Source organism: Scleropages formosus, chromosome 1 (assembly GCF_900964775.1).
Source record: "Scleropages formosus chromosome 1, fSclFor1.1, whole genome shotgun sequence".
Lineage (NCBI taxonomy): Eukaryota > Metazoa > Chordata > Actinopteri > Osteoglossiformes > Osteoglossidae > Scleropages > Scleropages formosus.
Window position 1 is genome coordinate 38,881,375 of NC_041806.1, and position 142,894 is coordinate 39,024,268.

Genomic DNA, 142,894 nt, shown 5'->3' on the forward strand with positions numbered 1-142,894 from the left:
ATTCCAGCTCAACCATGTCCACCAACACAATGGCCTCAGCATCTCCCTGCCTTCATGTGTCAATAATCCACAATTTGCAAAAGTGGGTTCAAAGGACAAGCATTTGCTCACAGTTATGCTTGCTTCTGTTCACCATGTGTGCATTGTGAACACCGGCTAAAAGAAACAAATTGCTTGGAAAGGTTGCTGATGTTGAGTAGCAATGCAAATACTTTGTACAGCAGGACACTGGGCGGTGGGATGTATATAGTGGAATACCCAGCTGTATAAATGGGTAAATAGCGGTAAGTAGCTTAACATTGTACGTCACTTCTGAGAAAAGTGTCAGCTAAATGACTAAAGTAAGGTAAAAGTAAACGTATATATGTCACAAAAGGTGCTACTGACAGAATTAGTCAGAAAGTTTTTAAAAATTATTTTTAAGGCATACATTTTGGTCTGATCATTTTACTGGTTCAAGGTCTGCCTGTCTGTTAGTGTTCATAAAAACCTTACAATGAGCAGGATAACAGATGTTCTTGTAGGATTTCATCATGCTGTACAGATTGTCAATATTAATAACGTATAATAATCCATGCTGGGTTATAAATAAACTTGAATTTATTTGTCCTCTCTGAATTCTCGTAACTTTCCTAGCACAGTTCAAAAGTTTGTTTTAGGTGAACGGGCAAGCCTTATCACCTTGAGTTTGCATATGAATAAATGAACGAGTATTTGTGATCAGTGGGGGCGCGGTGGCGCAGTGGGTTTGGCCAAGTCCTGCTCTCTGGCAGGTCTGGGGTTTGAGTCTTGCCTGGGGTGCCTTGTGATGGACTGGCATACTGTCCTGAGGGTATCCCCTCCAGCCTTATGCCCTGTGCTGCCAGGTTAGGCTCCGGCTTGCCATGACCCTGCTTGAGAAAAGCAGCTTCAGCCAGTGTGTGTTTGTGATTGGCCTGTTATGGACTACCATTCTACCCAGGGTGTACCCTACTATGCTGTCTGTTCTCCTGGAATATGCTCCAGACAACTGTGACCATGTAACAAGTGGTTATCAATAATGGATAGATGGATGAATTATGTATTTAAGAGCACATTTTGATCACAGAGCCAAAAAGTGATATGAAGAACAGACAACGTAAAAGGAAACAGGTCATTCCTCAGCAGCTACATTCTGTTGATAAATTTTCTTTTCCTTCATTGCTCTGGTTAATCAGAAGGCATTTCTGGATCTCTGCACTTGTCTCCACATGCAACACAGTTTAAAAGTTTAACAGTTTCTGCAACCCCCCCCACTTTAAGTTGAGAAACAGATGGATTCCTGCTGCTTGTGTGTGTGTGTGTGTGTGTGTGTGTGTGTGTGTGTGTGTGCCCTTGAAGCTATTTCATCTTCTTACAATTGCCTTCACAAACAAAAGCATTGTTGTATGCACAAAATCAACACATGTATGCAATCATAGAACCAACACACACCAAAAACATACATAGACATGGCTATAAACATGCAAATCAATTTGCATGCATTCAGGTGTAGCATTCAACAGTGCCCACTCACAGACACACCTGGAGATCCCCAGGTGCAAATGTGTAGCAGCTCAAACCTTTACAAATGTGCTCACGCAACCTCGAATACACTTGCACATCAACACGTGTTCTGTATTACTTTTGACCTTTGAAGTATACCCCTTCTTTCCATGAAACTAATGTTATGAAGAAAAGATGCCTTGGATCATCCTGCAGCAAATGGAGAGGATGAGTTAGTGTGCATAAATGGTAGGGAAAAAAAAAACATGCTTGTGGAACTCAGAGTGAGGGAACGGCAAGGATCAAAGGGAAACATAGCTGTCTGCTTGCAGACTTTGAATTTTTCTTCAGTAACATACAATAACATGACATGCAATCAAAACAGTTTGCATTAGTCCAGCTGGACGGTACAAATGCTAGACCTCTCCTGAGACTCAGCCCCATGGCCTTCTAGTGTGTTCCACGCTAAATTGGCTGCCCTCAGCACTGAGATCACTGGAGGAGTCACACAGGACAGAGAAGCCACAGTAAACTTTCTACAGCTGCAGCAAATAAAACCTATACAGCCATAATAAACAACATAGACGTTCCATGCTGAGCTGGGGATCCAAGATATCATATAGCAACAATATCATTATTACTTGTTAACTGTCTTAGAATTGTTACTTAATCTAGATTGCCCGGGAGGGATGGGCAACCACTGGCCCTTGGACCCCCAGAGGTTTTTTTCTCCCTCAATTTTCACTTGGGAGTTTTTGTTCCTTTCCTCCGTGGCCAGTAGGCATACTCATAGCTCTATAAAAGTACTATATTATGGTAGTCATTAGTCAACTGTCTTCTTTGATTCTTATCTGACGTCTTTGTTTTTCTTGCCTTATGCCTGTGTTAAAGCGCTCTGTGTCACTGTGTGAGAAGAGCGCTCTATAAAAATAAATTGAATTGAAATTGAATTAAACATAGCAGTGCTGACATAATGGGCTTTGACAACTCATCTTTTTTGAAGATTAATGTGATGTTATGTTAGCTGTCTGTTTATTAGCAAATCTCTCTATCCATTAATTATCAATGATTGCTTATCCTAATGCAGGGTCACGGTGATCTTTAGCCTACCTCAAAAGCACGAGGTATTTGGCTTGGTCAGGAATACCCTGGATGGGACACCAGTTTATCCTAGGGTAGCCACACTCACCCATTCACACATATCGGCACATTTAGAGAGACCTGTTCACCTGCAACGCATGTCTTTGGACTTTGTGAGGAAACCAGAGCACCTGGAGGAAAAACATGCCAACACCACACAGACAGACCTGGCTTTGAACCCATGTTTAAAACACACAGCCCAGGAGCTCTAAGGCACCTCCACTACCTGCTACACCTCCACAACCTGCTGCACCACTCATGACAGAACCAACCTCTTCAGAATCATACTTACCTGCACGCAGGTATGCTGTTCAGATAGGATCGCCTGGCAACTGGGAGGTGATGGCAAAGTGATAATTGCTGTTGTTATGCTAGATGTACTTTGGAAAGGAGGCCTTGGTCCTGAAAACTGATGATTTTTGCCTACACCACATAAGAGGCTGAATGATCTAACCAGCCGTTCTTTTATAGTTTCTGCTTTATGAGCTTTAAACTGCCGCAATCTAACCCTAATTGAACTTTCACGGAAGGAGGTGAGAAAAAAATGTGCCAGTGGAACATTAAAAGTAATGAAAAGTCTTGCCAAGTTAAATTTTTCACAACCTTCTAGGAGTCATTTCTAATACTTCTGTAGTTAATTGCTACTTGTTTTAAACACATGCAAATCTTGCTGAAGAAATATATGCCTATACAAAAAAATCTCTATGCCATGTTAAAACTGTTAGACTTCAGAGTATTTGAGCAGACCCCTGAAAATTCAGACTAATATGATTTATTTTGATCCTAAATAGTCCTTTAACAGCAGGTTTAATTTCAAATTTTTCCATATCAATGCTTCATGTGTTTTATTTTTTGAACGTTATCTAGAAACCTAATTCATAGAACTGTACTTTAAACAGAGTTGAGAACATTTTTATGACTTTCAGTAAACCACTGTTATTACATGTATATGGTTACATGCTGTAGCAGGTACAGGGCAAAAACAAGCCCCTTATCTCTTTGACAGATGGCCACACCTGAGAGTGTTCATTTAGGGGAAACACATCTAGATGTGGCTGTTTATATCTAATGGATCCTCTTCTCTTAAAGGGTTTCAGCTTTAACTAATATTCGTTTTGGGATTTTATGAGCCGATCCCCAAAAGTGCTTTTCTTTGCTGTTCATCACAGCTGAGGTTTTTTCCTTGAGTTTTGTTCTTGTATTGTTGCCTATTTTTGTTTATTATGGAGAAAAAGGAACAATAAAAGTCATAAATCCTCACGCTGCTTCCTTACACCTGGTCCCTCCCCAAGCCAGACTCGTCCCAGCACGTCAGATGTTGTGTTTTTGTTTTTATCTCATTTACATCCTTTATATTCCCATGTGTTGCTCTCAGCGGAAAGTTCGATGTCAATATCCGTACAGAGAAGTGCAACGATGTATTGAGAAAGCATCATGTCTATCCCAGCTGTTTATTTAGGTGTACTCTGGGATTTTGACACTGTTAAATATTTGTGCTCTTTTTATGAAGGTCATTAAAGTGCGATTGAAGGCCCGAGGCCAGGGAGCGTGAGTACCGCAGGAGGTGAGACGGGAGAAAGCCTTTGACAGCTGCCTTCCCCCTCTTATGTTTACATTTCTGGAATGCCAATTTATGGAGAACTGATTACACTTTCCATAAGGGAATCTGGGGCTTTTAATTAACCTGTAAGAATTTTGTACGCTTAGAAGAAAACTTGCTGAGAAAAACAGGCTGATGTCTTTATATATATATGTATATACAGATGTATAAAACTTTTGTTCTTCTTTTGTAGTGTTTACTTCCTCATCTGGATCAGACCAGTCAGAGGAGATAAGTCACAAGACAGTGTTCAGTAATGGGGAGATTAATGGCCAGCTCAAACAGGCAGTCACTGAAATATCAGCTAACAAATTTTGCGCTTTTTTGACATATGTCAGAATATCGCACGGGAGGAGAGAACAAGCTTTGTTAAACAACGTCAGGATTACTGAAGAGTTTATAAAATAGGTAAGACCTAATAAAAAACTCTGTCGATGGGCTGTCTGAAGAGAACAATTTATTTGTTCTTCCTTTTTCTGCGTTCAACTCCCATGTTTCAAATAAATGTCAAAATCTGTAGACAATTTTTGTCATGATTCCTGGTAAAACAAGTTCATGCTTGGCAGTGCTGTCGCCTATGGCTTTCCTGGTATTTGCGGCTTTGCCAGTGTTCAGGAACAACAAAATTTCCATGTTCCACCAATGCGCTCTTCTCTCCATGGCTTTTGAGAACCAGATGGTCTGCTGCTATTCTTCGGCTCTCCAGAGGTCAACATTTATAACACAAATATCTACTGCCATGCAAAGCTTAATGCTATTTCACTATACAGACAGAAGGGGTATGGTGAGGGTTATGCCCTAAGATGGAGAGACAATAAATTTTTCATGTCCACTGTTGGTGCCACACTAGCTCTGAAAATACAGAAATATCTTTCCATTCCAAAAACATACTTGAACAGCCTGAAGTCAACAAAAGATGCTCCCATTGGAAGGGATGGTCAGGTGTAGAAAGCACAACCATAGTTTAGGTCACCAATGACTGCACATCCTCACTTTAATAAATTGGTTAACGTCTTGCTTTGCTTATGAAGAAGTACCCTGTTAAACAGACAAGCTATAAAGTAAGAAGCACAGAAATGACTTTATCCAATGAACAGACACTAAGGGCTGTCTTTTAACTGAAGTTAGCGGCAAGGTCTTCACAGAATGTTGTTCTGATCAATACAGAAGTCCTTTGACGTTTAAGGTACAGTCTCTCCGGGACCCAAATTAGGAAGAAGAGTGTCAAGAATCAAAAAGGTTAAAGACCAATAGAAAAAAGGCAGCCACAAGTTGTTCAGTGTGAATTTATATATAGTGTGTGAGTGACACGGAGAGAGTCTGTTCCACCGATGTATGGATGAGTGACCCATTGTAAGTAGTGTATCTAGGTGAATAAGGTGTGTTGGCTGATTACGCTACACAGAGTTCATTGGAAGTCACTTTGGAGAAGAGCGTCTGCTAAATAAATAAATGTAAATGTAAATGTTCAATAGCAATGCTGTCATGAACAAACTCGGTTCTGTTGTTTGCACTGTTCCTTGCACCTCGGACCTGTCAATTTCTGGTTAACGCCTGGATAAGTGACTCAGAGTTTCTCAGCAAAAGGCCTGAATTTCTCTGTGCAATCTTACCAGCAGGCTGAGACGTATCTTCACCTTACACCTATGCCAGGGAGGGGATTCTACATCCTCAGCTCACATGCAGTAAACTCTCACCATATACAACAGAAGAAAGGGCAAGTTTGAGGCTGTAAACCCAAAGCCAGCTCCTGCACTCTATAAAAAGACATGCCAAAGCCTTCCCATTGGAAAGACTTGCTTGCCATTATCAGAAAGGTGGTCTTCATATGTCACTTTCAGTCACCACTTAACCTAAGGATGATTCTTCCTCAGCAGAGCAATTTTAAACCCAGACTTTTCTGTCTCCATCGCCAGCTGGCTTTGGAGAGTCCCATGTCAGAGATTAGGTGTGAAAGTTCTCCTCAGGGTGTCTAACAACGGAAAATTACAGTTGTTAAAGTAGAAACTACCACCTTCCCAAGTCTGGATTTATGCTCTTTCTAATGCCTGGGTTGGATTAATACGTATTTAGTTGAAACATTACATTTTTCTTTCCCATTTCCATCTATGCTGTTGCGCAAACACCATAAACACACACAGACAAGCACACACTCACAAAACCATGTTCAGAAGAACATCTGGGATGTGTTAATACAACACTCCTTTCCAGTGTTTTCATTGACTAATATAATATATCACCGTGTTTACTAATATGACTGATAGGTCTTTTTGAAAAAGCCTTCCTATTATTGGCACAATTCATTTATGAATAAGGGTCCCTTATAGGCAAAATGAAGGTAGGAACTTCAAAACAAGAATACAGCACAAAAAAGGTAAAAATATAGTAATATGAATCAGGTTTTAAGTCACAAACATCGATAATGTAGGTAAATGGAGCAAATATGTTTTACAGGTGAGGAAAAGTTGAGTGTTGACACTTTGCCGATGTAATATTTAGTGTGGTACATGTGTAGCGTGGGACATTCCATAGGTAGCTCGAGGAAAAGATGAAGCTTGGCATAGATAAGGCAGGTCACAAATATAACTCATCCAAACCAGAGCTGACAACTGGTTTCAGCTGTTTTCTGACATAAATATTCCCTGTTGAAAAATAATTAAAATAACTCTACGGTATTGCAAATTAATGTGATGTCTTGCTATAATCGCTTGACGTCATGTTTAGAGACATGAAATACCAAAAAGTTTTTTCCGAAAACAGTATATACACACACAGACAGGTTAAAACCGCTTGTCCCAAGCCAGGTCACGGTGAACCGGAGCCTAACCCGGCAACGCAGGGCGCAAGGGACATACCCAGGACGGGACACCAGTCCATCGCAAGGCACCCCAAGCAGGACTCAAACCCCAGACCCACCAGAGAGCAGGACCTGGCCAAACCCACTGCGTCACCACACCCCCTGCCTCCAAAAGAGTTTTTTTTAAAAATATATAAATCTTTGTATCCTAAAGACTCCAAAGATCCAAATGTGATTGCTGACTGTTAATAACTAGGTAGCGTTGCAAATTTCAGAAAAACTGCCATCTGCATTGGTCCAGACTGTCAGTTGGAAGCAACCGGTCTCCATAAATTACGAGAACTATCTCAAGACTGCCACTGCAAAGCTGTCAGTCAAGCTAAACCCAACACTTTCACGGTTCTGTCTCCCATCGGGTAGCAGATAAAAATCAGGAGGACTTTTTACAAGTGGAAAGCAGAATGTTTTTGTAGAATATTCCATTTCCCAGCTGTGGAATATCATTTTTTTTTTTGCCCATCAGAGATATTCGGGACTGTTGCGCTGGTTGGAGTTGATTTTAGCAAGTAGTGTGGCCCAGCGATCCTGTGGAAACACGATGACTGAAAAGACGCCACGGAAAACTGAAAGGTGATGGTGAGAGCAATGCAGTCGCCGGGGGGCTGAATTTAAGTTGCTGCCTTAACTCATTTCACTGAGAGCGAGTCAAAAAAGCTGTTGGTTTAACACTGTAAGGGGAGGGAGTAAGGGCAACAAGAGTTCAACACCAGTGGGATGGAAGGATTAACGCTGAGGCCTTGGGGCTACACACTCGGCACTGAGCCCTTCACCCTCAGAGCCGCCTTTGCTGGGAAGCCGGGACACTATATAGCCTTAAGGGACACATGGAGAACAGGATTCATGAACAAGCCATCTTAAAATCACAGAGTGAGCGCGTTAGGGAGGGCGAAGTGGGAGAGGGGTACAATACTCGACTGTCCCTGTGATGGAATTAAGTTTGGAGCTGGAAGGTGATTGTGCTTTAAGAGAGAGATTAATCTTATTAGGGACAGCAAGGTGGCTTGCAGGATACCTCTTCATAAGGGACGGTGTTAAGGACCATCGCAAACACACACTCTTTGCACACCTATCATGCCATGCTCACACACAGCCTTATTCAACCTCTCCTGCAGAGCTACCCAGCACAACACCCATCTCCAAAGTACCCACACGATAGTGCAATCTGTCCAGCAGTGCTGCAGGGTCACGTTACGGCTGGACGCTTCCGTGGTATAACGTTCATCTTCCCACTTCAAGCTTTTTTCGTTTCCTTTCTCTTTCAATAGTCAGTTTCGAAACAGTATGACACAACCTTTAGTGTTTTAGTCGCTATCCTCCAGCCTGCCTTTCTGAAGGGCTTTTGCCAGACCTTGCACCCATTTCTCCCCTGATCTTCCAATAGCTTCATACATGTTACTTTCATTGATGTATTTACTGTTTGCATGCAATTTTAATTCTTTGATTCGAGGGCTTCTTGAGTATCGGGTACGGGAGCATGGTGGCACAGTGAGTAGCGCTGCTGTCTCACAGCATCTGGGTGTTGCAAAAGAACGTGGGTTCGATCCCCACTCAGTCTGTGTGGAGTTTGCATGTTCTCCTCGTGTCTGTGTGGGTTCCCTCTGGGTGCTCTGGTTTCCTCCCATAGTCCAAAGACATGCTGTTCCGGTTCCCCCATAGTGTGTGAGTGTGTTTCACTGATGCATGGATGAGTAACCCCTTGTAAGTAGTGTATCTAGTAGTGTAGTCACCTTGGTGAGTAAGGTGTGTGGGCTAGTAACACTGCATAGTATCTGTTGTAAGTTGCTTTGGACAAAAGTGTCTGCTAAGTGAATAAATGCAAAATGATGTGACCCTGTATGGGACAAGCGGTTCTGAAAATGTGTGTGTGTGTGTGTGTTATGAAGCAAGCATACTGTGTTTCGATAATCATGTGTTTGCATCTAAAGCTCTTTGTCTGCTACTCAATATGCTGGTACATTCTGAATGGTATTACACTTTGGAGAAAAGCAACTACCAAATGCACAAATGTCAAAATTAATGTTGTTCATTTGTATATTAAGTATGTTATCTTTGTGGCTAATACTAGGAAAAAAGTGGATGTAATGTGTGCATGTGGGTATATGTGAGAGAATGAATGAATGAATGAATGAAAAAGAGAAAGAATTTGGACTTGGTTTCAGCAGACATGAACACAGAATCTGCTGAAACAAAAAGATGTATATGGGGTATGAGCTTGGAACTAGGGATTGTGAAGCCACAGTCTATATTATGCTAATTATATGTTAATAGGTTGCAGCTTTAGTGATGCAATTTGCTTTATATATATATATCTAATGTGAGCAGTTTGCATGTTTATTGGATATTTAGCAGAACACACCTATACACCCTGGGTACTATACAGCACGCAAGGTGTGCAGATCTTTTTTATTATTTATTTGTTATTTCTCAGTGTCCAACCATTTTCACCTATGCCTCTGCTCAGCTTCACACATCGCTTTTCAAAACCACACTAGCTTCTCCTTTACTCAGAATACACAGTGCCCTCCCGCACGTCCTGCACTCGCGCGTGATCTCTCGAACGCGGGGTCCACACGGTGAATGGGAAGATTTTTAATTTGTCTCTAACAACCTTCTGCGACTTGTGTCCTAAAATTTTGTACACTTTTTTTTTTCTGGTAGGTTTGTCCCTTTCTAGAAGAATGGCAAGAACACGCTGTAACTGAAACCAGAGTTTCAGCAACTCGAGCATCATCGGAGAGGAATCACGGGCTTAACCAGAGAAGGTTCTACAAAGCGTTCCTCTGGAAAAAAAGGCCTCATGGAAACGGAGGGAAGAGATCTCCCTGAGCCCAGGCACCCCTCCGGCCTCGGGACTGGAAGTGCGCTAGTGGAGAAGTGCACTCCCAAGCTGGAGAACCTTTTCTTCTTTAATACTCTCTGGTCTGCTCACGGCTCGCCAGTTAGGTGCCAAACGACACAGCTGTCTCACAGCCTTGTCTTCATTTGTGTTGGGCTTACCTTGCAGGACTGAAAGCAGTTCATGCCACTTCTATCATTATCCTGTGCCTACTCCACTATTTAGAAGCCACATAATGATGAGAGGAGAACAACGGTAATGCCGGAGTGCTGCATAATACAGGTCGTTTCCCTCGTGCTCACACATTCCATGGTGTGGCATGTACCAATAACGGGTTTACATGTTGTCAGTCCAGACAAAACAAAAAGCGTATGAAAGTGTGACAGAGATGAACTCAGTGATTGTTTATGGAAGGGAACACATGTATGCGTTGCAGGACAAAACTGAGCCCATTTCTCGCGGAAAATCGAGGAATGTTCCGAAAACAAAGTGCTCACCAACACCCATGAGGGAACACCATTCTCCCACATTCTGGTGACGTTGTTCTTTGAGTTTGAGGACTCCTTTGGGTTGTCATCTGGGAACTAGAATGAGAGCAAGTGCTGCTCTGCAAAGTAATAGCTGTAACAAATGTTTATATTCTTGCAGAAAGGCAATAAAAATAGACGTCATAATATTATGATTATCCACCAGACATCCAGTCTAATTTCAATAACCATTTGTCCTTAGCAGGGTCACAGTGATCTGGAGCCTATCCCAGAAGCACTGGGCCAAACATTAGGGGGGCTACACCAGTCCACTGCAGTGCAGTCACACACACACTAAGGGCAATTTAGAGACACCAAATCATCTAAACTGCATGTCGATGGCTTGTGGACGGAAACCAGAGCACCCAGAGGAAAGGTAGGCAGACAATTTAAACGCCACACAGAGCAATCGGGGATCGAACCCGCAATCTTTTGCACCACCCAGGTGCTGTGAAGCAGCAGCAGCAGCACTACTCACTGTGTCATTCTAGACCAGCCATGTGAAATAAAAATCACCAGTTGAGTTCTGTGCAAGAGATACCATGTTGAACCATAAGCCATATGTATTTTTTTAAAAAAAAACATATTTGAGTGTGTTTTCAGCTCAAAAAAAATTTTAGTCTGAAGAGTCTGATTTCTCCACTGGAGAACATCCAAAGGCAACTCAAACCTTCTGTAAACGATTTTGGCCATTTCTAATATTGTATACATGTACTTTATGTATATAATGTATAAAAATGGCAACCTTTGCACTTCCATTTCCTTCATTTTAGCAGATGGTTTTCGCCCAAGCAAAGTAATGATTATGAACTAATATTTAGGTGGCAGCAAGGTGACTTACAATTACATTAACTAAATACACTACACATTTAAGCTCTCTGCTCTCATTTGTCCAGTTGATACAGTGCAGCAGTGTAACACACACATAGCATACACAGCAGCCCATTTAGAGTGACAACTTCACTTGAAACACATCTTTAGACTGTGGGAGGAAACCAGAGCACTTGGGCAATACCCATTCGAAGAGAAACAGAACAAACAGCCAACAGCTCAATGAATGAGGCTCACCCTACTCCACAGCCCTTTCTAAAAAGCTTCTGGCTTCATTACTATGAGCTCCATTTCCATTATTAAATAAGCAAAAATCCAGAGCAGTGTGTTTAATTCTGCTGGCAGTAGGTTTCCAAGCTGAAGTATTCAGCTGGTATAAAAGGGCATTGTAAAAAGGCTTGAAAGTAAAAAAATAAATCAAAATTTAAAAAAAAAAAAAAACAATTTGATCCTTTCCAAGCTTCTTAGCCTGTTTTGCTCTGGTGGCACAAGGACTGAACGTAAGCCACGGAGTCTGAGCGAAATTGGGGCTGTTGTGTAAGAGGGCTGCCGTTGGAGCTTGCTATGTGTGTCAGGGCTAAGAAGGAACTGAACTCGATCGCAGACGATGCTCTCTGTGCCGAATTGAGGACACGTCCATCTGAAACGGTGCGATTAGGCGGGGAAGCTGCAGTCGTGTGTGTTACAGTGCAAGGCTAAAGAACCTTGTGCTGTTACCAAACTAGGCTACTGAGCACACAGTTAGTAAGCTGTTAATAAGCTTTGAGAGACAGTTAATATCCTTATCATAGTGTCTAAATATAGAGCACTCTCTCTTCCGTAATAAGGATAACACTGCCCCGCTGTCCTTCAGCAGGTTCCTTCCCTGTTCCACACTAATATTCTGTCTGAGCTCATAAACTCACTTTTTCAAAAGATGAGTACAAAAACATCATTCAGGCGGCAGTAAAAATTTGTGGAATTCACACATTTTCCTTTTGACGGTTAGATTGAGCAGATACTGTTTTTCTTGGGTTTTTTTTTTCGTTTCTGAAATGGGTGATACTAATTCCACACATTCCGCACCTCCGGGCAGCTCTGATACTAGTTATTCACTGGGATACTGGTCAGAGTTAAAGTCTTGATGCGTGAATAAGCATTAAACTTCACTAAAAGATTTTGGGACTAGCCAATGGACAGAGACTGAAATTTACAGGTATTTTCATACAGTGTAAAACATTCAAGGTTTCTCTATAAGAACAGACCAGGAACAGCTTCCTTGTAGTGAATGTTGTAGTCATTCTCCAAAGTATGTTGACTGTGGATGGCTCCTGAAGTCAGAATTTTAATTAATTTGCATATTAGGATAATAAAACAGCATGGAAGACAACCTCGTTGAATGATTGCACTGACGAACAAATTTTTCTGCAAAAAAAATGATAAAAAGACTATGTTCCACGCAGTATTTTACATTTTTATTGTAATAAAATTATGCAAAAACCTTTTGGAAAGAACAGTTTTGAAAATGTATGAGTAACAATTTTGGTAACAAAAGCTGACATTCATTGTGGTTTGTATTTATTATTTTCTTACACTGAAAAAGTAATATGCGTCATCCCCAAAAAGTTATTTTCTATAAATTGTTTTAACCTCAAAAAAATGATGAGGACTTCACCATGTGCAATGTGATGTGAAAGCAGTATTACTTACATGTACTGTATTTACAGAAAGGGTAAATATAAAAATACACATACAACTCTTTCAGTACCGGAATTAAGATGCAAAAAATACAAAGTGACACAGACAACATCAGCGACAGATGCATCACTGAGACCTCTTTTTATCATTGCTACTTGACAGCACATCCTCCTCGGGGTTAAAAGAAGGGTTTATGGGGATAAAATATCTCCTATGTGTGCAAAAACCGAGAAGAAACTACAAGCCGAAACCATAGCGGAAGAGGTAGGTAGAAACCACTGACGGAGAAAAAGGTCACATCTACTGAACTCAAGTCCTAGATGCAGAAATCCAAAACTTCACTGCAGACATAATTCTAATCACAGACAGCTTGCCTGACCTCTGACATTGCCCTTACACAGCCCACTTAATCCCTCCATGAACTCACACAGCCCACCTGACCTGCATCCTCCTTCACACTGCCTACCTGTAGTCAGGGTGTCTCTGAAAGGTCCTAGTCCTCCTCTACTTTAAGGCACCTAAATGGTAAATAAAATTCTCTTCCCTTTCAACTAGAGCCAATGTCCTGGCACAATATATAGTGTAAAGCAGGTTAAAAAGTACTATGCATTTGGGAAATTCAGAAATGAGCCTTGCCCAGAGTCAAGTTGCTGCCTGTTAGCCAAACCAGAAGTCTGAGCTGAGCTCTTCCCTCAGCTGTGGCTTTTCACAACTCCCTCTCAACACTCCAGAAAAGTGTGCAGGGCAATGCAGGCAAGTGTCAAAGCAGGGCCAGTTACCCGAGCGCTGAGGTTAGCCTGCAAGCTGAATTGATCAAGAGCTGTGAAAGCCACAGAGGAACTAGGGACCCTGGAGCAAACAGTGTGCTGAGCCACAACAGGAGACAGTTTCCTCTCTTTTCCTGCCCTCCCACTCATGAGGTAACCGAAACGGAGAAGTGCAAGAAGCTTTTCCATCTGCGCAGGACAGCAAAGGGAACTGATGAACTGTGGTTGACAGTTTACTGTAGGACAGGTTGACCTCCTCTTTGTACTGTTTACATCTCGTTTCTCCCTCTTGTTGCATATGACGAAATGCTTGTGACAATATTTAAGCTCTTGACAGATCCTGTCATCAGAGCCCTCGCAGGCCTTCACGCTATACGAACTTCCCATCACAGGGACCGAACTGTGAGCCACACAAAAGCACCAAACATTAACTGGAAAATTCAGCATTTTCCCTGACATATTCACATGCTTTAGGTCTCCATAGTCTTGTGCCCCACAAATATACAGTATACATTTAAAAAAAAAAAAAAAAAAAAAAACCAACAACAAAAAAAACATTGGGTTTATTCACAAATATAGATGAGTAGCTATTTGTTTCTTTGTAGCAGGCAATAGGCACTTCAGACACACAAATATAGAAATATTTTTGTCCAAACATTGGGTACTTAAAATTAACCTTTGGTCTGTAAACACTGAAAATATTTTTTCTGCCCATTATAGCTGACAACACAAACAAACCCTAAATTCTGCATGTCAAAAAATTATATGAATACGATAGCTTGAAACAGGACAGCTCAGCTGCATTAGCAGTCTATTCCACCTGCTTTCCTGTGTTGTATTCGCTCTTGCTGTCATGTTCTGTCCAGTCTGCCCTCGCTATCACACTATTCCTCTTCACATGTGAAAATCTTAACCACACATCAGCCATAGTTTACATAATAACCAAAACGGCAGTCCCTTCGTCTCCTTGACCTGCGTTAATACTTTTTCTCACAGATGCGTGAAGCCATGCATATCAGCCTGTGATCAGGCTACTGTCCAGGTTCTACTTTTGACCTGTCCATCAGCGTGATCAGTCTGGGACATTGATTGGTCTGGGTGTCTGGTGGGAAGCCTGGTGGAGCTCAAAAGCAGGTCTCCAGCAGGTCTTTCTGCACAAAGCAGGACGGGAGCTTCAGACGCAGGCCTCTCTCGGGCCTTCCCAGAGCTGAGTGTTGCCCTGTTTCGAACCACATACTGAACGCACCATGCAAACATCTGAAGTCTTTGCACAAAGTGGACAGAAATGTCTGGTTCCCACTAAAAACTTGTCAACCCCTGTCCGGCTGGACTCTGGTGTACCTGCAGGGCCTTTTCTCCCCTGAGTGGAAGCTGCTTGCTCAGTTGCAGGGCAGCCAGGTAGAGTAGGCGTACTGATGGCAGGGGAAGACAGGTTGCACCTGGGCAATGTAGTAGTTGCTGAAGTTCGCATCAGCCACGTAGGGGGCCGGCTGGTAGTAGCAGGTGACGTTGGCCACATTTGGGATGACGTTCTGCTCAGCGAGAACGCGCAGGGCCAGCGCAGTGATGAGGCCGAGAGTCTGCCGCCGTTCGTGCCCCATCAGGCACACGGTGCTCTCATTCACCACGTCATGCAGCGTCATTAGGTAGTCGTACTTGCGATCCTCCAGGCCCACAAAGTGGTTCTGCAGATAAGACTCGAGCTTGCGGCGCTGCTCGCCGATGTCAGGGAAGTCGATGAAGAAACGTGAGCACATATAGCGCTGCAGAGACTTCATCTCGGCTGTTGAGGCGGGCCGGAAGCCCCGAACCAGCAGGTGGCAGTACTTGAGAAGGCCACCACCTCGGATCTCCTCAGGGTTGCGAGTGCAGATGACCTTGTTGCGCAGGTGGTCGAGGGCGGCGTGGAAGTCTCCGTAGACGCTCTCCCCGATGATGGTGGGGTGGAAGGTCTCCGACATGGGATTCTCGGAGCACTCGTAGAAGAGGAGCAGCGAATCTAGCTTGATTTGGAATGAATCCACGCTGAATTCAAACTGTCGTCGGAGCGAGTCCACAAACTTGAGCTCTACGTTTTTGCCTCGGTTGTTGGAAAGCGAGATGAGGCTCCACCGGTCTGTGTCATTGCAAACCTTCACCATCTTCTGCACATACGCCTCCTTCAGGGCCAAGTGAAACAGACACATCGCAGTTATTTTCATCATCTTCATCTCAAGATTTACTCTCTGAATTGTTCTGTACTCTCATCTTTATCTACAACCACTTTACCCTGGGGTGTCAACAGCACACACTACTCTTACTTTGCTTGGAATGAAAACTTTTCCACCTGGAAAAGTGAACCTCTGAATAAAATTAAGAGACCTCAAAATATCATTTACTTAGTGTATAAAGAGCAGTGTTTACTGGGTGTGTAATCAACATCTGTAGCACAGTGGAACCACGGATATATGATTCATAGGGAGTAAGCAGCTAGAAGACGACTATCACAAAGGTTTCAAACATGATAAAGTGCAGGAATAAACAGGTGGAATACAGATACACAAATTACAAAACAGATAAATTATTACAACCCTGTGCAAGTGAACTGTCTTCAGAAACAGATTATTGCTGTCCAGAGAGAGAAAATTTGATATCATAAGGGGAACACTCATGAACGCGGAACTGCAGTTTGACCGGATTAAGATAATCCTCTTACCGCAGAAACCAAAAAGTTTACTATTAGCATACATATCCTTCATCATGTCTTTTTTACAACTAGCAACTTGTCTTGTCTTGACTTGACACGGTTAGCAAATCGACTGAGTGGCGCACAATCGTGAACAAACACACACAGTAACTTAAGTAACAGCCAGGGGCGCATTTTGCCCGTTATTACGGTCCCTGGAGGTGAATAAAAGGTGTATTAACTTAATTAAGACAGTGCAACAAGTAAAAGCCTGAGGTGTGAAGAGATGGACAAGCGGTACCTTTAAGGTCAACGGCGTGATCTTCTCCTTGTTGACCCCCTCGGGCAGGAAGTCCAGCAGGCAGTCCAGCACCAGGTCCTTCACCGTCTTGAACTCCGCTTCGCCCCGGAGGTCCGCGCAGAAGATCAGGTCCAGGTCCTTGTAGCCCATACCGCTGTCCTCGTGCAGCACGTGGCTCGCGGCGGAGCCGTTGAGGCGCACCTCGCGCACCGCCACCCGCCGTTCCTCCATCCGGCTCCTAACGGCCCGCACGATCTGACGCGGCCGCATTTCGAGCGTGGGGAAGTTGCCGCGGCCGTGGATGGGGATGGTCTCCGCCAGCACGCGGTCCAGGCGCCTCACCTGCTCCCAGCTCAGCACGCACACGTGGCTCGCGTCGCCCGCGCCGGGCTTGTCCCCGCTCGCGCCGACGCCGCTGCCCTCGGCCATCCTGGAGTGGAGGCGCGCGCCGCGACGAGACGGGACGAGACGAGACGAGACGGAGGCGCGAAACTGGGGCGCGCGAGCTCTTATCCCTTACCGCTTTCTCTTTCCCTCATAAAAAACAGTAATTATACGGCCGCCGTGTCTCACAAACATGCGTCTGCGTTAACGCGCGTACTTTTCAAGATAAGTGCGCAGTCCGTACTGTGCTACGGCTTCTTCTCAGGAAACGACACAACTTGGCGTTTGCAGAGTTGTCGAAGTTGCGCCTCTTTAACGACTGCTTCTGCTGCCCTCTTCAGTGCTTCGCACGAGGAGAAGGGCAGGCTGTGGCTTCTGCAGTGCTTTCTTTCGCTTCCTTATCTGCGACGGGGTGAGACGTTCCACAGGTGTCCTCAGCCGCGCGTCTCTTCAGCCCTCGGCGGCCCCCCTAGGACCTAGGTCCGGCGGCTGTGCCCGCTGTGCGCCTCCATGGTCCGGCGGCTCGCCTGTCACTGGCACCCAACAGCAGCTGGCACGTCCCTGTCCCCTGGGCTCCTCTTGCTCGGTCACTCACTGCTCGCTTCTCCCAGCCCGCATTCTCTTACTCGTCCCCCAGGACGCAATGACAGCCAGCGCACCTCTGGATACAAACTCACATGATGCGTGCGGTACTTGTTGTTTTAATCTCACCTATCAAAATAGGAGTTAAGAGAATACTAAGTGTTTGTTTTGTGTTTTTTAATCTGAGGACGGACAAAATTTCGTTATATTATTAACTGCTTCAGTTTACACTCGATGGAAAAAAAATAACAATTACCTGCTCCTTACGTTTTCTGACAGCTTTCCTTACTCGCGGAAACTTACATCTCGTCGATCCGACTCGACGGACGCTGGAGGAGTTCTGACAGGTTTTGCGCCTGTTCTCGGGACGCCTGGCAGAGTGTGGTAGATTGACAGCTCTTTCGGCCAATCAAAACCTCGGACAGATACGAGGACACGCCCCCCTTGGCACACCTACGCAGGCTGCTTAGTAAAATTAAGGTACGGTACAGGTAACATTATACAGTATGGGTAATATTTAACTAATTTGTAATAAAAATCCTGCAGTGCTGTAAATCTTTTTAGAGTCCATCACGCCAACATGTGTTTAAGTAATTTGAAGTAGGAATTAAACTGATTATTGTAGATTATTGTGGTTTTGTTATCATGGTATACAATACTGTAACTCACTACCTGACTGTCATATTCAAATTAGTATTTGTACATTTCATGTTGCAGATACAGAGCAATGTTCCTGGACATTTGGGTGATTCCGCTAGTAATCTGACTGAATCAATCTTGAGGCTGCAGTAATGCAGTTGGGTCGGATAGAGTAAATCAGTGCTGTGGTGACTCCTGAGCACTTGGACACTCAGGCACACCGAGTTCCATGATGCGCTACATGCTTATTTTCACACATGCAAACCGGGAGAGTGGAGCTGAGGAGCTCATAGAGGCAAGAAATTTTTTTTTTTTTTTTTTCTGTTGAGGGATCGCTACGAGCGCTACCTTATTCATACCATCCATAGAAAATGCTCGGGTTAGTCTTTGAATGTGAGCTCTCGCAAGTCTTCCTTTTCGCAGCAGGCAAAGCTTGCTTCTGAAAAACAAAAAGATTAGCAGACGGTGTGTATAAATGATATTTCCACAATTAACTGCATTCTGTGTAACCTCAACTTCAGGGAGTACTGGTCAGTGTATTGCATCAGAAGTGCCTTTTGTTAAATTTTCTACTCTTTCATTTACATACGACTACATTTACATGTTACGTGTTGTATTTTATGGCAGGAAAGAGAGGGATGAGTTGTCATGGGTCGTGAAAGAAACTTGAGGAGGTGCATATTTGAAAGAATTTGGCCTGGGAAAGTAGCAATGTGGCAGTGTCGCCCTGCTTTTCCTGTGTTTCCCCCAACAATACTGCTGAAAGACAGTGTCAGGGCGGGCCATGTGTCACCCAGAATCCATCACTGAGCGGTACTCGCAAAGCCTTGCGTCACTGCAGCTCGTAGCCCCATAAACCCAGATTATTGTAGATTACCCACTTCACCGTGACACTCTTTAATCCCACAGGGGAAGAGTATAATTTACAGTGCATTTCACTGTTCTGTACACACAGCATGTACTCCACACCGCCCTGTTCCTCTTTACACACCAGTCGGCCGGAGCCGTTTCTGTATTTATCAATACTCTATAAATTACCTTTATCAATCTCCTGTTTTTAGACTGCTTTCTGAAAATATGGTGTTCTTGTCCTTGAAACATTTTAGCTTTTCACAAAAACACTGAATTGCTCATACTGTGCTGTGTTTCCAGTGACTTGTGTAGTTCTCGATTTGCTGCCATGAAGAAAGGGCGTTGGCCATTTTGGGCCAAACTGACAGACTGAAAAGAATTATTTGCAGTGTTTATCTGTCCTCAGTAATCTGGCATTCGTGGAAGTCTGCAACCTGTGGCTCGTGACAGAGGCTGCAATAGTTGAACGCTTACCCTCGTGCAAACTGGGAATTAAGTAAATTAACAGTCTGTTAATGTTTTAAATTAAGGACTGGAATTCCCATCTCTGTGTGGATTTGTGTCACTAAATTGCTCATAGTGTGTGAATGCATGTGTGACTCCCCCTGCGATGGACTGGAATCCTGTCCAGGATATATCCCCAAGCCTTGTCACCGACTTGTTCTGGGATAGGCTCCAGTCCATGAGGATCCTGACCTCAGCAAGCAGTTAATAAAAATGAATGGATGGATCATGCATATCCTGCTGTTAAAAGTGACTGCTGAATAAATATATACATATTAAATATTACTGATTAAATAAGATTCTGATTTGACATATATGTCTTTTCATTATGAAACTCATTTTTATGGCCATTGAGAATAATAGCTTTAGGCCCTGTGAAAAGTACCCTGGATATTTGGCACTCTGAAGCTCAAGTAGCTTGTGGTTCTGGCTGCCAGATAGGCAGATAGGACATCAAACTGCCACATCACGTCTCATCAGGCTGAATGTCCCCATGTGGAAGTCCTTCCCCAGCCAAGTTCTCTTTCTGTAGCCTCTGCTTTTGATTCCATAACAGTTTCACTGCTTGAGCTCTGGAGCATAATGTAAAGAAGTGGAAAGTCTGAATTCCTGAAATTTCCAACAGCTGGACAACATCTGTATTAATTCTGTAGCATTCTCATAACTGATCTGTCAACTCACTTATAAAGCCATTGCAATTTTAGATGTTTAAGAAATAGAAAAAATAGAAAGTAGCATAAAAGTATTAAAAAATGTGTCTGCTTAGACAGCCCCACATGGTCTAGAATGTCAAAAAGACAATGTAGTGAATAACCGATTTTGCAGAGCCAAGAGGAAAATTTTCCCACTTAAAAGTAAAATGAAAACATCAAGACTCCTGCAGCATAACCTTGCTACCCACAATGACCGCAAACAGCACTGAGACAAATAAAAAAACCCTTGGAATATTTTCTGAAGCAAATCCATGTCTTTGTTTCCTACACAAAATGAGCTTGTTACGATCCATATAGACACAATGCTTACTAATGTACTCTTTTTACATATTTATGATTTACACTCTACTTATATGCGTTTGTATTATATGGTTTGTACCAGGTACAATCAGGAACAAAACAACAACTAAACCAGTGAACAGTACCAATGCTGGAACATATCAGACACATATAAAAATATAATACCTGGAATCGGTAATCTTATGAAAACATATGATGAACATCATCTCAGGTTCAACTGGTGAAACGGAAAGACTTTTCCAACAAAAAAGCGTTGTGTTTAGTGAGTTACTGCTCATTGTATTCTCTTCTGCATCAGTAATATGCTTTCCTTACTCTTTTTCTGTATTGTGTGTTTGCAGATGAGGAAACTAGCAATACGTACTTTAAGGGATTGATGAGACGCCTGTTACTAGCATTAAGTTATGGTTAACCAAGTAATATTATCATGAAAAAAAATTTCTGTTTGTGGTTTGGTTCATTGAGGTTTGGCAGAATAAATTCAAAGGTGACAGTGTTTCTGCTAAGCTTCTTGCTATCTTCTGTTCTTGATCCCTGCAGCAAGAATAAACAGTGTTAGCTGCATGACACCAAGACAATGCATTTTTTGATGTTCTGCTTGTTAATCATGCATCATATTTAAATGTCTGCATGCCATATTCAAACCTATCTTGATCGCTGAGCTGGAGAAGGAAGAGTCAAGTTACTTTGCACAGTCACAGAGGCCTGCAGTCTTTGCATGGCCTTTTCAGCGCTGTGTGAACTGTGCTACGTATGGACACTGTCAGTCGAGTGTTTTTAAAATTATCCTCGCCAGCTACTGTATGCACTCCGTCCCAAGGTGAACCAGGGAGAAGAGGGGATCTGATGTCGTGCCAAGCCAAGGGGTGATCAGAGCCAAGAGCAGCAGACCTTTTTCCTCCTTACCCTTCCAGATGGGGAGATTTTAAAGGGGGAGTGAAGGGCTAAGGGGGGTGTCTTCCAGCTTCTTGAAGCGGCAGCCCGTGAACGTTGAAGAATTCCTGGCCTCGTGATCTATAGTAAAGAAGACTGCAAGTATTCCGTGTCATTAGGTGTGATAGGGTTTATGAGCGGCATTATGGAGGCCTGATAGCCTCGGTGCATACTGGGAGATTGGTCGATAGAGCACCTGCTCTCCCTTTTTTCTCTCATCTCAGCACTGTTCATCTCCCTAGGTCAACATGGGACAAAAAGATAAATCCGGGGTACAATTGGTGAGATAGCAGTTAACTGGAATTCCACAGGGAATCTTCCCCCATGGAATGAGTGTCCCCTTTGAAGCTCCATGATTTGCGCCTACATTGTCACTGGCACAGAGTACCACTGGAGGACCACGCCAAGCTTTAATGCAAAATGCAGGTAAAGTCATCTCCTCTTTCACTAAGCAACAGGCACAGCAATTTTTTCTGAGTCAAAACAGATGATCTCACACGTCAGTCCCATTCATTTTCAAAAGAATAAAATACACTTAAAGGATATAAAAGCCACACCAACCCCTACAGCATCCAAGTTATGCAATCTGGAAACACCTAAAATGGCAATAATAGTGTTTTTTTATTAGGCTTAATTGGGTCATCCTGTCTGGGGGGAAATCCATCCTAAAAAACTTTCTGTGTGAGGGCAACGTTGCTAAGGAACATGGTGGCATGCCATGCCGGAGTGTATATTTTTCGTTTTGACCAGAAGCCGAGGAGAACGACCAGGGTCTCATTAGCACACGACAGTGCACGGAGGTCCAGCGCGGGGGCCCGTGTCAGAATGGAATGTGCTCCTGCCCACATCCAGCGGGACAGCAGGAGCTAGTGTGCTTGTCAACAGGCGGCTCTGTCAAAGCACTTTGGCTGAGCAGCATCCAAAAAGGCAGGCGTTTGCGATGAAGAAGGCAGACACACACACGAGAGGCACTGCGTGGCAACCCTGTGGGCGAGTCGCTCACTTTACAGGGGGCAGCTGGTAGCCTAGTGGCGAAAGCTGATGCCTTTAGCTGAAGAAGGTCGAAGAAGATACTTACCCTAAAATCAATGGGTAAATCATTGTAAGCAGCTCAACACTGCAAGTCGCTTTGGAGAAAAGCATAAGCTAAATGAACAAACGCACAGAGTGCTTTTAAAGACGGTCATTGCAAAGTTAGCGAAACGGCAGTGACAGCTACTCTGCCTCACTTGCTGTGAACCCAGCAGGGCTCTGCCCGATGTCGGCAGCAGAGGAAAATGATGAATGCTGGCATTTTGTCCAAGTTTCAGATCTCCTGTAAACAACTATGAAAGAGGATTTGTCTTGCACTCTGAAAAAGAAAATGACAGGTTTGTGTTTACATACAGTACCGCCAAACAGGTTTGCATTCATTATGCACTACAAACAAGCGTGTACAGAATGCAGCTACAGTTACTGCAGTCCAATCTGAGGGCTTCGGCAAAGTGTTACGTTGGGAATAAAACTTTTCTACACAGTCAAAAGTTTGAGTGCACTTGCGCTAAAGAAATGTGAAAGCAAGCAACCCACAAGCGTCCTACATATCCAGGAACTGCTGCGGGAGACATGACAGCTGATTTCTTGCTCGAACTTGTTAGCTGGATGCGTTTTAAGACGAGAAAAAGCTAGTTTCCAGCAAGCATGCTCAACTTTACTGGTACTGTTTATTTAAGTTACTGGGCCGAGAACAGCGACGTGAAAGGATGGTTCATGCAGCTACAGGAGTCGTGGTTAAACAACTCCACCTTTTGCAAATACAGCCACACAGCCATCTCCCAGATTTCGCTTAGTAACAGAGAATTTTCATTAAACCTGTAACAGGGTTGCGTTTACAAATCTAGAATGATCTCAGTGGGAGGTCTCTGCGAGGTGTAAAGGCGCACACACACCGCATTTGCCACAAAACCATGCGGGAGGATGTCACGGTATACGGACAGGAAGGCTCAAACATGCGCAGTCTGAGCGCACTGCCATTGAACCCTGGGCCCGGCCCCGTCCAAGCCCCGCAGCTTTGCCTTTGACCCTAATCATTTGCCGCAGCTGATGAGCAGCCATGTAATCCCAGCTAAACAGCTCCATGACCACCAAATGGGATTACCTGACTCTACGCCACAAATAAGCTGTTAGCACAGCTTTCCTCCCACCCCACCCGTTTTTCTGCAGGGAATAAAAAACTTTGAGGAATTAGAAACAGGATGCTTTTGCCCGTAGCGAAAGCGACAGGTGTTAAAATGTCAGCGTTTGGAGTACTTTATCCCCGCAATACAAGGCATGGAGCTACATCCCCCTGGCAAAATGCAGCTTCTCTGAGAGGCAGTATCTGCCTCCCTCATCTCATGCACCGCGGTGCTAAGACAGTGCGAATCCTGCTGCTGATACAACACGGCTACAGCGAAGCCCACAGAGGACAACGGCAAATGGCACCGATCTGCTGCTTTATTCACCTTTGTAGCAGGAGTTTCTACAAGAGGATGAGGTCCAGCATTTATACATCTTGCCTTCTACCATCCGCCCACAGTTTACTGAGTCTACAAAAGAAGGTTTAGCTTTGTGCTTTTGCAGTCACAGTCAGGGCGTTTCTCCTGGAGCGGGTCTCAGTTTCAGATGCTAACAAAACGGCAGTTCCTGACATTTGAAAGCTGCAGCATAGATTGAGGAAGTGTTTTTTTATTATTATTATTTTTGTTGTAGAGGACTTCTGCAACCCTATTGTCGGGCTCCCTGTTCTCCAGCGTCCCTGCCGCAGGCATTTGGTGGCACGCGTCCCGGGGAGCATGTGACCACATCCAGCCCGTGATGCAAGCAATTAAGAGAGGCCGTGCAGTAGGAGTCGTGTGGTTCAACCTCAACCCAAATGAATTGTATCTGTCTGTCAGAATCCTGAGCTCGATTGTTAATATAATACTTATGATAAAAATGCAAGCGACGCTCCTAACATGGACACACGCGTAGAGAATTGCGCCATTTGTCCATATACAAGAAACATGGTGGACAAAATAAAGGAAGAGCAATATGAAGGACACAGAGTTCTGAATCTGTCATAAATACACATGTAGCTGTACTTATGTGTCATATTAATCTGAATAAAAAAAAATGTGTCAGCTGTAAAAGCTGCGAAAGCACTGGCAAAAATGATTATCGCAATTTTCAGCGAAGAGAAACCTGAGAAACAATGGTTCCGACCGAGTTTATCGACAGGCACAGATGCACACTTAACAGGATACTTGCTCTAAACCACAAAACAACAGCCTTGAAAATTACCATGTAATTTGAATCAACGGCCCTGAGACCCAGTGTCAACAAAAACAGAGTGAACTTCATAAAGATTGTGATTATGGAAAGGCTGCCATTTGGAAACCACTTGCATGCAGAGCCAATGTGCAAAAACATGTTTTTCCTACATCTAGAGAGAGTGAGCCTACATTTGCCAGTTAGCAGATATTAAACACAGCGGTGAATCAGTAATGGAAAGGTTTCTTTTAGAACTCATTGCATTCAATAATTGCTCTGTATGGCTGATAATGGCCTATGGTGCAAGCAGTTTCCTACCTTGTTCCTTTATTGAAGGACAATAGGACCCCCGACATGAACTCTAAATCAAATATGTTTGTTTCTATCCAGCATATATTGTAATACTTATTGCATTTTCAGATATATATTGAGAGTGTGAATATTACCAAGGGAATGGCTGAGGATGTGGCTTTTGCCCAGGTCAATGTCTTCATCCACAACTGCTGTATCACTAGTATACATAAAGTTTGCTCACTCACTCTCAATAGCCACTTGCCTGGATGCAGGATGACAGTGGTCCAGAACCCATCCAGAAAGCATAGGATGTGAGACAGGCTACAGCCTGGATGGGTTGCCAGATCATCATATTTACCCATCTAAATATGACAGTTTTCTCCAAAGCAACTTACAATTCTACGTTACATACAACTATTTAACCATTTAAACAGCTGGGTAATTTTACTGGAGCAATTTAGGGTTAGCACCTTGGTCAAGAGTATTACAGAGGTAAGTGAGATTCAAACTGGCAGCCTTTGGATCCGGAGGATCCAGAACCACTACATTATCAGCTGTCCCCATGAACAAGATGTCACAAGGCAAATACACACACCCATTCACTCATATACTGTGTACATATATATATATATATATAAAATACTGTCTATATGTATATATATAGACACAGTAAGAGAAATGTAGAGTCCAATACACACACACACACACACACACACACACACACACACTTTCTGAACCGCTTGGCCCATACAGGGTTGCAGGGAGCCGGAGCCTAACCTGGCAACACAGGCGTAAGGCCGGAGGGGGAGGGGACACACCCAGGATGGGACGCCAGTCCATCACAAGGCACCCCAAGCGGGACTTGAACCCTAGGCCCACCAGGACCTGGTCCAACCCACTGCACCACCGTGCCACCGCACCCCTGAGTCCAATACAATTCAACCAAAACACACTTTGGGATGATGGAGGAAACCCAGACAAACATGGTTAAGAGCACACGTCTGATTTCACAGTCCAGCCACTTTGAGTCATCAGCATTACCTGCTCTGTGACTGCACCACACTAATTAAACTTTGTTTTTAGTTAAATACCCTGCGACGGACTGCCATCCCATGCAGTGTGAACAAGCCCCCCCGCCACCTGAGCACTCAGTGATTCCGGGATAGGCTCCAAACCACTGTGGCCTTTACAAGAACAAACAGTTAAAGTGAGCGAGTGAGTGAGCAAGTGACTGTACTAATTAAAGAACAGAAGGATAATACATGGTAGTATAGTGATTACAGCCGCTGCCTTTAGATCCAAAAGTTGCAGGTTCAAATTCTCCCTCCAGCTGTATTAGCCTTGATCAAGGTGCTTACCCTCAAATTACACAGCTGCATAAATAAGTGAATCATTGTAAGCTGCTTCTGGAGACATGTAAATGAAGACAAGCAACTGCAACATGTTACCTTTCTGTACTATCCCTCCTGACCATATTTTCAGTGACTCTTGAGCAGATATAGACCTAACTCTGATGCCAGCTGTGTTAAAGCTCACTCTTCCGCAACAGGTTTGCTGCCATTCCTTTGTGTTGACTTCAACAAGAAGCTAGATAAGCTAGATGTGCTAGATACGCCACACCGTCCTCTCTCATATCAGAGTGCAACGCATTGTTGGTTTAGAGTTGACAAACTCTGTTTAGACTTGTGGTTTTGACAAGAGTAGCTGTGTGGTTGGGGTGCTGCGGCTACGGAGTGTCATGCTGCTGAGAAACTCCCATGGCTCCTTTAGCTCATGTTGTGAGGAAAAAAAGTGTGACCTCCTGCACAGCTACGCACACGGCCAATAAGACGTCATTTCTATGTGACCACCAGCACTGCTTATCTGCAGTCTTAACAGAAGTTACCGTTTAGAGATACATCTTCCAGTTGTCTCAGTTATACATTTAGGCCTTCAAAAAACTGTCAGCGGAGCAATTAACTTTTATTTAGCACAAGAAGTTCATTAGGGCAGATTTTCCAGCAGTCCATCCCAGCAGAGCTGGTTCCGTGAATCACCACAGTGCATGCAGCAGAGCAACATTGTATATGAAGTGCAAAGCATGTGCTCTGCAGTCTAAAGGGGCAAACATCTACTTGTGGTTTAAGTTAGATTGTTACTTGATTTATCACTTATTTATCACTTTATTCATCTGATAGTTTTCACCAAAGAAACAATTTTCAACTACTACTGACAATTATTTGCTCATTTATACAATGGGGTAGTTTTTCACGGAGCAACTTGAGGTCAATGGGATAGCTGGTAGCATAGAGGTTAGTGCTACTGTCTTTGGTTCTGAAGGTTGCAGGTTTGATTCCACTTTCCTACTGTAGTACTCTTGAGCAATGTACTTACCTTGAATCTCTCTAGTAAAATCAACCAGCTGTATAAATGGGTAAATAATTGTAGCCTTAATAGTGTAAGTTGCTTTGGAGAGAAGTGCTAGCTAAATAAATAAATGTAGATACACCACTTGGGCTGTAAATTAAGGCAAATTAACTGGTTCAGATTTGAAGCAAGACTGAGGAACAACATCTAAATGTTCTCTATCATTCTAGTACTAGCAGTGATTGCTTTTGAAGCTAGGGCTGTGGTGGTCTGAAGCCTATCCCAGAAGTACAGGATTCAAAGCTGAGGAGGATACTCACAAGGTAGGATGCCAGTCCATTGTAGGATATGTCTAAAGGTTGACATTTCGAAAGGAAAGGATCCATCATTACCCAGGAAACTTCAGTTTAAACCAAAAAAAAAAACACATAGAAATTGTGCACAAACAGAGAAAATTGATTTTTTTTGGGACCTGAACATGAAACATCAATAAGTCTATATAATTCCTTGTAGTCACTCATCTCTTTGAGGTGACATTGTTTTTACTGTGACTTAGCACTACAAGTCAAAGAGGATGAGAAAGAAAACACACACACACACACACACACTTTCAGAACCACTTGTCCCATACAGGGTCATGGGGAACCAGAGCCTAGCTGGCAACACAGGGCATAAGGCCAGAGGACACACCCAGGACAGGATGCCAGTCCGTCGCAAGGCACCTCAAGCAGGACTCGAACCCCAGACCCACCGGAGAGCAGGACCCGGTCCAACCCACTGCGCCAACGCACCCCCTTCAGAAAGAAAACACTTTTATGAAAAAAGAGGTGAGTGTCAACAGACACTATCTAAAGTGCATTGCACAGTTCATTGGAAGTGGAAGGGAGACAAGCTGCTGGTTTCGTTGGACTAAGAAATCCTAATTTATTAATAATAGAAAGCAAAGATATTTGTCACTTTGACTAGCTGTAATAGGGCCTGTTGTTTTGAGAAATTCACAGTAACTATCTTGAACAAGAGTGTTACAGCAGCAGGTGGGATTTAAACTTTGTTCTTTTAAGATGAAAGCGAGGGCGCGAACCACTACCCACTACGCTACCCTGTGATGTCCTGATGATCCAGTGCCAAACGACAAAGACTTGAATGACAGCTGGGATTCACCATTGCTTACTGCTTTGCTTGCCTGACCCTACCCTGGGGGTCTCTTTGATGGACGTGTCGTCACCAAAAGCACAGTGAGCCGACTGTCCTTCGGGGGATTGCACACGTGTGTGTGTGTGTGTGTGTGTGTGTGTGTGTGTGTGTGTGTGTGTGTGTGTGTGTGTGTGTGTGTGTGTGTGTACGTGTACTAAAGCTAGTGATCATGCACAAGCACAGGAAGTAGAAGTGCACAAACACAGGGCTGTTTCTGCAGACTCAGCTTTGTCTGACCAAACCCAACTTCCTGCTGGTGTGGGTAGCTGGAGAAGTGAATTGAAATAAACACCTCGATATACACGTGTCCTGTCGCGCTGCAGCCTGTTCAAATGCAAACATACTGTACGCACATTGTATTACATTGTACCCTGGCCATATCACATTCATAAATCCAAGCTAAGCCAATTAATTAATATCTGTATTTATTAGGAAGACTGTTTGGCCACCTTGGTTCACTTTGGTGGACTTTCCTCCTTTCACTTTTCAAATGCTTTATAATATTATTTCTATTTTAACCATAGTTTCACAGTAATTGCAAAAAAGTTTGCCAAGTAGCTGGAAGACGAAAACTGTCTTTTTACATTTGTTTTAAAGATTTCACTTACAATGCAAAAACCTAGATTTCCAAAGGAAATGCTGCTTAATTCCCTTGCCATCAGGTGCATGTTTATAGGCCCTGACACTCTGATTCTTCACCAAATAAGATGCAAACAATTAAACTTAAGCTTGCTTGTTTTATAACTGGCTCTGTATAACATCCATTGTGGAAATGTAATGTCAGGAAGTTACCATGATGGCTGTCAAACACATATTTGTAACAACTGATGGAACCTTGTATATGGGTTTTAATCCCAGCCCTTGAAATTTAGGACTCCGCAGCTGCTGGCTGACGTTTCGACGCACGGCGATCGGTCACGCCTGCAGTCCTACACTGTCCTCTGGTGTTGCACATTAGGTTCTGCATGAGACTGGAGCCATAATGTCACTGAAGTAGTATTCTACTGGTAAAGAATAGTTTCCAGAAGTGGACTTTGGCACTTTATGCAGCATAATTTCCTTCACACACACACACACACACACACACACACATTGACTGACACTGCTTGTCCCACGTGGGGCCGCGGCGAACCAGAGCCTAACCTGGCAACACTGGAGGCTGGAGGGGGAGGGGACACTCCTAGGACGGGATGCCAGTCCGTTGCAAGGCACCCCAAGCAGGAATTGAGCCTCAGCCTCACCAGAGAGCAGGACCCAGCTAAACCCGCCACACCAACGCAACCCCTCTATAATTTCCGTCTTTGACCTTTTGATGGTTTCAGATGGTTAGTGCAATTATTCAGTGAAAGGCTCTAATGTGTTAAGGGAATTTCAGTTTTAAGTCCTAGTGTCTGTCCGGTGGACCCTTCTCTAGGTGACGGTGCTGTCTTTATTTAAGTGGATTACTGAGAGTCAGTGATCTTTGATTCACAGATGCCCTCTCTCCTCATCATCACACCAAACATCGCAAAAATGTAAAGATGCTAACATCTGAAAACAAATTACTTAAATATAGAATTTCTTTCTAGGTTAAGACAACTACCCCAAAATTGTTAAAAAAAATCTGATCATTTGTTTATCAAAGCCTTTCATTTTCAGCCCCCCTTCCCCCCCAACTGATCTGTGTACTGTCTTGTATCTTGTGCTTTCCTCTGATTTGATAGAAAACCTCACACAGTGTTATTACAAAAACTATCCTGAATCAGATCATCAACAGGAGATAGATACACACACTGACTGAAGTTGCTTATCCTGAGCAGGGCCGCAGCAAGCCGGAGCCTAACCCAGCAGCGCAGGGCTCGGGGGGGAGGGGACACACCCAGGACAGGATGCCACTCTGTCACACCATGCCCCAAGCAGGACTTGAACCCCAGACCCACTGATACCCACTGTGTCACCCCACCCCCATCATGGAAATGTAGTGAAGGTTTATTATTTCCTCAACTGAGTCACTGTGGGACATTTTGACTGCTGAGGTGTGTCATCTTTTGCAAAGTTTTGCGGTGTGCGAGAATTAGAATGCAGTTCAGATTTTGGTAATCAACAGGCAGCTCTTCCTACATCTGAAGTTAACTGCTGGTTTTGAGCTCTGCTCACCAGGCCATGTGTCTTCATTTGAGTGTCCAGCTTCAGCAAAGGGGATTCACACAGGGGACAGAGTCACTGGTCCCTCAGGACACATGTCAGCATACTGCGGGACAAACCCATACAGAGAACACACGCTACACACAGCAGGGAGGCCACATTCATTCCACTGCCTTGGAGCTGAGAGGAGACACCGCTCTAATTCTTGTCTGTTAATAAATCAGATGATAAATTAATACAGTTTTACATATTAATTTGCAAGTACACACGCAGAATGTCTATAACTGATTGTTTTAAATGGGGTCACAGTGAACGGGAGCCTAACCCGGAAACACAGGGCGCAAGTATAGCGGGCTCAAAATTGGATGTGTAAAAAGAAAGAGATGGCACCCAAAAGCATTTTTTTTTTTTTGTGTGTGTGTTAATTGCTTGGTTGTTACAGAAAAGTTCAATGGTAGATTCTGTAGCCGTTGTCTGAGAGTGGGGTAACACAAGGCTGGAAGGGGAGGGGACACACCCAGGACAGGACGCCAGTCCATCACAAGGTGCCCCAAGCAGGACTGGAAGCCCAGACCAACCCCACAGCGGGCCCCAGCCAAACCTGCTGCACTAATTTGCAAGTATATAGACTGATCTTTTTTTACATGCAAATTTATATTTAAAAAAAAAATTAAGAAGTCCAGCAGTCAAGAACTATTCTTTTTTAAATGGCTCTAGCCTGATTTACCTCCACTAATTTCACTTTGAACATTTCAGTTCAAAAATTTCAACACCATAACTTACTTGACAGAAAACAATTTTGTTTTTCGAATAACAAGAATTTTGAAATATCTATTTCATTTTCCAATATCTCAATTCCGTCCAAAGTGTCTGACAAAAGTATCAGTCCAGTAATAGAACAGCTGATTATAAGCAGCACTTTCTCTGTGCACACATGCACAGATTCTCTGATCAAATATATGAATGTATGAGTAACGTAGGCAGGGTAAGTGGCACCGACCATGAACTCAACTCAAGATGACCAACTGGGTGGTTTTCCAAGTAGGGGAGGTCAGAGAAGTGGTTTACCCTTTCTTTTTCTGTGCACATCTTTGGGCTATGGGAGGAAACCCACGCAAACATGGGGCGAACATACAAACTTCTCTGAGACTGAGTCAGATCTGAAACCACAGCCCACACTCTATGAGGCACCAACACTACCCACTGCACCACTGTGCTGCTAGCTACACACACACACACACACACACACACACACACACACACACTGTCTGAAACCGCTTGACCCAAGCCAGGTCGAGGCAAACTGGAGTCTAACCCAGTAACACAGGGCGCAAGACCGGAGGGGGAGGGGACACACCCAGGACTGGACGCCAGTCCATCGCAAGGCACCCCAAGCAGGACTTGAGCCCCAGACCAGCCAGACAGCCGGCCTTTGTGCCACCACACCCCGCTACACATGAGGACCTGTAGATAAATGACAAAATTTACATTATTCGGCATATTATATCATACACATGATGAAAAAATCAGACAGTACTTCTAGTGTTGCACAGAACCTTGTTAAAAGTTTCACTTTTAATCTGACGCCAGATTAGAAATTTAGAATGTACATTTATTCATTTAGCAGATACTTTTCTTCAAAGTGACGTACATGTCACAGAAAATACAATGTGTGCATTACATTAGCAGAAAGAGTGACTTAGATGCAGATGCACGATTCTAAAGCAGTTAGTTACTTTCCACCATATGAATGTAATATTCCCCACCCCTCCTTCATGATTAGTCTCCTAAATGGGAACATAATACTGAAATTTATTTTTTCAATTTATTGAAGTAATGGAGCTGAAAAGCTTGATGAGAATTTATTTTCATTCATTGCCAAAAGTTGCACTTTGCTTTGACCAACAGGGAGCAGATTGCAGTGCAAGAGCCGTCCGCTAGATCTGGTCTTCATCATTGACAGCTCCAGAAGTGTACGTTCAGGTGAGTTTGAGAAGGTCAAGGTCATCCTGGCTGCCATGGTGGACACATTGGACATCGGGTCAGACAACACCAGGGTTGCAGTGGTCAACTATGCCAACATGGTGAAGAGTTCCTGCTCAAGACACACCTCAACAAGGCCGCCCTGAAGCAGGCCCTGACATGCATCCAACCATTGGCCAACGGCACAGTGACTGGACTTGCTATCAAGACGGCTTTGGAGAAGGTCTTCACTGAGTACTCAGGCGCCTGTCAATTCCCTGCAAACATTGGCAAAGTGGCCATCAGTGTGACGGATGGTCGGCCACAGGAGCAGGTGGAGCAGATGTCAGCCATGGCCCGTGCTGAGGGGGTGGAGATCTATGCTGTTGGGGTCGACCGGACTGACATGCAGACCTTACGTCTCATGGCTAGCAACCCAGTAAAAAATCCCGTCTTCTATGTGGAGCCCTACGGCTTGATTGAGAAGCTCGCACCCAAGTTTCGGTACCCAATTCATGATGGAGTAAAATAATTATTTCTTTATTATCACGGATAATAAATTAATGTTGTGGTACTGGTTAAGCTTTGCATTTTGTTAAAAAAAAAAAAAAAAAAATGAAAATGCCAGCCAATAAAAGCATACTAATTCTGCTCACTCAGCAGATGTATTTGTAACCTGTCAGACCTCAGGAAATATCTGACCACACTTATTTCAGGACTGGACCCCTGTGCCTTTGGACATGACTGCCAGCACTTTGTGTCAACAACAATGCTTTCTATTACTGCAAGTGTCGGGAGGGCTATGTCTTGAATGAAGACAAGAACACACACACACACACACATTTTCAGAACTGCTCATCCCATACAGGGTCGCGGGGAACCGGAGCCTAGCCAGCATAGGGCGTAAGGCCAGAGGGGGAGGGGACACACCCAGGACAGGATGCCAGTCCATCACAAGGCACCCCAAGCAGGACTCAAACCCCAGACCCACCGGAGAGCAGGACCATGGTCCAACCCATTGCGCCACCACACCCCTCAGACAAGAAAACATGCCAGAGTAAAAGTATTTATTTATTATAACAATTGATTCATTTAAGTGAGTGGCTGGATTGCGTCTATGTAAAGGAGGTATAGCATATGCAATAAAAAGACATATTAAGGACTCTTTATTATACTAATATATAATACATATTCAGTTACAACAACATCCTCATTCACTGTAGGTCTGTTCACAGTATAATTGCTGTGATAGCTGAGAACACCAGGGCATTGAGAAACTCAAGTATAATCACTGGCTATGTCCTCTTTCAGCTGCGCCATGGTTATTAGGTCAGCCTTTAGCTGTGGCAGTTCCATTCTTTCTGCAAAGGCATGACAGCACTGTACTGCATCTTTGCTATGCTGCTACAGTGTTTTAACAACATAAAGATTGGCTGGGCTATTGCAGCATGCAACATGGAGATACTGTATGCCCCACATTCTCACCCATTAAGTCGTTCTGCAAATAGTGAATGAAGAAGACAGGGACAGAAATCATGCTGTTGTCCGTAGGCTAAGGATGAGTGACTGGGCTTCTTATCTGGGGAGGAGTGATCTAATGATGTTCAGATCAATAAAAAGTTGAGTGGGAGGTTCAATGGAAATAGTAGTAATTGTACAGTACGAGTCATAGATTCGGTTAAAGGTTGGTTGGGATTGTGTCTAAAACTAAAAATCTGTTATCTTCCACTCTGCCTGGAAGAGGTGAAGGCTGCAGTGAAAATGGACCCATGTAAATGTGAGGCTCAGCTGGCCTTTCAGAGGCAGCTGCAGGAAACGCTCCAGGAACTGACTGCACAACATATCCTTAAAATTTGTTGACATGAATGTGACTAATTTGTGAATTTCACTACATTTCACTGTGTATTTCTATAGATCTTTACATACTGCACAGCTTAAACAAGATCCATAAACAAGATCAACTTACACCATGTAAGGAAAAGTAAAATGTACATTTACATAGGAGCTCCTAAGGTTGTTTTGTAATAACCCAAAGTATTAATAAACAAAGGAAAGAAATCTTTTCATTGAGATGAACTGACTGAAATGCTTACCTTTGACATCAGGACCTTAATAATTATTTTCTATTAAAATTACTTTTGAACACTTGTGTATGTTAAACATACTTCAGGGAATGTCAGAATGCTTAACATCATTCAGTAGAAAGACATTTCTTGGATGTTTTCAGGTGAAAAGTGATTATTATTAAAAGGATTAATTATGTGTATTGTGTTTTGTAAAATCAAGTAAATTACTTTCCTTGAAAACAACTTTCCTTGACAATCTCTCACTAGATGAAATCACTCAGAGCGTCAAGAAACTGGAGCTGGATGCAGCAAGTCGCATATAACAGAATGGGCTCATTTTCACCTCCACTTTCCAGCAATAACAAATATTATCATTTGAATGTTAACTGTATTTTCTGATTGCCAAGCATGTATATATAATCTATCAACTGAGTTTATCAAAAAATGAAGTGTAAAAATTATTTCATGCATAAATGCATGAATGCCATTAGGTTCTGTACATTTTCTTTTAGGTGCTCATTCACTCTCCCCACAGCATCCCATATGTACGGATGCTCAGAACAGCTATATGCAATGTGTGCAACTCAGCCCCATTTTGTGAAGATTGGCATATTTGTTATTCCCAGCCAATACAGGAAGGCAAACAGAGTCCTAGCAGGACTGTTTGCATTTACATTCTGTAAAAAGGTTAAGGGGGCTACTTGGCAACATGGAGCCTTTTCGGTAGTGAAGACAAAGAATAAACATCTCCCCATGGCTGTATTTTTCTTCATTTAGTACTAAGATTGATCTTAACTAGTACTGGTTAAAAAGCACTTTCAGGATGAAAATGTAAGAATAATAAAAAAAGAAATTCTATTTACAATATTAATGATTACATGAACTGCAGTCAAGAGCAATGGCTATTCAACATGATAACATGAAAGGAAATAAAGAGATGGGGGAAGAGGCAAGGAAGATCTCAGAATTTTATGTAAAATGAATACTGTTTGTATTTTTGAAAACATGTTTCACGTTTTCACATTTGCATAGGTTACTTCTGAGTGCTCTGGTTCCCTCCCATGGTCCAAAGACATATGAGTGTGAGAGAGGGTGTGGCACACTCTTGTGTATAGATGAATGACTGAGGACAGAGTGTACTGCAACTACTGTGCCAGCTAAATAGTACAGAGTATTCATTGTTGTGGGAGGCGCGGTGGTGCAGTGGGTTGGACCGGGTCCTGTTCTCTGGTGGGTCTGGGGTTCGAGTCCTGCTTGGGGTGCCTTGCGACGGACTGGCGTCCTGTCCTGGGTGTGTCCCCTGTGTTACCGGGTTAGGCTCTGGTTCCCCGCGACCCTGTCTGGGACAAGTGTGTGTGTGTGTGTGTGTGTGTGTGTATTCATTGTTACAAGTGGGCCTCTGGCAGGTCTGGGGTTCAAGTCCTGCTTGGGGTGCCTTGTGATGGACTGGTGTGTCCTCTCAGCCTTATGGCCTGTGTTGCCAGGTTAGGCTCTGGCTCACTGCAACTTTTCTTGGGAAAAGCAGCTTCAGCCACTGTGTGTGCATTCATCGTTGCTTTGGAGAAATGCATCTGTTAAACGAACAAATGTAAAAGTAACCAGATCTCCGCTGTTGTACAATATGTAATACGAGGTTGGTGTGCCATAACTACAAATACTCATATCAGTATATCTGAGAACATGATAGAAGATGCATAGTAAAGCTTAAATAGATGTGATAAAGTTGTGTTTTAGCTGCAGCGCACACACCATTCCAAACGTGTTTTGGACGTGTTTATAATTGGATTATTTCATTATGATCCATACCGATTTCATAAAGCAACTCAGCAACACCTCCCTCCAAGATTCCGAGTGCAGAAACAAATACAGAGCTATTTAAAACACCGAGAGCCTAAACAACACGGGTTAGAAATCATGAACAAACATGTGTATCGGCATGTTGTATCGCTATGGATTTTCACAGCAAACAAATATAGATTTGGGACTTTCAGAAAAAAAAAAAAAAGATTTAAAATGTATAAATAAATCAATCAGACAAGGACACTGGCACGTGCTGAAGCAAACAAAAATCGTTATAATTCAATTGTCCGTATAAATTTCAGAACGGTTTCCAGAGAGAGTGTGGTCGAAATTTATTGAAACTGAAAGCGCTCTAATAGAACAACTAAAAAATAATAATAAACTTAAGCTGCTACATCATATACTGCTGTAACACTGCCAAACTGTACAATTTCCGGAAAAAAAATACTGATATTATTCTACTAAAGGTGTCTACTGGAAAATCATACATTAAGAACATAACTAACATGAGCACGTACTCTTCCCTCTAACTCCAACGTTTCACTGCAGTAAATTTTAATTTACGCACCTGCTGACGGAATCTCTGAGAACTTAATGCCGATTGGACGACAGATCGTTGATTTGATTGGGCAATGAATAATTGTTACGTCATTTCCGTGAATATATGTATTATCAGGAAGCTGCTGAAGTGAGTCGAACGTGTCCAAGTGAATAAATGGAACAAGATCATTCGCGAACGTTGGAAGAAGCGCATGCTGAGTTCAGTCGGCACAATTTCGTGAAAGCAGAAGAGCTATATACAAAATTTATCACAAATTGTGGACGAACGGGGTAACGTTAAAACATTTACAGAATCAACACCACACTGGTCAACGAACAATAACCGACAGCGGTTTTCAGTCTGTGTGTTTTGAAATCATGACGTGTGTTAATCTCTTTCTCTAGATGTGACGCAGGTGACCTTGCTGTCGCTTTTAACAATCGAGGACAGATTAAATACTTTAGGGTGGACTTCTATGAAGCCCTGGACGACTACACAGCTGCGATAAAGGCAAACAACCTTTTCGAAGTACCGTTCTACAACAGAGGACTCATTCGCTACAGACTCGGTACTAGTCTAGTGTTTTATACCCACATACAGTACATACAGACTACTATGTACACATCATGGATAGCTTCCCATATGAATATCATTTATCTTTCTCAGAGAAGTGTTTCACAGCAATGTAAAGGCACTTTTCTGTTGACAAAGGAGTAAGCTGTAATATTGCCACATTTTCAGTCCTATGTAGAGGACTGTTAGTAGAGAAGTCAATTTCCTGTTGTGATGCTGAAAGGTGTCACAGTAGGAATATATTGTTACATTAAGGAAATGCTTTCCCCAGCAGACAGAGCAGCAATACTTAAAGTATGGTTTGGTTGGTTGTACAAATAAGCAGCATACATTACATGGGTAGCTGCATGTAAAAGTGAGCCCTTTGACTTCATTATCCTGAATGTATGGGCATTTTAAATGGAGACAATTTCTGAAAGTTGATGCATTTCTTTACAGGAAGAAACAGTAGGGACAAAATTTACATGGATAAAGGTGTAGCAGCAAGTTTTTAAAGTCACTGTCAGTTAAATGTTGACAAATGTTATTCTGCTGAATTAATGGCTGCCTACCTTGCTTAGACATCACCTGAATATCTCCCCCCTCCCCAAGAGTATTTATGCATGCTGTGACTAGCTGAATAATCTACAAACCAACTCTTTTATAGGTTTTTTTGAAGATGCAGAGAAAGACTTTAAGAAGGCCCTGGAGCTGAACTGTAATTTTGAAGATGCCAAACTAAGTTTAAAGCAAACCATACTGGACTGGGAATACAAGATTAAAAGAGGATATTAGATTTGAGATGTGCATTTCAATTATTATATTAAAGTTACATTTTAACACTGGAACCAAGCACATTTGAAGCATTTTGCAGAGAAAATTAAACCAAGGGGGGGTAGAGGATTTTTGGCACAGTAGCACTGAGAATTGCAATAGTGGATTGAAATGGCCTGCAAATCCAGTAACTTCAATAGTGAAAGAATCTCACCTTGTAATGGGTCCATTTCAGAAAGTGGACAATTAAAGCTAGGCTGGGTGGCAAATACCAAGGCACCCTATTGACATTAATGCAAGGGGGATGTTCAGTGCAAGGTTGAGTTCTATTTTTCAAATCTTAAAATCCATGAACTACAGAAAGATTAGGTTAAGAGTTTATTCTGGAAGATACCAAATTCCAAGTTCATTTGGCAGCAGATGAAGCTTTATCAGCAAGGACAATGGGACCAGAAGATGCCTGCTCTTTGAGTGGCTGGTTGCCTGCACTTCTTCGTGCTGGTAGGGAAGAAGCAAAATGGTTAGCCAACTCCTCAGCCAAGGCAATAAGTGTCTTTTTTAAAAAAAAAAAGTCATACCCCTTTTCAGTGTGTTGGCTCCGAGCATTTGGCCTTCACTGCGCATACAAGGTCTATTGCAGAAACTATCCCACATGCTGCTCGTATCACACAGGATAACATCACAATGGACAAAAATCTAGGAGGGGAGAATTTAAATCCAGTGTTATCTTGCCAAGGTTGGTTATGCACAGTAGAAAAGTAACATGAACTCTACTTGTTAAATGGCTATACTGCTAAATTACCTGGTCCTGTGTTGCTACTCCATCTGTAGTGAAGGAGAACATTTTCATCTCAAACCGCTTGAAGTGACTGGGGATCTGCACCCGGGCATCAGCTGACACTGGGTGGAAGATGGCAGCATAGCCATCTTGATGGTTCACACAGCTTAAAAGAGGATCAGAATTTTAGTATGTGGCCTGGTTACTACTTGCACTGAATTGCAAGTAAGTAGTACCTGTCCACAATGATATCCCATTTAGGTAGTGAGGCCATGTCCTTTCTTGATGTTGCCCAGCAGTTTTCTAAGAACAGCTCAATTAGCCTGTCAGTAGACTGCATGAGCTGCACTTCAAAATATAGAGGCTCTCTCAAGTACTTCACAAGTGGGTAGTCTGCATCCTGGTAGAAGATGTTGTAAGCAGCATCTAAGGAGAAATGTCAGTATGAGCTGGTTGCGAGAAAAGTAGGCCACAACTCTTAACATTGCTTACCTTGAGAGATCCTCATTCTAACCATTAGTTCCCCAGTTCCAACTGCTGCAAGCGGTGTATTTAACTGACGTCTGGTGTTGAAAGCCAGTGTCTGTGTTGCACTGAGTGCATAGTGACAGGAAACCTGGAGCCTTTAAAATATATATTAAATTCTTAGCAGAAGCATTTTGTGAACACCATAAAAAATGAAATGTTCCTTTACCTGTATTCAGACTCCATATCAGTTTCTTTCCCTTTTGTTTTACTCCTGGGTATAGCAACTTCATTCTCATAAATCATGACATTGTTGACAAACTAGAAGGGGGAAAAATGAGCTAGTTTAGAATTTCAACTGACATGCTGTATTGCAAGACTAGAACTGATCAATTGCTACATTGGGTTATTTTCAACTATTCTAAAGGGCATTACTGACAATTAACCAAATGGCAGTTTAAGGAATTCAGTACCTTTCTTGTTGTTCCACAGGTGTTCACATTGAAGGAGAAGTATGCAACACAATCATTGCTATAGGCAGGTTTGCAGTCAGGGTCCCTCAGTGTCAGTTGATTGAGCTTCAGATCTGGTACAGATTCCACCTTAACTGCTAATGCAGTCATTGTGCCATTGGGGAAACATTCTGGAACAAGGGAATTTTGTGTTCTAGCACTGCAAGTTGCTTTCAGGAGACATAACAAGCTGTATTGCACAGACCTGCCATCAGCAAGGGGAAGCTGCATTCCAGAGAGAAGTCAGATTGTATTTTGTTAATAGGATCCTCAAAAGTCAAATCCAGTCTGCTTCTGACAGAAGCACCTTGAATCAGCTGGGGAAACCATGGAAGTATGTATTACAAACTGAAGACACCATTTCAACATCAAGTTCATGAATGCAAAGTACCTCATAAACAACATCCATAGATCTGAAGGGCACAGCAATACTGAAATGGGTCGCATTCTCTTGGTATCCATATTCTTGGGCAGTTGCTGGAGTCAATTCTCGCTTGCCCACTACTGTCCTGAAATTATGGCCCTGGTTTCCAAATTTCACCATGATGTAGAAGTTTTCCTGATCACAGGAACCAGTGGCAGTGGGCAAAACTGTAAAGATAAGTTGCCTCATGAAGGTTGCTATAAACCATTATCTGTATTCCCTGTCCTACCCCAACCCCACACAAAAATCACATACCGATGTCCTGCAGTACAGCCTCCAGTGTAGTAGTGTAAGAGAATGGGACAAGCTCTGGGAAGATGATGAAACCAAAGACTACAGCCAGTGTGTATACTGTAACATCTGAATCAGCTACCTATGTAGAAAGATTGAAACATGACAAGTATGTTGATTTTGGTCCCATTATGAAATTGAATAAACAGCATTAAGCTTATTTTGTGCCACTGCCAAGAAGACCTACATGTTTCAAGACAACTTGGTCCAAGAATGGTACTTCCACTGAGAAAGTCTTATTGCCATTGGAAAACTGATGCTCCTGGACACTGAAGCCTCTGGAATTGGCCTCTGCCACAGAGAACAGCTGGGAACCAAATGTGATGTTCTCCAGCACCACATCAGGCAAGAATGTTCCAAGCCTGACTTTGAATACTTTCTCCTGAGGAACTGTGTCTGGAGTAGGGGAGAAAATGCCAGATGGGAAAAGGGTGTACATTCTGTTCTCAGTCATTCAGTCTACCACCTACTCACCATCAATCACATAAGGTGGCCTGGACATGAGAGGAGTAGTGATGGGATATAGGACTTTGTATCTTGTATCGGCATACGTGGCCTCTTCCTGCCACAGCAGCTCAAGCATAGGTTCCACCATGAAGGTAATATGGTATTCAAAACCTGGTGCGTGACTCTGCAGAGAACATTTTTAGCTAGTATTCAGATCTTGTACTGTACCAGCCAAGTAGTTATTCAAAGTTGCAATTACCATTACACCAACCTAAACTAGGTTGAGTAAGGATTTAAACAAAAAAATTCTAGATGTGTCCTCCAATTAAACAAGGTCACTCAGGCATTGACAAACCTTATAGTAGCCATCCACTGCCCCAATTGGAATTTGAACAACAATGTAGGATTCCACAATAGACAATGTATATCCTCTGGTTGCCATAGCTGCTTGATCAAGTCTTTCACCATCAATCCCCATATAAATTTCCAAGAGTTTAAACTCATCCAAAGAAAGAAGTGGGAAGATGAACAGTGGTAAAGTCCATGTGATCATGTTGCCAGCAAAGCTGAGGCCACCTGAGAACAGGATTGCCAGCATCAGTAATTGCTAGATTAGACACTGTAGTAGTAGTAGTAAGTATTGTTGCTTTAGCAGAAAATACACCTGTAAATCATACTCACCAGCAGGACATGCAACAGCTGCATCCACCACTGTCACCATCCACTTCTGTTTATAGAATATGGATGTTTTCAGCACTCGCATAGGCACTCCACCCACCTGAATAGAAACAAGGTATAGGAATAGGGATTCAAGAAGTTCTACCAGTGTGAAATCCCATTTAACAGCAGTAGCTCACATCCTCCATGTAAGATTCTGCTGCATCGTGAGCCCCTCGAAGCACAAGGCGTGTTGGTGTTGTAGCCAGGCCGTAGCCCTGCTGCTGGACTTCGTTCACCATCATCATCTTTTGTCCTCCAGGCAGGTAGAACAAAACCTTCCAAAGCTTGTATTCAGAGACAGCATTCTATAAGAAGAAAGTCAACACACATTATTAAAAATCCTACCCACCCTGCTTCTAGTGACACCGAGTTTCACAGGTACCTCAGAGACATCTTTAGTCAAGTAGCCTTTCTCAGGAACATTCAGGCCATGTGTGTGAAGAGGTCTCCTTCTGACTGAGACCTAGGCATAGAGGCCAAAAGAAAACCTTTTGAATTATGAATGTATGCAGAACTGCATTTATATCAAGCATAAACTAGAGTTCGTGTAAACAGTGTGTATACAATTAGTCAACAATTCTCACCTCCATGTAGTTCCTGTCACACAGAATCTCACGGAAGGCCCACTGAGCATAGCTGCACACTTTAGAAACAACATGTACTGCCTCTTGAGAATCTGCGCTACCAGATAGTCTGAGCCGCAATGTAATGTTGAAGTGATCATCCTGGAATAAAAAAATTTTTAAATTTCCACCAGTTTCACAGAATATAACCTTACAATACAATATTGATGCAAAACACTTAGAGTGGGAAGCAACTCACCAGGCTTTCAGTAAAGCAGTTTTGAACTGAAGCAAAGAGCCTAACATTCCCCCAGGGGTCAGACTTTATGCTGTACCCACACTGGGAGGCCAAGTTGTTGGTTATGGGTACAGCCTCACCACCATCTACAGATACAGAAACACAATTGATAAGACTTCTCGATGCAGCTTTGCTCTTTTCAAAAAGATTCCATTGGTCTGGCAGACTTACACATTGCATCAACTTCCAAACGATTGTCCAAAAGGAAACGCCTGCCCACAGTCACCCGCAACACATTTCCAAGACACTCTGCCTGGATGCCAACACCTGGTAGCAGGGGGAAAACAAAAAAAAGTTACCAGGTAGGACTTCATGCCAAAACATGTTAGTTATTCAAGGACCTACTTTGAGAAGAAAAGTCCTGTGCATCTGAGCATAGGACCACCAGTAGAAGCCATAATGATCTGTTGGGATACAAAATCATTAATACAAATTATGAAAAAAGGAGAAAATGGAGAGGGAGAAGAGGGGGGAAGCAGTTATCCAAACCTAAGGAAAAATTCCATGCTAAAGTCCGACAAGGCTGCTGGCCAATCGCTGCACTGGCCCTCCAAAGACCAAGTTTAGCGACCGAAGAAATGGACTCCGACCCGCAGTTACCGGTAAGTGCTGCTAGACCCCCTTTTAAACACAACAGGCGAAAGACACGTGTCGCAAATTAAGTGCATCACCTGGAGCGCGAAATGAACACGGGCGAGTGCGGCCAGGGGGACGCCGATTCTCTGTCCGCCTCCGCGAACACGATGAATCCTATCTATGTGTACTGTCTGTATTACACGTTGTGTAAGACTGCGCTCTCACATCCAAGACGATACCTTTTTTTTGCGCGTGCTGGCTATGACATAAAAGTGTTACCTTAAGTAACGCTCAGTCAAATGCGTTTTTCGCACATCATATTACCAGTCAGGATGATGATTTGCTTCTTTTTTTTCCCAGGAAACCATTAATTCATTTTTAATATATATTTCTGTCTGTGCGTGCAAGCAAAGTATTAAAATAATATCGCTAAGACGGCATCTACTGTTTCAATATCATGCGGTAAAAAAGGAGACTTATTTGCACATTTTTAAATTAAGGGTTACATACATTTATATTTAGGTTTACTAGTTATGACAGATAGGCACTTCCGAGGAGGATGTGTAGATAAAAACCTGTAATAAGGAAACAATCTTGCATTTATAATTATACTGTATATTCCTCATGTATATCGACGCTTACACACAGTGAGTTATCATATGATGATCTTTTTTATTTTTTTTTTAAATATGCAGACAGAAAATGAGCAAAATATCCATGGAAAGACTGCTGATAAGTCAAAAGTCACATGCCTGGTGGCCAAAGTTACAGTTATGAAATAAGACTAAATTATACGTGCTCTCTTTTATTCCCGTGCTTTGAATCTGTTAGTATTAATAGCTCATACCTGTTATTACGCCTGGATGTGGCACTGACTCGGGTTCAATCTTTTCCCTCCTGGTGCAGTTGTCTATCTCTCTACTAGCGCGCGCGCGTGTGTGTGTGTGTGTGTGTGTGTGTGTGTGTGTGTAAAACCTCGCTCCTCCGACGCCGCCAAGTCCTCTGTCACCCCACACGTGAGCTGCGCGCGCAGGAAGCGTCCGATTTGTGACGGGGACACAAAGTTAGAGGCTTTTTGTGCGTTTTCCTGCAGATAGTCTTGTTCTCATGGACCTGCTGCTCCATGGGACCGGTGCCTGCTGTGGGTGAAGTCCTGTCACATCCCCCGAAGAGGAGCTGGCGAAGATGCTCCGTCTTCTTGTGTTTCGGAGGAACGGGGAGCGAGGAAGCGACAAGCAGGTGAATTCCCTCCTCTAAATCATCAGCTGACAATTCACAATTCAGCCTCGCTCGCGTAGCTGCAATTAATACTTAGCTGATATGAAATTTGCTGCAGTGAGTGAAACTTCCAGCATTTTGATTTTGCACTTGTTATGAATGCAATCCTGTTGTTCGGAAATATTTCATACAGTTCAGTTGTAATCAATATCCATTCTTTCACATTTAAGCATCCATTCATTCATATTGACTTTTGCCGATCCTTTGCTAAAGAGTCAAATCGGGAAAGAATATTGTTTGAGTTCTTTATTTTGTTCGTGAATATTTCGTAACAATCAATAGTGGTATGTTCCAGGTATTAAACATAAAAAAACTAACTCAGTGCAGTTGTTAAGGTTCTGTTTTGCCATGGATGGGCTAAGTGCTACTTTTAATATCCTTTTCCCAGGCAGGTCCAATAAATTCCTGGTAAATTTCTTTAATGTTTACTAAATATTTAGTTTTCCAGTTTTCTCTGGCCTTTTTATGTAAAGTATTAAAATGGTAGAGGTAATAGCTACACAAAGATGTTTGACCACAAACATAAACCCATTAAGAATTACACTGAACAGTCCTGGATTAGATGGATCCACTAAATGCTCATGCAGCCAGATGTGCTGTTGACGGTGATGTGACACCAGTTCACCAGATGTAATCACTGAAGATCTGAAGAGAGGAGTCATCCTTCAACTCTATATCATCATCTGTACCTTTTTAATGGGCTTGTTTAAATATAGCTCTAGTGATATTTTAACCGTAGTTATCTTGATCTTCTAGGTCATAAACCATTAATCTGGGCTTGGCTACTCAACCAGCAGAGGTCCAAACTCAAATCACAGCATTACAATGGGGTATGGGGAGGTTCTCCATAGATGCAGTGTTGAGGACAACTTGGTCAATCTAAATGTTGGGGGTTTTAAGAAGAAGGTGGATCACAACACGTTGCTCCGCTTTCCTCACACCCGCCTGGGTCGGCTACTGTGCTGCCGTTCTGAAAAGGCCATCCTGGAGCTCTGCGATGACTACAGCGCAGCCGACCGGGAGTATTACTTTGACAGAAATCCCCATGTCTTCCGCTGTGTTCTCAACTTCTATCACACTGGCCGTATCCACATGATGGAGGACCTGTGTGTGTTCTCCTTTGGCCAGGAGATTGAGTACTGGGGGATTGGAGAACTCTGCCTCGGCTCGTGCTGCATTGACTGGTACCAGGAGCGCAAAGAGTACATTGAAGACACAGACTGGGACTTGAGAAGCGATGAGCAGCAGCCCAGCTTTGATTCTTCCTTTGATGAGCTCTCTGGCTTAGACAAGGACTTGGAAAAGTTTGAGGGCACATGGTGTTCAAAGGTTCGGCGCTATGTCTGGCTTCAGCTCGAGGACCCTGGGCACTCTTTCTCTGCAAAAGTCATCACTGTGGCTTCACTGGGTGTAGTGCTCACCTCAATTGCTGCTATGTGTGTTCACAGCATGCCTGAGTTCCAGAAGCTAGATGCCTACAACCGGCCCATTGAGGACCCCACGCTAGCAGTCCTTGAGACTGCCTGCATTATTTGCTTTTCTGCAGAGTTTGCCATTCGGCTCGCTGTCGCCCCCTGTCCAAGAAGGTTTCTGGGAAACCCATTAAATCTCATTGACTTTGCCTCCATTTTGCCCTTCTATGCTACATTGGCATTTGAGACAGCAGGCGAGGGGAGCGATGAGGAGAACGAGAACCTGGAAAATGTTGGGAAGGTGGTGCAGGTCCTACGTCTGATGAGAATTTTCCGCATCCTTAAATTGGCTCGACACTCTGTTGGCCTCCGTGCCCTTGGAGCCACAATGAGACACAGCTACCAGGAGGTTGGGCTGTTAATCCTCTTCCTCTCTGTGGGCATATCTATCTTCTCTGTCCTGATCTACTCTGTGGAGAAGGAGGAGCAGGCCTCAGAACTGGCAAACATTCCTGTGGCCTGGTGGTGGGCCACCATCACCATGACCACAGTGGGCTACGGTGACACATGCCCTGTCACTCTAGGAGGGAAACTGGTGGCCACTCTGTGCATCATCTGTGGTCTACTTGTGGTGGCATTGCCAATTACCATCATCTTCAACAAGTTCTCCAAGTATTACCAGAGGAGCAAAGTAATCGAAACAGAGCCAAGCAACAATGACATGGAAAGAGAGGATCCCAACCTCCCATACTTCAATGTCATAGACTCATATACCCAGAAGATGGAGTCTTTCCTTGATAGCCTTCCTTCCAGGGCCAGTAACTGTGATGGTGAGAACAACACAGATGCTGCAAGTATCCCGCAAACTGATATGGTTAGTAACCTAATAGGGCACCAGAATGGCCAAATTAGCAGTAATGCTATGTAGGTCTATATGACATCTACTTTGCTCAGACCGTGCTCTTTGGACATTCTGTAACTCAGACAGTCAAGTGAGTTGATACTGGCATTTAAATAATCCATATTCAGCATCCTCACTGGTAAAATAGTCTGTGGTATGCATGCATCTGAGCAGCATTGTCAGGTATGCTCCACATATATAGTAAGCTGCAATTTGGTACTTTGGGACAAGTTATTTATCATTTACCAAGTATCTGTTTTATCTCTCAACATATACATACATTTAACAGAATACAAGATTTTGTGATGAAGATTTTAAATTTCTGTTGTTTGTCTAGATTGGCGTAATGTTAAGAAAAATATAGGCCTAAAATTGAAGAATACACATTTATTGATGTACAGACCTAATTTTAAGTCACTTGTGCCAAGGACAGTGGAAATGTTTCATCTTAGCCAGGCTGCAATTCTGAATAACTGCACATGCTGACTGAATTGTGCATTTTGTCTTTCTGGGTTTATGTACTAAAATATCTGTTCTGAAGTAATAAAAATGTATTCATGCTCTGTTCAAAGAAAGGTTAGTGTGCAACAAACATGAAAAAGTTTAAAAGATTTAATCGCAAAATATGATGTCACATTTCAGTAAGTCATCATAAGCATGCTCCCAGAACAAGGCATGAATGGAAATACTGAATCAATAAAGATTAATTCCCAGCACCTATGAATAATTTCTTTATTACCTGCGATGTTATATACTATATTTTATCGTATAGGATTGTCTATTGCAAGTGTTGTGTTTTTATGACCACTGGCTGTCACTTTCTCTTTATTGTCTTCGTCTGTAGCTAAATTGCTTGCAATACAAAGTGAAGGTTTTAAGGTGTGTCACTTTTTATTTCATTGAAAATCCACACAACTGCTGCAAGACAAGCATTTCTTCAGTGCATTCTTACATGCATCTTTTTTCAAGCCTGTCTCTCGATCATTATAGGTGGTGTAAAAGTGATAAAACTCAGTGTGAATCAGGGACGTAGTAGAAGTGTTGCTTTTTTGACTGACCGGGTCATTTTTATAGCGTCGGGGTGCTGTGGGTATCTTTAATGAAGCTGTGTGCTCGTGGAGACTCACTGATGACTGTCGAGGCCCTCCGTGCCTACAAACTGCATATGCTTTGATGAATGTATAGACAGTGAGGTCTTACACACTGCTCTTATTCAGGCGTGTCTGGCTGACCGCTGGCACGGCCCTCGTGTGTCAGGGTGTTTTAATAGACAGTTAATACAGAGAGAAGAAGGACATCATGTTTTTTGTACTTTGAATATGTAATTTAATCCTGCACCGTTATGGCTGTGGTTTTGGTAAGAATACCAACTCTCCTAGCAGCCTAGTTTATTTAAGAAAGGAAAGGTTAATAAACTAAGTCTGCTCTTTCCTGAGAAATTGTGTGGATAATGAACTGTACTAAAGGCATTTGAAAGAAATCACTTACAGGTCGTATTATGATGTCTCGCTGGTTTTCCCTGAAAGAACTTCTCCACATGGTCTTTTCATCTTAAATGTTTGTCTTTGCTGCACAGTTGTATCTGTCTTTAAATAAATTAAATTTCTAAATCAACTAATCCAGATATATCAGGAACAAACACCGTAATGTAATAACGCTACTGTAACAACAACAGCACAACCTACAAATCTGATAAGTTGCCGCAACTTACCTCAAAGTTTACCCGCCTTCGTTAAATAAAGATGCCCTGAAAATAAGGCGAGAAAGAGGGAGTAATGTCTCTCCAAATGGATGCAGTGGTCAGTGATGGATAGCATATCATTAGTAATCATCTCCACTCCAATACAAATGAAGGGGCAGAGAGACTAACAGTATAAACGGCCTGGGGCACTTACCTCCTGACTAATGGTGATGGCTCTGAAATGGATAACAAAGCACAAAGATGGCCTCAAGATTGCTTCAGAAATTGTCCTAAAACAATTAGGCCTCCTTTTTCCAATAGTCTTATTACCGACATCAATTGCTCTGTCGGTACAGGCATAAAGGTACTCATAATTTTAACAACTTGGTTGGTATCTTCACAGAATCTCAAACCCGTTTTATTTCAGTAATCTTACATTATTGTTTAATTAGTTCAGTTGGGTCTTCCAATTATTCAGCTGATCTTGTAAAACCAGTGAAACCAGTTAAAATATAGCACCAAAAATTGGCTGAATGATAAGGCATCATTAGTAAATATTAAATAAGATTAGTATCATTAACATCAGTAAATATTAAGATATTAAAAATATGGACAGCTGGTAGCACAGTGGTTAGAGCTATTGCCTTTGGACCTAAAGATCTCAGGTTCCTTTCCTATTTCCATTATTGGCTGTAGTACCCTTGAGCAAGATACATAGCCTCCACTAAAAATTACCTAGGTAAGTAAATGTAAGTACCTTAAAATAGTAAATCACTTTAGAGAAAAGCATCAGCTAAATGAACAAATGCTATGTAAATTCATCACAATACCGTACCATTTTTCTGTACATTGAAAAACTCAAGTTTTTGTAAATGATGATGATGTGGACTCTGACAAAATCTTTTGAAATGGGATTTTTGGGCTGTAAATGTTGCTGTTGAGCCTCTAATACTTCATGGTTATCAGCTTTTCAGTGTGCCACAAGAACTGTATAACCCAAAAAGAATCAGGTCAGCAGGAACAAAGGCAAATATGGATTTATGGGTTTTTGAAGGTTTAGAGCCAAGGACGGCATTGAAATTGTGTCATGTTACATCTAAGTTTTGTCCACTCCAGTGGCTCAGATACAGTAGTCATATCAAATGTCACAAAGCCTAGAAGGGTTCAGAAGTTTTATTTGATACTAAAACTTCTAAAGCTTCTAAAATATACTCATTGCATATCTACCAGATACTGGCATCAACAGGGTGTTATTATACACCACCAACAAAGGATGACTACATTCCTTTTAGCTTCCTAACCACCCTCTCACTACTTCATGTAAATACTGTAGAGAGTAAACATTTTCCCGGAGACAGAAGAGGCGAGATCAATGAGTAAGTAGTCTGGAAATGTGCGTGGAATGTGTTTATTATGCTCATTCTGTAACTGTGTGGCCACAACCACTTCCCTTTTATTATGTCTTTTCTGAAAACAACATTAATATCATATCACACGGAAGCATTCATACAGGAAGTGAGCTGAACCTGTTCTGGTTAGGTGTGTTTTACTGTCAGCTATTGGCTTGGGGTAGAAACACAGGTTGCTTTGGCTCAGTAACAAACATTTTATAAAACAGAATGCTGAAGAAGATTACAATTATAAATAATGAATTAACTAGAAAAAGTTTGTATCTTCAAAGATGTTTAAGTCAAGCGTTTGTATTACAAGAGTCCAGCGTATTTGTGAGAGTCTATTGAAAAATTAAGGGGGTACAGTGGCACAGCGGGTTTGGCCTGTACCTGCTCTCTAGTGGGTCTGGGGTTTGAGTCCCCCTTGGGGTGCCCTGTGATGGACTGGTGTCCCGTCCTGGGTGTGTCCCCTCCCCTTCCAGCCTTGCGCCCTGTGTTGATGGGTTAGGCTCCGGTTTGCCGCGACCCCCGCAGCCTCAGTCAATCTGTGTGCGTGTACTGAAAAATTGGGGTGTTCCTTTTTTTTTCTAAAAAATGTAACCTAAGCTTTAAGGTCATGGAAGTCATGGAAAGGCAGAGAACAGAAAAGTAAAGCAGCTGAGTAGGTCGCAGCTTGTAGTGCGCTCTTTTTGTCGTTTGACTCACGTTTCTGCTCAAAACCAAAAGGAGCAGTTTTCTTTCATGATCAGTGGGGTTGCATGCCGAGTCTGACACAGAAAGAGGACAGGACTCTCTTCCGTTAATATAGATAAATGAATGAAGCCTCCTGAGTGCAACCTCCTGTTCCAGCAGAGCTATCCACTAAATAACTGTGGCCGTGAGCGCCAAGTGAACAGCTATGACCATTTTATCCCATCAGCTCAGTCTCTTGGGAGTACAGTAGTGTATAAAGAGCTTTCCTGATAATTAAACTTGAGTTAAAAAAAAAATAGGTTTCAGCCATGCATTAGGTGACACTGCCAATTTTTTGGAATTAATTTTATATCCCAAGCGGAGATGTACAAACCATCGTACTAATAGAAAATTACTTTTATTTTACAAGAACATACTGTATAATTGCTATAATGATGATTATGATCACTTTACAGATTTTGTATTCATTTGGAGGATAATCAGAGTTACTGGATTAGAAGAAAGGAAGGAGATTCTACAATTAGAGATTTGTGACATAAAGACTGCTTTAAAATATCTGATTCTGATGTTGTATCATGCCAGTTCTGTTTGAATTCTGGCTTAATCATATTTTGGATTTTTGTATTAGAAATGTATATATTTTCATTTTTCTCATTAGGAAACCCTTTACTAATTATCACGTGTGGTTAACCTGACCACTGAAATCAGCTCTAAGGAGTAAAGCAGCTATGAAAATTGCACCACGTATTCGTCAGCAAAATCCTTACATAGCCTAGCAATTAAATGTGCTTTAAAATATAGCAGCTAATAAATAAAGTAGAAGCAGTAAAGAAATCGTAAAGGCAGAGAGATGGTGCTCAGTCATTACACATTTAATTAAGTATCTGAATTATATCTGATAGATTACATTCAGCAGGTAATTGCAGCCCAGCACTTAAGCCAACAAGGCTGAAAATGTGCTGGTGGATGTATTGGTAAGAAACACCTAGGAAAGCCCACCACAGGGACCCATCACTGAGAAAGTAGCAGAAAACTGGAGATGCTTTGCTGCCGACAACTGAATCGAATGTTAAGCGCTTAGCAGAACTCTGTGAAAAATTTATCTTGATAACTAGGTGATAGTTTGAGGACCTCTTATTCCTTGCCTGTGTTGTTTATTTCCAGTTGATAACAGATGTTTGAGCTTGTGCAGCAGAGAAAACCAGTCAGAATTCCGGAATAACTCCCCCACAGTCCTCTGGCAAAAATAATGCTTAAAAGTCCTTACATATAAGCCCAAAATGGCATTGATAATCAAATAATCTTCTTTAGCATTTCATTAGAGATGGTTATCATAAGCCTACTAAGTCGAGAAACAAACAAAGCTTAATTTTTCATTTCTGTACATCTAAGATACATTTTTGTGTGTTTTCAGTAGTGATTTTGCAGAAATATAGTGTTGCATGACTTCACTATTTATTCTTTTATCACAATTGCATATCACAGAAACTGAACTAAATTAAATATAACTGGATTTATGATTAGAGTGTTTCTGGATTAAGTTTAAGATTGGCCATTGCAGTAATACAGTGAAGTACTGTATTTTTCTTTTGTCTCTAGATGTCTGCTACATCATTTGGACAGTACCATTTTTGGATATCGATTCTCTGATTGTCTATTCTGCCAAATGGAGAGCAGCATTTTTAAGTACGTCTGGCCCAGTGTTATAGGTTTACACACACTGGCATTAGGGAAGAATTAGATTATTTCAAAGAACAAAGGTTTGGCCTTTCCCCACAGCATCCTATTTTTGAAGAACAACAACATTTAATTATTATTTGGCACTGTAGCATGTCAAATTTGCCAGAAGGTTAAAACCCTTCATGAGTTTTCATTTTTAAAGCGACTGATGGAAAAAGTTATTGATTTCGTAATTTATTTTCTTCTACTGAACTCAAATGTCCTACCTTCATGGATCAATGGATGTTTCAGTGTGTATTTTTGAATTTTTGTGTTTTCCCAATATATTCCCCTTTCTGCAAGTTCCTCAGTACAGTACAAAAGTATAGCATTATTTAGACATTACATGTAAGACTACAAGGTCACACTGAGAGATGCTATTGTCAGTACATATTTGGGATGCACAAAATGTTTGCAAACAGTATAAAGTGCTATGACACAGCCTGTGTATTAAGTGGTAACTGCTTTACTGCTATGTCTTTGATCTCTTTAAGCTGATGTTCATAAGATGTCTGCAGGGTGCACTTGTACACCAAGTTCAAACTATTTTTGTACTAAAATTACATTCAAAAAAGCCGACTCAGGACACACATCGCCTGAAACCACTTGTCCTGAGTGGGGTCATGGCGAGCTAGAGCGTGACCCTGCGACACAGGGTGCAAAGCTGAGGGGGGAAGGGACACCCAGGACAGAACGTCAATCCGTTGCAAGACACCCCAGGCGGGGCTCAATCTCCAGACCTGCCACACAGCAGGCAGCGGCCAAACCCGCTGCGCCACTGTGCCCCCTGCCAGTTTAGGGCATTGCTGCTAAACCCCAGAGCCCTCAGACACATTACTAGGTGCCTATAGCCCTTCAGAGATCCTTATTGTCTCTATGACACTTTGACAAAATTAACAGAAAAGGAGGTAAAGGATGGGAAGGGTAATGTCACTCATCGTCACTGGTTGCAAGAACAAGGCTGGGGAGAAAGATCCTTAAGGTATGAGAAAATTAGTTGATGATGCCTGAGTAAGCCAGCTAGATGATTCTCTTTCTTTCAAAAATGAGTTTAATTCAAAATACACCAAAAGATTGGCAGTAGTAGATGTGACGTACTGTTTTGCTCCACTTGTTGTCTTGTGTGTTCTTCAGATGCTTTAGGGAATGGGGTGTGCATGTGTATGTGTATATGTATAAAGGACATGTACAACTGTTTCTGGCATGTGTGTTGCAGGTTGTGTTACTGTGATTCTGACCTTACTTTTATTCACTGATTGAAAACCTCAAGCTAAGGGTTAACAGCAGAATCCATGAAGGCAGCTCTTAGTGTAGTGGTTAGAGCTGCAGCCTTTGGCTGCAGAAATTGTACCCTTGAGCAAGGTACTTACTTAAAATTGCCAAGCTTTATGAATGGGTAAATAAGTGCAGCTTAAAAGCAGTTTAACATTGTAAGTTGCTTCGGAGAAAAGTGTTGTAAAAGAGCAAAGATACCACAATGTCTTTGCCTCTAGGAATCTGGAAATTGCTTCTTCCCTTTTCAAAATTATGCTCCATTTCAGTGGTGTGGTGGTGTTTGTTCCAGCAGATGATGGGCAGAGTGGTTGGCGTCACATGGGCTCATCTGTGCAGATTGAACACGGAACTAGCTGAAACCACTCATTAGGCTGTGGCTTGTGCCTCCTAGCAATGTCAATTAATAATGAGCTGGGTGTTGTTACTTTCCTGAAGTAGGGATTTTATACAATGTAAAACATGGGCAAGGTGCATGCTGTCAGAGTTTGTTATATTTTTCATTTAAGTTATATACCATTGGTTTTCTCTTAAATGCCATGCTTCATTGATTATGTGTCTTGCTTTGTCTTGTTGTTTATGTTGTCTTGTCTTTGTTGTTTATGTGAAGCAGAAGGAGAAAAGACTGAAAATCTATCTGGTGAGAATGCTGAACTTGAGAATGACCTTTGCTCATGTAGAATTTCCAAGTATTTATTTTTATTTTAAATGTTGTACAGAATGCTGTTGGTTTTTGTTTATAATTTTTAGAAGGTTAGAGCCTAATTATTTTGCTTTCCCACTAAGAATGATGTTTTAAGCACAAAAAAAATACGTGCAAGTATTGAATTGGAAGCATGTAGAGCTGAACTGAGCTTCTTAAAGTTTCCTCTAAGTATCAGAATCTTACAAATAGTTGTGCTACAGAAGAAGAAAAACTTTGGAAGAACAAACTTTGGATAAGTATGCACAATACCTATGTTGTGAACTTGATTAAGTGAAGCCAAAAATAGGAGACCAATCTTGATTGGACAGATTCCACAGTAGCCGGAGAGTGAGATCAGCCTCCCTCTGGGTAAATATATTGCTGACAGTTTTCCCCTTAATTCAGATGTAAGGACTGGCAAGGTATGGGCACCGAGAGTAAAACCTGACAGCGCTCTTTACAATATCACTTTGCTGCTGTTCACAACACAGCGATGGGGTTGAAACCATCTGGAGTGTCCCGTACTGATGAATGTTGATGACCGCGACGTGCCGGCACTTGCCGCAGTATCACTGACAACACTTGAGTGCGAACGGACAGCCACAGCGCAGCAGGAGGACCCGGTGGAAGGTCTCCATGAATATTTTCAACCTGCAGTCTTGACCTCATGCACTGAGCGTCCTTCATATCAAGGTCTTTATAAAGTGCTGTTGTTGCACTGCGCTAACCTTGACTGAGAAATTTTAATCGACTAACCGATTTTTCTTGTCTGTTGATGGTCGGGGTTAAGAGAAGCTGTAAGGAAATTTGTCTTCAGTGTCACAGGGGTCAAAATGTCTTTCTTTAGAAGAAGGTGGTAAATCTGCCTGCATGTTAGGGTGTAAGTACAGTATATCCATTATATACCCTTTGGTTATAAGTCTGCAGATAGAAGCATCATTCTTAGAAGCTGTTGGGGAAAAAAAAATCACTTTTATCTACAGTATGTCTGAGACAAAAAGATAAATCTGCCTCTAAATCCTGTTAATTTGGAACCAAAGGCTAACGTCTCTTTTGAAATCACACGTTCGTTGAAACCACTTGTCCCAAGCAGGGTCACAGCAAACCAGAGCCTAACCTGGGAAAACAGGGCACGAGGGACACACCCAGAACAGGACGCCAGTCTGCCACAAGGCACCCCAAGCAGGACACGAACCCCAGATCCACCAGAGAGCAGGATCCAGCCAAGCCTGCTCTGCCACTATGCTACCATGTCCCCTTCTTTTCAAATCTGTGTTTCTGTTCCCATAAGGTCAACCAGAGCTTTCTGACAAGTTTATCTTGCCATGAAGAAAACGAGGGAATGTCTATTAATTGACTGTACAGAGTTCAAAGAGTTCTATGTCCAAAACAAAAGGGATTAATTTGTGGTGTTCTTGACCTCGGCGGTAAAGGGATTCTTCATGCTGTGCTAGGGGAGCCAACAACCACTATGAAGATGAGTCCCTAAGAACTGCAACTGTGCATTATTTTCAAAAGAAATCACACAACGAGAAAAAAAAAAAAAAAATCAGTACATCCTGAGACATAAAACTAAGAAGAAGGTAAACTAAAACTCTATTGATCTAGGTAGACGTTGCAGGGTAAAAGGTCATGAGAATTTCAAATGTGGAATATATGCAGTGCTTCTTGTTTCCCTTATATCACCGCAAAATTATTTAATGAGAAGCAGTCTTTCTCATTTGACATAATAGCTGTGTAATGACCAAATCATGAGTTTATTAGAAAAAAGGAACTAGTGGAGATGCAAAAATAAGTGAACCCCAAGCTGCATAGTTAAACCAAATAGGCAAGTAGAATCAGGTGTGTAAGTCAGAATCAATTGTTCATTTTACATTTACATTTACATTTTACATTTCCATTTCATGTTTATTTTAATATTTAGGATTTAGATTTTATGAGTTTATTTTAATATACAAGAATAATGACCATCCCCACTGGGCTCATGTACTTTGAAGCAGCGGTGTGTTTAGTATATCACATTTAGGCTTATTAATACATTCACGCATACATACACATCAGTGTCAGACTTCACCTGTATTTAAACATGGTTATCAAATACAATCTGTCTAATGTATCAAAGAATGGGGGGTGCGGTGGCGCAGTGGGTTGGACCGGGTCCTGCTTTGTGGTGGGTCTGGGGTTCGAGTCCCTCTTGGGGTGCCTTGCGATGGACTGGCGTCCCGTCCTGCGTGTGTCCCCTCCCCCTCCGGCCTTACACCGTGTTGCCGGGTTCAGCTCCGGTTCCCCGTGACCCCGTATGAGACAAGCGGTTCAGAAAGTGTATGTGTGTCAAAGAAATGCGTTCAGTAACGTGCAGCCTTTTAAGATAGAAAGTCAGTGACATGACTTTGAAGGGCACTGATATAGAGGGTGCTGATGTTGAGATGTGAGGGAAATTAAGCCTTTTTCTGTATTGTTTCTAGTAGTTTATTGATCAATTTTCTCCACAGACAAGCAACACTGTGGAGTTGTGGAGATGAGTTGCTTCAAGTGCAGATCCATCCCACTTTCCGAACCCTGGACTGTATTCCGAGAAGCTTTTCGGGGAAGATTTCTGCTACTGCTTTTATGAGCAGAGTAGCCACAAGAGAGACTAATGTGAAGATGCAGTAAAACCAAACAGATCTGTAGCACATCCCCTCTCCACAGATGGCAGCCCCTCTGTCCCAGCAGTGGGTGTCCTCTCCTGCCCCTTGCCCAGATTGCCCCTGGGCCTGAACGGGGAGAGGAGAAGCCTGAGCTTATGGGCAACAGAGTTGTCCTTTCTATGTGCAGGTGTTCAATGTTGCTGTGATTTCAGGGCCGGTTGAGGAAAGATCCCTTTATATACACAGCTGTAAGGAAAACATGGCACGGTTTCTTGAGAATTTATCTTCTGTACTCATTAATCCAAGCACTTGTGTATTTTCCTCTAATATTTTTCAATCTGTCTTGGAAATAATGTCTGGTGTTTTCCAAAGCCAAAAACAAGAGACTCCATCCATCATCAAGAGCCTCTTGTCCCAACGAGCTGGAGCCTCACCCAGCAACACAGGGTGCAAGGTTGAAGGGGGAGGTGACACACCCAGGATGGGACACCAGTTCATTGCAAGGCACCCCAAGCAGGGCTCGAACCCCAGACCCGCCACACGGCAGGCATCGGCTGAACCCACCATGCGCCCCCCTTTAGCAGAAGACTCATTTGGGTACATTTGGCAAAACAGTATGTGTGTTACGAAATACTGTTTTCTTTGTTGAACAATTAAAAATCGTTTTAAAAATCAAAATGGCCTTACGCTTACAAAATACACAAGGACAGAACATGAACGTTCAGAACAGGGTCTGACAAGATATACAGTATTTTAGAGAGTTTTGTGCAAAGCCATCTTCATCAAAGTGACACAAAGTGCAAAAAAAAGTGCTGAAAATCCCATTTGGGCAGCAGCAAAGGTTAATGTTCAACGCTGACAGGCTATAAGGCAGACGGAAGTGAAAACATCAGTCTTGTTTATCCCTTTTTCTCCCTAGAAGCTGGGAAGTTCAGCTCTCATTCTGTCCAGTTCAAGCAAGAGCAGCAGAGAGGGAAAGCAGAGAACCGGTGAGGACATCGCCAATGAAGGCGGCCTTTGGGGCAATTAATCTCCGTTTCTTGGCTTTCCTGAAATTCCGCTTTCTTCCTGCAATAATTACAAATAATCAGAGCTGTAATCAGGGTTGTTAATCTTCTCCACTCATTTCTCTCCACACATTCTCATTTATAGGCTCTTCACTGAGATGTGCTGCATCACTGAAATTTTCCAAACATTGCTCATCATTCTCCTCAACAGTTAAAATGATTAGAATCAATGGGTATGAATTTTTTTATAAATTTCTGGTTCGTGCATTCCATACAGTATTCAATACACCACCACAGTATGTCTTAAATAACTGATGTTGCTCCAGCACCATGCCCATCCATCACATAACTGAGTTCATTCATTTCACGAAGTCACCCTGTTAGGCAAATTCCCATTGTGACAGGGTCAGATTACCATTATTTCTAATTGAAAAAAAAATAATTGTCATGATTCCAGCTCAGTGAGCAGAGCAATTATGATATATATTTTACATCCAATTTGGGTTTAGCAATGCCGCAACATCTGAGAACTTGTAGTGAAGATAAGAATAAGAATCGCATGTCTACCGCTATGTCTCTTTCTCCTAACGTAATGCACAAATTGTATTTTTGAGATGTACGTCGCTTTGGAGAAAAGCGTCTGCTAAATGAATACTTATAAATGTAGATGTAATGAGGCCCTGTGGTCTTTGAATAATATTGCCTGTCTCACTTGTACACTGTCAGTGCTTTTTCTTCTAATAAACCTGTTTAAAGTATTGTGATTTTGTGTTTCAATAAATTGTTCAATCAATAACATACAGCAGTTGGAAGAAGACCAGCGGCCAGTAGAAAATATTTTAAAACGAATTACAGCACTCATTTAGAAACACTTCTAATTTTCTGTGGAGTGAAGACGAGCTGAAAAAAAGGTTAGTTGAGTAAAAAAAACAGAATAAACTGCTAGGCTGATGTGAAATAGAACTAATTACGGCTGTTACTCTCAGTACGTTGAGCAGCAGGGCTACAAACGTCAAAGAATTTCTCAGATGGGTTTTCAGTCTTTTCGGCCAAGGGAGCAATGGGGCAAGAGACAGGGGACACAAGCACAGGGAAGGAGATTTTGAGGTTCATGAATTGAAAGACCTTGGAGGTCAGGCAGAAGCGTGTCATCCATCTCCTTGTGCGGCTGGGTGATGATGCGATGGGCCGACTCATCATAAAACAAATGACCAAAGTCTGGTTTTGCCCCCCAAAAATCACAGCCGGCTGTAAAAGTGCAGCACGGACAGTGTCCGAGTGCCGCCTCATGCACCGCAGTTCCACTGCAAATGAGAGGGGATTTATTGATTAATTAAGATTGCGTTACCTTGTGGGATTGTTGATGGAATTGGAGGCTGGGCCAATGAGGAAAATATGAGCTGACCTTGATGAAAAACATGACTGTTAAATGAACCTTAACATTTTAAAAGGACTATTGACTACAGTTTAATTCAGCTGCCTTATCGGTATCTTTGGACACGTCATTGCTTTATTCCTTACTGTCAGCAAAACCTTTTCCTAAACTTTGGCAGAATTTCATCGAATTTATCACAATGATACTATGATACATTATTTAAAGATAAAATGTTACCAGTTAAAAACAGATTTAGGAGTTCAGAGTAAAAGATACTGACATTCATGCATTTTAAACAAACATGAGGACAGTCACCCATCTGTCCAGTATCAATAACTGCTTGTCCAATGCAGGGTTGCGGAGGTATGGAGCCTATCCTAGAAGCAGCACACCCATCTATAGGCCTTTTAAATTCCATACCATTTATTCGTTTAGTTGATGCTTTTCTCCAAGGTGACTCAGAACTGCTGAGTGAGCTACCTACAATTACCTACCCATTTATATGGCTGGTTAATTTTACTGGAGTAATTTAGGGTAAGTGCGTTGCTACAGCTGGAGGCGGGAATCAGACCTGCAACCTTTGGATCTAAAAGCAACAGCTATAACCACTACGCTGCCTCTTAAACACATTCTTTCTGAATACCAGGTGTGGGAAGTGTCTGTGGGATTCTCACGCTGCCTTTATTTCTGTAGGAGCCTGTAAATATACAAGATCAGCCTGGATGCATTAATTACTTTATACGTACACAAGTCACAGCGCAATCTCACACACACACACACACATACGTATTCACTCTCACGCATACAAGCATTAAGGGCAGTTTGGAATCACCCCCTTCGCATTTGTACTGCGCGAGGAAAGTGGAGCACACAGAGGAACACTGAAGAAACCCGCGCAAAAATGGGTATGTTGTAAATGTTTGGAAAAATACAGTAAAAAGTCCATAAATGGAAAACAGCTGTGTGTGTGTCATCTTTGTGTGTTAGGGGTCTGAGAGAAGGGTCTGTCTTGAGTTAGAGATGGTCGAAGGCACTTTGGATAGCTTTACGGCACACGGCGGCTGCATTTATCAGCCGTACGGAAAGAATGCTGCAGCACGGAGGAGCGATGAACAGCATCGCTGCAGGGTTCATGTGGACCCCAGCAACACACATGCCTGGGAGGCCATTCTTTATCCTGGAAGGATGCTGTTTATATTTTACCACTTAAATGAAGGAGTCTCTTTAACACACGCACACACAAACAGAAACGCACACGCAAACATGTGCAGATATGTTTTCCCACAATGCATTGCGGAACAGCGGCTGACTCAGCAGCTAATGCTGGTGTTGGCAGGGCCCCGGAGACCGGAGCAGTATGAACCCATCATGATTTAAGTTGCTGCACTTGGCATTGGCATTTGGCTTCCCTCTGAGGTCTGGACATCAATAACTCTCAAAGTTAATCACACGAGTGCTTATTTTGCTATTCCATCATGCAGCAAAATGCAAGAACAATCCAGAAGGCATTAATGAGTGTCTGCCGTTCTTTATAACAGCAGTGCAAAATCAGCATTGTGCAATAAAGCTTTGACACTCTGAATTTTTTTGTTTAATCACATTTAGATGCTTTATGTATGCTTTGTGTATTTATTTTATTGTAAATTGCCACCAATTATGTACAGCTCATAAAGAATATGAAAACTTCGGGAGAAAATAATCCCTCTTTCATCAAATGGTTGTCCAGTTTATGGTCACAGTGGTGTGGAGCCTATCCCAGGAGCATAGGGTGTGAGACAAAGTATGCACTGGATGGAATTCCACACTTCCACTCTATCGGCATACTCACAGACTCTCAAACACCTTCACACAGTAAGGGCAATTTATAAAGACCAATTGAAAAGTCTGGATTGTATGAGGAAACCAGAGCACCTGGCGAAAACCCCGCAAACACATGGAGAACACGTGGAACTGGACTCAAATCCACACCTCCGTATAGAGTATCAGAACCGAGAGGCACCGGCTCAACCCATTGTGCCATCATGCTGCCCTCTCGATAAAAAGATACAGCAAATACAGATAACTTCCCCAATAACACACTTCGTGTTGCTTTTGCAAAATTTGTTCTTAGAACCTTATTGCGAATAATTGGAAGGAATGGGAAAAAACAAAATAATTTTAAAAAATGTTGTCACGAAGGGAGGGGGTATGGTGGCGCACTGACGCAGTGGGATTGACCGGGTCCTGCTCTCCAGTGGGTCTGGGGTTCGAGTCCTGCTTGGGGTGCCTTGCGACGGACTGGCGTCCCGTCCTGGGTGTGTCCCCTCTCCCCCCCAGCCCAATGCCCTGTGTTAACCAGGTTGGAGAAATACTGATTTGTTGATGGAAACCTTGACCCAGTCCCTTTCAGAACTGCTGAGTGAGAGCTGTGTATGAATAAGTGTCTCCTCCATGCAGAGGGGCCTTTAGACATGGTCAGTGCTATGTCTGTGTGAAATGGGCAGCTCTGCTTTCTCTCCAGTTCCTCTGCTGCTCTCACCGTGTACTACTACTATCATTGTCACTATCCGCCATGTGGCCAACACCTTTGCTCAAGGTGACTTACAATCTTAATCAACTTTGCAAAGATCTACCCATTTCTACAGGAGGATTATCTTACAGTATCAATTCAGGATAAGAGCCTTGATCAAGGGAACCGCAGCAGGAGGTCATTCAGACTTCGAACTGTAAGGCAATCGCCTTAACCACAATGCCACCAGCTGCATTGTTCATAAAACAAAAACTCTATTGTTTATTCCTCTAGGGCCTGGGTTACTGATAATGATACACACTACATCCTCCCAGGAACCACCCTGTCCTTTTTGTATTAAACCAAATTCCAACATCCATCAGCACTGAAGTTGAGAGAGCAGCGGGTGGTGAACTAATGTCCCTCTCAGAGGAATGGGACACCGGGGTACGAGATATTTCACACGGCGACAGACGCACGTATCAGTTTACGACCCATTAATTCGGGAGGAGGGCAGCCCCCGCATCCTCGGCCCTCATAAATTTCATGACGATAAGGCTACCCCCACCAAAAAAAGATAAGAGTGCAGCTACTCTTCTTGGTTTAACCCTTTCTACACCCCATTTGTACTCACGCACAAGGGGCAAAATCCAGCCCCGGGGGAAACGACCCCCGAATCCCTGCGGCCAGGAGATGAAGAGAACACCAGAGCGTGGAGGTGTCGAACACTCTGTATGGCGCAGGAGGAGCTCAAGTGAGCCGTCTCCAACGAGGCTCCACTTCTGTTCAAGTCGCGACAAGTAGACCAAGACGGGGAAGGATTGTTTTCATTCTAGAACGCTCTAGCTTCCACCACTTTCTGCGCCAGCCCTCTAGAAACTCCACAGCAGCAGGGACTCAATAAAGTCGATTACTCTTTCAGCTTTTTAATAAGTACGGTCTCATTTTCTTAGTGCTGAATGTTGTTTTTTGCGTACTTTCGCTGCAGCAGCCTATTAGTCAGGAGGATTAGAAATCAATAGCTAGACTGCGTATTCAATTAAGGAATTGATGTGAACCTCAAAAGCACTCACATGACCTAGTGCTGTAGAACACAAGCGATGCAGTAGATGCTTGTTTCAAACACAGAAGAACACTGTGTGTGCTTTGTCACTGCTTGCTTAAGGGTACACTCTGGTACCCAGGGTGTGTGGGTCTGCATTCTAGGTGTGAAAGCGGCATACCGGAGTATTCACACACACACACACACACTAGCTGAAGTCGCTTGTATCAAGCAGGGTCAAGGCAAGCCAGAGCCTAAACCGGCAACACAGGGTGCAAGGCTGGAGGGGACACACCCTGGACGGGATGCCAGTCCGTCACAAGGCGCCCCAAGCAGGACTCAAACCCCAGACCCACCAGAGAGCAGGACACAGCCAAGCCTGCTGTGCCACCGCATCCCCGTCATACTGGAGTAACGCTGCAAAAACTCCATCTTCAGATTGCATTCCATGTGCAATCCATTAAAGTTTTTGGATAAATTAAAGGATTTACAGTAATGATGAGGAGACTTCTTGAAAATCCTGGGCTGGAAAAGAAAACTGGGACTAATTATGACTGGAGGATTTCACTCTCCAGTGATCCAGAGCCTATCCTGGAAGCACAGAGCACCAGGATGGTCAAGGGTACATCCAGGACCGGACGCCAGTCCATTGCAGGACAGCCACACACACACACACACACACACATACATACAGAGTCATACACCAAGGGCAGTTTAGAGTTACCTGATAACAGGTTGTATAGACTGAAGTTTGTCAAACTGTACTCAACTGGATTAAAGGCAATAAACCATTAACAAGTAAGTAACTTTTTACTATAATTACAAAGAGCATGGGGGCCCGACAATCATTAGCAACTGGTTATTTCAGCTTGGAAGCGTTCACATTCTGAACAATGTACCGGTGATGATGAGAGGATACGGTGCCCCCCAGAACATTCATCACCTTTATTCTAGACACGTTTTCCTCGTCTCTTCAAATTAACAGTGCGTGCCAACCCCCAGCCGTAGGAAGAGACTGAAATCTCATTGCTGCAGGGCATTCCAGGTGCAAATTTTTACTGTCAAATTGCTTTTGTTTGTGATTTGTGTAGTGTCAGAAGAAATGGATTTGTTCCCATAATCAGTGATGCCTTTGTCAATGTGCAGCTACAATTTGGGACAAGCCGTTTCAGACAATGCGTGTGTGAGTCACAGAACGCATTTCCCTAAGAAGAGCTGCCGCCTTTTGGTGGATTCTTGCAATAACACTTTTCATTTGGATCTTCAAAACTATTCATTGTCTTTTTCTTTAACAAAACGAAAGCTTTCCTCTTACTTTCATCAGTGTTACTGTATATTTTTGTGTGTTCTCTCCAGCACACAGACCCAAGTTAAAAAGAAGGGGTACATGAGTCCTGCTTCATCATGAGTTCACATACCAGTTCTCCTGGATGATTATAATAATTACTGTATTTCACCGGGGGGTGCAGTGGTGCAGTGGGTTGGACCTGGTCTTGCTCTCCGGGTGGTCTGGGGTTCGGGTCCCGCTTGGGGTGCCTTGCGGCAGGCTGTCCCCCGTCCTGAGTGTATCCCCTTCCCCTCCAGCCTTATGTCTTGTGTTGCCGGGTTAGGCTCTGGCTCCCCATGACCCCGTATGGGACAAGCAGTTCAGACAGTGTGTGTGTGTGTGTGTGTGTGTGTGACCAGCATTGCTGTGGAAACATGGTGCTTAGAGAATGTTTAGTTTAGGGGACACTTCTATGAAGCAACATCAACTAGGAGCTAACACCTTTGTCTAGGGTGACTTGAATTAATACTATCAATCCCAACAAATATTCCTGTATTTATACATCAGAGAGATGTAACACACACTCACTCAGTCGCACAAACACACTAAGGGCAATTTAGAGTCACCAGTTCACCTGAAACACGTGTCTCAGGGAAGCAGCTGGAGCACCTTAAGGAAACCTACAAGAGAACAGGGAGAACATGCCCAATCCACATAGTCTGAGTAGAGTTTAAACACATGTCCAAGTGCAAAGCCATTAGAAAAGGTGCATAAAAAAGGGAACTCCTTAAAAACCGCTGCAATGTTTCCCTCCACCTATTGCCGAAATCACTTGTGTGTGTCACAAAAAGCAAGAGTAAAACAGCACAAAAAAGACAGACAAATCACTGACAATCACTTTCATCAAAAAAAATTCTCGAAACACATTTTATTTTTACAGTGTATTGTCCTCCTCCAATTGATAAGTAAGGCAAAACCAAATAAAAGCACACTTTAGACACAGCTGAGCTGTGTACGCACCTGTTTAAGGAGGTCCGGAATATGTAAGCACACAATACATGTCCTCAAATGTACATTTCTTTTTATCATTATGTGAAGGTTTACACCATCCTTCTGTAGCAGTAAGCAGGACACGTACGACTGTCACCTATGTGTCAATATATATACATACACAGCACAGTTCACCAAATATCACACCATTTAATATGAATTGTGAAGTGGATCAGTTCTTGGGAAACCTCTTTCTAATTAGATAAATAATCTCTTTCTATTTAGATAAATGTCTTACATTCAGTTGACAGTGTTTTAAATGAGGATGAAAACACAGTACACTCCAGGTGTATGTAGCAGCAGAGTGAAATCACAAATTTAAATGTCACCTGCGGTGAGTCAAACGACAGCAGGTTCTCTCCACTCGTGTGTAATGCTGGAGTCTCTATGGTCTCGCACAGCATCCGTCTCAGTTTGACAGACCCACCATGACGGTGCTGATGTCCCAGAGTCTCCTGGCCGTCTGGTCATCGGTGGCCTTTGGCAACAGCTCCTCTTCTTGACACTTGGCGAAGCACTTGCCCTGGATGCCCTCCACATCTGGAGAGCAGGCCAGGTAGATGGGGGTCTGCGCCCCCTCCAGAGGGCTCTTGAAGAATGCCCAGGAGACAAGGTGGAAGAGGGGCCTGGCCAGGAGAGGGATGCGGACGTGGCGCCCGAGCTTGGTCCGCACGATCCCTGGCGTGAGGGCATTGGCGGTAACCCCCGAATCGGCGAGCCGCCCGGACAGCTCGTGCGTGAACAGCAGGTTGGCCAGCTTGCTCTGGCTGTAGCAGAAGGCTTTGTTGTAGCTCCGCTCGCTGTTGAGGTCGTCGAAGTTGATGTGACCGTACTTGTAGAGCTTAGAGGAGACGATGACGATGCGGCTAGGGGAAGACTTCTTCAGATGGTCCAGCAAGAGGTTAGTGAGGAGGAAGTGCCCCAGGTGATTGACCCCAAACTGCATCTCGAAGCCCTCCTCTGTCTTGGTGTAGGGGCACTGGTAGATGCCTGCGTTGTTGATGAGCACATCAACTCTGGGTTCTTCCTGTTCCGGAAAATAAACGAAAAGGTGAGTCAACTGACATGTACAAGGTCAGCCCCAAAGATTATTTCTTACCAGGACGTTTTGGATACTTTTCTCTATATAAGAGGTTCCATGATGGCAACCATATAATAGGATCCCTTAGTCTCTACCGGCTGTGGCCCACACACTGCTTTTCATGTGATCACTCATAAAGACATCATGAATTCAGAGATTCTTTGTTGAGTAACACAGAAAAGCAAAACTAAGGTCATGTATTTATTCAGTTGTCATCACCAGAGCACTGATACATATTCCTTCAAAACCACTTAACAGGTGACCTACTGATGTGACATCTGGGTCACTATTTTGTATCAGTACATTAAATCAAGCCTACCAGTTGTTAATTAGGCTTCTAAATATCATACAGTATATAAAATGATTGAGAATGCCATTACAAGGATTAGAGAAATACACAAATATGTCCACACACACACACACAGAAACTGCTTTTCCCCATTTGGGGTTACAGCGAGCTGGAGCCTAGCCCAGCAACACAGGGTGCAAGGCTGGAGGGGGAGGGGACACACCCAGGACGGGATGCCAGTGTGTTGCAAGGCACCCCAAGTGGGACTCGAACCCCAGACCCATCAGTGAGAAGGCACAGGCCAAACCAACTGCACCCCCTAATATATCCAGTGTAACTGAATAACTGGCACCTTTGTTGACCCAATGTCCACCTTTAACACAGGGCAGAGTAGGAGTGATAGGGGTTACACAATGTTGCTAATACACAGACTATTATACTGGTTAAAAAAAAAAAAAAAAAAAAAAAACGTTTTCTTGCTGGCTTTGTGAAGCGGGTCACCGATTTACTGATACTGAAATATCTATTGAGGGCAGCAGAGCAGGGGCTGGGATTCAAACCAGCAACCTCCTGGTTTCAAGGCAACAGCTCTCGCCACTAGGCGGCGTACTGCCAACAACAGTATTTCTTCGCGATAAACGAGAGTAAAAATACTGAAGGTGTCGTCAGCAAAGAATTTACACTGAACTCAGATGTCTCCCCATGAGCGGAGCGGGTTTGATACATTGTTGCCAAACTCCCTGCACGTGTGTCATTTATTTCAGCGAGTCTGTGCAGATAGTAGAAGAGAAGGTACCCGTATGATCTCCTGGCAGAACGAGCGCACGGAGGTGAGGGAAGCCAGGTCCAGCTCTTTGACCACCAGCTCGCCCTGGTCCGGCCCCGCCTCCTGCCTCATCTCGCGGGCCGCCTCTTCGGCGCTCTGCCGGTCCCGACAGGCCATGACGACCCGTGCTTGGAGCTTGAGCAGTTCGGCCGCCGTGGCCCTGCCGATGCCGCTGTTCGCGCCAGTGATGATCACCGTCTTTCCGCGCATCATCCCGGTCGGATGACGCACTATCTTCACGGACGACCGTCTCGAAAATAATCTCCGAGCGATAAGGATCACTCCACCGCCGAGTACAGCGGCCAAAATAACGGCGGCAGACATCTGGTCTTCTGTCACAAAAACAGAAAATGACAGGGTCGTATCGTAGAAACTACAATACCTAGAAGCCTCGGCGTTATTCTGACTGTCTAACCAATAGTGTTTGTACAATTTGCAGCGTCCTCTCAAGAAAACTACAACACCCATAAGCCTCGACGCCGTTCTAACAGTTCGTGTAATATGTAGTATCATAATGGAAAAACTACACCACCCAGCGTCCCCGGTTTTGGGTTGACGCGAAATCAACTGTTTCCACAGTACATGAAATTGGTAAAAATGTTTATTGTATTTCAATGCAGTTCTGTTTCTTTTCTGCAATAAAAAAATGAAATGCGTAAAAATAAAAACAAATGTAGTGAAATATTTATACTCGTTATGTTATACTCCGTCTTATTGTAATATTCATTGAATCATTGTATTTCTAATTAATTTCGAAGAAAATATGGTTCTATGGGAATTTTTTATATCGTCTCACTACTTCAAGTTCAAGACTTCAGTCCACTCGTGTCATAAAATGTTTACCTATTTGTTCACTTGCTAATTTATTGACGTATCTGTTTGGTTACTTTACGTGTCTGTGTGCATTATAATACATTATGCTCCTGCAACCAAACAATTTTCTCTCGGATGAAGTTTCGTTTTCGTTCATATTTCAATTGCATGAAGTACCTCAGATTTATTTACCATGTGCACTGCAATGTGTTACAGTAAAATTAAGGCAGCATTCGTGAGTGGTGCAGTTACACAGTAAATATAAAATTCAGCAGAAAATTATCTGGCTGCATATCATGTATAACACACAAACTGTAAAATGTTAAAACAGTAAAAACTTTGCATTCTGACACAAAACACACAGAAGGCAAAATGCAATATAAATATGTTTGCACTAAATTGTAAAGTCCAAGAAAAGGTTTCCACAGTGTCCAGTATCTTGAGTAAGTCAAGGACAAACCCAAAAGAACATTCTATTATAAACAATGACTGTAAACAGGTCCTATGAAAATATTGCATTTGATCTCTAAAGTTTTAATGATTCAAGAGGTATTTTGACAGACTATTTCATATGGTTGACTAAAGGCCTCTCACATGTAACTAGTGTTAAGAACCTTGAGAAATGCGGCATTTCAAAATAAGGCAGCATTGAGACATTCAGTTTCGTCATCATGAGCCTTTACATGATGAGATGAACTAAAGAGCATGTGAAACATTCAGTAAATTTAGAAAAGTTCTTTCTTTGGTAACCCTGCTTTGTATTTTTTTTTAAAAGCAGTTTAATATAAAGCGACATCTAGAGCTGCTATAGATACAAACTGATTCAAAGACTACAGGTAAATGTAAACAAGTGCATCTGTGGTAAACATACAGTATAACTATAATCCATTTGTGTTGCCTTAAATGATTGTGTCTGCCCAGAAAATAGTTGAGTTTCTCTATAACATTAAAAATGATAGAAAACCTTTAGCAAAAAAAAAAAAAAAAGTTCATATTGTAGTCTAAAACATTTAACCAACCCTAATTTCAAGCAGATAACCATACAGTCTAACATATGTAAACAACTAGTAATTATGTTTCAAAGATAACAAATGGAGTCTCTGTTTTGACATTACCTTCTTTAAGTTACTTACTTGAACAGACATGTGTGGAATGTATTCTCACTTTAAAAGACTACAAGTTATCAAAACATTAAATTGTGCTGATGTTCAAGATCCATTGTGTGAATCCTGAGAATGAAAACAAAATAACTTTCAATATCTCATGAAAAATCCATTGGAATAGTTACACCATAGCTGGTAAACTTAAAAACACTGATATGCACAGGCGAAGCCTTACATAAGCTAGTGTTATAGTCACAATTTAAGACAATCCTTAACACTTCAATACTTTTAAAATTTTATCATTTTGTTTGTCTACCGGACTATAAAACAATCTTTGTTTCTCTTCTGGTGAAACCAACATTTTCAATTGGAGTATCTCTTACCTATCCCATAACTCAAATTAATATTTTGGAGTTGGAAAAAAAGACAAAAGAACTCTAGACCAAAACCAGATACATATGCACTAAAATATATGCAAATGGTACAATGGCTAATACCAGCCTCTTGTGTCACTATGCCCTAACATGTTATTGTTTCTGGGGGTTCTCCTCAATGAGTTTCCCCCTGTTATATTTCTGTCCTATCCCATATGGTACGTGTGCAGAGATAGTCCCCAGCTCCATGGCTCCTTCGATGTGGAACATCTGATCATCAAAAAATATGTGCGGACGAATCTTCTGCAGAAGCGGACCCTTAGGGGCGCCGGCCAGGAAAAGGGCTTCGTCAATCTCCAGCCCCCAGCTCCTCAATGTCTTCAGGACTCGAGCTCCAGAGCTCGCTGCACTGCGGGCCGTGACCAAGTAGGTTCGAATGGGGCAATTGAGCCGTTCATTCTTGGCATAGAACTTGCGCTGAAGTTTTCCCAGTGCTTCCAGGAAGCACTTCAGTGGACCCTGCAAATGAACAGGACATAGTCTATAAATTCTCAGGTCAAAAATGCCTAATGGTGCATAGAAAAAACCACCACACCCTTTAGTATGAACAACTTTGAGAAAATCTATAGCCATCTCAGATTTTTTTTTTTTTTTTTTTTTAACCAATGCATCCATTATACATAAACATTGTTAAATATAATGATTACTATTTGTTAAGTTGCTCTGGTTGAAAAGCATCAGCAAGAGAAATAAATGTAATGAAAGTAAACTTGCTGGCCCATAGATAATATAAAAGATATATTCATGGCTTTAATTTAAAGCACTTATTTTTAAATAGATTAATATTTAATATTTTCCTGGCCATATTCAGGTTAAGTACCCTGCCTAATACACTTATTCATTCATTGACAGCAACTGCCTGTCCGCTGCAGGGTTGTAGTAGTCCAGAGCAATTAATTATCTTGGAAACATGAGGCGTGAAGCAGGGTACACCCTGGACAGGAAGCCAGACCATCACAAGTGTATTATATTAATTTGTGTTTTATGTACAGAAATCACCTGAGCCAGTGGCTTGTTCTCAAACCGTTTCTCATGTTCAAAGAACGTGTCCAGGCCATGCTGCTTCACAATGATCTCAGACTCATCAGAGAAAAGCACAGCATCACCATCAAAGGCCACACGCAACTGGGTGTCACTCAGCTCCACCTCCATGTCAGGAGTGAACATGATGGCTGCTGCAATGCCTGGTGACAATTCAACTCCATTTATATCACAGTGCATTGAGTAACAACTATTCCACTACACTAATGACACTTTGCAAGTAAACTTCATACACATCTAAGAGTTCTACAGCATCACTTCTTACTCTCTGTGACAAGATGTCAAAAGTATGAAGGGCTTGTGCTTAAGACAACAGTAACAAAGCTACTATCAATACAAATGTAACTGCCAATACCATTCCTTCTATTAATGTTAAGCACCATGGTCAGCGTAAAGCTCTGTTTACTAACCCTTTAAAGCAATGAAAATTTTCACCAACCTTCTCCAATGGCCTCTTGGACTTTTTTAGAATCCTTTGAGAGGTAGAGGTTTGTCATGTATGCCTTCAGGTATCCAATCGGGCTTTTACCACCCGTCATGCAGAATCTCTCAATCGTTAAGTCTAAGAAGAGAGAGTTACAAAATGAAGCTATGTGATAGTTAAATGGCAACATATCAATATAGCAACAGTTTAATTTGTTTGGCAGTATGTGACTGATTATCACTCTGTCAAATCACTGTACTCTATAATCTTTCCATGTATTCTTTGATTATACCTCTGTTACATACAGAAAAATATAATATATGCTGTGTATGGTACACTCACTAATTTTACTGAAGCACCAAGTAGAGTAGTGACTAGAGCCACTACCTTTCATTTGAAACCTCCCATGACAGTACCCTTGAATAGAGTACTTACCCAGAACTGCTACAGTAAAAATTAGAGCTGTATACACTGGTAAATCACTGTAAGTACCTTATTGTCCAAAACTCACACTGCAAATCACTTTGGAGAAAAGCATCAGCTAAATGACTAAATAAGTGACCTACTGTATGGCCTAAACATATACAGTACTGGGTGTTAACATGCTTCTCACACTTGTTGATGCTGCTGTAGTTGTCAACACGGTAAAAAAAAAATACAATGCAGTCACATCTCATGCACATGTAACTGGTAAAAAGATGTAAAAAGAGTGGAAAGGGGGAAAGCATAGCACTATTGCATCAGAACCGTTTTGGGTAAACTGGTCTTTTACTGTAATTGCTCATAAAATATCATTTGTTTCATAAATATGTATTAGTGTTCATTTGTCTAAGCTCAAGTGCATAGCAACATATCCCGTAACTTTTTACAAGTAGTCCTCAAATTACAACACCTGTGACATATCAACCCTCACTTACGACAGGTGTCCCATTAACCGTATTATATTGAGTAGCACTGTTTGGGTTTAATATGTAAAGTCTATCTGCTATAAAACAACACTGCCATACGTAACCATACGTAATTGTGGGGGTCTGTGTCAATTTTGGGGTGTCTAGCAGGAATGCCTTTTGTTTACAAAACTTTGTGATTCGCTTCAAGTTACTTTCCATTTAAAATAACTAGCAAATTAAAAAATATGCTGGTGCTGAAAAATGCAAAAGACAATAGGTTTAGAAATGAAGGTGAAAAAATATTTCCATGCTGCACTATTTAATACTGCAAATATTCTTTTACCATGAGTACTGTGCGAAATCAGTGAAACAAATATACCAAAGTTCATAGCATTCACGCATGTTAACTTACAACAAAGTCGACTTGTGTCAACCGTCGTAAATTAAGATCCGCCTTATATGGTTGGACTGGTTACACCTGGTTGATTTTTGGTGCTGTCACTCCACTGTGTGGAAGAGGAGAAGTGCCACACCCACCATAATGGTTGATGCTGTTGATGAGTCGGACCCCGACCTGTGCGTGGTTGTTGGTCATGAGGACGATGTCGAAGAGCTCCTCGCTGTCGGGGTAGAGCGCGCGCAGCCTGGCGTTCACTGACATCACGGCCTGTGGATGTGGTCGGCAGAAGGCAAATCAGGCACACAGTGTAGCCACACACCCAGAGAAAGGTAACACACCCTTTACCTCGGAGCCAAAAGCCAATAGCTACACACTCGCAGGCTCTCAGTGTGATAGGGATGCTTTGCCAGAAATAGGTGCTGAGCTGGGAACTGCAGAGGTCCAGGAAGTGAATTGGGATTACAGTACTGACACTAACACTTCCTTTTCACACAGTGGCCCCTGTGCTCTTGAAAGTGACATGCCTGTGCAAAAAAAAAAAAAAAAAAAAAAAAAAGAAAAAAAAAAGGGCAGTACGGTGGCACAGCGAGTAGCGCTGCTGTCTCATAGTGCCTGGGTGGTGTGAGAGTACGTGGGTTCGATCCCTGCTCAGTCTGTGTGGAGTTTGCATGTTCTCCCTGTGTCTGCATGGGTTTCCACCAGGTACTCTGGTTTCCTCCCACAGTCCAAACACATACTGTTCAGGTTCCCCCATAGTGTGTGTGTGTGTTCCACTGATGTATGGATGAGTGACCCATTGTAAGTAGTGTATGTAGCAGTGTAAGTCACCTTGGTGAATAAGCCTAAGGTGTGTGGGCTGGTAACACTACATAGAGTTCATTGGAAGTCGCTTTGAAATGCGTCTGCTAAATAAATGTAAAAATGTAAAACACCACTTCCGTGTCGAACCGCACGTACACGCAAACCCAAGGAAGAAGGGAGCAAAAGGTGCCTAGCCTAGGGCCACTCACTCGCGGACACACCCACACCCCTGGAAGGAATGCGCGCCGCCGCACCTTAACGAAGGGGAACGCGGCCCCGGGTTTGAGCGGCTCGTCCTCGTGCTCCTGCTGGTGCGCCACGTACTTCTCGAGGCCCTGCTGCTTGAAGATCTTCCGCTCGCTCGTCATGTCGAAGAGCGTGCGCGAGGACACGGCGATGGTGACGGCGTAGCGGGGCTTCGGCTGCGCGCGAACACGCGGAAAACAGAAGGAGACGTATTAAGCACCTGTTTGTCTGTCGCAAGTTGTACGCACGGGTCTGAGAACCGGAGGCGCGAAGGAGGAACTCACAGGTCTGGGTTTTTTGGACTTCAAGCTGTCAAAGAACGCCTTGGCCTCAGCCCAGTCCTTCTCCTCCTCCCCCTTCAGCTCCCCCGCGCTCTCGGCCTCCTTCATGTCGCTCATTGTCCGGCTTCCCTCGGCAAACTCCTGTCCCGCGCACGGCTGGCAGCTCTGCCCTCAGTTCTTAAGGAAATATGGGGATCCCTCCTCCGCATCGCCTACAGGGCGTTTCTTTCAACCCATGATTTCCGGGTTCAGTGTTGCTGTTGGCTCGCGCCGGGCGGAACTCCGCGAACAGCCCCTCTCATCTCCTTCAACTTCCTTATATATTTAACTCATCTTTAATTTGCCCCAAATTATTAAAATGAATGTAAAGTTCTTTTTTAGAATCATGGCAGATTTAAGACGCAGCTCCTTTGTTAGTTGCACTGTTTTGATTGTGGCCTTAGAAGTGTAGTGTTGCGTCCACTTACTGTTAAAGGGTCCTGGGGTTATTTTCTGTCGGGTGTCAAAATTGATGATCGCGTTATTATGTGTGTTGAGGTTCAGAATTTGTCAATTATTGTCGTGCGGGTACTCTAGGGTACCTCTCGATTTTTTAATGTAATTGTTATGATTAGTTTGGCAGAGTTTTGTTTACGGATTAGTGTTCTGTGATTGTATTTTTTCTAATTTCGTGTTTCGTTTGAAAAATATTCATGTAATTCATTTAATAAATTATGTGTTGAGAAAAAATTTAAAAAAGACAAAAGAATACTAATGTATATTTCCAGTCCGTTCAGAAAAATAATGTGAAGTATGTTTCCGTTTTTCTATTGTACTATTGTACAGGTATTAGGGTTTCACTTTGACCGTTTTTATCGACATCACCAAATACTATATAGCATAACACTGTGTTTTAATTTAGAGTGACACATTTTCCATGCACTCATTCACTATAGTCTACCTCTTGACGAAGCCAGGGTGCTCCGGACCATATTCTGGAAGCACAGGTCGAAAGACTAGTGAGCGTACACCTGGGCGGGATATTCCGCCGCAGACTAATACATTTCCCAGTTGCGTATTAATTTCTTATTTCTTATTAATACACATTTGCCTGGCTGTACATAATAAATGAAATACTTATTCTGAAGCTATTGTTATTGTTTGTTATAATTCCATGATGATCATCCATTACTATCTATAACCAACAGAGGCCATCGCAGATCTGCAGCCTAAATGAATTTTCATACTCCCTTGAATTTCAAGAAGTCTTCAAAGAATTCCATATATATTTCCCTTCAGGTTCCAACCTTCCACTTAACATGGACAAAAAGAAGCATTTATTAGACAAAAAATTTACCTTTACACTGTTAGACTTCAGATTTACACATTCACCATGGTAATGCAAATAAGTTCAGTAGTCTGACATGTTCTGTATCTGCCATTGTTATGATTTGTTTTTTTAACCGTGACTTTCTCCTCATGCTCTCTCTAAGTGCTCTTTCGTGTTCAGCCCTCTCCTAAAAGAATTTCCCAAAGGCATTGGTACAGCTGCACCCTGTGAACAAATTTTTTTAAATAAAGCATATTCACAGCCTTTGCTGATACAGTGAAAGTAGGTCTTTCCACCACAGTGCTCTCACATCCAGGTTCCTGCTGACACTACATTCCAGGTGTAGCAGGCCAAAGTATGACCGCTCCCTCTAAAGTGATGAATGGGCAAATTGTGAACATGTTCTTGCTCAACAATACTGACAAAGTGAGGAATTTGGAAGAACATGTCTTTAGTGTAAGGGGTAAGGGGAAAGAATTTGCCCCGGGGTCTTGTTCACGAGTGAGGTGAGAAGGGAGCGTGAGATCGGCCGCAGACTAGGAGCAGCGGCAGCAGTAACGCGGTTGCTGTACTGGACTGTAGTGGTGAAGGGGGAGCTGAGCCGTAAGGCGAAGCTCTCCATTTACCGGTCGATTTACGTGCCTACCCTCACCTATGGTCATGAACTTTGGGTAATGACTGAAAGAATAAGGGGGGGCGCAGTGGGTTGGACCGGGTCCTGCTCTCCAGTGGGTCTGGGGTTCGAGTCCTGCTTGCGGTGCCTTGCGAAGGATTGGCGTCCCGTCCTGGGTATGTTCCCTCCTCCTCCGGCCTTATGCCCTGAGTTGCCGGGTTAGGCTCTGGTTCCCCGCGACCCTGTATGGGACAAGCGGTTCTGAAAATGTGTGTGTGTGTGTGTGTGTGTGTGTGTGTGTGTGTGTGTGTCTGTGAAAGAATAAGATTGCGGATACAAGCAGCCCAAATGAGCTTTCTCTGCAGGGTGCTGGGACTCACCATCCGTGACAGCATGAGGAGTTTGGACATCTGGGAGGAATTCAGAGTAGACCTGCTACTCCTCCACATTGAGAGGAGCCAGTTGAGGTGGTTTCGGGCATCTGATAAGGATGCCCCCTGGGTGCCTCCCTTTCGAAGTATACTGGGCACGGCCAACTGGGACGAGGCCCTGAGGTCGGCCCAGGACCTGCTGGAGGGATTATACCTCACAGCTGGCCTGGGAACAGCTGGGGATCTCCCAGGCTGAGCTAGAGGAAGTTGCAGGGGACAGGGGTGGCTGGGCCTCTCTGCTCTTCCTGGCTGCCACCGTGACCCTATTAGGACAAGCAGGATGGATGGATGGATGGATGGATGGATGGATGGATGGATGGATGGATGGATGGATGGATGGATGGATGGATGTCTTTAGTGTAGACAGCTGGTAGCATAGTAGCTTGTGTTACTGCCTTTGGACCCAAAGGTTGCAGGTTCAATTTTCCTCTCTGGCTGTTGTACCCTTACAAAAGGTCCTTACACTGAATTGCTCAGTAAAAAAATTACTCAGCTGTATAAATACACACACACACACATTTTCAGAACCGCTCGTCCCATACGGGGTCACGGGGAACCGGAGCCTACCCAGCAACACAGGGCGTAAGGCCGGAGGGGGAAGGGGACACACCCAGGACGGGACACCAGTCCATCGCAAGGCACCCCAAGCGGGACTCGAACCCCAGACCCACCGGAAAGCAGGACTGCGGTCCAACCCGCTGCTCCACCGCACCCCCGGTGCTGTATAAATAGGTAAATAATTCTAAGTTGCTTTGGAGAAAAGTGTCTGATACGTGTGTTGTTGAGACATGCAAACATTTTTATTCTTAGTACTTTTACTGCTGATGTATACATATTTACCACAGAAAAAAAACATGTTTTCTGTCCGGAACTTGTAATGGCCAATTATTATAAAGCTTTCCTGCTAATTTCTAGCTTATCTTATGTGTTTCACTGTGATACAGTGTTTTAGCTTTACTCATTTAGCTGACACTTTCCTCGAAGCAATTTCTAATGTTAATCTACCTGCGATTATTTATCCATTTATACCACTGGGCAATTGCATTGGAGCAATTTCAGGGTGAGGACCTTGCTTAAGAGTACTAGAACCAGAGGTGGGGTTGAAAGGCAGCAGCGCTAACCACTACACTTTCAGTTGTCCCCTGCTTTATCGTCTTAATACCCTAACATTAATAATATTAACTTACAAATGGAACTGGAAAAAAATGTTCATAAAAAACTTAACCCAATTTTTATGTCATTCCCCTTGAGACAACTGGACACATAATTTGTGATGTAACTTAGGGTCTATAGATGTTTTTGGTCTTCTAATATTACATAGTTCTGCCCAGATGACCTGACGAGGGCTGATCAAACCCCAGCCGACAGGCCGACAGCACTACTTTGAACCCATGGCTCACCTCTCCTGGCCCACAACCATCTAGATGCTCTCTTAACAGTCTCAGTAACAGCTTTGATGTCCTTCCTCCTATGACTAAATGTGACACTCCACACACTGTAGTCCCTACAGTGGGACTGGCCCACAATTTCCTTCAACACACCTTCTCTCTTTAGCCTCTTCCATCCATTCTTTCCAAGGAACTGTAATGTCGAACAAGATGATTGCTTTGAAGGTTTCACACAGCATGATGGTGACGTCTGGTTTCAGAGACATCGCTGTGATGACAGCTGGTTAACCATCAACTGCTGGGATGGTGCTCTCACCATACTGATGCTGGGGGCTGATACTGCTCTTCCACCTTTCTTTTGACAAATACCACGGAATTCTGGGCCAGGCGGCAAGTTCTTCTGTGTGCTGTTCCCACATGAACCACCACAGCGTTTTCCAGTTGATGTCAACAAACACACACACTTTCCAAACCGCTCGTCCCATTCGGGGTCACGGGGAGCCAGAGCCTAACCCGGCAACACAGGGCGTAAGGCTGGAGAGGGAAGGGACACACCCAGGACAGGACGCCAGTTTGCTGCAAGGCACCCCAAGCGGGACTTGAACCCCAGAGCCACCGGAGAGCAGGACCCGGTCCAACCCACTACGCCACCGCATCCCCCCTGTCAACAAACATTAATCTAATTATTAATTTAAATCATTATAAAAATAAAATTAATATTTGTTCCAATACAGTTGCGCTATGAAACTAGAGCACATTACACACACAGTTATCACCTCTTTGGTTTTCATGCATAGAATAATATGGGAAGTAAAGGAGGTTATACTGATTATTTGAAGTATGGAGCGTGACGTCGCTACGCGGGGACGAGCGCGCGCTCACTGCCTCCGCGTAACGCTCGTTCGTACGTGGGAAAAGGCGAGCGCGTGCTGCTGCTGGAGCAGGACGTACCATATGATCACCACCCCTCCCCGCCCACCCCCCCCCGCCGAAACGTCCTGAGATGGTACACCCCCCACTGGCGAAAGCTGCCTTGGTCGAACCCACAACAGAACATCATGGCGATTGATGGTAAGTAGGCCGGCGGTGGGGCTCGTCCGCGCGCGCTAACTTCTAACGGGACATCTTATTGATGGGAGTCATGTACTTGAGATGCAGTGTCCCAAATTTATATTTATCGCACAGAATTGTTACAGTTCTTTCCTCCTTTTAGTCATGTGTGATGCTCCTGCGTTGAGAATGAATGCATCAGCCTGTAGAGCCATGGGTTCGAGTTGTTGAGCTGTTCACAGCCGGTGGTGCTGAAACAGCATGCAACTAATAATAATAATAATAATAATAATGACTATAATTTTTACATCCAGATCTGAATAAATCTCCTGAACAAGTTTTTTCTGAAGAATTCTCAAGTTCATCTAATACTTTAGTTTCTGTCATTTTTCTAAGGTTGGGCGAGAAGTATGTTTTGAGTCTTTTAATGACTAACTGGACTGTTTAATATTTACACTTAATCTGTAGTGACGACGGTACAATGAATGAAGTCGAGATTCCTCAACTGAATAAATGTGTGAAAATGTATTGGTATAAGTGATGTTGCACAGATCTTTTTACTACCAATTTCAATCAATGCTTTTTTTCACATCCATTTCTAAGCTTAATTCGCATGCAGTGATGCAATGAAGAGGGAAATTGGCATTTTTGTACTACGACTATTCATTTTTTAAAATTTGTTTTAACTTTGTAATGAGGTTGAAGGGCTTACATGGTTAATTTATGTCAGCATGTTCACAATCAAGCCTTTTTATAAGACAGCTGTTCTTGCTAAAGTGTTCAAACTCAATTAGAAACAGATGAACAGTATCAGCTGTGTTTTCAGTCATAGATATGCAGCAGGTGGCGTAGTGGTAAGCGCTGCTGCCTTTAGTCCTGGAGGGCACAGGTTTGAATCCCAACTCTTTCTGTGCACTGTTGAGAAAGGTCCTTGCCCTGCATTGCTCCCATAAAAAGTACCCAGTATAACTGGTGGTATAAATTGGTAAGTTGTCCTAAGTAGCTTAGTGTACAAACCTAACAGTGTAAGTTGCTTAGAAAAAAAAAGCCAGTTAAATATATATTCCATCTGTTTCATCATGTTGTGTTTGATGGAGCCACACATTGATGAGTCAAAAATATTCTTGGCTTTAGCAGGAAGAGCGTTTTTCTGTCTTAAGTTATGTTTGTGTATTCATGAAGAACGAACCCACGTTCCAGTTCGCCCCATGCACCCCTCTGTGAGAAGTGTGGTAAGCAGGGTGAAGGAGAACTCCGTGCTCAGGGAGCAAGATCATCTCCACAGGAAGCTACACAGCTCCTCTCAAAGATGTGTTTTAGAGTGCATTTGTCATGTGCTTACATCCTTGCTCACTCTCAGGGAGAGCGCTTGCCAATTTTTCATTATCCACAATTGTTTAGCAACATGTTGCTTTTTTTTCTGCACCGCCTCCACTTTTCCCCATGTGTCCTTCTCTCTCTTCCTCCTGCCCTGTAATAAATCGCACAGCACCGTGAAAAGACGTGACTAGAATAACCCTAACAAGACCTTTTCAGCAAAAGTGGAAAAGCTATCACCCTATTTTCTTCTGTACAGCCCGGCAAACACACAGGTACAAGAAGTACTTTAATATATGATGGCTTCCCCCCCCCCCCCCCCCCCCCGAACAAAATTGTCAGTTCTCGGCCTGTGCAATTTTTGCCAGGTACAAAATGTCTGTCAAACATGGTAAAAAAAAGTGAATGCAATGGCTGATGTTTATTCATTTTTTCAAATATATTAATACTTTTAATGGATACAGAACATCTACAGTTTTGTCAATGGGTTTCTCCAGTATGTTATAACTGAAATATATTCTGTCAACATTTGAGCAATATAATGTAGAAGTTTGGATGTTTTAAGGTTAAAAAATGTATAAACAGCAATGTAATATGATAATGAGACTTTACCATGGAACATTAAAGTCTTCAAGCATGTTAGACATACATGTGGTATAAGCTAGACCAAGCAGTTGAACTGTGTGCTTAGAGAGCACAGATTGCAGGGCTTGTACAGCTGGGCAAGGTTTCCTTTTGTGCTTCTGCGGTGAGGAGGCAGGTCCTCACTCACACTAGGAAATGCTGCAGAGCTTTGCGATGTTCCAAGCCACAGCTGGCAGATCAGGAACTGAAGTGAAACGCAAATACCTTGGGGAAAACCTCTTCTCTACCACACTCTGGGAAGTAGTTCACAGAAATGATTTATGATTTCAAAATAATATATAAAATGTGTTGATGGCCTGAAAAGATTTAGACCAGAAACAGTGGACCATTGGTTAAGGTTTTTGGAAACAAAAATATTTGTTGTAATATTTCAAATATTTTGAAGCATATTGAGTATGGTTTTAATGCAATGAAAGCATCAATACATCACTGACCAGTACATTGTAATTGTGTCCAGCGAGATGCTTTGGGACTTCTGGATGAAGGGAGGTTTTAGTGGATCAGGAAATATTCGTGTAGGGCTGCCCCCACTACCACCCTCCAGCTACTTTCAGGAGACCGGGAGGATTTCTCGCTTCACACCAATGTCAAACCCAAAGCAGCTTCCGTTCTGTTTTTCCATTACCCAGAAGTCCTGGGATGGACTGTTGATATTGCAGGAGGGCACTGCTGCACTGAGCAGCAAACCAGATGGGCCGCTTTCTTGCTGGACTTGAGCATAGACTCAAACAACTCTGTGCCAAGGAAGCAGAGGCATGGAAATGTGGGTGGAGAGGACTGATGGTGGGTGGGTTTTGATCTCATGTCACAGACCCTATAAACATAGTGTTTTCTCCACAGGTGGGCAGCGGAGCTGTGGAGTACATGAGCTAGTCTGTGCCAGGAAAGGTAAGATGGAGACACTTCTGTCAGTCAATGCACTCGCAGTGTGTATAGGGTGTCTGTATTCCTGTCTGTCTCTTTGAATGTTTTTGTGTTTATTTGGAATCTTGCTTTGCTGTGGATGCCACAGAAAGCAGATATGCATGTGCCAGTCTACAGTACTGGCACAAATTGAGTACATACAGTATAGTACACACAGTTACAATTTTTCTAATGAACAGAAGGTCCAAAATGACTTCATTGCTGCTGCATCATCCTAACTTTTTAGAATTTTATGTAAGAGCGGAGTATATCTAGAAATAAGTGCTAACACTGCTCAAAGTTGTGGAGAAAAAAAAAAAAGGGAACAGAATCTTGTCCTTGTGGTTGCGTGTGTGTGTGTGTGTGTGTGTGTGTGTGTGTGTGTGTGTGTGTGTGTCCTTTCAAGTGATTATGAGGGGAAGTGTGTGGGTTGTGCAATGTTTATGTGTAGGTGTATGGCAGTGGTGTAAAACGGAGTGATCTGAGATGTTAAGATCCCGGAGACCATTTCCATGCCAACCACAATTTCATATCCAAATATAAAGAGTGTGCTTGATGATAATGATCATTAGAAATACAGCTTCCACAGAACGATTTCAGTTTGCTTCGGAACACAGAGGTAGACTTTTGGCATTAATCCTTTGGCTCAGTTTCTTCAACCTTTTTTTATGTTTTATTATTTTTCTGTCTGATACATTTTTTGCGGTGTACAATTATACGTATGCACAAAATAAAATGGTAACTTCAGTTCTCTAAAATAAATATGATGGAATTATGCAATCATTCAAGTCTTATCTGTTCAGCTGTTTAATTCCATTAATTTTTTTTTCTGAAACAGATGCTCATTTTCTGGCTGATTTCCTCCTGCCCCCCGATTGTATGTTTTTCATGTTGTATAACCTGGTTAACCCTGAGCTTACATGGCCTCAGATACAACATGCTTACTACTGTGTCCTGTGCTCTGCACTACAGGATCCATCATGCAGGAACCCATTACCATGCCCCTGTCTAAGCATTTCCAACAGCTGTTTTTTATCCTGACTTAACTGTGATGGGGATTTCGATCACGGATTAATCATGATCATATAGGTGCACCTCACCACGATTTCCAAAAATACAGCAGTGCTGCAAGTAATGGGGTTTCCTCTTACATTTGTTTATTTAGCAGACATTTCTCTCAAAAGCAGTTTATGGTGTTAAACAATTGAGAACCATTTACCCATTTATACAGCAGTGCAATTATGCTAAAGTAAATTAGGTTAAAAAAAAAAAAATCATTCAGTGGTACTGCAGAAGGAGGTGAATTTGAACCTGGGTCCTCTGAGTGCAAGGTGTCTACTGTAATGACTATACCACCAGCTGGCCCTTACCTTTTGTCATGGCGGGCCGAGAGAACCGGGATGGCAAGACCCAAGTGCGGAGTCGTTCGTCTGGATTCAGGGGATCGGGCAAGTTCTCGGTGTCGGGGACAGGCAAATGGTCGGTCGATCGGCGGTCGAGGGTTCAGAGCGGGAATCCAGGGTGAGGTCAGGAGACGAAGCAAAGAGTCGGTCGATCAGCGGTCGGTGCTGAAACGATGATCCGTGGACGTGGTCGAGAAACAAAGTGAGGGGTCAAAACCTGGAGACCATGAACTGGAAACGCGTATGAATGAGCAGTCACAAGGAAGGGCAGTTGTCCTTGATGAGATTCCACAAAGGTATGGGAGCTGAGGAGGGTCTTTTAAAAGGTGAGTGGTTAATCAGGTGTTGGAGCAGAGTCGGGTGTTGTCGGTTGAGTAGTGGGCGTGGACGTGACACCGTTAGTATGTGTTCAGCTTTTCTGTTCACCTGTGCCGTGTTTCACATTGCAGTTATGAATTATAGAAGGAGAATTTCATAGGAGTCTAATGGTTGTACTCTGTTCACTTTCTGGTTTCATGCTACCACAATGACATAGAGCTCCTGCACTGATGAGGTGTAGCTTACCTAGTTTTTGGTGGCACTTGGATTCCAGACATGACAGTGTCACAGAATATATTTCGGCTGGAGAAAGACAACACACGCCGTTAGTGATCTTTACCTTATTCTGCTGGTAAAAAGGGCTCTAGGGGCAATAGATTTCCAAATTAGTTGTAAATATTTACATTTACATTTATTTATTTAGCAGATGCTTGTCTCCAAAGCGACTTCCAATGGATACTATGTAGTGTTATGAGCCCACACACCTTATTCACCAAGGTGACTTACAATGTTGGATACACTACTTACAATGGGCCTCTCGTCCATACATCAGTGAAACACACTCTCTCTGTGTTTTATATAAATATAAAACAACAGATTTGTATGCCTCTGCTTCTGAGCAGAGCAGAAACACCTCTGGGTTCGGCCAAAGAACTGTAAAAAGCTGTTAGGTATTTAGTATGCTTCTGTCCATTTTTTATAAGTGAATATGGAAATAAGTGCATTTGCATGCAGTAATTCATTTCTTGAGGGAGAGAATATTTTGACTTTTCTTTTTTTTCCCAGACACTAAAAATAGAATTAAAGGGTCTGTTTTTCACTGCTCGGTAATAATGTCGCTGTCCTGAGAGATTACATTATCCTCCCACAATCAATATTTAATTTGTCACTATGTGAGCAGTACAAGAAAAGAACTTATAATGTTGCTTTTTTGACTGTAACAGCTGTTTGTGAAGATTTTAAGCATACCACTTTGAACAACTGCTACATGTATATTGTTGTGCAATGTAAAAAGTAAACATGTAAATACACATGAATGCTCCCAGATTTGCATTCCATACATGCCCTGAAATACATTTGCCAGCCTACAATGAAATGATTAGAACATTTAGGGCCCGATTCCTGCTAACCCCCATACCCTGTTTGAATAATGGATGGCATATCGAGTTTCCAGTGTGGTACCATTCTCCTGTAAGCAGATAAGGATATTGCTAATTCAGTAACAACGCTTTGAGTGTGTCAACAGTAACACCTGAATCTTAGGACTCTGTAAACAAGACTGTCTTCCTTGTGACTGACTGTTGAGTTTTAATTAACAGAGCACAGGTCTTACTCCAGTTATGTGGCTCTTTAAGACAAGTCATATGAAAATTTCATTCTCATGCCCTATCAGGACTTGTTTAACATTAGAATTGTGGTGCAAATGTGATCTCAACTCCCACAACATTACTCTGGTTGTTTAATATAATATACTCTTCCAAAGTGCAATCCTGTAAAATGTGCATTGCGATCTATGGTTTATTGACTTTCCATAAAAATGGATCCAGTAGATGCCATGTAATTATAAAATAAACCTAATAACATGCACATAAATCCATCTTAAGGTTTTGAATGATCAGATGTGTTTTGTGAAAAATTATGTATACTTTTTGAATCCCAACTCTTCTGCCAAATGCTTGCATGGGTCACAGTCATGTCTGAAAGTGTACACCAATCTTCAGTATCTTACAGTGAAGCTTCTCCGGGCAATGTGGTTGCTGTACAATCTTTTCCCCGTATAGTTTATGTGCATCCGAGTTGACTTTAAAGACTCCATTCAATCTTAAAGATTAATCTTAAAGAAAAATGTTTTAATCCTCTTCCTCAGCGTCTTAGTGATATCATGTCTTATTTGTCCAGTAATTGCTCTGCTGGGCTAGTAGTGAATTTCTGTAAAGGAAGGCATAATCCATGTGTTGTCACCTTTCATCCAGAAATACGATGTGTATCTCGACATGTTGTGTTCCTCCACTGTGGGATTCCAAATTGAAATTCATGCTTGATTAATTCGGTATCTTACCATTTAGGTCAAAGTATACATTTTAATTTTGGCTTTCATTAACATTATGCACATTTGTAATTACTCGGTATCTTCAGCATTTTTCGTTTAGAGCAGATCACAGATGCTTCACAAAGGAGCACGGCTACTTAGACCTTGACCGCTGCTTTCACATCACACAAAAGCCTCAGCTATGCATATAATCATCATTATCAATATGCAGTAACCATGGCGATGAGCATGTTCCTGACCAACATCCAGGTCCTGTTGTCAACATAAAAGCTCATTGCTTTGGGGTAAGCTATTGAGGAGGGTGCCTGCATTCTTGTATGGAACGGGATCAGGTTAGAGGAGCCCACTTAATAATTCAGTCTGAAATGATATATGCCCTGGAGAAGCTTGTAGGATATCATTCAGCATGCGCAAACACTTGTGCCTTTGCGTTGTCGCTTCCAAAGCAGTGGCAGATGGATGTGTGGATATCAGATAAGATTAAGGAAAAGAAGATAGCTTTTATGATATCTACTACTGCACTCTTGAGCACTCTTTGGATTTCATCAGGATAATACAATCGAGATGACAGAACACATTTGTTCAGTGCTGTGTTATTAGTTATCAGTGTCTTAGTTTAAAGGAATTCCATTGGAAAGCACTTTTCTTGGAGGCAAAACAGCAACTACAAAACACCGAAGAGAAGGAAAGGGTCTACACTGGTTTCCAGAATGTGAATTTTAATTACTCGACAGATGTAAAGTCCAGAGCTCAAAAGTGTAAGTTAGTGTTTCTTTCATTGTTCCCTCTCCCTCTCTCTGGTCTATTATATTAGTTTCCATTATATGAAAATCTCTGTCTGCTGATTTTGGTATCTGCTATATTGAACCTGAAGCTTGTACTGAAATTTTCACACTCGTAATGTTATATCTTAACTCCTAAAACCCCTGCTGCCACTTGTCCTCTTTGCCTCTTCAGTGTCTCCGGAGGTGCTGGGGTTCCTGTCCACAATTACAGTATTCAGTCTCCTGATGATTCTCCTTTTTCTGTATCTGAGCAACAAGCTGTCGTTCGATAGTGCCAGTGAACTGTCATACCTGGACTCCAAGCACCATAAAAGCAAGGATCTGAGAGGTAATGCTCAGTATTTGTCATGTATAGATTGTATGTAATATGAAGAGGATCTGTCTTTAAACCCAGAGAGTATCTGTGGTTCCCATAGTTACTGTTTATAACAAGCTTACCTGCTGTAATAATAAAAGGACGATAGAATAAACATACGAATCTTCTGTGTGAGTATATGAGGAGGTCACAAGTTTGCAGCCTAATGTTGTGAGATTATTCATGCATTCTGAAGCACAATGTTCCTAGGTAAGAAACATTTTGTTGAAATTTTTTTAATGTAAAGTCATTACATCTCACCACACCATTTACATTCTATAAAATGAGGCTTTAACTTTTCATAATGGTATCATTCCCTTGTCTTGGTAACATGCTCACACCCTTCCATGTTCAAGTACAAGCCACCGTGAACAGCTAGTCCTTGGGATCATCTGCACTCACAAAATCTGGATACAGTGATCACTGAGCCTCCTATAGATGATTTAGTATTTGGTCTGAATCGACGGTCAAAACAAACTGGATATTTCCCGAAACGACAAACAGAGAAAGGTGAGACCACAGCCAATATGACCTTTTTCAGAAGTTTTCAAAAGAGTCTCCCTTCTGTCTCCTCCATTTTGGATTCAGTCACAAATGTTGTGGATGATCTAGCTGTTGCTGTGGGAGATGCCACCTACACGGTTAGCGATCATTTAGCAGAGCAGGTCACAAACATCATGAGCAAGGTCCAGACAGACCAGGATGAGGAGGTGGAGGTGGCTCAGGTGGGTGAATCTGCACCAAGCTGCAACAAACTCAAGCACCAGGTCTTCCCCAGCAAGCTTCATCATCCTAGTAACCAAGTGGATGGTGACACTAAGACTTCTACTTGGGATGACCACCCCCATTGCAACATTCAAGGGAATAGGATGAAGCTCCAGCAAGCTAAAACATCAGGAACAGGCAACTCCAAAAGTGTGAAGAAGGACCAACCCAAAATGGTGAGGAAGGAAGAGGAAGACATTGAGGAAGGGTCACTGCACATTCGCAAAGGCAAGTTTCAGAAACCTAGAGGTGACTCACAAAGCAATGCAGGCTCTCCCTCAGAGGGCGAGGAAAATGCAAGAAAATGTCAGGACCGTAGTGATAGGAGTCTGACCTGGAAAGAGACTGACTTTCCGAACAGATGTGACAGAGATGCCCGGATGGAGGAGCCAACAAATGAGATTGACAACAGCAGAAGTAGAACAAGACATTCTTCCCCAACTTCCACACGATGTAAAGACAGGTTGAGAAGCTCCACAAATTGCAACAATGTTGAGGAGAGCAGCGGTTTACTGATGGAAACATCTTCTAAACTTAAGCAGATGGCTCACAATTCAGAACTGACTCATTCACATAAAAGTGCTGCCAGAGACAAGATTCCCAAACATAATGGCAAAAACCAGAGTGGTTCCCCCATTGAGACCTCACGAAGATCCAGAGAGGTGCTGGAGAAAGGGAGGGAGAGAGAGAACTCAGGTAATGGTGAGCTTCTGTGCCACTAACTCCAGCTTGTTTTTAGGTTCCTCTTCCACTGAGTGAAACTGACCAAATCTGTAACTGCCTCTGTTTCTGTCAAATCTCCAGCTGCCTACCTCACAGACTTTCACTCACATTCTCAGAACTTCTGCTTCCTTCATCTACTGGAATGATATGCGTGGGAATGCCAACTGTCAGTGTATTCTGATATTAGAGAGACAAGTGTGAAGTTTTCTCGTAAAGAGATCAGGATAATTTATACCCAACAGGCAAAATTATTCAGAATTGCATGGAAGCTCAAGTCAAGTGTTTCCTGAAGTGTCACACATGATGTTAATTAAGGAAAACTGCCAGAAGTTAAATACGTGTCATGGTCCTGTTGGAATATGCAGCTTAAAATATGCCTTCTGTCATAGTAGAAGTTTTATTTTTTAATTTAACATCTTTATGTACTGATTGTTTTTGAATGATTCCCCCCCCCCCCCCCCCACAACTTGTACCTTATGATCAGAAAACAAAATGGTCCAGGATTTTGCCATAATATTTTCCTAGACAATTAAAGATGAAATGCTAAACATGTTTTCAATATATATAGTGTTCTGATTCGGATCATAACCGTAGGACTGCAATTCAGGAAAAAAATACAAGCACTTTGTACTGATGTTGTAAATTACATTTTTTTACATCTTATAAATGGACCCAAACTACTGTTTAACAGGTGGAACCCAACACGAGATCTTGTGTTTTTATCCTCTTTCACACTAGCCAGAGACTCACGGGGCTCATCCTCAGACAGTGAGGATGAGGGGATTGGGAAATGCCTGGAAGCCACGCGGCAACAGGCTCGGTCCTGGCGTCAACAGGGCTGCAGTTGGAACACCAGGCAGAAATGCAGCTCCCTGTCAGCTGAACTCGAGGGCTACAGCAGCGACGCCTCCGCTGGAGAGGGTCAGACACACAGGCACACAAAAGCACACACAAACCCTCTGAGGTCTATATAGACACACGGAGGACTACGCACTGACAGGCTCTCTCTCAAATCTCCAGCATGTGTATTATTTCACTGACATATATATGTAAACATTACATTCTTCTATCTCTCACACTTATGCCAAACCAACAATCATGAGACTCTTATCACGTTATTCTGTGTTCACTGGTTTCCCCCTATAGCCAACTGTGTCCAAAGGATGAGGCGAACACCCCTCTTGGACGAACTCCAGCCTCCCCCCTACCAGGATGAAAATGGCTCGCCGCACATTTCCCCCCTGCCCTCGGACACGGGCGATTCCAAACATTCATACCTCATGGGTGGTGGTAGGACCCCTGCCAGGTGTCAGGAAAAGTCCCTCAGTGATGGCAGTGGTGACCAGGAGACTGAGAGCTACCTCACCAAGGGCTACGAGGAGGATGTACCCAGTGACAGCACTGCAGTCCTAGGTGCAGAGGTGAGCAGGATTCCTGAAACCCTGCTGCTCAATGGTATTTACAACAGAGGTACAAATGGTACAAGACCAACGGTTTCACTGTTACACCAGTTAGCCTTGAATGGGTTAGCCGTTATGGTGAACAAAACATTAACTTTCAGAGCAAGCAATGCTACTGAACACCTGGATGGTTGACTTGCTGAGCTAATTGTGTTAGTCTGGAGGACTATGTTCTCCACGTATTCACTAACATAAAGTGAAGAGTATCCCATGAATTTGATGGATTCTCTGAGTGTATGGTTGACCTGTCAAGCTCTCATGTAGTGTCATTACAAAACACAAGTTTGCCCTCAATTTAAACCACACAATATGTCTTTTTTGCCTTTCTAAATCTCACACAGGATGTTTCCTAGAACACAGCATAGTGTATATCTAGACATCCTCTTTACTAAGGTCAAATTGTTACCCACGCCAATCTATAGCATGTCTCTTTTTCCAGGATGGGTCGGCCCTGCAGTTCCCCATTGGCTATGAACCAGAGCCCTTGGCCAAATATGGCACCCTGGATGTGGCCTTTGACTACGACTCAAGGGAGCAACGGCTGGCGGTGACAGTGACGGCCGCCACTGACATCCCTGCTCTCAAGAGCATGGGCAATGTGGCCTGGCAGGTGCATTTAGTGCTGCTGCCTACCAAGAAACAGCGGGCAAAGACAGGGATTCAGAAGGGTCCTTGCCCTGTGTTCACGGAGACATTTCGCTTCAGCCCCGTTGAGCAAGATGCTATTGGGAGCTATGCGGTGCGCTTCCGTCTCTACAGTGTACGCCGAATGAAGAAGGAGAAGATTCTGGGGGAGAAGGTGTTCTACCTCACCAAACTCAACCTGCAGGGAAAGATGGCCTTGCCCGTCACTTTGGACCCTGGCTGTGCTCTCACGGTGAGCTGGTGTCGGATCTATGAAGACACATTCTGCATATTCCCACTTAGGACATTGAGCAGCATGATTGTCAGTGTAGGGTCATGGAAAAAAAGCAAAAAATTCATGTGCCACCAATGTTCTCAGCACATTTTGTGCAAAACAGATTGTTACATTCATTTTTTTTGGAAGATGCTTTTCTCCAAAGCAATATAAAGCTGAGTAAATTAAAGTACATTTCACTAATGGATGGAGAGACAAAGATGCAGACGTGATTCTCGAAATACAGTCAATAAGTCTAATACCACTGTCTTTGCCAGCATATATTACATTACAGGTAGCTGTATATTGAACTGATGCCCTGTGATACACCAGTTGAACACCAGTGGAACACTTTTTCACAAAAATTTGAGTTATTAGAGTAATCCAATATATGCTTTGTGTTAGATAATTATTAAATGGGGTCAGTTTGTTTTCTGGAGAAGCCGGACTGTGCAGTGTACACCGTGTTTGTTTTTCTGCAACCCCTGTGAGAAAACTGCTCATTATAGGTCAGAGGGATGTGATGACTGTTCAGAAGGTCAGGGTTGTCTGTGCAAATACATTATTGATATGTTATTGTATGCATATAGCACACATACATTACTGAAAACCATTTGTCGTAATGCAGAGTCATGGTGGTCCAGAGCCTATTCCAGAAACACAAGGCATGAGGCAGCATATACATCGAACTAGGCACCAGCCCCCCGCAGCGCATGCGCACACACACGATCGCTCATGCTTACGCACACTGAGGGAAGTTTAGACTCACCGATTCACCTGAAATCCATACCTTTGGAGTGTGGCAGTAAACCAGAGCACTTGAAGGAAAGCCATGCAGGCGATGATAGAATGTTGCCAAATATATATAATATACAGTATATTGCATACAGGTGTTCCTGCGAAGTTTATATATTCTTTGTTTGTCTGTCTGACAGCAGGGTTGTGGGTCACTGGTGAGTGTAACTCGCAGCGAGGGAACCTCGTCCTTCCGCTCAGCTGGACGTGGCTCCACAGCAGAGATTCTGGTGGGACTCATCTACAGCGCCGCCACCGGCCGCCTCTCTGTAGAGGTCATAAAGGGCAGCTACTTCAAAAATATGGCTGCTGACAAGCCACCCAGTAAGTTCCCAAGAACGCTCTGCCTTTTTAACAGATGCAGAGAAAATGTGCTGAGGGTTCAGGATAGTACTAAAATAATATCTTAGAAGTGCCTTGTTAATATTGGATGCTGGGGAGAGCTGTGGCACAACCAGCCTCATGTAACTTCTAAAAAGGGCATGTTGTGTGTCCATGGGTTCTAATAAAAAGCAACGTGTAAAGTTCAACTTCACTTCCCAAGATATCAGCTGATTACATTAAACATTCTTATGAACTGTACCTACACAGATGCAGCAAAAAGACTAGACTCACAGGCAATTCTTTTCGAAGGAAACGGGAAATGTAACATCATTAGCAAGATACGTCCGTCTCCTACATAATAAGGACCAGCATAGCAAAATATACACCCTTTATTTCAATGTATCAATTACATTTATTTATTTCGCTCACAATTTTCTCCAAAGTGACTTATGATATTTAACTGCTTCTGATTATTTACCCATATATATTGTTGGGTCATTTTTACTAGAGCAGTTCAGGATAATTGCCTTGTTCAGGAGTGCTACAGCAGGAGGTGTCATTCAACCCCAGGTCCTTTGAGTCCAATGGCAACACATGACGGTTGTCCCCACCTAACAGAGTAACTTCAGTATTTTTCCCATAAGAGTTTTCTGGTTTTCTCATGGTTTCAGTGCACACATCACAGATTTTACTCAAGTTGATCTTGTGGTGGCTGTTACCTTTTCCCCTGCCTCTCAGTTCTCACCCACTGTTCTGTTGTTTCTTGGCTGAACAACTGAAACCTTGGTTGTTTCTTCTGATGCTCTCCAACCCTTATTGTCAGATGGGCTGTTCTGTTGCCTGAAACACTTAATAGGTGGACAGGTTTATATAATCCGAGGTGAGTTTCTCCCTTACATCAGTCTGCTCATATACATGTATATTTTGGTGACTCTTCTTCATGGATGGTGGTGTAACATTAGTGTATAAATTCTTAATGCAATAGGTTCAAAGCGGGAACATACCATCTGCTAGCAATATGTCCCTTTGTGCAATTCCTGTTCTGCTGATATTTTGACAAAGCTTGAATATGTTCAAGATTTCCCAGTCTCAAGCATTCAACAGCAGACCACACCCATGAGGGAAGCTGCCAGATGATCATGCCTGTCATGCTACACCCCCGCGCTTCGGAAAAACTGTGCCATATATGCTCATGTGCCACATTTTCATCACCAGCCCCTTCATTGCTTTTGTTTTTCCTGAACTTGTCTATGAATGTGAGAATAGAAATGTGAGATATTTTCTGTCAGATCTACTGGCAGCGTCACACTGCAACAGGTTGTAGTGTCCAATAAAAAGTCACTTTGTTGATCATTCTTTTCGTATCAATAGCATGCAGTTGAGAAGAATTTATTATTTATAACTTCTATAATTATAACTACAGCCTCTAATAACTTTAGTAATGATTTAAACATAAGCATATTATTTTAGAGATATGTCATGATGTGCACTGAGTGCTATATATGTGACCTGTCTGCAGATTACAATTACTGCATGTCACTGGATTGTAAAATCTGTAACTAATTCTCTTACCCTTGAAACAAATCCACTGCTTATTCTACACTACTTTATGTCCTTATTATCATCCATAGACATAGGTTTTGCTCAGTAAAACATGGAAACTTGTAACTGTGAGCTGACACAGGGCATTCACACATTTCCCGTTTCTTTGCCTGCTGTGACAGACACTTATGTGAAGCTGACCATGCTGAACTCAATGGGCCAGCAGATGTCCAAGTGCAAGACGTCAGTCTCCCGGGGGCGGCCAGACCCCACATACCAGGAGACCTTTGTGTTCCAGGTGGCACTTTTCCAGCTCTCGGAGGTGACACTGGTTTTGTCCGTCCATTGCAAGCGCAGTGGTATGCGGCGCAAAGAGAGGCTGGGCTGGGTTTCTTTGGGTCTCAACAGCTCTGGGGAAGAGGAGCTCTCACACTGGACCCAGATGAAGGAGACTGAAGGACAGCAGGTGTGCCGGTGGCACTCCCTTTTAGAGTCCTAGGAGAAAATGGAGGTGAATGGAGTGGAGGACATCACCAGGTGTAGGACAGATATCACTTACAGAAATTGGGAAGACATCACTATGGAGAACCAATCCAAAAACTAAAAGCAACACATGAACTCTTCCTACTTTTTAAACAAAAAACAAACCAAAAGTCCTCTCTAGCTGCAGCGAATGCCGAATGCAAGCTCCCAGTGAAAGAAGAGGTACATGGTGTGCAGAGGATCGCATTACAGAACAGAGAAAGAAACTGGTCAAGATTGTTCAGTCGCACTGCTGCTTTTGCTGACTAATTTTACCATGCTCATCATCCAACAAACATTACTCAAGCTCAACCAGCATGCAAGGAAATCCAAAAATTTGATATTCTACATTGAGAATTTTTAACATGTCGGTACTGGAATGTGATCAGATCGAACAATTCATATCACTGCCTTGTGTCTCATGTGGAGAGTGAAAAAATAAATAAAAATCAATTACTGAAGGCTAAGGGCTCCCCCTGCTATGTGTTAGCAGACATCATAAGCAATAGCAAGACCCGCTCACAACGTGTTTTAAATATTTTCTTTCGATAAAAGCATGTCTACACATATACAAAAATACATGTATGCTTATTTTTATGTCATGAATTAAGTGACTTGCTGGCTGTTACCTACCAACTGTAAAACATCATGACAGCTGAAAGTCTTGTCTGATTTTGGTGGAAGTTCATGTCTTTCACCACAGAGCTTATGATAACTATTTTTCTTAGGATTCATAATCCCTGGGGTCCATCCTTTGACTCTCTTGTGCTACGACTCAAACGAAACATTATTTTAACTACTTTATAACAAAGACTTTTCATATCTATTTTTGTATTGTAGCGCATTATGATGAAATTAAAACAATCTGGGATGAGCTCTGTGAGCACTTAGACTTCATGAGATAGCAGTAAGTTTGTCTGTTTTCTTCACACTTATTTTTTCTGAGGCATTTCTGAATTGCAATAGACGTTAAAACTGAATGGGAGAATGAAAGAATGTGTTTTCGCAAGACAGTGTTGTGTTTATGAAGTTCTTCTGTAGGCTGAAGGTTCTTTCACTGGAAATAGCACCAGTATCTCCTTTCAAAACTGTGTTATTCATTGTCTAAAAAACATTATTAGCAAAAATATTAAAATTCTGATTTGAGAAAAAAACTTAAAAGTGACCAGGAATATAATATGGTCATGTTTTTTAAATCCTGATTTTTAAGTCTTATGTTAAGCAATGCATTGTGCAGTTGTTTTTCTGAAGAACAACATAAGCCATCGTGGACATAAAATGGACATATGAATAGTACGCATCTTTAATCACACCAGCATTATGCGAGCAATGTTCACAGGTGTCCATGATGGCAAGCACAAGAGACAGCCAGAGACAGAGAGACACACGCTGCAGTCCAGTGTGTCATTTTAAATAGCCCTCAGACTCACATCACCCAGCTGTCTCTTCCCTGAAGGTTTTTTTTTGTCATTTTAAAGCAGCACATTGTATGTGTATTGACCTACACTTAAAATATTAACAAGTAAAGTTTTGTTTGACCTTGTTATGTTTTCTTTATGAAGTTACCTGTAAGTTACCTCCAAAATCTATGATATATTTTTGTTATTGATTGCATTATTGGTAAACTGATATTTTCTTGTAATTGCATTTTATTCAAGCACTGTGGCTTATGAACAAAATAAACTGATATTCAATAAAGTGGAACACCTACTATTGAAATATTGTGTATTCTTCAAAATTGGCTATATTAGATTTTACACGCAATTTCACAACGTACACTTGTATAATACTTAGACATGTGTGAGTATTTACTTATGCTTATGGTTATACAGTACCGCTTTAAGACTTTTAATTGAGCATCCTTATTGTGCACCAACATGGCTAAATTCTCGACTTAACCATTGATATAGTTGAAATAAAATGAAAACATGTTATTTTACATGCACCATACTAAAATAAATAATTTCATACCAAGCACACATGAACTTAAGTAGCTACATTTGTAAAAGTAATAAAGATTCTGCTTTTTCAAAATGTCACATGTTCTTGTCTTTTCACTCTGTCCACATGAATGACCAGCCCTTGATCATTCAATATTCCAGTTTATAAGTATGACCTGCTGTTTTTCTCTGTTGGTCTGAGGTCAGCCACAACAGGCTCCGTTTGGCTAGATTATGGTTTGCATTTCAGAACTAAAAAACTTCATTGCCAGTATATTCCTTCATACTGTAACTGGTAGTGGCTCAGCTTCACATTGAATCTGGCTCAGTGAATGTGGAGTTTGCATCTTCTCCCTGTGTTGAGTGGGCTTCCTCTGAGGGCTCTGGTTTCCTCCCACTCTCCAGTGATTTGGGTTTAGGTGAACTGATGACTCTAGTCAGAGACCTGTACTGTGTGTGTCTGTAAGGGAGAGAGTTTACCCTGTAATGGGCTGATGTCCCACCCAGGGGCTACCCTGCCTCACATCCTAGTATTCCAGGATAGGCTCCAGTCCACCATGTCCCAAGCAGGTACTGACAATAAATGAATGAATGAATGAATAATTAATAAACAGAAAATAGCAAGCCTGCATTCATATTTTGCTGCCTTTTTGTACTACTAAATCTGCTTTTATTTGAATTGCTAAGATAAGATCTAGGTTACACTTATAATGCACCTTAAGAGTAAAGTAAAAAAAAAAGAAAATGCCAAATGAATCTGAAGCATGACATTAATTCTGAGACGGTCTTAAGGGTCACAATAAAGATCACAATTTGATTTTTGGTTCATCAGAAAAGTTTACAGTGAAGCACTTAGCATCGAAAGCATCACAAATGTAAAGGATTACCTGAAGAAAGAGCAGCTGCTGGAGCCAGATGTGAGTGCCTGTCTGTATTACACACACACATTTTCAGAACCGCTTGTCCCCTACGGGGTTGCAGGGAACCGGAGCCCACCTGGTAACACAGGGCGTAAGGCCGGAGGGGGAGGGGACACACCCAGGATGGGACGCCAGTCCGTCGCAAGGCACCCCAAGCGGGACTCGAACCCCAGACCCACCGGAGAGCAGGACTGTGGTCCAACCCACTGCGCCACCACACCCCCCATATCCTGTCTGTATTATGCAAAGGAAAAATTCAGTCATATGCCCGCTGAAAAATTTTGTGGAGCCCAACTGTTTGTGAAAGGAAAGAACATCCTACTAAAATTTTATAATCCATTTCACGGAAGCTCTAATTCTTTCACAGTTAGGTTAAAGTCTGGCCGCCCTGAACTTCACCAGCATGTGAGCACTGGGGATGTGCTTAAAAGATCAGATATCATTGATCATCATTTTAAAGATCACTCGGGCAGAGATGAGACGTATTCCTGCTTTAAACAGGCCAGACATCTCCTGTGTGAAGAGGGTCAAAAGAAATCCGAAATGTGGATAACATGCAATGACTTGTGCATTACTTTCGCAACAACTGTAACTGACAGCAATACCTGCGCTAAAAAGGTTCAGCCATCTATCAAATTTAGAAATTCCACTTACAGAGGAATTTGGGACGTCCTGAAGGTTAAGTGCTGGTTGGAGAGAGAGACACCAGAGCAAAAAGCTTTGTTGGCGTGTGTAAAACACCTTTTGACTCTATACATTGAAAATGCACTGATTCAGAAAAACTTAAACTGGGTGGGAGGTGGAGAAACTTTGGAATTAATTTGTAATGTGCCGTTCAGCCAAACATTTTATTCATTTCATGATACAGAAAAGCTATCCAAGTTTCCCTCACTTAAATAACATTGTCCAAGCTAGTTTTTTATGCTGTTTGACTAGCCAATGAAACTGATGGAAAGGGAAAATAATACATTTTTTGATAATTTACTTGTAACTCTGTAACTTTCACCTAAACCACATGTAAGACATTGTCACTGTTTTTAAAAGCAGGTACCCTGTCAGTCACAGAATGAGGGCTGGCAATGGATGGGTGATGTGATGCTGTACCAGATTTTCCATGGTTGCTTTCCCGATAGGTCAAAGGTTACAAAACCAGTCAACGAGACGGTGCTGTTTATGCTGGATTTCTCTTCAGCCGGTCTACGCTATTGTTACATGCAGCCATTGCCTGACCATGTATATTATCCTCAGCCCTTTCTTTCATTTACATTAGTGCTCCTTAGCGGGACCTGAAGAGGAAGCATGGTGAGATCGGGGTGAAAATAATGTGCCTGGGTTTTACACGCACAGAAAAAGTTTGTCCTACACAGAAGAGAAATGTTACACTTCTAAAACTCTTGGTTTGCCTCATATTTTACAATGAATATTTTCACTTTCCTTTCTCTTACTCTTAGAATCAGCTCTTGTTTTCATTTAACCATTAAGTTACATGATGTTATTAAATAAAGTTGTATTCTTGTTTAACTCTTTATTAGTCATTCTGAATTCATTTATGAAACGTATAACTTCTTTTACTTAATGTGATGGAATTCAATCAATGCATGTTTTTTTCTTTTTTCTTTTCCTGTGTAATAATAAGCTGTTTAATTGAGCTGAAAAGCTGCAAGCTTTCACTTCCTAAAACCTGTATGATTTGAGTAGCTGGGCTGTAACTGAATTATGAACAATAACTGACACAGTGTGTTGGATCTCAAGAAGAATGTTTTAGTTATCTTCAATGTACTAATAAATTTGATCTGGACTGTAAGAAACCTTTTTCTGTGTATTCTTCAGTGATACTAATAAATTCTTGGGGGTGTGGTTGCGCAGCAGGTTTGGCTGGGTCCTGCTCACCTGTGGGTCAGGGGTTCAAATCCTGCTTGGTTTGCCTTGTGATGGACTGGCATCCCGTCCTGGGTGTGTCCCCTCCCCCTCCAGTCTTATGCCCTGTTTTTCCGGGTTAGGCTCCGGTTTGCCACGACCCCACTTGGGGCAAGTGGTTTCAGACAGCGTGTGCGTGCGTGTGCGTGCGTGTGCGTGCGTGTGTAATAAATTCTGTGTGATTATACAAACTAGGCTCAGAGTTTTTGAGTCAACAGGCACTGGAGGCCACAGGGACCATTGTTCACAGAGGACTTCATAGGTGTGAAGCTGTTTCAAGGCTTAAGATTTTATAGCCAAACAAAAGCCCTAAAAATCCCACTTTATTAGTTATAGAGCTTGCGAGTAGTTTTGCTGGTTTTCTGTTCACCCAGATTATATTTTCATTTAATAAATATTTAATTCATTTTGCTTGTTTTAACTGCATCGATTCAGTTGAAGTACTTTACTCAAAAATACTACAGTAGAAGCTGAGATTTTAATCAGCAACCCCCTCCCCAACTCCAAAAGCAGTGGCTCAAACAACACAACTTGCTGTCAAGTATTATAATTGGTGGCCAGATATTTACTTCAGCTATTACTCTGCTTTGGAATAAAAAAAAAAAAAGATATCTGCTCTTTTATTGTTTTATAATGTAGTACAAGAATTTAATGATTGTTCATTTCATTAAGGAAGTGATTCCTACCGGGTGGCGGCATCTAGTGGTACTTATAAAGAAGGTAAGAAAGGAGTAAAAATGCGTCAAAAACTACGTTTTTACACTGCTATTTCAATGAAAAGTTTGCTACTAAGTGTGCAGAAACGTCATTCTCGTTTGACTTTTCATTGATCAGATTTTATCAAACGAAAACTTTCACTCATTCAATTCTGCCTCTGAAATGTTGTCATTTCAACTTCAAGATAGGTTTTAACTGGAAAGAAATGATCTTCCTTGACTATCCATTTAATCCTTCTTCATGCTCATGCCTTGTGTATTTCTTCTTTTGCTTCATGTGATGTAGCTACTATAATCAATATTTTATCTTTTGCTTGTGCAACGATGTTCCATTTAGCTGAGCTGAAATGCTGCAGCCTTTCACTTTCTGAAATCTGTGGGATTTTGAGTAGCTGGGTTAATTATAGCTGAGTTTTGGACTTTAACCTGTGTGAGATCTTAAGGAAGAAATTTCTGTGCACCCCTCAAAGTGCTCTCTTGTAGTTGTGCTTTTTAAAAGGATAAACACTGGAGGCAGCTTCTTTATATTGTTCTGTAATTTTGTCTCATGCTAATGCATCTTAAAGGGGGGGTGCCGCTGTGTGGTGGGCATGAGGTTCGAGTCCTGCTTGGGGTTCCTTGCGGAAGACTGGTGTCCCATCCGGGGTGTTGTCCCCCCCCCCTCCAGCCCCGCGCCCTGTGTTAGGCTCCAGTTTGCCGCGACCCTCCTTGATACAAACAGCTAGACACACAGATAGTGTGTGTAATACATCTTATGTCATCTTCAGAAACCATGCTGAAAGTTATTGAGTCAGTAGATAGTGGGCTGTTTCATCTTTCACAGAGCACCTTGTGGGTGTGATGCTTTTTTTTTTTAAAAAGTATTATGAACAGCTCATGGGTAGAGACAGTACAGTGAAAAGTTGTAAATACCTCCATGTACATGGACCAGGAGCTCAAGGTCTCACACACACACATTGACTGAAACTACTTATCCCAAGTGGAGTCATGGCATGCTGGAGCTTGACCTGGTAACACAGGTTGCAAGGCTGGAGGGGGAGGGGACACAGCCAGGATGGGACTCCAGTCTGTCGCAACGCACCCTACGTGGGACTCAAACCCCAGACCCACCAGAGAGCCGGCACAGGCCAAACCCACTGTGCCACTGCACCCCTTGTAAGCTCAAGGTCAAAAGGTTCCAATATATCACAGGGATGATTATATAACACTTGTTGAGTAAATTACAGAAGGGTGTCCAGACATTCCAGAATTCCTTTGATTCGTCATTCAAATCAAATGTCCATTTTCCAAGAAGAAGAAATATAAACCCTGTCTACATGATGACAAGGGCATGTGAACCAAAGCAGATTTTGTATTTTGTAATACCAAGTGTGTCACAGTAACTAGCCTATGTTCCATAAATTGATGAAAACAAGAATAAGAGTCGTGGTTTAATAAGGAAGTGGGGAAAAAATCAAACTTTTTATCACAAATTTTTCAAATAGTTCTGCGAAGGCCATTCCAGTAAATGTGCATTCTATCACATTCCCAGGACTGATGTGCTAAAGTGCCCAGAAAGGCTTTGCATTTAAAACACAGCTCTGATGTCCCAGGTAACGTGTCATTAGGGAGCACTGCAGTGAGGTAGGTTCTGCAAAGTGAATGAGCATGAAGTTTGGTTCCTGGATCTTTTTTTAAGAATTATAATTGCAAGTTTTATCATTTTGTTGTGTAAAAATCTACTGGAACATGTGTGCAAAGTAATGAAAGCCTTTTTTCCATTTCAGCTCCAAACTTGCATCCGGTGTTCTGCCATTGCTTACATCCATGGTGGAAAGGCCTATTATCCTAAAAGATACTGAGTTGATACTTTTAACAGTCCACTCTTTAGAGCACTTTGCTAGTCAAATTGAATAGTCAGAGATAAAGTTATGAAAATTTGTCCATGACTGAAAAAACTTCAGAAGACATAGTCCCAGTATAGTCACATTCATCGAAAGGTTGCGCCTCCTCAAAGCATATTTCGCCATATATTTATAATTACATTCTGTTTTTTGTGTTTGTATATATAAATTGTATTTATAATGTTTGTTGTCATAGAGCTACTCAAAACAAGCTATTTTCAAATTTAATATATATCCTTGTGATTTATGGTTCAGGATCACATGAGTTAATGAGATGGGATAGGGTTAGTCTTCGTTATCTTTCAACCTCTGAACTATGAAATATGAACTGATGCACAGAAAAACTCTGATTCAGTACAATTTAGGCCCTCGTATTTGCGTATTTGTTTTTCGTGTGTGCTTATTTGGGGGTGGCATGCTTAATGGTCATTTTAGACCATTAAGACTTACACGAATATTTATCATGTGGACATTCATTATGATGCAACATTATCTACAGAAACTCTAGGAAAATGTAAAAATTATGTATTCTTGAATACTAATTTTTTTTTTTACTGAAGTTGTTGCCCAAACAAGTAACACACCCGCATTGTCTGAAGCCGCTTGTGGCGAGCTGGAGCCTAACCTGGCAACAGAGGGCGCAAGGCTGGAGGGGGAGGGGACACACCCAGGACAGGACACCAGTCTGTTGCAGACACCCCAAGCAGGACTTGAACCCCTGACCCACCAGAGAGCAGGACCCGACAAAACCCGCTGCACCACTGAAACCCCACCCCCCTTAACGTTAGAACTGGGGCATAAAATAAAATAAGTCCACTTCACTCCTGTAACTTTTGCATGAAAACAAATGTACTCACTAGAAAATTTTTTCTATCCAAAGTCTCCAGCCGTTTCGATCTTGCAGAAAAATGGCCGAGTTATATTTTCACCAATTCAACACTTGTACGTACAAGGTCACCCTGAACATTAGTATCTAGTGGTGGCGTCAAACCTGAATGGCTGATGTCAACTAACTGTTTTTTAAAATTATTTATTTATTTATTTATTTAAAATAAAGAAGGTAGAAGATGAAATAATGACATGAAGTGTGTCATTTGTTTTAAAAGAGATAGCAATGCAAATTCCTCATTATATGCTTCCGGGACTTCTGCTGAAACCTGTACCACATTTTACACAGAACTCCCAGGACACTGCGGACTACAGACTAGGAGCAGGTGATTTAATACCCTTCATTTACAGTTTAAGCAATGCCTTTTAAAAATAATTAATGTATTTGGTTTTCATGCCTTGACATTGATGAGAGCTTCATTTAAATATACTCTATAATTTTCATCGAAATTCTCTGCTGCTCTTTGTTTTTGTCAACATTGACAGTAGGTGAGGGGAGAACTGTAGACATATGTCTACCGTAAGTCAAACATATAGTCTTCCTTGCATTATAACGTAACATATTTTTTCTTTATTTTCCAGAAAATTAGTTTGTACTTGTTTGTTACATGGAAGACTGTATCTTACAATTTAATAACTAAGAATTTTCAGGCCAAAGAATACAAGGTTTTGGGTTCTACTCAAGGATTGGCAATTGCCAAATCCTGTTTTATACAGTAAGTAAAAAGCTTTTTAATATTATTTCAATTGCTTTACGTAATAGTTCTGTGAGTTTTTATGGGTACAAACATCAGTTTTTCTATATTTTTTGAACAGGGTTATTATCACCACTTAATATTAGCTCTTGTATTTGACAGACTGGCACCAGGAGGAAGAGTGTGGGGAAAAATGCACTTTCTCAGCTTACTGGTTTCCTTGACACTCACCCAGGGGACAGTGCTGAAGAAGAGAGTTCTGGAAAATGTGGTTAACACGTAAGCCAAATCATCCTTAGGCTTATTGAACTCCAAAGGCAGATTGGATTTTTTAAAATGCAACGACCAATTACACATGTGTGAAAGGAGAGATGTAAAGCTGGCATGTCGACCACATTCTCTCTCAGCAACTTGTGTGTGTGTGTGTGTTTTGGCCAGTGTTTGGTCACTGTTTGGTCACTGTGCTGATTATACTACATTTCATTCATCTACTGACTTGCTGTCTAAACGCACTTTTGTTTACTCTGAGTTGTACATAGCTTTGGAGAAAAACACCTGCAATATGAATTAATATATATAAAGGCCACTAGAAACACGAGTTGTTTTTAAACTGCTTTTCACGGTTTATCATTTTCAATCATTTAGCAGGTCTTGGTCACATCATATTGTCGGCCGGGGAAATAAAGGCAGTATGGACTCTTTTGATAAACTGTGGACTCCTTCCAACTCATCTTATCTGCTCATTCCAGAGAGGGACACTAGCACAATCATGCAGTAAAACTCCCTCATTCATTCTGCAGGTTTGTTGGCGAGTTCCCGAAGGACATTTACAAAGCAGAGTTTTCCTTCATCCTGGTTCTCCCTGCCTCAGAATGTGTGGGGGACAGACCCCCAGAAATCCTGGCCACCGTCAACTCCGGACACAGGAGCCGAAGCATGAGAAAGGGGCCCACGTTTAGCGATACAACGGCTGACTTTTTGGATCCGTCAAACCACATGGCCCTGTACCCCGAGCTGGACGGGAGCTGCCCAGAAGAGTATCTCCTGAACAATCCCACCAGGAGCTGGTTCTCTGCACAGAAAGGTGTGTCCTCCCGTCTGCCGGATGACAGCTCAGGCTGTGTAGTGTTCTTCACCCGACATGCGCCCTGCGAGGGCTCGTGCCTTAACAGCCACGTGATCGAGCTGCTGGCAGACACCCCTTTCTCAGACCACTGGACGGAGAGTCATGGGATCCACAAATACTTTGTGTTCACGAGTGAGTTTGGGGAAGGGCGGGATGGGAGATGCAGTGGGAGGAGCCTATTGCCGCAGCTGACTGCGTCTGCTGGGGAGACAACTTCACCTTTCAGTCCCTGGAACTGCACCAGAACTGGCAAAGAGTACAAGTGTGAAGACTGAACAGGCCCACAGCCCTGAGCAGAGCTATGTGTGTGTAGGAATGCAGCTCACAAGATGCCACATGCATCAGTTCCGTAGTGCTCAGGGCCAGATGGTATCAAGCAGAGCTTCATATCTTTGCCGCAAGCAGCATATGAAAGGAAAGAAACATGGGGGCAGAACTGTTATAAGGAGCTCCATGGTTTCTAATACGTTTAAAAAGTACCAGTGGTCTGACAGTTATGAAAGATCTGAAGTGCCGACACATCATGCTGATGAGAACCGGCTCTCTTCAGGGCCTCATTATACATTATATGTAAATAATTAACTCTGAATAGGCTTTGACCTAAATTTAAATCATAAAATGTATGACACAAAGGAGGATTTAGCATTAATTTGGATTTAAATAATCATTCTTTTTCGGAAGGTGAAATGTATACAATCATATACGAAGGTAAGTCAAAAAGTATCCGCAACAGATTGTATTTGACAAAACTTTTCATATTGCCGATGACTTAATCTCGTGTATTCCAATTCGCAGCTCTTTAAATCAGCAATGTGACATTTAAATGAAATTAAGACCCGTATGCTAAAGACCTTTTTTCTCTTTTAAATCTAACCACTGAAAAGTATTATACCTTAATTGACAAACGCATCTTCTCTCCGCACACATTTTATTTGCAATAATAGAGATGTTATATATTAAAAAAATCATTATTCTATAAGAATTGGCATGACAGCAACATTCCATTGAAAGCTCAGTTATAAAACTCCAAAGGCCAAATATTTAAGTACATGATGTGCCATTTGTGGTGTGTTTCAATATATCTTCTGTACCCTACTTCATCGCAAACTGGAATTTTTTGTGAGTAATAGGCCTGTATGGTGGAGAAATGTATGATTGCTACCAAATAAGTATCTGCTTATGAACTGAATAAGATTAAAGAGGTATCATTCAAGTTGATTCATAGAATTTACCTAACAAAAAATTACCTTCATAAATTCAAGATATTGATGCAAACTCTATTTTGTGAAGAGCACACAAACTGTTGAACTTCACTTATTCTGACAGTGCTTACATACTGTAACAATTTGGCAGAAAAAATCCAAAATTCATCAGTGTAAATATGCATTATCACAAACCATAACCAGCACTATTGCGAGAAAATGTGCTGTTTGGCTTCTTTGATTACTGTAAGCAGGATGACAATTTCACAAGTTAATTTTATCATTAACCAAATTGCATATCCATAAATGCAAATTCACTAAGAAACATTACTTTACAGCACTATCAAAGTCAAACAGTACATTATCTCTATCTTGTAGTAAAGACTCTGCTAATAAAAGAATCAATTAAACTGATTTCTTCAATGAGTTCATCTAAATCATAATCTACTTCTGTATTCTAGGATTTTATTTTTGTTATTTCTACTGTTGTCTTGTGTACTGTGTTTAAAAAAGCATTTTATCATAATGTAAGAAACCAATATGGAAAAAGAACAAATTATAATGTATATTTAAACTCACACATTACATTATTTAACATTTAACCATAGCCCAGACTTTCCACTTTTAAATATCCTACATTTTTTGATGATCAAAAGTGAGGTTAATACAAATTTTACAGAAAACAGACACATTCAATAACAACAAAGCACAAATTCATGCTTTCTCAGTTATGTACCTTTGAACAATAGAGGCTATGCAGACCTGACTTTGTTCTTAACAGTCCAGCCATAAAAACATAGAGGTCCTTCTGCTCCCTGAATAAGGAAAAGGAACCAAACAGGACCCTTGAGTATGGCCCAAAACATCCTTTAGTGCTAAAACTAGAGAGGAAATGCGTCCAGGAAGGACTGTTTTTAACGCAGAGGAGTTTAAGTGTGCTTCTTGACGTGAGAGAGTGTGAAAAAAAACACACTCCAGAGGATGCAGGAGCAACGGCAGGCATGACCTTCCAGATTTGTGGGGACATTACTGACTGTGTGAATGCGGCACCATGACGTTACCTGGCCAACATCTGGGACCATCCTAAAAATACCGAAGGCTGGCATAGTAGAGGATGTCTTCAGAGGAAATACCGCTTTGCAACTTCAGTGCTTCCTTTGCCAGGGGGAAAAGCTCATCTTCTACTGGTGAACCACCCTAATGAGACTACATTGCTCTTTGGTCCAGCTGGTCTTGAAGACACTTTATTGCCATGAACTGCAGTTCTCTACATATCACCAAGGTAATAGATTGAGAAACAAAAGTCGGTAAGAACATGGTGTAGAGGACTTACATCTATTTTCTATTGAGGAAAATGAAAGGGACTAGTAGTAAAATATATTTGCTCTTCTTTTTTGACCACTCCCACTGATTTTTCTTATGTCTCTCTTTCTTTCAACAGCTCACTCAGTAAAGTACAAGTGGCTGTACAAATTTAATATATTACAAAGTAAATATATGACTAATATTTTATTAGGTCCACATATCGAACTTCACAGTTGTAGAACCCCAGATCAAGCAAATTTTCCAGACATGAAAACTCAAACTTCGTACAGGTAGTCCTCGACTGATGACGTATGCAATTTATGACAAACTGGTCTTATGATGGCAATCTTCTCAGCTTCATTATATGTATGTATTATTTTGGAGTCCCAACATTTGGTCCTAATGTCTTATTGGGATCTGTTGTATAACATCAGCTGACTGCACTGCCAGTAGAAAACACCATATTTCTTACTGACTCTCTGTGGCTATCAGCAAATGCATTTTATTTACCAAAACATTGTTTTATTTACATTATTCAAGATAAATTTCAGTAATTCTGGAATATGCTCAAAACTTCTGCAACTCTGCTACGGCCAAATAGTTAATGAAAGTGAGTGAATACTGTACTATAAAGTATTTCTATAGCATTATTTAACATGAATGTGTAAAATTAAGTCAAATTCTAAAATGTAGCATTTATGCACATTAGCTTACAGTATATATCCTTACGGTTTATATAATATACTGTACAGGGATTTGCAACTTACGACAAAGCGAACTTACAATGAGGTTGTTGGAAAGAAGCCCCTTCCTAAGTTGAGGACCACCTGTACTACAGCAGCATATTCACATTACTCTCATTCACATCACTGAAATTCTATGATAATACAACCAGTGGCACCATATCAATAAAATTAAGGGCCTGACATAGTAATATCATAATATGAAATATGATGCAATCTTCCAGAAAATTTGTATAAATGTTTAGTATGTGATGAAAAGTCCTCCGTGTTCAGCTGAAAAGAATATACAAAGGCAGAGGCTTCAAACCAGCGATGCCATGAAAGTATTTGTATACAGAGACAGTATGGACTATATGCCCTCCATAGGAAGAATAGTTATTCCATTTTATTAAAACCATTCAAAGCACCAGTATGGTGAATAAAAGACACAGAACCAGCCATCAAAAGAAAAAAAAAAAAAAAAAAAAAAACCAACCAACAAGCAAGCAAGCAAGCACCTGGGTTTTTTGGTCCCCTTGTTATCTATGAGACATGACTGAATTCTGTAATAGAGGTAAAAAGGACAGTTGGTCTGAGTTTTCAAGGCTCTATTGAGATACTCTAATAAAAGGCAGTCAGTGAGAGAATATACAGTATAACTGTACTTGCTATACAACTTCCAAAATATCCACATCTATTGACCCTATTATCTTGCAGATACAGGCAGAGTTGAGTATCCACAAAGTGCATCCTATGACAATCACTCTGACCTGAGTGACAGTGATCAGTTCTTGCATTTGTGACACTCATTTTCATTTACCAAAATGTATGAAATGTTTCATGTATTAATAGTACAACTGAAACCAAAGTTATTCTCTCAGTGGCAGTCTGAGGAATATACTCTGAAAGTCTTCACCTCAAATCTCCATCTTGGTTCTGAAATTCTACACAAAGTGTGCTGAATATCTGAGGAGTTTCAACCCACAGGAGATGATTAGAATTGAAATTCAGTGGACCACACCTGGAATTTTCATCGGTTTGAAAATATGCTGAACTGGATACAGCATAAGGTCACCGTTAGCTGTTTTTCTCCTTGCTAGGCTTCTCCACCAATTGTTCATAGGAGCGACAGCGGCCTGAGCTATCTGAAGTGAATGCTGACCCCTCTGATGCTGAACTACACTGGTCCTCTTCACAGTTCACCCATTGCATATTTTCACTTGATATCGAGAACTGGGCCTTGGTCTCTTCCCCTCTCTCTTGGCTCTCTTTCTCAGTGAAGGTGATGTTTGCCTCTTGGTAGAAAAGTGGCTGGTTTTCCTTGACACCCCACACATTCTCCATATCTGCCGTCTCCTTATCCAGCTTGTTTTCCGGTGGGTTCAGGATAGCAACCAAGTCAGAGTGTACAGAGCTCTTCCTCCTGGAGAAGGTTACAGACAGGTGGTCGCTGAAACTATAGTGCCGCTTCCGCCTCAGTGAGTGGTCATAGGTGAGGATGATATTACCGCCAGTGGTGTCACTGCAGCTCTTGGAGCGACTCAATCCCTTCACCACTATGTCCTTCTCCTTTCCTCTGTCCGTGCCAATCTGCTTGATGAGATCATTGTAGCCCTCCTGCTTCTCTGACAGGAAGCTGAAGATGTCGACATTGTTGGCGTTGCAGGGAGGACAGGTCTCCTTCTCCCTGAAGTACTGCTGTGGCCCGGCGTGGTGACGCCTTCTCCTTTTCTTGAAGGCTTTGTGGGCCTCCACCACCATGTGTACATTCCAGTTGAAGAACAGCGACAGCCAGGCCAAGCCCAGGAAGATCCACATTTCCACAAAGTAGCGATATAGCACTGGGTAGTCAGCATTTGGATCCACTCCTAAGGACAAATATTAAAAGACGATCTTAACATCATCATAACTTTTGCACTGTGCGTTCAGCTTATTGCTCTTATCAAATGTTCTTTGAATAATTGAACTTTGCCAGCACTATCATTTTACAGAAGCTAAGTGCATTATACAAAGTTCCTCAAAATATTTACCTGCCAAAAAAGGATCAGTTGGAGGTAAGATAGCATAGAAAGATGTGTACCATAGGGAAATGAGTGTTTAATTAAGAGCCATGTCACTAGTATTGAGTCTCTCACACACACACACACACACACACACACACACACAATTTTCTGAACCGCTCATCCCATACGGGGTCGCAGGGAACTGGAGCCTAACCCGGCAACACAGGGCGTAAGGCTGGAGGGGATACACCCAGGATGGGACGCCAGTCCATCGCAAGGCACCCCAAGCGGGATCCGAACCCCAGACCCACTGCAGAGCAGGACCTGGTCCAACCCACTGCGCCACCACGCCCCCAGTACCGAGTCTCTACATGACAAAAACAATTGCCCACACTTACCTGTGACCAGATCACCAAAGCCAATGGTGGTTAAGGTGACGAAGGAGAAGTATAAACCCTCAATGTAAGACCACCCCTCCTGGTACATGAAGATGAAGGGAGGGATCACCAGGTGCACTACCAGCCCCCAAAGGAGAAAGATGGCAGTGCAGGCAAACTGGGCTTTTCGCTAATAGAACACACAAACACAAAACCATAAACATCTGAACATGTGAAAAATTTATAACCATTTATTGCTTGTGAATTTTCATGTAGACCTACCAGAGAAAGGCCCTTCTTTAAGAGGAACTGGCCAAAACGCTTGGCTCGACTACCAAAAAACTTGCCCAGCTCACTGATCCAGGTGAGACACAGAGGAATTCCAAAGAGCCCATAGAAGACACAGAAGACCCGTCCAGGAGACGTCTTTGGTGCGACGTTGCCATAACCTAAGAAACACGGGAAGCAAGTTCATGTTTCATAGGCCAATATGTGCAGGACATCGCTTTCCTGCTTTCTCCACATTGCTTCAAGCAGCACACTGGTTGGGTGTTAGGACACATTTTGCCATGAAGTACTGTTGTACATCTGTGGTTCAACTCTCAGAGAAAAATCAAACAAATCCACAAATCAAGTAGAACACTGAGCAGCAATGAATCAAAGACCTTAACACCTGCACAAGCTGTAGTATCTCCGATCTTAAAATTACTGATACAAGCACAGTCAGTCAGTCACTTAATGGACTTCTGCTACAAATATTCAATGGGAGTGACATCAGCTGCAATACGTGACAGTCCGAAGTCTATGATTTCAAACATATATAATTTGATAAAGCAGCTGATCACATATCAAACTTTAGATTGATTTAGAATTACACCACGATGTGTGTGTGTGTGTGTGTGTGTGTGTGTGTGTGTGTGTGTGCGTGTGTGTGTGTGTGTATATATGTAAACACCACATTCTCAAGCCATCTTCAAGTAAGGCATTTAGTCCATAGAAGAAGTCATCAGAAGAAACAGAAATTTCAGGGTTTTTGTTTTATAAATACAGATGGTCCCCGATTTACAATTTTTTTTTAACGATGAGGTGGTGGTAGATGGTGGTAGAGGAGGTGATAGACATTCAGTAGAAACCATACTTCAACCATACTTCAAATTTTTATTTTTTTCTTCCCCAGGCAAGCAGTATGCGGTGTGACACTCTCTTGCGATGCTGAGCAGCAGCAGCGATCCGCGTCTCCCACTCTGTCACACAGAGGTGTGTATTAAATGCATTTTCAACTTACGATGGGTTTCGCGGAACGTAACCCCATTGTAAATCGGGGACCATCTGCACACACAGACGTACAAAGTACAGACTCTCATAACTGGCGAACTCAGAATAGCAGCATTTTTTTGGAATGTAACGTTTCAAACCAAAAATCTGCCCCTTAAATTTCCATGATAACAAAAAAGTAAATTCCCCATCCCAAAAATGCATCAAAAATGAGACTGAATAATCTATTTAAAAACACCAGTTTAATATCTTTGTTGTACAACACTGAGCCCCGAAGCTTGACGCGGCTGTTTCCGTAAACTATGGTGGTTGTATTTGAGGAGGGTGAGGCAGCTCAGGAAGAAGTATGTGGGTCGAGGGTTCCAGAAGGTGACCCAAAAGTAGTGGTGTTGTGCAAGATATCGTTGAATTAGTGCAGCATTCGGACAAAGTGACAATGAGTGAGGAAGAAGCGCACAGATGGGTCAAGATTGATAACTCGGTTGCAATCACTGTCTCACTTGAGGAGGACATACTAATTGAGCACGACCTTGGCAAAGACAAAAATGAAGAGGAAAAACAGGAAGAGGACGACAGCACGCCCACACCGAAATTTCTGCGGCAGGAAGCAGATGCTGTCTTGCAAAATGTTTACACGGTTCTTAAGGGCAGTAATCATACATGATGATATGTAATGTCATTTAGCTGCACTGTTTTCATAGAGAATTTCTTTCAAAAAAAAAAAAAAAATTTCAGGAGTTGCTGGTGAAGTTTGAAGCAACATCACCACCTCAACCTGAGCCACTGTCACAACTCTCACTCAGGGTCTCAAACACACAATCTCATTTATTCATTTCACTGACACTTTTCTCAAAAGTGACTTAGTCTTAAGGTGTTTTACAATTATTTACCCATTTATGCAGCTGGGTAATTTCACTGGAGCTTTTTTTTTTTTTTTTTTAGGATAAGTACCTTGTTCAAGGTACTACAGCTGGAGGTTACATTTGAACCTATGACCTCTAGATCCAAAGACAACAGCACTAATCACTATACTACCAGTTGTCCCCCATCTACAGCAGACACTCAGTAGTATACGGTCATATCTTAATGGTAGAGTACAGTAACTCATGTTTGAGTTCATTTAAACGTTGTAGTAATGCACATCACAGTACACTAGTTTTGTTTACCCATCTTAAAGCAGAGAACTTTTTTGGTTTAAGTAGCACTTCAGTAATTACAGCACTGGCCTGTTTATTGTCAATAAGATTAATTTTTTGCCTTGTTTTTCACTCAATTCACTTAAATGCTCTATGACTATGTGTTTTTGTACACTGGCTCATAACAATATTACTGAGTTAACCAGCAAATCCCTTCCCAATGCTGCTGGATAAGAGTCCGTACTATATTTTTCTGTTGATTAGAACTGCTGCGTTTGGACCCAAAGGTCACAGGTTCGATTCCTACCTCCAGCTGTAGTACCCTTGAACTAGGTACTTACCCTAGAAACTGCTCCAGTAAAATTACCCAGCTGTATAAAAGGGTAAATAATTGCAAGTCATTTTGGAGAAAAGCATCAGCTAAATGAATAAATATACTGTAAGTATAAAAGTCTAAGTACATGTGGTCAACTTGGGAAACATTTGTATGGGATAAACACAATGGAAGAGTGAAAGAACAACACACAAGTGTGCAAGGGCTAGGAACCCACAGCAACTCATTATCTGGTCAAAATATTTAACCCAACTAGTTTCTTTTTTTTTTTTTTTAAAAAAAAAAAAAAAAAAAAAAAAAAGATTCCAGCAGGTGAACTCAATCTTTTCAGTGCTGCTGTGCACAAACTATTTTGTATTCTTACAAAAGTAACAGTCCTTACAGACACTTACCGATAGTGGTGATTATTGTAGCTGAGAAAATGACAGCGTTGGGCCAGTTCCAGTTGTTGAACGTCTCTTTACCTGTGATGGTGACACCTTGACCTGCAGCACTGGAGATCACCTGCAAGCAGCAGCAGACACGTGTGCTGTAAAGAGTCACAACAGGAGACTTGGATTCATCAGCAGCACACATAGAAGTGTGGAATACAGGGTGGGGTACCATGCTTTGCTCCATACAACAATGAGTAGAGATGTGGAATGCTGCTCCTAGCAACCCGGCAAAAGACTCTGCTGTTGTACCTTTTAGAAAGGTATTTCAGCTGAACTGGAACTGTCAGGTACAACAATTGAACAACAGGTAATTGTGCGTGGAATGCAAAAAAGGATTTATTCCACCCCCTAAATGACAGCTCACTACAAACATATACAGGACAGAAAGCAAGTGAACAGGGAATAACTGGTAACATTCACAAGGAACCGACATGATTCTGTTTATCACTGGAGCTATCAGTCATTTCCAGAGAACGTGCGGCTGACGGCATGTTGGTACCATCAGCATCAGTCCATGGCTCCATTTCCCAGCATGCACTGCAGCAGGCAGGCCCTCACATTTCAGTCACGTATACAGATAGTTACACATGTGCTCACAAGCACAGATATGGCAGTTTGGACCTGAACACACAATATGCTCAGCTCTACACATACATACATACATACATACATACGTTGTTGGCTTTTCAAACCTTGGCACAGGGCAGCTAGCAATTAAGTGGTTAGAGCTGCTGCTGCCTTTGGACCAAAAGTTACAGGTTCAAGTCCAACCTGTAGCTGTAGTACTCTTGAATAAGGTACTTATCCTGAATAGCTCCAGTAGATTCACTAACTGCATGAATGGGTAAATAAATGCAAGTAGCTTTGAGGAAGTGTCAGCAAAATGAAAGTAGTTTTACACCTGTAATTGCACCATAAAACACTGGGAAATGGACATGCTGACTACAACATTACACTGTGTACTAGGGTGAATTAGGTATGCATTAAAATTAATGACTGACCGGCTTGTTATTGTCTAGTTTCTGTTCAGCCACTCTCCTTTGGCATACTTTAAGGTCTGTGTCCTGCACTGCAAGGGTTACTTTGGATAAAGCGTGTGTTAAAGTATGCCGTTCCTCTTTCAACGAAACTTTCATAAGGAGAACTTTCATATCCTCGTCATCTTCACCATACCAAGCACCTCGTTTCAGAGTACAGTAAAACTACAGCTCAGTTCTATGTTGCCATTAGAAGGCGTCATGGAAAACAGAGTTCAAGTCATTGTGAAATACCGGGCACACCTTGTTTGCATGCGTAACTTCCCTCCCAGCCTTCACCTGTGACACACTGCCTACGCTTCAAGTATCGTATCCAACTACATCCTACAACACAAAGTGAGTCATTTGTGCAAGACCAAACAGAAAAACAGGCAAGAAAGAAACTAATTATCCTGTGTTCTTTTTTCATATATACAAAAAAGGAAAGCTAAGAAGTAGTTCACAAGTTTACATAATTCCGATAATAAAAGAATTCCGTTACGAATATTTTCCTTTTATTTTCTGCCAGAGTGTCTCCAAACCAGTGGAACAAGTTGAGCCACTGTTCCAGCTTACAGGACATACCTTTGCTCTTCTGCTTGTTTCAGCCTGTAGCCATAAAAACATTTTCACCACACTTGTTCCTACCGCTGCACGTGTTGGGAATAGATACTTTCAGACATTAGACACTCAAGGGCATATCATTCCTTGAGGTCCGCAGAAACACATGCATTAAAAAAGGCGGTCTCCAGAAAAGGACAGTATTGTAATCTTTGTTCACTGAAACCTGTCAGGTTAAAAAAAAAAAATTCAAAAAAGTGAGGAAAGGAGGATGTTGGACATCAGAAGTTTACAGTGTGGGTGGCAAAAGTATTATTATTACTACTTACCACCATTGCCCGAAGGCTAGTTTTGTACACTAAACGACAAACAATTATTTATACAGTTCAGTAACAAAATATTCTTACTAAAACAATTCAGGGCAAATATGCTGCTCGAGGGTACTACCACCGGAGTGGAACTCAAACCAAGGACCTTCAGACTGGAAGACTATAGCCCCAAACACGATGCTGTCCTCAGAGTAAAGCTGGTGGCAACACTGATTTAAGCAAGAATGAGCAATACAGTCCACGCTTAAGTAAAACAAAAGTATGCACAGGTCACACATCTGAATCTTTGAGCCATCTTGGGTACACGTATCAACATACTCAAACGTGCCACTTTTGAGTACACTTTCATTAAAATTAATACTCAACCTGTACACAATTTTTGAGGGTACATTGCAGTTCTTTAGGGCAATATACAGTTATCGAGCAGCACTAAAACAACTGAAACTGATTTGACAGTTTGCAAAACCATTTGCATACATGTGTAAAATTCAGTAAATGCGATCAATTCCTAAAATACTTTGATTCATTATAAACTCCCTGCGGCAAAGCACAACAGCTACAGACAGCACCCACTCAGTTCATACTTTCCAACTTCTTTTCCAGGTCAGAAAATTGACCCAAAACTTAAAAAAGAAACCCCACCCACACCCACACACACCACCCTGCATTCCCATTATGTTTGCCATGGACACTTCCATTAGCTCACCTGATAAGACCATGCATAAACTACTACAGCACTGCTATTCAAAGTTTAAAATAAACGAATAAAAAAAAGTTACAAGCAGCTCTTTTACTTGACAATGAGTCACTGTTCGATCTTAATAATTTCTGAGCCACATGATTAGCCAGACCGAGTCCAAAAAGAAGACAGAGCAAGGAGAAACAAGTAGCGGATCATATGCCATTTCGATCATAATGCCAGGGATTGTGCAAGTCCCCATCAGAACACTGCTCCTGCTCCCCCCGCTTAAACAGCTGCAGTATTGTTCCCTTCAAACTCCGCACTTCAACAAAGGCCTTTTCTGGATAGCACATCATCTGACATAGCGCTTCACCAACAATCAACAGTCAGGGGGGCTGAGAAGAGGAGAAGAAGCCACATCCAACCACAGCGCAGTCCTTTCCTCCCACTGTACCCCAGAGAAAACTGTGAACACCTTGTACACCATGTATCCAATCTGCTCGCACAGCTGCTGGTCAAGCTTCCTCTCCACGTGGACTCATGAACATCTTGAGATGGTCTGCGTGAATCAATGCAAGAACTTGGCAAACCAGCCCACCACCAAACCACGTGCCCACGGGGCACTACTTCACTAACACAACATTTTCTTATCATAATCATAGTTCAAAAAAACATCAGTGTTTCCCCGCTGAGGCTCCAAAAATAAGGTATCTTTCACATTTTCTTCTTCGGAGACGTTGTTGCATTGTGATACAAAAGGACATAAGTCATTGTAAAGGAAAAGTAACAATGTAACATTTAACAGGGGGGACACGAATTTTTTTTTGTTTTTTTTACCTCTAAGATGTGGTTCAAATCCTCTTCGGTGAGACACGGGTGCGCTGTCAGGATCTGCTTCTTCTGCTCCGCGTATTTTGAAACTGCGAGCTTCCAGTTCGGCTCTTCGAGAATTTGAAATATTGCCGCCCCGATGGACAGGTAAAAAATGATTGCGGAGGTCAGTAACGGGCCCTTGTCCACCATTTTTTTTTTTTTTTTTTTTAAAGTGAAACCTCTACCGAGCTGAACTTAAGTGCGAGAACAGCCGCATGTGTGTGAATAAGAGCGGCGCGAATTCCGCCCCGCACGTGCTGAGCGCCTTTTGTCGGGAGGCGCGCGCGCCGCACCTTAACCTCCTCCTCCTCCTCCTCCCGGAGAAACCGCACAAATCGTCAAATCGCCTCCGTTTCCGTCACCCGAAAGTGCTCTTCTTTGTCAGCACCTGTCCGCCCTTCGAATTGCCGACTGTGCTGGATGGTCGGATTCCCCTGTTTCGAAATAGTTGAGCTCCGCAAAGTGTCGGTCGTAGGAGTGGGAAGTCTTACAATGTGTGTGATAAGGACTGGTGTGAGAGAGAGAGAGAGAGAGAGAGAGAGAGAGAGAGTGCGGGCTCACAGCGTTACTTCCCCCAAAGCTCCTCAACTAACTTTTCATACTACTAGTCCATAGCGCTCTCCTTAGCGCGACATTTAATTACAGACAAGTCATTAATGGATAATAAAATGGTTTTTAAACAGTGCCCCGCAGTCCTGGTGGGGATCGTGTCTCTGCTGCAGATATCGGATCTGTTTGCTTTTCTTCGCGTGGGGTGTCATTTACACTGACCCTACACAGCATACTGTATACAACGCATCTTACACACATTTACTACACCCCTCACACTCTATGTTTCCATTTACATTTATTTATTTAGCAGACTCTTTTCTCCAAAGTGACTTCCAATGAACTCTGTGGTGTTATCAGCCCTCATGACTTACACTGCTAGATACGCTACTTACAACATTACATAATACATGGGTCACTCATCCATACATCGTACCCAATACACACTCCACACATGCCCTTCAAGTGCTGTACACACACTACTGCAGCCTATATGTATTACACACTCTACTACACCCTACATATCCCATTCTACACATCCCATATGTCTTAAACACTCTGCACACCCAATGCATCATTTAAATCTTTAAACATAACAAACACTCTCCATACACTACACATCTTGCAGTCTAAACACCTTTACAACTGAAACCCTGTACATGCCACAAAACACCCTGCACATCTTTTATACACTCTAAATATTACAGCCTACACATTGTGAACATACCCTATATCCATACTCTACTCTATAAATCTTACACTCAGCCTTACACAGCCTACAGCACCCAGTACATGTTAACACATCATTTACGTTACATTTACCTTTATTATAGACGTTTTTCCCCAAAGCGACATACATCTCGCTGAAAAATATAATGAGCGCATTACATCAACAGAGAGACTTAGATGCAGATGCATGATTCTAAAGCACAGTTAATTTGTTGCATTCCACCATATGAACCAATGTACGTCACACGAGTATCTGCCTAAAGGTTTATCAATTAATCGACGAGTTTGATACACAAAACTGTTACAAAACATTTACATCGTATGAGATGTGCGGTGTGTAGATATCGGGGAGCAGTCCCTTTGATGCTTTTGTTGGCCATAACTGTAGTGTTGAATTTTATCCAGGCAGCTATAGGAAGCCAATGCAGAGAGACAAGGAGAGGAGATACGTGGGAACGCTTTGGCAGGTCAAACACAACTCGTGCAGCAGCGTTTTGCATCAGCTGTAGAGATTTGATAGCAGTAGCTGGAAGGCCAGACAGAAGAGAGTTGCAGTAGTCCAGGCAGGATATCACCAGGACTAGGAGTTGTGTAGAGTCAGCTGATAAATGTGGTGCTTCCTGCAGATGTTATGCAGGATATATCTGCAGGTCTGGTTTGTGTCTCTGATGAGCTGAGAGAAAGACAGATTTGAGTCAATTATCACTCCCAGGCTCTTAGTCAAGGAGGCTGGCAAAATGAATGGGTTGTCCAGTTTGATAGAGAGTTCACGACAGGAAGACAGGCCACCTGGGAGGTGAAGGATGTCTGTTTGGGAGAGATTGAGTCCTACACCCTATACCTCACATATGCACAATGTCCGAAGCAACTTGTCCCAAGCAGGGTTGCAGCAAACCGCAGCCTAACCCAGCAACACAGGGCATAAGCCTGGAGGGGACACACCCAGGATGGGACACCAATCCATCACAAGGCACCCCAAGCAGGACTTGAACCCCAGACCCACCAGAAAGCAGGCCCTAGCCAAACCCACTGCACCACCTTCTTCAACTGATATGTGGTACACATCTTTCCCACCATACTCATTTCAAATTACAGTTCAACACCCTATTGATCCTTCACACACAACACACCTTAAAATAACCTACGACTGTAAAACACCCTATACATCCTACATTCACTGCATGTCATGCACAACCTACTCACACAACAAACTCTAAAACACTCTCATTACCCTCCTAGCCATTGTTTGGCATCTGTTTGTAATATTTTCCATTCTGTAGAAGTGGGCATTCTTGAGAAAATACAATGACAGATGAAAGAAGAGGAAAATAAGATGCGTGTAAAATGTTCATAATTATTACTTTAGTCCTGCTAGAATAAATCTTTCCTCTACACCTTATGTGTAGTAACATCTAATAATGACATGAAAAATTAGCTTCTTGACACTTAACCTGTATTTCTTGCTAATGTATGACCCACATGGAATACTATGTTAAATGCACAAGTCATATTATGAGTATTGTTTTATGTGAAGATACATCACCAGCATTGAACTCTGAAGACTGGGAAAGGTGCAACGTTCATCTTGTGAAAGCTCACACGAGTAGAGATACAGCAGAGAAACTTTGTAGTGTTGAGAAGCAAGTGTTAAATGTAGCAGATGGGCGGGAAGAATGTGAGCACAAAGCTGGGTCCACTGAAGTAGCCTCCCTGCATTTGTGTGTGTGTGTGTGTGTGTGTGTGTGTGGGGGGGGGGTCACTGTATGGGTATGCATGTGCACACCTTGAAAGTCATACATGCCAATAGCTTTTGTAACATCCTTGCTCTTGGCGACTGACTGTGAACGGACACCTCCGCATCAGAAAATAATCAGCTTTTCTTATTTACACCAACTAAGGGTGCGTTTACAAGTGATGTAGTGTAACATACTGTATTGAATTGAAACTATTTAGGGCTCTTTGTTTGATGTGTCAAATCTACTTGCACACTTGCCAAGGCTTCATTACAAATTTGACTGGCATCTTCATTGTTTATCTGCATCATTATGGCACTGTGATAATGTTACAAGATACACCCTGTGTTTTCACACAAGCTGTTCAAGTTCACGTAATGCTGGTTCATCATAGTGACTGAGCTGCACGTTTTGGCCATAGGTTCAAACCCAGTTTAAGGTGTGTAAAGTGTGGATGTTCTCCCTGTGTTTGCAATTAAAAACATGTGGACAAAAAGGCAATGGGAAACAACTTCCATATTGTCATTTACGTTTATTCATTTAGCAGATACTTTTCTCCAAAGCAACATACATCTCATCGGAAATGTTGTGCATTATGCATAGTGAATATATGCATAATGCACAATGTGTGCATTACATTAGCAGAAAGAGAGACTTAGATCCAGACGCGTGGTTCTTAAGAGCAGTCAGTTTGTTTCTTCCACCATCACCATGAAAAGTGCTTGAGTGGTCACCATTGTTCAAGTTGGGCTGCATAGCACTTACTCCGGGGTCACTTGTGAAACTTGAACCAGAATCTTTACAACACTGAGTTTTTCACAGCTAACGTGCCTGTTACAATAAAACTGTAGAGCTCCTCCATGCCTTTGTTTCTTCAGAGCTTGTTTTTCTATCCATACCTCACACACACACACATACACTGTCTGAAACCGCTTGTCCCATAGGGGGTTGCAGGGAGCCGGAACCTAACCCAGCAACAGGGCGTAAGGCTGGAGGGGGAGGGGACACACCCAGGACAGGACGCCGGTCCATCGCAAGGCACCCCAAGCAGGACTCAAACCCCAGACTCCCCAGAGAGCAGGGCCCAGTCCAACCCGCTGCGCCACCGTGCACCACCTATCCATACCTTCCAAGCTGAAATGTCACAGTGGTGTGACTGAGTTGCGTGGCAGAAGAGCTTTGAGATCAATAGAATGTGGGACGGAGAAGTCTGTGTGATTTCCAATGAAGAGAAACAATGACTCCTCGCTGCCCTTCATCAGAGGCTCCTAACTGCCCATATGACAGACTCCCTGCTGTTCACACACACCCAGGTGTGTCCACAATGTTATCAGCAGAGTTCATATTAACCTCTGCTGTTTCTCATAACAGCGACTGGAAATAAGATCTGGAAATAAATGAGAAACGTCCTTATCTTTAACTTTCTGGAAATGATCATATTTGGAAAGTAAGGAAGGTGTGTCTTGCTAATCTTGAATTAACTGCACCATACATATAAGAACATAGAATAGCTCTGATACCATAATGCTGTTTCCGTTTTTAATTGTCCAACCCACTTACTATGACCGATTCACAGTCGTCTGTACAGGTCACATCTGTGCACTTGTTTTACCCGATACTGGGCTAACCTGTCGATTTAGCTCTGACCTGCTCACTTGACCTCTGTTTTCATCTATACAACTGGCTGTATAAATACATGTGTGCGTACAGTACTGTGCAAAAGTCTTAGGCACTTAGATGTTTCACAGAAATATTTGTTTTAGACGGTTGTTTAATGTCTTCTGCATTAGTGGCAATAGGAAAGAGCATATTTTACATTTCCAAGCATTTCTTTTGCAAGAAGTTACAGTATTACAGTAAGGGTTTTGTATGTTGTTAAAGAAAGAAAGCACACACACACTGTCTGAAACTACTTATCCCAAGCAGGGTCACTGCGAACCAGAGCCTAACCTAGCAACACAAGGCGCAAGGCTAGAGGGGGAGGGGACACACCCAGGACAGGACACCAGTCCATCGCAAGGCACCCCAAGCGGGACTCGAACCCCCGACTCACCCGAGAGTGGGACCCAGCCAAACCCGCTGTACCGAGCACTTGTTGACGAGGGATGGTTACTAAGCTTTGTAGGAAGTTTATTAATTAAGAGCATTATTTTTGAAAGCATTCTCACTTTACAGCTTTTTTCCCCAAGTGCCTAAAACTTTTGTACAGTACTGAATATGACAGGTCACAGCATGTGCAGGTAGTGCGAGTAAAACAACAAAATGTGATTCCTGCAAGCCAAGCGGGCATAAAGGCATTGTGCTCTCAGTACAAAGTTGAGTAAAGGGCACGCCTGCCCTAGAATTGAGTGCAAAGGCCAAACCAATTTCCGGGCAGGCAAACTCTTTGTGCAAGAGGTTCCTGCGCAGGATTTCTCTGCTTTACACATTCTCCACCGGTCAGGAATTACTTTTCCTGGTGTTCTTTGAGTGTTCAGTGCCACTGTTTCCTGCAGGAGGCCAAAGAGAATAGTCATGTTGTTGAGAACGATTTCATTCTAGCCAGCAAATAAAAAGCAGAATATATATGTTTATAAAACTGTATTTAAACAAATATTTCTTATTTCAGGTTATCTTTTTGAATTCAGAGATAATATTTTGTTGCATCCACTGTGCCAAGGTGAGAAACATTGATACGAAACAGAAATCGCACAATATTATAATCACTGACCAACACAGATCTGGTTTGACTGGTATTACTGCCTGAATTTATTGTACATTGTTAGCAGCACTACAATATTTCACTTTAATTTTTAACAGCTCTCTGAAACTTCTCCACAATTTACGATTTATTCATTTAGCTGATGTTTTTTCTCCAAAGCGGCTTGCAGTGTTACGTTTGTCTACTACTTACAATGATTTACCCATTTTTGTAGCTGCATAATTTTTACTGGGGTACTTCAGGGTAACCCGATCAATGGTTCTACGGCGGGAGTAGGGATGTAAACCTAGGTCCTTTGAGTTGAAATGAACGACTCTAACCATTGCATTACCTTCTGGCCCCAGTTAACTTTGGAAGCATAGCACATGCTGATGGAGATTTGCAGTTTAGAGAGGAAGGGACTCTCTAGGAAAGGGGCTCTCTGGCTCATCGCGGGCGAGTAAGAGCTGATACAGACAGAGCATGAGCTCTGTTTACACATGTGGACGATTTGCTTTTCATCCCAGTTTGGTGAGATCTGCCATGGGCGTTACTGTGCAAGTCATCTGCTTGCACAAGGGAAAGGGGAGGCTCAGGAGGTCTGCGAGATCTGTCGCGGCCTCCAGCGGCTCCACCCTGATGAGACACGAGCCAAATCCCCGTACGACACTGTATCCTGCAATACTCTCATGACATCACCGTGTTTGGCTCACTGTGCCTGTTTGCCACCTTTGTATTTTGACATGTGAGGAGTGTTTGGATCCACCCATGGTTAAGCCTGATTCTCTCAGACGTTGTGCTTAGATGGGGCAACAGGCAAAGTAGTACCTAAAGACATAGACTTGCAACCTGCATTCCAGGACGTAGTAACCCGCAGCATGATACTTCACCTAAACTGCACCACTTAGAATACCTTGCTGTATAAGTTACTGAAATGATAGGTTTCCTTGAAAAAAGACTTGGTTAAGTAACATAATAACAATGTCTGGAATGGAATGGCCTTGCATCACGGCTCCTGGGAGCTTGAGTCAATGCAGGTACAAGCTTCTTAAAGTTGTCTGCCCCTCTGGTTGCTGAACCTCTCTGCTAAAATAACCAGTCGCCCACTATTAAGCTAAAAAAGTGTCAACACTATTAGCTGAGCACACCATTCTGCTGGTGGAGTGGGGATCTACTGTTTGGAATGAAATTGTGAATTTATAATCTCACTAATGCGTTTTAGTGCCACCTAGTGCCGAACACGTTACTGTTCCATACCAAGATGAGGGAAAGAAACACAGTAGGTAGTGTACACATAGGGGGCACAGTGGCACAGCGGGTTTGACGTGTGCCTGCTCTCTGGCAGGTCTGGGATTTGAATTCTGCTTGGGGTGCCTCGTGATAGACTGATGTCCCGTCCTGGGTGTGTCCCCTCCCCCTCCAGCCTTGCGCCTTGTGTCGCCGGGTTAGGCTCCGGCTCACCGCGACCCCTCTCGGGACAAGTGCTTTCAGTCAATGTGTGTGTGTGTACTCTACACAGTCACAGGCACACCTATTTCTTCTTTGTATATTCATTCCTTACCTGTTGCAATAGACAAAGCAAACAGCGTAGTACATCAGGCCTACCATTTTATGTAGACGCCACTTCTATTAACTGATAATGCGAGTGCAGCCAGGCTGCTATCCGCAAATCGATTTAGTGTGCTTTACTGAGAGCTCTGAAGGTGTAACAGAGTTCATATCTACCTTTGAAAGAACTCATCAAGAGCTTTATATACTATACTGCGGGAGGACTAATAAAAGATCATTTCTACACTGGTGTTGCCACGGAAACCACAGCTGAAGACCACGAAAATGAGACGTGAGGGTTTGATGTTTGGGTTTGAAATGCTGAGTTGTTGAAATGACTGGGTGTCATAGAATATACAAATATTATATTTTATATGGAAAAACTGAGAAATATCTAAGCCTGCTTCCCGCTGCAACTACACTGCTTGATATTTGAAGTTTAGTCATCTATTTTATGGAGAGAAACCTGAAGATTTTTGTACTTCTCTTGTTCAATGATACTGCAGCAGGGTCTCTTTTGGGGCCTGAACTTGCAGCCTTTAAGTGAGAGGTCAGTGACCTCGTTCGCATCACTGCATGTGTTTTACTCAGGTTACGGACTCTACCGAAGGCCTCAGGGTCAGGCTGCAGACTGTTCCGTGGCCATAGAGTTAGGAACCTAGGGTTGGATCCATAGGGTAAGCGCTACACCTATAGTAGGGATGCCTCCCAAATGAACCTCTTTTTCCTGTCTCCTCTTTCACTTGATAACAGCAGGTCTCTCATTTTGCTGCATAAGCAAAATTGTTATTCTGTTTCCACTGTTGTCACCAAATCAGTACATCACTCAACATAATTTTGTAAAAATGCAAAACAATGTTGGAAATGCTGGCAATATTTTTACCAGACAATGAGATGTATTTTTAATATTTTTACAAAAGTGAAAATTAACAAGATTTCATGTTTTTTTCCCCTCTCATATAATAACAAAAGAATATCTTAAATATTTATAACCTTATTTTGTTCACAGTCCAACACTGCACTTCGCAGAACAAAAAGTAAACCCTGTGTGCATTTTTCTGTCCTCAGATCTGATATTAATAAGCCCAGAAGTGAAACATACAGTATATAACCAGATATTGCTGAGCAGCTATTGCCTCGGTTTGCTTTGCAATGAGAGAAAATGTAGAGAAAGATACAGAAAAGGGACATACTAAATTCACAAAAAAAAAAAATTATTTAAAAAACTGTTTATAGCCCTTGAATGTCTTGGCTGTCATTAGTTCTGTCCTGTAGTTCAAGAAGTTTGTGCTGTAATGCATTTTTTTCTTCAGAAGAGATCTGAACTTGTATTCTTGAGTCCCAGCTGACCCAATACCCCTTTACAAGCCACAGTTTTGCTGCCTTAGAAAAAGAGTGGAGGGAGAGGAAAAAAAAAAAAAGGGGGGGACTGGTCAAAGCAGTGTGAGCGAATGGCAGTTTGGGGCCTGGTCCTGGTGGGAGCTGTGCTGGCTGTGGGCTGTCGATCTGGCCTTGGGACCTGGCAAGGAACCATCCTGTTCTGGTAGCTGATGGTGGGTGAACATGGGGCTGGGATTTGCAGGTCTAAGAGCCAGGGTGGCAGTTTCTGCAACAGGAACACTGAAGCGGTTTCCATCCGGGCAGTACATCTCTAATGCTCTTCCTTCGAAGGCGGTGGGTTTTATGACAGATGGTGGGACCTTGTGAGAAGAGAGTGCCACCTCCTGTTCGTAGAAGTCCTCTAAGGGTTCCTGCTTCACCACCACTGCGCCTGGGGTGCGATACCCAGCGAGGGCCAGGGAATTGCAATCCTGTGACTGGTCCTCGTGGGCCAGCTGGCAGATGGGCTTGTGTGACACCAGAACGAGCTCTAGCTTGTCCTTCTCCAGCTGCAATGTCTCAATTTCCTTCTGAAGACCAGCCTTCTCTTCCTCCAGCTTCTCCGTCTCCTGTGTGCATATAGTTTGTGAGCTTCATCACTGCCATAGATCATCTTAAGCTTATCATCAGTATTGCCTGTCTGTTGCTAGTTGAGATTTGAGGAGCACTGTTGTTGTACCACTAAAGAACATTCATTCATCATTCATCCATCATAAATAACCACTTCTCCAGGGCTGGATTGCAGTGGTCCGGAGTCTATCCTGGAAGCACAGGGTGCGAGGCAGAGTACACCATGGACAGGACCAGTCCGTTGCATAACAGTCCCATGCATTCATTCATTCTATGTCTTTGGACTGTGAAAGGAAACCAGAGTACCCAGAAGAAACCTATGACAACATGGCAAGAACATGCGAGCTCCACACATACTAAGGTTGACAAGAACCCATGTTACAGACCATGTATCATTTAAGTATTGAACATGAATAGCAAAACCTACCCCCTGCAGTCGATCAGTTAGTTCCCTCCTGCGGCTGCGGCATTTTGCAGCTGCCATCTTATTCCTCTCACGCCTTATCCTCCTCTTCTCCTCTTCCTCGGGGGTGAGCTGAGAGCACAAGACACATGCACTATAAGGGAAGGGAATCATACAGACACAAAAAAAAAAAAAAAAACATACACAGAAACACATGTGCTCTGAGAGGGAGGTCACCTAAGCATGCTGATACCTCAAACGTTACAAACATTCAAGTCATGAATTTTCAAAAATACAAATATTTCCTAGCTTATTGATTTGGTTTCCAATAGCATTTTCTTCACCTTTCCATTTTCTAAAATTTCCGGCTGTTGCAGAGCAAATATGACCCGCGTTTCTCATGTCCACCACTAGTGGGCAGCATAATGCACTGAGACATAAGAGAAAAAGAAGCGGTTTGAAAAGTCCTTCATTCCAGGCCCTTGTGCAGAGTTGACAGTATTTACAGCTACTGTTTGGTATTCCTGAATTTGGTGATCAGTAGTAAGATAAGGAACTTTTCATGTGTTTATCAGTCGAATCAAGCAAAAATCTTCACTGAATAGTGGTTCATGTATTTTTATTCTGTCATTTTTAATTTTTTTAATGTTGCTCAACAATAACCTAATTTGTATATAAAATCATGGATCATTTGTTTTATTAAGCTTTTATTGATTGCGCAGATGATGAAAATTAAAAAAATAAAAAAAATTGGTAGAAGGGTATAAGAATTTGTCTATCCTGTGTTTTATGCACCTACTTGAACGATGAACATCGGTGCAGCAAGTGGTAGGGAACAAACTAGGTTTGCTTGAGACTTTCATGTCTGCAGCCATGTCTCTTTCTCTTAACATAATGCACTAATTGTACTTGTGCTGAGATATATGTCACTTCGGACAAAAGCGTCTGCTAAATGAAGAAATGTAAATGCAAATGTAAATAGCCCAAAGCATACAAACATCGAGCAAAATCATTGATGAGATGAACTGGTCAAAAGCTTTGAATGGGATTGAAATTACACATTTTTATCAGTTTTAATATTTTTTTTTAAATGAATAAATAATAAAACAGAAGTGTTGCACTGTGAGGAAGGGCCATCACATCAGGAGGTGTACTTTGGTTTTTTTGTGTTGGAGACATTGTGACAATACATTGGACAAGCGGTTTTTGATAATACACAAATAGAAGCATTTGAGAGTAATTTGTATTGCACCTATGAGCTTTTTTTTTTTTAAAAAAAAAAAAAAAACAATCTGTTAAAAAGTTGAAAGACATAAATTATTTGGAATTTATCAATGGCAAAAAGTGTTTTTCCCCTGACTTCCAGTCCCAACTGTGTTCATAAGGTGAGGCCCCAGTGTATAATATACTGTGTTGTATGGCACTAAGGTGTCAGTTCCCATCTCACCTGCTCATCCCGTTTGCATCGGACCCGAGTATCCCCAACAGAACGGATCACACCAGGCCGGGTTTGACTAAGTGGACCGTGGTGGTCATAGGGGTGCAGCCTGGGTCGGGGGCTGGACATGGCAGTGATGACAGTAGGTTGCAGCATCCACTGCAGATCATGGCTGGAGGTGATGGCATTGATGGTCGGGATGAAGGTGCTACTGGACACAGGCATGTTGACTCTACACTTCTGCAGAACATGGATGGAAGGACGATGAAGAGAGAAGACAAAAGATCCCATTCATCCTGAACTTTGCCTATGTTTATTAATTTTACAACATTCTGCTTTGGCAGGTTTGTTTTATTTTAGCACAAGAGGAGGATACAGTGTTCGCATAATGACAGCTGGAAAATGTAGACACCGAGGACCATCATTTCAGTTAACAGAGTTACAAAATACCATGAAATGAGGCTGGAAAATTACCACTTGGGTTTATTTTCTGACTACTATGGTTTGCTATAGGAGGAACAAACTGCTCATCACAAAATAAACTGACACTGCCAGTTCACTGGGAAATCGGTCATTCAGGTCTGCCTACACAGACCACCACAAAAGGAAAATTGGCTCATATATCTGTTAGGTTCCTGTTCTTTAGTTTAAAACGAGACTTGGAAATAGTATTCATTACACCAACAACACTTGAAGACATAAAACATATGAACAGTGAATCACACCTTGTAAAATAACACCATGCTTCTTTGCAAAGATGTGTGTAAAGATGTACCAAAATGTGAGTTTTTTTTTAAATGTGTGTTACGCAACTGGATCGGACAATCATAGCAAAACAAAGTGAACAAGGCGACAGCAGGATGTAGTAGAGCAACAGTGTTAGGTGAAAGAAACACTTAATCATAAGAGCTCTAACCACATGCAAGCCTTGTTGGTTGAAGGACAAATTCATTATTATTTTGATCCTGGTTGGATTTTTTCAGGTGATTCAAAATTTCACCAATTTATAAAGCCTGATATTTTTCTTGGAGGCATTATTGAAGCTTTTTTTTTTTCAAATTCAAGTTGGTCAATCAAATAAAACCCTTCACAGAAAAAAATAGCGATTATAAAGTTAACCGGACAATTATTCACCAGTAAAAGGCGCGTTTGCCGCGCTACACTTCGGTCACTAATCGTTTAACAGTCTTTGCGAGGCACAGCAGCGCCACCGTGTGGACCTAGAGAAAATACCTCAGCAGAGCTAGACAAAGTACAGCCACGCGAATCACAAGCGATTAAAAGATTAAAAGTACACAATCGACACGTGACACCGCAACAATTTAATATTCGCTGTGTAGGATTTTCCTTTGCACAGACAAGAATGTAATAGCAGCCACCATTATACTCATGTTGGTAAAGTTCACATTTATTTAGCAGACGCTTTTCTCCAAAGCGACTTCCACCAATGAACTCTATCTCATCAATCCACACAGCTTATTCACCAAGGTGACTTACACTGCTACCTACACTACTTACAATGGGTCACTCATCCGTACATCCGTGTAACACACTCTCTCTCTCTCTCACTCACACAGCATGGGGGAACCCGAACAGCAGTTCTTTGGATTGTGGGAGGAAACCGGAGCACCCGAAAAAAACTCAGGCAGAGACAGAGAGAACATGCAAACTCCACACAGACTGAGCGAGGATCGAACCCACATCCTCTTACACCACCCAGGCCCTGTGAGACAGCAGCGCTACCCGCTGTGCCACCGCAGAGAATATTATATGAAAAAAATAATAAATTCAGTTCCCAGGCATCGCATATTATGAGGCATTTGCGTTGGTTGTAGGTTATGTGCAGTGAATTGCCAGCCATCATGCTGCATAGATAGATTCTTTCTTTTTAAAAAGTTTTTTTTTCTTCCAAGAACATCGTATTGATCCAAATTGATCCAGAGTTTCTTTCGTAGACCACGGAGCACTTTAACATCAAGATAAGGACCATGTCCACAAATAGGAGAAAACTATTCCTTTCATTGCGCTGAAAATTGATTCCGTTATGTCACTGTCTGTGGGAGCTTATAAATTTTTTATATCCTTTTTTAAGAAATTATTTTTACTTAGGTAGTGTTTTTTTTCAGCCTGTGCTTAACGGCCCCATGACCCCCCACCCCGCCATGTCTCTATCAAAAAGCCTGTTTCTCTTCGCTCGACACCGTCACTGATACGCTGAGTAGTCAGTTTCATAATGTAATCTTTCATAACGTGGACCACGCAATTACGCCAACATGCACAACCACGGCCTCGTTCATAATCAAACGAAGACATTTTGCAACTAAAATCAGAAAAATAAAGAGCAGTTTTGGAAAAAAAAAAAAAAAATGAAGAAGGTCTGCAGGTACGGGCGCATGACCAGCCCCCTCTTTGAAATATTTTATATTTACATTTATTTATTTAGCAGACTCTTTTCTCTAAAGTGACTTCCAATGAACTCTGTAGTGTTATGAGCCCACACACCTTATTCACCAAGGTAACTTACACTGCTAGATACACTACTGACAACGGGTCACTCTGTCACTCACACACTAATAAAATTAAAAATTAAAATGAATAAATATTAACTTTGTGGGTAACATTTTCTATGCAACGACCTGTCGGTTTGTAACATATCAATTTGTCCCCATAACCAACTTCAGCATGGAAAATAAGTTTAGTTTCCACAGTCCGTTTCAATCGTTAAAGTATAAATCTGTGTCGGATTCATCTGGAGGACATTGGGTCCGGCCCCGGCGTGCACAACACTCAACAGCACAGTAAATATTACCACCCCAAACCGCTGAAAGTACAGTACGGTACCTTACAGTTACTCCCAGTACTGTGTGTATAATAGTGCTGTATTGCGCAGCTTGAACACGAAGTTCCCACGACACGTAAGATGTACGTTGCAAGCATAATAAGAATCAAAAAATGGTTCACAGCATCGCCTTTGCAACCTGAAGGTTTCCGGTTCGAATCCCACCCCTGTTGTCGTACCCTACAGCACGAATACCTGGCTTCGCTGTAAACCACTGTAAACCACTGTAAACCACTGTGTTAATGCAACACTCTGCTCAGTCACTTTGGCAGACAAAAACAGGTTAAAACTAGCCTGTGACATGCACGAGGATTCCTCGGAGGAAGCAAAGCGTGGCCGCTGACACGTTACCGGGAGTCGCGGGTTCGAGGCGGCGGGTTCGAGGAGGTGGCAGCAGCTCGCGAAGGGTTCGGGTTCCTGCTCGGGTTCGACAGGAGGAGGAGGCGCGCGGCTGCAGACGGAGCGGGACCCGCGGAACCCCGAATGTTTCTGGTTCATGGTCCGAGAGAGAAAAGGTCGGAGAGAAGCAGAAAAAAAAAAAAGAAAAAAAGCGGAGATTAGCTGCGCGCGCTCGGATCCGAAGACAGGAGCAGGCAAAATACAAAAAAAAAAAAGAAAAAAAAAACAAACAACAAATCAGTCAGTTCATGTTAGTTACTCGCGAAATCAAAGGCTGTGTGTGTTCGTGGGCGAGGATGTGCATAAATAACCGCGCGTCTGTTTGTCACATAAAACACGGACGTGAGGCCGATCGACCGTCGTCGACACGCGTCCGCGTCCCCCGTTGTCACGTCGTTCGTATCTTTTATGTAAATCCTACAAGCGACATGTCACCGTGTGTGTGTGTGTGTGTGTGTGAGCACGACGTGCTGTGTTTTACCTTCCTCACACAGAGGAGCGTGTGAAGTTCGTCTCTCGCTTTGCAGACCCGAAACTGCAGTGAGTCACCGCCTCTTACGTTAGTTAAATGTACTTTATAAAGGTTCTTTGTTACGAAACACTTCCTTTTTCACAACCCCTCCCCCTCCCCCGGGCTGTCCGCGCGCTCCTACCTTTCTTACTTCACATCTTTTCCGTTGCAAATGAGTCACCCAGAAGCTTCCTACTGATCAATTAGCGCTCAGCCGCGCTTGCGTCACTGCAACAGTCCTCACCGCCACCCCCTCATCATCGGCCCCATGACCATCATTACTCTCCCTCATCACCCCCATCATCGCTCCTTCACCGCTCCCCCAGCACCACCTCCTCTTCTCCCATCCTACCCTTACACCACCTGTTCATCGATCCCTCACCCCCACTCCCACCACCACTGAGGGCCCCCTCATTACCACTCCCTCATTACTTCTTCACCAACCCCTCCACCAGTCACCATCTATCACCCATCGCCGCCTTATCACAACCCCTTCATCATAACCTCTCATCACACACTCAACAACCCCTCATCATCACTCCCTCGCACCCCCAGCACCCCTGACCATTACTCGCCCACCACCTCTTTCACCCTCTCGTCCCTCCATCCTACCCCTCACCACCTGCCCATCAATCCTTAACTCCTCATCATCACATCCTAGCTTTAAGTCACCATCCCCATCACCTGCTCATCAAGCCCTCATCACCCCTTCATGCCCCTCATTATTACACCCTAATCTGCTCTCATCACAAGCTTATCAGTGGCTCATTTTACTCTCATCACCACATTGCTCCTTTATCTGCCCTATCATCTCCCCATGAACCCCTCATCATGATATGATAACTTCATCAGCCTTCCATCACCCATCATCCCTCCTTCATCTTTCCATTGTAATCCTGTATGAAGGTGTAACACCTTATATCACATAGACAAGCAACTCCATCTGAAATGTAAGGAAACAAATTAATTTCTAGTCCATGCTCTATAGTGCCATGTGATTATCTGTCTGCAGTTTAACTGAATGCTTTTTTTTTTATCCACACTGCTACAGGTTTCCAAAAAGCGCAGCAGTAGCGGTGTCCAAGAGTGCAGGTGTGTTTCCATGGACAAAGTAATGCTGGAGACCGGAGGGACTGGCTTGTTCAGCAGCACCATCTGGGCTCAGATGGAGCAAACGCTCATAATCTGAAAATATGATCACACATTCTATGAAGGGGGATATAACACACATCTCTGTCTCTGTCTTTATGTCTCTCTATCTATTGCACAAGGATGTAAAGAAAAGAAGACATCTTTATTTTACGCTCCATCAGAAAGAAGGACCAGTATTGCTATTTAAAACTCTATACTGGCTTAATAGCTTTAAATTTCACGGGCTCAAATTAATGTTAATGTTCGAATGTAGCACAACTCTACACTTCCTGGCCCTTGAACAGCGAACCTTCAGGTTAGAAGTTCATTCATTATGATTCCTACTGCATCACAGTTCCCATATTCAACACCCTGTAGTGTTTATTATTGATTAGTCATTTCATTGCAGATTTTAAACTCTTCAGAGAACATTTTGCTATCACGTCACAGATGTATTTCAGTTATTGTTTGATTAATTCCTTATCCTTTGCTTTTTCTAACAAAACTGTCATTTTTTTATTACCTATTATTCTTGTGGGAACTTGATATGTTCCAACGATAATTTATTGGACTTTTCTTGTGTATAACTGGAACAAAGTGCACAGTGCTGATGAGGTAGGGCCTTAAATAAGCACAGCACACAAATTCCTGGATAACCATCTGTTTCCTGGGTTTTCATTTCACGAAACTCAGTTAGCCTAATACTGTAAATGCTTAAAGTCTATGTTTATGTTTATACATTTCTTCAAATGTAGGTCAGCAAGATGCAATACATTTGAAATACAGCCCACAACAGCTGCTTTTGGTTTACCATTTAAAAACTATAGAAATAAAAGTAGGTTAGATGATAAGGAGATAAAAGTGTAGTTAGGGGAAAGACGGATGCTATACAGACATAACACTTTAGGGACTGAGTTTGACTCCCTTAGTCCATCAAATTTTATTACATCATCATCTGTACAAGAACAGCTGGGGAATTTCCAGTCATCACTGACAAAGAGTTTTGGTTATGAAGCTAGGCCACTAATTATGGTGGAAAGATAAACTGACTTTTTATGCTTACCTGATGTTAAGGAGTTAAACTGCTCTGGGAGGGGAAGGGAAATGGATGGGATGTGAGTTGTGAACCTTGGCTTTGATTTCTTGCGTTGTTTCCTCGTATTACTACATGCGGGGTGGAAAAGCTGCAGACTGTTGAGAAAGATTTATCTCACTGTCTCAGATGGGCCCTCATCTCCAGCGGGTTGCTGGCGCTCAGGGTGTATTCCACATGTGGACTTCCCCGAAATTCCTCGAGCAGCGCTACACAGAAGGTCCACCCTCACTCGCAGCTGGGCTGAGAGCAGGGGAGCTGGGAGTGTGTCTGGGCTAAGGCACACTGCTGGGGGGGGTGGGGGCTTTTCAGCTCTTCCAGTAAGAGTCTCCCAGCAGCTGTGCGACTGACTGAAACTCAGCAGACCAAGGAAAGACCGCCCCAGAGCGGCATCCTGCACAAAGACCTCTGCCCTCAACCCTTGCGCCCCGAAACGCACATACGTCGCGTATAAAACCATTGAAGTGTCAAACTGACCACAGCTTCCTTAAACAACACAGTTAATAAGATTAAAAAAATACTCTGCTATGTATCCTCCGTAAATAATCACCAGCATCTTTGAACACAAAAAATGGATCTGTTCTCAGTATGTAATCAGCATCATCTTTAAACATGATCTCCTTTTCGCCCAGTCCTGTGGGGACTTGCGGACTGACTCAGAGATGTATCAGCGCTGGATGGGTTAAGTGCTCAGATACTTCGAAGTCAGCTGCTGTAATTCTTAAGATAATTTCCTCATGAATCGAAAATGTTTTGTAATGATTTTGCAAAAAAATGGCCATGTGAGTCTGCTGCAGTCATCCTTTTTTTTTTGTTTCTGGGTGAAATGTAAATGCTTTACAGATGTTTTACTTGAAATCATGTTTACTAACCATTCTTGCAAGGGAATAAAATTTACTGACAAAAGGCTTTTGCGTCATCACGGGCTTCTCGCTGTTTTGTGGAGGGTTGGTTCTATTACGACCTCGCCAGGCCATTGATGCCGAACCACAAGCCGTTATATTAAAGCCCATAATGAAACTCAGCTGCATTCAGTTCTTGGTGGAGTTTTAAGATGTTGACTGTTAGTTCTGCACATTTATAAAACCAAATGGTCAAGATAAGATCAAAAACTTGAATGTGTTGAGGAACATGTTTTCTTCTGTTCTTCTGCTGATCCCATTGCTTTATGTTTTAGGGGATGAAATACAAAAGCAGACTTTTACATGTCGAGTTGGACGTGTGTAATTTATGACCCCAAATAATAGCCAGTGTTATTAAAAAAAATCAGAACACTAATGACACAGATTTGAAAAAGCCCTGGAAAGCAATGTTAATGTTTACATAAGGACAGAGTGTTTTCCAAACACAATATAATAGTGAGAAGTGACGTCACAAAATGGAAAACACTGGCAATAAACAAACACTGCAATATGTCTTTGTAGTTAAGATGTTGACGATGATCATTTTCAGAGGTTTCAGAAGCGAGCACTGTTGTCATTTGAAATGTGAGAAGCACAGGGTCCATCATGTTGGTACTCTAGTTATTTGTGATGTGGTCCAATGAGTGGGGGTTCACTGCTGCTGCACTCTAGGATTGTGGAGCCAAAAGCCCCCTGAATTTTCATTGGATGTGTGTTGCATTTTCATAGATTTTCATTGATAGCTGTGAAAGGCTGTCATTTTTTTGTCCAGAATCATTTCCTGTCCTGGTTTCCATGGTATGCAGAATTGGTGAACGTGCGATCCAGGTGAAACGCAGATCCTATCGCTCCTCCTGCTTGATCTGTTTCATGCTTTGCACCGGTCCGATGCATATTAAAAAATGGTGTCTTTAGAAGAAAGTCCTTCGCTCGCCTGTGCCAGAGGGACAATGGAAGCGCTCTGTACGCAGCGTTCGTGCCGAACGCCTTTCCCTTAGAACTGGTCCATTGCCATGGCAACACGGACACATGACACACTATCTGCTCAAGGAGAACACCTTGTTAACTCGCTTGACCACAGAGAGAAAGAGGAGCAGAGGGCACACATTGGACACAGAGTTGCTGTGTATTCCTTATAAAAGCAATTCAGATGTGGACACTTCAGTCAGTTGAATCAGTAGTGTGATTGCTAAGGCACAGATGATGTTGGTTATGTTAGATGGACTAGTATTAAAGCAGATGTTATGGCTCAGTGAGTGGAACAGACTGTATGGACAAAGTACCTTATGGTAAGACTACAAGGTTACATATTGTGTGCACAGACACTGCAGGCAGGTAAGACCTGGCCTTAGTCTGTTAAACATTTACGTGTGTTCATTTAGCTGACACTTTTCTCCAACACATCTCGCGTTGTCTCGCTACCTACAACTGTTCACCCATTTGTACAGCTGGGAAATTTTTACGGTAAGTTCCCTTCTCAAGGAGGTGTGATTCAAACCTGTGACCTACGAGTTCAAAGGTGGGAGCTCAAAACATTACACCAGCTTCTGGTCATAAATATGGATTTTGTGGTCGTGTAACGAATCCAGTACACGCATGTCACGCTCGGGTGAGGAGGACTAGATGTCCTAAACTCCGGTCATGAATTGGGAAATGGGCTGCCTGAACGTAGCGTACTATAGATTGGCCCAGCTCTCCCAGTCAATTTGTGACCTTTCACCTCTGTCTATAAAAGCTTTCTGGTGCTGCCAGCTGAATGAAAAAAATCTATTTATTGTCTCCACAAAGGAAATGTCCACTTACCTCCTTCCCAATAGCCATGGTAAAACCTGCAAACTACAGAAAAGGGGAAACATTTCCGTAAATCTCACCTGAGAGAAATTAAATTTGACGCTACAAATTTTACCTGAAACAGAAGCACAGACTGCTATAGCTCGCCAATGGATTGGTTTTTTTATGAAAGAAAAAGGTGAAACACTGGTGGAATTGCATGAATTTGCATATCAGTTAATTCCACAAACATACATATATGTACAGTTACGGTGCTCGGTACTTGGTGTTCTCAAGTTCCGGTTCAAGTTCAAGTTGTTTTATTGTCATTCCTCTATAGAGCTTGTATACAGTGGAACGGAATGTCGTTTCTTCGGAGACCATGGTGGGACACAGAAGAGGAGTACAAGACAGTAAATAAATACACAGGACAGGACGTGGACGCGGACGGGGACATGGGCTGTGAACTGTCGGCAGTTTGTAGTGTATGGAGTCATGCCGGGTTAGCTGTTTGACTGTGCCAGGTGAGCGTTGGGAGGCAGCAGGGTGTTGAGCAAAAAAAGAGTTTCCCAATTGGTGTAGACTACATGTAACATGCATCATATTTAAGGACTCGAAGTGGCCGCTGCGCGCTACTGCATCGCCATCTTGCAGAATTCTTGTTCAAACGTTCATTTTTAAAATAAAAGGATTTAACTGTTTCATTCTGAAGGGGGTGCGGTGGCGCAGTGGGTTGGACCGGGTCCTGCTCTCCAGTGGGTCTGGGGTTCGAATCCCACTTGGGGTGCCTTGCGATGGACTGGCGTCCTGTCCTGGGTGTGTCCCCTCCCCCTCTGGCCTTATGCCTCGTGTTGCCGGGTAGGCTCTGGTTCCCCGTGACCCCGTATGGGACAAGCGGTTCAGAAAGTGTGTGTGTGTGTATATGCTTCATTCTGCTGGAGGAAAAAAAAAAAGCTGTTGGTTGTCACATTCTGACAAACAAGCAAATAACTGTAAATGTCTGCCAGGGACCCTGCTATACTTGGATCAATGTGGTTGGTATGGCTTCCTCTTTTTAGCCAGGCAATAATCTCAGTTACAGATAGCAAAACACTTTCTGACTGTTTCTCCAAGTTATTGGAACGTGCTACATGATCACACCTGTAATCTACTGTAACCTGTTAACCCTGATGTTTGTGGGCATATTTTCAATCCCTCAGTGCGCTGTCTCTACACCTACATTCTTTTGACCTTGTCGTGTCAAAAGATGTTCTGGCTTAGTTATATACGTACAGCTGTATATAAACAACATTTACGTTTTTGTAATTCTTACTTTTCAAAATTTAAATTATAAGAGAAAGAAGAGAAATACAGTGATTGTGAAAGAGAGAAAATAAGGAAGATTCCGCAATTTCCCTATAGTAACATTACCTTGTTTTTACAGCAATGACAAGCTTGTGATTTGTATCACATGCATGCGCAATTCTTCTGATTCTTGTCATTCCTAAAGTCTCAAAATGATGGTAATGTTGTTTTTGTGAAGGGAGGATCAAAGTGTGACGCCATCCCTCTTAATTTCAGACTGTTTTATCCGTTCGAGATCAGAACATTTTAGTAAGAAGAATAATAAAACGCTGATCTTGGTATTATAAACGTAGACACATGTAACTCACTCAGGATGGAAAATCTCCCTTTCTCACCTAGTCTAAGCTTGTTTACTTGTACATTAATTTCATATCAGTGCATAATGAAGGAAAAGGCAGCCCATGTGTTCACTTGGCATTTTCGACTTCCATTATTTACATAATGCCACGCAAGTGATTATTTCTGGAAACAATAATTCTGGGTTATTATTCATGGTAGGATTCTTTAACACCACTTTGATAAAAACCAATTGAATAAAAAGCTTGTTCAAAGAATTTATGGAATGCTTGCCAAGAACAAGGGAAGAAAAAAAAAAAAAAAAGCATTGTGGCGACAGCCGTAACCTACAGTTCTGGCACGCTTGTAAAAGAGTTTGAACTGAAATGTGTTCTTCCAGCTGGAGGGTGACGCCCACCACTTCCCCTGTACGCACCTCCAAATCCAAACCGGGGTTTTTTTTTTTCTTGTGTAAAGTTGCTGAATGAAAAATTGGCACGGTCAGAAATGACAAATCATAAAGTCCACTGGAAATAAAATTGTTAGAGCGTAATGAAATTAATAATGAAAATAAAATGCAATAAACCAGTGATTTAAAAAGAAAAAATCTGCAACAGCTACTTATAAATCAGATGTCAGTAAGAGCTGAGTCAAAGGTCCCATCCATAGTGAAGTGAACCAGCTCTCTGCAATGCTTTGTTGACATTGTGACCTAGCTGAGTGTCTGAGACAAACAGGCTAAGATGATGTCAGAAAATGTGGTCGAACCATGACCGAAGGGTTTAAATTGCTCCATTTAAGAGGCCTCGTAAACAAATAGAACATAAATGCATAACAACAGCGGTCTGAACAGCAGTTTATTTTGAAACCTCTGTATATGTCCTGGTGACATCATGGAGATGGTTTGAGGTGAACCAAAAAGGAGAGCAAGACCAGCTGCAGTTAAGCTCCATTTGCTGTTTGGCTTTGCAATGAGGTCACTAATTACATCTCATACTGGAGGTATAATGAGGGGTCCCGGGCTAAGAGCACGATTACATTGTAGTCACAGTCTTTCATTGCTCTCTGCAGAAAGCAATAGCGGTGCATAGACATCCTTTTATTAAAAACATGTACATATGAAAGTATTTACCTTTGCTGAGCTTCTCTATATTAGTGTCGCGCAGCGGCACAACTGCTAGCACTGCTGCCTTGTAGCTACTGGGCTGTACGTGGGTTCGAATCAGTCTGTGTGGAGTTTGTATGCTCTCCCTGTGTTTGTGCGGGTTTCTTTCAGGTTTGTTGCCGTAGCTCAAAGACACGTGTTTCCGCCAAGCATTGCCATTGATGTTGTGTGTGTGTGTGTGTGTGTGTGAGAGAGACAAAGATTTCCCTGCCATGGGCTGGTGTCCTATGCAGTGTTAACACTGTCTCGCAGCCTAAGCATCCAGGATAATCTCTGGACCACTGAGGCTTGTGTACGTATGAAGTAATTAATGCACCCTGGCTGATCTTATATATTTACAGCCTCCTGCGGAGATAAAGGCAGTGTGAGAATCCCACAGACACTCCCCGCACCAGGCATTGAGAAAGAATGTGTCTAATAGGCCTTGACATGGGTGTGCCACATACCATTTTTGTGGGAGCGCAGATATTGTCAGGTTGACAGAAAGCAGACCGCACATGGCTGACGGGCCAGCGCAACGGCAACACCGCAGCCGTGCTCACAGGGTCTGTCGTGAACTTCAGCTTTGGCTTTGCAAAGCCCTCTGGGATGCTGACTGAATCCCGCACGTCTATCTCTACACACCAGTTTTCTGCTATAACTGGCCTGACCAAAAGGTTTCAGGTTCAAATCCCAGGAGGGGCATCTGCTTGTAAGCCATGTAATTAGCTTTAAATAACAGTGCCTGCTGAGCAATAAATAATGTAATGCAATTTCAGAAGCGATAGCCCCGGAGAGGATTAAAGCTGGGGTTGTCACACAGTGACTTAGAAAATTGACCTAGAATGGAATCCTTTCCATAGGCGTGCATGTGGAACGGGTTATATCCATTTACCTGGATTACCCTTGTTAAAAGTCTCGTCTAAAACGATTTTTCGAAAATCCCAGGCAAGTATAGCGGAAGAAGGCTGTAGCACAAACTGATCTCAGGGGGAGCTGTGGAACTTCAGTACTTTCTCCTTTCCCTGATGCTGACGGAGAGCGATCAGAGCAGAGGAAGAGGAACCCGCGAGTCGGTTCTATAATCCGCCCCACCTGCTAGCCGCCTATGAAGCGGATGTGCATCACGTAGAGCTCTCCGGAGCACTGAGAGTCACATGAAACGAATGTCACCGATCCAACATGCGGAAGAGCAGCCATCCGTCTCGCAGCGAGTGTGCGATCGTGCAACGTCGCATGCGCGCATGCACACGGCATCTGTGGTTTAAGTTTGCAGAGGAAGTGGTATGACCAGTTCATTGGAAATTCGCCACGTTAGCGCCGCCCCAGTCCTCGACCAGGATGTGAAAAAGCCCCTCGCCTCTGTTTGCTCACACAAAGGCAGCACTGTGCACGGCACCTGCACCCAGACGGATGGCCATCTGTGTGTGGTACATACCGCTAAATCACAACTGGTCCTTGTCATTTTTTATCTGAAGGAGTTCTCCTAGATAAATGGATAAATAAGGCGCTAGAAACCTTACCTAACTGAACCTAACCAAATGTCAGTCTTGGTCTTGATTTGGCTGCAGTCTGGGAATACATCAATATTTACTCTATGTCTTCATCCGAGCTGCACGGCGGGGCCACAGCTGTGTCGTCAGATCTGTTCGCTGGACCATTATGTCTGCTGTTACAGCTCTGATATTTGAGGCATCCAGTGTCAGTTTGAAGCCTCACTCCCACTGGTGGTGTGGAGAATGCCTGAAGGGTGGTGGCAGTAGAGCTCTGTGGACAGCGAGGGGTCGGGAACACGTTTAATGACGGCACCTCCCTTTGTGCAGAGCCTATGTCGCTGTCGGTTGGACCAAGAAACAAAAGAACTGACTGTAAGTGCTACAGTTGAGGAATAGGCTGTTCATTTTATGGGTTACTTTTTACCTTTGAATGGCTTTTCGTGACACAATGGTTTCATTCAGTGTTTCTCCCCAAAGCCGGTGACTCACCCAGTTACAGGATTCACAGTGTTGCCATTGCAGGCGCTCTTCCCCCTTTGGCATCTTTTGGATTTGGTCCATCTTTTGCCTATTCTTTACCACGGTTCAAACTTTTTCCCGGGGCAGTCTGGAGCTCAGGGTGTCTGGAAATGTGTTACCATAGCACCGCAATGTAATGACTCAGCCACAGCGAACAAAGCAAAAGTCCCATGGAGGAGACAGGGCTGTCAGTCATGTTGGGTAGGAGCATGACAAGTCTCAACTGTTCTCTGCATGGTTGTGTCTCCAGCTGAAGAGCTCCCAGTCCCATAGTCCTACTGAGCTTGAGCTCCAAAGCGGAATCTCTACTGAAGACAAATGACAATCGTAAGAATCAATATTTCCCATAATTACATGACATGCCATTTGCCTCCACAAAGAGCTTTTCAGCTGAGTGACAAATAAGGCTGAAAAAGAAGCTGAATTTTAATGTCACATTGCTGGATGTTAAGATTGCTGTTTTCCTTGCTTCAGAATGTTACCAAAGAAAGGGATTTTTATGGAGGAATAAAGGCCTTGTATAACAGAGTGCAAGGAACATATTTGTAATGTGAATAATGACGCTGTGCAGTGATGTATGTTAGTTTCACAGAGGAGATGACCCTTAAGACCCAGTGGGCGAGCTCTGGCTGTGGGTGTATAGAAATGCTTATCATAAAAAAAATCAAGACCATGCATCAGTGCTAAGTTCTCCCCGGAAGTTTCCCAGTATAATCCTTTGTTAAATTACACAAGAAGTAGGAGGTGGGAGAACATGGGGCGGTATCGAGCAGTCGAGATGGAGTCTGAGAGAACGATACAGTGGTTATCCTCACCTGCGTTGCGGGAGAATGACGGAAAGAGATGGTGAGATCCTGCAAACAACAGCTATATATATATATATTTAATAACAATGCCCTGTTCAGCTCTTGCTAATACGTGGTGAATATTTACGTCAGGCCTTCTGGTGTCAAATCACAATGCACAGGGTGTCTCGGCTGCCGGAGGCAGATTGGCAAACAGATTTGCTCTCTTCACGCCTACATTACTATCTGTTCTGCTATATTTAGGACCCTCTGTTGCTGCCTGACCCACTGTGGTGAGTATTTCACTCAAGCTCGTCCAAAACAACTGACACCCTTTCTCTTCGTGGTGCCCGTTGCCTAGCAACAGGGCTATTGGTTTAATACAGAGGTTACACAGTTTTAATTGGTGGTGTGCTTGTACAGGAAGTAATCCATGTATTTCTTCACCACTATTTTTTTTTTTTAGCATTTTCAGAATATATGTATGCAGGCACATTCACACATAAATACTCAGATGCTCATTCCGGCATCTCATAACATCTTTCGGAAGCCATAGAGAAGACTGAAATCTTTATCCATCACGTAAACCCAAAACCACTGAAGAGGAGACCGCTACTGATACTCATTTTTAGCAATATGAATACGCTACGTTAGTTTATATTCTCTTTGGGTTTGAGAAAGGAAGAAAGTATTAGTGAGATACCTAGACTGAGTCACTTTTGTTAAATTATAGAACAATACCTGTTTATCTTGTATACAAAAAAAAAAAAAAAAAAGATTAACCTTCCCTCAACACAATCAATACATACTGTGCTTTTAAAGGTTCAGTATTTCTGTACTGTTTGATTAAACTCTCAGGCTTATAAATCACTGAGAGGTTCTCCCACAATGTGTGGTTAAGGAATTGCACATGAGGCAATCCATTTCGCATCTGCTTCCCCGCTGATCCTGATGGGCTCTGCAGGAAGCCAGCCTGAATGTCTTTATTTCATCATTCATATCAGTTAATGCAGCCTGTGTTATGAAGAAGCTTTCCCCGAAAGAAAAAAAAAATACACATTGGAATATAAAAGAAAACAACATTAATATCTCTTATTGGCACGGCAAAACAATATTTGTAACTGATAACTGATCTGCAGAAACCAAAGGAGGAGAAAACTATGTGCCAGCTGCGTGCGCACATATACTCATATTTAATTCAAGGAATCTGCGTGAATAGTTCAATAAATTTAAAACAGTTTATGAAAGTTATAGATAAATATTCCTGATGAAAATCCTAAATCGGTGTAAGAGCCTCTTTAGTACCTAAGGCTGTTAGTACTAGTGGACCGCCATTAAATACCGTCTTGCAATTCCACACTTGGCCAAAAGATGTCACTGTTTGCTAACCCTCATTTTTCTTCTTTTCCTACTTGAAGTGCTGCAAAGAGGACTTCTACTAATATTAATATAGCCAATATTACAAATTCTACAGCTCTTACTGTCACGAGTCTTTATGTAACTACACAAGATAAAATTAAAAATATAAAATAGTTTATAACTGCACTATAGCGGAATATTATACTTTAGATCATAATTGGCAAACATGGAACCCAGG

At 42.5% G+C, this 142,894-nt stretch overlaps 9 protein-coding genes and 1 pseudogene across 14 annotated transcripts; 4 read left to right on the forward strand and 6 right to left on the reverse strand.

Annotated features, from left to right (window-relative positions):
- Positions 1–12,786: 12,786 nt before the first annotated feature.
- Positions 12,787–17,283, reverse strand: LOC108929204 (terminal nucleotidyltransferase 5A-like). The gene is made up of 2 exons (XM_018743564.2): positions 16,705–17,283; positions 12,787–15,897 (listed from the first exon to the last, which is right to left on the reverse strand). Exons 1-2 carry the CDS (start codon positions 17,131–17,133, stop codon positions 15,118–15,120), a joined length of 1,209 nt encoding a protein of 402 aa, XP_018599080.2. The 5' UTR covers positions 17,134–17,283; the 3' UTR covers positions 12,787–15,117.
- A 14,557-nt stretch (positions 17,284–31,840) lies between these two features.
- LOC108929203 (matrilin-3-like) lies at positions 31,841–34,661 on the forward strand (annotated as a pseudogene).
- A 2,667-nt stretch (positions 34,662–37,328) lies between these two features.
- On the forward strand, positions 37,329–38,559 carry ttc32 (tetratricopeptide repeat domain 32). The gene is made up of 3 exons (XM_018743656.1): positions 37,329–37,498; positions 37,613–37,776; positions 38,428–38,559. The coding sequence occupies exons 1-3, from the start codon at positions 37,383–37,385 to the stop codon at positions 38,553–38,555; spliced, it is 408 nt and encodes a 135-aa protein (XP_018599172.1). The 5' UTR covers positions 37,329–37,382; the 3' UTR covers positions 38,556–38,559.
- A 346-nt stretch (positions 38,560–38,905) lies between these two features.
- zpax1 (zona pellucida protein AX 1) lies at positions 38,906–43,690 on the reverse strand. Its single transcript, XM_018743599.2, has 21 exons — positions 43,522–43,690; positions 43,378–43,436; positions 43,204–43,299; positions 42,994–43,118; positions 42,756–42,896; positions 42,554–42,634; positions 42,309–42,476; positions 42,133–42,229; positions 41,807–42,027; positions 41,479–41,635; positions 41,192–41,400; positions 40,969–41,086; positions 40,681–40,880; positions 40,495–40,606; positions 40,251–40,420; positions 40,007–40,098; positions 39,805–39,935; positions 39,549–39,738; positions 39,337–39,478; positions 39,113–39,230; positions 38,906–39,032 (listed from the first exon to the last, which is right to left on the reverse strand). Exons 1-21 carry the CDS (start codon positions 43,536–43,538, stop codon positions 38,941–38,943), a joined length of 2,736 nt encoding a protein of 911 aa, XP_018599115.1. The 5' UTR covers positions 43,539–43,690; the 3' UTR covers positions 38,906–38,940.
- Positions 43,691–44,564: 874 nt separating this feature from the next.
- On the forward strand, positions 44,565–47,226 carry LOC108929202 (potassium voltage-gated channel subfamily S member 3-like). The gene is made up of 2 exons (XM_018743563.2): positions 44,565–44,847; positions 45,643–47,226. The coding sequence occupies exon 2, from the start codon at positions 45,712–45,714 to the stop codon at positions 47,224–47,226; it is 1,515 nt and encodes a 504-aa protein (XP_018599079.2). The 5' UTR covers positions 44,565–44,847; positions 45,643–45,711.
- Positions 47,227–65,392: 18,166 nt separating this feature from the next.
- On the reverse strand, positions 65,393–68,077 carry LOC108929393 (retinol dehydrogenase 14-like). Its single transcript, XM_018743894.2, has 2 exons — positions 67,666–68,077; positions 65,393–66,526 (listed from the first exon to the last, which is right to left on the reverse strand). Exons 1-2 carry the CDS (start codon positions 68,017–68,019, stop codon positions 65,909–65,911), a joined length of 972 nt encoding a protein of 323 aa, XP_018599410.1. The 5' UTR covers positions 68,020–68,077; the 3' UTR covers positions 65,393–65,908.
- A 1,417-nt stretch (positions 68,078–69,494) lies between these two features.
- On the reverse strand, positions 69,495–74,589 carry LOC108929392 (cytosolic 5'-nucleotidase 1A-like). The gene is made up of 6 exons (XM_018743893.2): positions 74,132–74,589; positions 73,856–74,023; positions 72,938–73,067; positions 71,526–71,648; positions 71,045–71,229; positions 69,495–70,504 (listed from the first exon to the last, which is right to left on the reverse strand). The coding sequence occupies exons 1-6, from the start codon at positions 74,243–74,245 to the stop codon at positions 70,139–70,141; spliced, it is 1,086 nt and encodes a 361-aa protein (XP_018599409.1). The 5' UTR covers positions 74,246–74,589; the 3' UTR covers positions 69,495–70,138.
- A 4,324-nt stretch (positions 74,590–78,913) lies between these two features.
- LOC108929262 (synaptotagmin-14-like) lies at positions 78,914–94,343 on the forward strand. 3 transcript variants are annotated; one of them, XM_029255565.1, is made up of 9 exons: positions 78,914–78,940; positions 81,722–81,769; positions 86,513–86,668; positions 88,892–89,104; positions 89,330–89,604; positions 90,083–90,520; positions 91,480–91,660; positions 92,484–92,540; positions 93,385–94,343. In XM_029255565.1, exons 1-9 carry the CDS (start codon positions 78,928–78,930, stop codon positions 93,699–93,701), a joined length of 1,698 nt encoding a protein of 565 aa, XP_029111398.1. In that variant the 5' UTR covers positions 78,914–78,927; the 3' UTR covers positions 93,702–94,343. The 3 variants fall into 3 exon arrangements, with proteins under 3 accessions (XP_029111398.1, XP_029111395.1, XP_029111401.1); XM_029255562.1 differs by having other exon boundaries at positions 88,922–89,104; positions 92,463–92,540; XM_029255568.1 differs by lacking the exons at positions 92,484–92,540; positions 93,385–94,343 and having other exon boundaries at positions 88,922–89,104; positions 91,477–91,947.
- Positions 94,344–107,413: 13,070 nt separating this feature from the next.
- Positions 107,414–116,551, reverse strand: LOC108929410 (potassium channel subfamily K member 5-like). The gene is made up of 5 exons (XM_018743916.2): positions 116,023–116,551; positions 112,556–112,667; positions 109,701–109,867; positions 109,440–109,608; positions 107,414–108,906 (listed from the first exon to the last, which is right to left on the reverse strand). Exons 1-5 carry the CDS (start codon positions 116,206–116,208, stop codon positions 108,116–108,118), a joined length of 1,425 nt encoding a protein of 474 aa, XP_018599432.2. The 5' UTR covers positions 116,209–116,551; the 3' UTR covers positions 107,414–108,115.
- Positions 116,552–124,559: 8,008 nt separating this feature from the next.
- On the reverse strand, positions 124,560–130,904 carry LOC108929100 (fos-related antigen 2-like). Of its 4 annotated transcripts, XM_018743437.2 has the most exons (5): positions 130,808–130,904; positions 130,279–130,416; positions 127,098–127,328; positions 125,675–125,782; positions 124,560–125,246 (listed from the first exon to the last, which is right to left on the reverse strand). In XM_018743437.2, exons 3-5 carry the CDS (start codon positions 127,311–127,313, stop codon positions 124,731–124,733), a joined length of 840 nt encoding a protein of 279 aa, XP_018598953.2. In that variant the 5' UTR covers positions 127,314–127,328; positions 130,279–130,416; positions 130,808–130,904; the 3' UTR covers positions 124,560–124,730. The 4 variants fall into 4 exon arrangements, with proteins under 4 accessions (XP_018598953.2, XP_029114083.1, XP_029114072.1 ...); XM_029258250.1 differs by lacking the exon at positions 130,279–130,416 and having other exon boundaries at positions 130,808–130,895; XM_029258239.1 differs by lacking the exons at positions 130,279–130,416; positions 130,808–130,904 and adding an exon at positions 130,222–130,277.
- Between the last annotated feature and the right edge of the window lie 11,990 nt (positions 130,905–142,894).

Bases quoted from the DNA above. Each gene is read 5' to 3' on its own strand.
- LOC108929204 (XM_018743564.2), bottom strand. From the start codon at position 17,133: ATGGCCGAGGGCAGCGGCGTCGGCGCGAGCGGGGACAAGCCCGGCGCG. The intron at 15,898-16,704 runs GTACCGCTTGTC...TTGGCCCTGAAG, and splicing joins TCACGCCGTTGACCTTAAAG to GAGGCGTATGTGCAGAAGAT.
- ttc32 (XM_018743656.1), top strand. From the start codon at position 37,383: ATGGAACAAGATCATTCGCGAACGTTGGAAGAAGCGCATGCTGAGTTC. The intron at 37,499-37,612 runs GTAACGTTAAAA...CTCTTTCTCTAG, and splicing joins ACAAATTGTGGACGAACGGG to ATGTGACGCAGGTGACCTTG. The intron at 37,777-38,427 runs GTACTAGTCTAG...ACTCTTTTATAG, and splicing joins ACTCATTCGCTACAGACTCG to GTTTTTTTGAAGATGCAGAG.
- zpax1 (XM_018743599.2), bottom strand. The intron at 41,636-41,806 runs GTTTGTCAATGC...TGTTCTCTGCAG, and splicing joins CAGTGGATGGCTACTATAAG to AGTCACGCACCAGGTTTTGA. The intron at 40,421-40,494 runs GTCTGTGCAATA...CCCTTGTTCCAG, and splicing joins CTTCCCCTTGCTGATGGCAG to AATGTTTCCCCAATGGCACA.
- LOC108929202 (XM_018743563.2), top strand. From the start codon at position 45,712: ATGGGGTATGGGGAGGTTCTCCATAGATGCAGTGTTGAGGACAACTTG.
- LOC108929393 (XM_018743894.2), bottom strand. From the start codon at position 68,019: ATGTCTGCCGCCGTTATTTTGGCCGCTGTACTCGGCGGTGGAGTGATC. The intron at 66,527-67,665 runs GTACCTTCTCTT...TTTCCGGAACAG, and splicing joins TCTGCCAGGAGATCATACGG to GAAGAACCCAGAGTTGATGT.
- LOC108929392 (XM_018743893.2), bottom strand. From the start codon at position 74,245: ATGAGCGACATGAAGGAGGCCGAGAGCGCGGGGGAGCTGAAGGGGGAG. The intron at 71,230-71,525 runs GTTGGTGAAAAT...AATTGTCACCAG, and splicing joins CCAAGAGGCCATTGGAGAAG to GCATTGCAGCAGCCATCATG. The intron at 70,505-71,044 runs GTGATTTCTGTA...GTTCATTTGCAG, and splicing joins AGAACAAGCCACTGGCTCAG to GGTCCACTGAAGTGCTTCCT.
- LOC108929262 (XM_029255565.1), top strand. The intron at 89,105-89,329 runs GTCAGACACACA...TTCCCCCTATAG, and splicing joins CGACGCCTCCGCTGGAGAGG to CCAACTGTGTCCAAAGGATG. The intron at 91,661-92,483 runs GTAAGTTCCCAA...CCTTATTGTCAG, and splicing joins GGCTGCTGACAAGCCACCCA to ATGGGCTGTTCTGTTGCCTG.
- LOC108929410 (XM_018743916.2), bottom strand. From the start codon at position 116,208: ATGGTGGACAAGGGCCCGTTACTGACCTCCGCAATCATTTTTTACCTG. The intron at 109,868-112,555 runs GTAAGTGTCTGT...CGTGTTTCTTAG, and splicing joins TACAATAATCACCACTATCG to GTTATGGCAACGTCGCACCA. The intron at 108,907-109,439 runs GTAAGTGTGGGC...ATTTGTCCTTAG, and splicing joins CTTTGGTGATCTGGTCACAG to GAGTGGATCCAAATGCTGAC.
- LOC108929100 (XM_029258232.1), bottom strand. From the start codon at position 127,379: ATGGGATCTTTTGTCTTCTCTCTTCATCGTCCTTCCATCCATGTTCTG. The intron at 125,783-127,097 runs GTGAGATGGGAA...TTGTGCTCTCAG, and splicing joins GATGCAAACGGGATGAGCAG to CTCACCCCCGAGGAAGAGGA. The intron at 125,247-125,674 runs GTAGGTTTTGCT...ATATGCACACAG, and splicing joins TAACTGATCGACTGCAGGGG to GAGACGGAGAAGCTGGAGGA.